At 35.4% G+C, this 144,179-nt stretch overlaps 12 protein-coding genes and 3 pseudogenes across 13 annotated transcripts; 7 read left to right on the forward strand and 8 right to left on the reverse strand.

Annotated features, from left to right (window-relative positions):
• Positions 1-2,861: 2,861 nt before the first annotated feature.
• LOC120139976 (protein STAY-GREEN homolog, chloroplastic-like) lies at positions 2,862-7,477 on the forward strand. Its single transcript, XM_039155062.1, has 4 exons — positions 2,862-2,919; positions 6,293-6,366; positions 6,450-6,740; positions 6,891-7,477. The coding sequence occupies exons 1-4, from the start codon at positions 2,862-2,864 to the stop codon at positions 7,368-7,370; spliced, it is 903 nt and encodes a 300-aa protein (XP_039010993.1). The 3' UTR covers positions 7,371-7,477.
• A 2,970-nt stretch (positions 7,478-10,447) lies between these two features.
• On the reverse strand, positions 10,448-11,338 carry LOC120139977. The gene has a single exon (XM_039155063.1). The coding sequence runs from the start codon at positions 11,336-11,338 to the stop codon at positions 10,448-10,450; it is 891 nt and encodes a 296-aa protein (XP_039010994.1).
• A 1,147-nt stretch (positions 11,339-12,485) lies between these two features.
• On the reverse strand, positions 12,486-13,484 carry LOC120139978 (expansin-A7-like). Its single transcript, XM_039155064.1, has 3 exons — positions 13,319-13,484; positions 12,889-13,204; positions 12,486-12,798 (listed from the first exon to the last, which is right to left on the reverse strand). Exons 1-3 carry the CDS (start codon positions 13,482-13,484, stop codon positions 12,486-12,488), a joined length of 795 nt encoding a protein of 264 aa, XP_039010995.1.
• An 18,643-nt stretch (positions 13,485-32,127) lies between these two features.
• On the reverse strand, positions 32,128-35,167 carry LOC120139890 (PGR5-like protein 1B, chloroplastic). Its single transcript, XM_039154992.1, has 11 exons — positions 34,938-35,167; positions 34,590-34,705; positions 34,181-34,277; positions 33,972-34,072; positions 33,720-33,776; positions 33,410-33,486; positions 33,199-33,250; positions 32,969-33,079; positions 32,781-32,878; positions 32,596-32,671; positions 32,128-32,372 (listed from the first exon to the last, which is right to left on the reverse strand). Exons 1-10 carry the CDS (start codon positions 35,131-35,133, stop codon positions 32,602-32,604), a joined length of 975 nt encoding a protein of 324 aa, XP_039010923.1. The 5' UTR covers positions 35,134-35,167; the 3' UTR covers positions 32,128-32,372; positions 32,596-32,601.
• Positions 35,168-39,330: 4,163 nt separating this feature from the next.
• Positions 39,331-40,851, forward strand: LOC120139888 (leucoanthocyanidin dioxygenase-like). Its single transcript, XM_039154991.1, has 3 exons — positions 39,331-39,497; positions 39,607-40,006; positions 40,163-40,851. Exons 1-3 carry the CDS (start codon positions 39,395-39,397, stop codon positions 40,722-40,724), a joined length of 1,065 nt encoding a protein of 354 aa, XP_039010922.1. The 5' UTR covers positions 39,331-39,394; the 3' UTR covers positions 40,725-40,851.
• Positions 40,852-42,317: 1,466 nt separating this feature from the next.
• Positions 42,318-46,748, forward strand: LOC120139979 (YTH domain-containing protein 1-like). The gene is made up of 8 exons (XM_039155065.1): positions 42,318-42,596; positions 42,891-43,085; positions 43,997-44,326; positions 44,412-44,663; positions 44,747-44,823; positions 44,908-45,092; positions 45,750-45,806; positions 46,300-46,748. Exons 2-7 carry the CDS (start codon positions 42,999-43,001, stop codon positions 45,755-45,757), a joined length of 939 nt encoding a protein of 312 aa, XP_039010996.1. The 5' UTR covers positions 42,318-42,596; positions 42,891-42,998; the 3' UTR covers positions 45,758-45,806; positions 46,300-46,748.
• A 350-nt stretch (positions 46,749-47,098) lies between these two features.
• On the reverse strand, positions 47,099-49,441 carry LOC120139980 (annotated as a pseudogene).
• Positions 49,442-49,777: 336 nt separating this feature from the next.
• Positions 49,778-52,098, reverse strand: LOC120139982 (subtilisin-like protease). Its single transcript, XM_039155066.1, has one exon. It carries the CDS (start codon positions 52,096-52,098, stop codon positions 49,837-49,839), a length of 2,262 nt encoding a protein of 753 aa, XP_039010997.1. The 3' UTR covers positions 49,778-49,836.
• Positions 52,099-76,230: 24,132 nt separating this feature from the next.
• LOC120139867 lies at positions 76,231-77,494 on the reverse strand (annotated as a pseudogene).
• A 649-nt stretch (positions 77,495-78,143) lies between these two features.
• LOC120139943 (MTOR-associated protein MEAK7-like) lies at positions 78,144-85,002 on the reverse strand. The gene is made up of 8 exons (XM_039155033.1): positions 84,787-85,002; positions 84,573-84,675; positions 84,373-84,477; positions 83,807-83,892; positions 83,330-83,571; positions 82,709-82,898; positions 78,969-79,152; positions 78,144-78,488 (listed from the first exon to the last, which is right to left on the reverse strand). The coding sequence occupies exons 1-8, from the start codon at positions 84,837-84,839 to the stop codon at positions 78,183-78,185; spliced, it is 1,269 nt and encodes a 422-aa protein (XP_039010964.1). The 5' UTR covers positions 84,840-85,002; the 3' UTR covers positions 78,144-78,182.
• A 1,816-nt stretch (positions 85,003-86,818) lies between these two features.
• On the forward strand, positions 86,819-89,572 carry LOC120139944 (2-C-methyl-D-erythritol 2,4-cyclodiphosphate synthase, chloroplastic-like). The gene is made up of 3 exons (XM_039155034.1): positions 86,819-87,228; positions 87,313-87,443; positions 89,141-89,572. Exons 1-3 carry the CDS (start codon positions 86,886-86,888, stop codon positions 89,372-89,374), a joined length of 708 nt encoding a protein of 235 aa, XP_039010965.1. The 5' UTR covers positions 86,819-86,885; the 3' UTR covers positions 89,375-89,572.
• Positions 89,573-95,741: 6,169 nt separating this feature from the next.
• Positions 95,742-98,799, forward strand: LOC120140058 (transcription factor MYB86-like). Of its 2 annotated transcripts, none has more exons than XM_039155120.1 (3): positions 95,742-96,216; positions 97,926-98,033; positions 98,112-98,799. In XM_039155120.1, the coding sequence occupies exons 1-3, from the start codon at positions 96,200-96,202 to the stop codon at positions 98,791-98,793; spliced, it is 807 nt and encodes a 268-aa protein (XP_039011051.1). In that variant the 5' UTR covers positions 95,742-96,199; the 3' UTR covers positions 98,794-98,799. The 2 variants fall into 2 exon arrangements, with proteins under 2 accessions (XP_039011051.1, XP_039011050.1); XM_039155119.1 differs by lacking the exon at positions 95,742-96,216 and adding an exon at positions 97,574-97,801 and having other exon boundaries at positions 97,904-98,033.
• An 8,400-nt stretch (positions 98,800-107,199) lies between these two features.
• On the forward strand, positions 107,200-108,802 carry LOC120140059 (40S ribosomal protein S10-1-like). The gene is made up of 5 exons (XM_039155121.1): positions 107,200-107,316; positions 107,409-107,457; positions 107,556-107,832; positions 107,938-108,067; positions 108,488-108,802. Exons 1-5 carry the CDS (start codon positions 107,314-107,316, stop codon positions 108,569-108,571), a joined length of 543 nt encoding a protein of 180 aa, XP_039011052.1. The 5' UTR covers positions 107,200-107,313; the 3' UTR covers positions 108,572-108,802.
• LOC120140057 lies at positions 108,796-111,006 on the reverse strand (annotated as a pseudogene).
• A 3,614-nt stretch (positions 111,007-114,620) lies between these two features.
• LOC120139983 (nuclear transcription factor Y subunit C-2-like) lies at positions 114,621-114,977 on the forward strand. Its single transcript, XM_039155067.1, has one exon. The coding sequence runs from the start codon at positions 114,621-114,623 to the stop codon at positions 114,975-114,977; it is 357 nt and encodes a 118-aa protein (XP_039010998.1).
• Positions 114,978-144,179: the final 29,202 nt, after the last annotated feature.

Consider the following 144,179-nt stretch of genomic DNA (forward strand, 5'->3'; position numbering starts at 1 on the left):
GATGATTGAGATGTCTCGAGTACCGTATGCATCAGCAGTGGGAAGTTTAATGTTCGCTATGATATGCACAAGACCAGACATTGCACAAGCAGTGGGAGTGGTTAGTCGATACATGGCGAATCCAAATACAATAAAGAGGATCCTGAGATATATCAAAAGAACCTCAAATGTTGTATTATGTTACGGAGATCAAACTTACTAATAAATGGGTATGTAGATTCTGACTATGCAGGGGATTTGGATAAAAGCAAATCTACTACAGGATATGTGTTCAAAGTTGCTGGTGGAGCTGTAAGCTGGGTTTCAAAATTGCAGTCAGTTGTGGCTACATCCACAACAGAGGCAGAATATGTAGCAGCTACACAAGCCAGTAAAGAAGCAATTTGGTTGAAGATGCTATTGGAGGAGCTTGGGCACAATCAAGAGTATGTCTCTATGTTTTGTAACAGTCAAAGCGCCTTGCATCTAGCAAGGAATCCATCATTTTATTCAAGGACAAAGCACATAAGAGTTCAGTACCATTTCATTCATGAAAAGGTGGAAGAAAGGACGGTAGATATGCAGAAGATCCATACCAAAGACAACATAGTAGATTTCACGACGAATGCAATCAATGCTGATAAATTTACCTGGTGTCGATCCTCTTGTGGCCTGTCAGAGACGTAAGCAACATGATGGTACAAGGTAGAAAGAGTGGTGTGAAGATATGATTGTTCCAATCAAATCTTCAAGTGGGAGATTGTTGAAAAGTCAGAAAAAGGGGCACCGCATTTGTTAAGTCAAATTCGGTGCAGATTTTATTGAAAATATGTAATGGGTAAATGTCAATTCTAGTCATTGTAATTTAGGATATTTACAAATTAGTCCTTAAGCTTCAACTATAAATACCCTAGCTCATTTAGCTTGAAAATCATCCCAAAGCCATTCTAGCTTTCTTCCAATACTAGAGAGAATTTAGAGAGTTTCTTGAGAGTTGTTTTCTCCTTTTTATCAAGAGAGAATTATCATTGTTTTCTCCTTGGTAGATCGAGAGAAGTTGTAATTCTTATTTTCTCATAGTGAAATTCTTTACCGTTGCCCGTGGTTTTTACCCTATATTATTTAGGGGTTTTCCACGTAAATTTTGTGTCTCTTTTATCTTCATTTTTATTTTCTCAAATTATCAGTTGTGATTTTGCTCTATCCGATAGCCGTCTTCCGCAACACTTTGTCCCGCTTCTGTTTATAGAAACAATTGCACCCCTTTGTGGAGATCAATTTCAAACTCTTGGGATGACCTTAAAGATAACATTGCGTGGTCCATTGGCAATGGCAATATTGTCCAGCCCCTGGACGATGTTTGGATCCCATCCCTTGGTCATTTAAGGAAGCACATTCGGGATCCGGACCATGCCTTCCATAATCTTCGCTTCTCGAATCTTGTCGATCATGCTGGGCAGTGGAATATTCGGAAACTTCTCTCTATTTTTTCTAATAAGGCTGACAATCATATCATCAGCATTAAAAGTCCCGATCGAACGGACATGGACGATCGTCTCTATTGGCTTGATAGCAATAAACACGTTTTCAATCTTAAAACTGCTTATACAAAGCTAGCTGAGGCTAACTGGGATACTAAACGGCCATGACCCTTTTTGTTCGGTTTGCCATAGCCATCAAGAACCGACGTTGCATGTGTTGCGTGATTGTAGTGTTGCCAAAGAAGTGTGGTCGCTTATGGATCCTTCCCTCATCTCTGCTGATTTTTATCAAACTAATCCGCAGGATTGTATCATGGCTAATCATAATTCTAATCTTATTGGCACGCAGTGGCAGCTTCCTTGGCATTGCCTTTTCGTGTCGACCCTTTGGCAACTATGGAAAAATAGCAATGATAAAGTCTTCAATAACACTTCTCATTTAGCTTGTGTTGTTCATTGCAGAAGCATCATTTGGACTAGATATTATGTCGAGAGTAAATCCCAGTCTACCCTTTCTGCCACCAGCGTTCACGTTCTAGAGCATTGGAAAGCTCCAAACCCGGGCTGGATAAGTTTGAATGTTGATGGTGCCGTGTCTATTCATACTGGTTCTGGAGTTGTTGGAGGCGTCTTTCGCGACCACGAGGGTGCATGGGTTTTAGGTTTTAACAAGACGATTGGAATCACACAACCCCTCCAAGCGGAACTTTGGGCGATCTTCATTGGTATTCAGATTGTTTGGGATCACGGGTTCGATAGCTGATAGTTTATACTGACTCCCTTGAAGCTGTCAAACTATTGGAACATCCTAATGCTGCTACAAGTTCGTAACGGTCATTCATTGGACACCTCGTCAAGGCAACGTTCCAGCGGATGCCATAGCTAAACTTGCCAATCCTCTCAGCAAGGGATGTAAATGAGACGAGACAGATCGCGAGCTATTCGAGATCGACTCGATCAAGACTCGATAAATACTAAGATCGAATGGATTCAACTCGAGCTCGAGTTCTTAACGAACCGAAATGTGCCACTTGATATTCGATTTGAAAAACTCGTGAACAGTTCGAAAATATAATATATTAAGATTTTATTTTTTTAAAATAAATTATTAATAATATTAATATTTATGTATTGATTTTTTTTAAAAAATACAGTAAAATTTCATGTATTTAAGGTTCAGGTTTGAGTTTGAGGCTTCAATCGAGTTAAGTTTAAGATTTTTTTTTCATTTTGAGCTGCTCACGAGCTTCAGTTCAGGATTTCGAATTCGAGTCGAACTTAAAAATATTAAACTCGCGAATTTTTGAGTCGAACTCTATTTCAAAATTTTCGAGATAAATCAAATTCAGCAATACTCAACCTTGACTCGGCTGGTTTACACCGCTACTCTCAGCCACGAAAATGGTAGAACCACCTGCTGCTCTCTTAAGTCTTTTAGATAATGATAAACTAAGCATGAGTCTGTTGTAAGAACCCGGCTTTCTTTCTTCTTTTAAATAAAAAAAAAACGGAAAGTTAAACTATTTAAACAAGTATGAAATCTTCCTGTATAAAAATTCCATTCCAACAAATATGGATGTATAATATTGATCGTTAGATTTACCTTTGTTGATAAGAAGTTCATAATTTCCGTCAAGCTCTTGATGTAAAAATGGGTGTACTGTGGCTACCGTGGTAACGGATGCGTTGGAGTGATTACCCTCTCTCTTTGTTCATTTATTTAAACCGCAACTTACTCAAAAATATTCCATTATCATTTTGCTATATGCTTTAAGCAATTAGGTGTATTTTATTTATTTATGAGAAAATAACTCATGACCAAAAATATCTTATAATATACGATTTTAATTAACTTTTTTTGGATTTGTCAAAATGACCAACTAAATCGCAATGCGATCGATAATTCGCAACGCGATCTCCGATATCGCAAATCAGTTTCCAGATTCGCAACGCGAACTTCGACTATCGCATTGCGATTTACATATTCGCATTGCGATAGTCCAAGTTCGCATTGCAATAGTCGAAGTTCGCGTTGCGATTTTCCAAATTCGACTATCGCAACGCGACCTTCGACTATCGCATTGCGATTTACATATTCACATTGCGATAGTCCAAGTTCGCATTGCGATAGTCGAAGTTCGCGTTGTTTTTTAAGAATTTTCTCTAAAAAGATAGTATTCGCGTGGACGTGTCGAAGACACGTATTACCACGACCACGACCCGACCCGACCCAAGACGGACGGCGGCGGCGCGCAAGAGTCTCCCTTGTTCTCTATCACTCATCAAGGAAGTGGGAAAGCCAAGCCTTATGTTGAAAACATTTTGATATTTCGATATAACAAATTAAGTTAAATGAATTTTAAGATTTTCCAAAATGATTTTCTAAAGTATATTCGATATAATTATTCGAATATCAAAACATCACTCAAAATATTTCAAAAATCATTTTTAATCCTTACTAAAGTGTAAAATTAAGTTTTAATCTTAAAACAATTTCAAAATAATCTTTCAAAGTATTTCGAACCATTTCAAAGCCAAAAATTCCAGATTGCTCAGAGGGAACCGATTCCCCCCCAAGGGGGTACCGATTCCCCCCTGAATGGTTTGGCTCCGAGATTTCCAGAATGCTCGGAGGGAACCGATTCCCCCATAGGGGGTACCGATTCCCCTGTTCAACGGTAGAAATATTTGAATTTTACACTTAGGGAACCGATTCCCCATACGGGGTACCGATTCCCCCCACGCTCTAAACTATTTTATTAATTGTTTTCACACTAAAACGGCTATATGATCTTCACTAATCATCCCCAACGTTCAGAAGAGATTCAATGTGTATTTAAACAAGTTCTGAAGCCCTTGATCAACAAGAAACCATAGAGAAACAAGAGAGAAAGCATCAAACACCAAGTTTGTGCAAATCAAGCCAATTTTCCTTTCAATATTCATTTTGCTTTCAAGAACACCATTTGTGCTCATTTGTAATTATCTTTGAGTGTTATTTTCTTGTTCTAGAATTGTGCAAACATCTTACCTTGTGAGGTTTTCTTGTAAGTTTGCAAATTTGTAATCTTCTCTTTGGGAAAAAGAGTGTTCTCAAGAGTTGGGGTATACTCTTGAGGGATTTTGTAAGGTTATCTCTTTGGCCTCAAAAGAAAGAACAAATTAGTGAATTTGTTGGAAAATCCTTAGTGTGGATAGCTAAGGTAGTGGACGTAGACTTTGTTTGAGAAAGTCGAACCACTGTAAATCGCTGTGCAATTACTTTCAATTTTTCTGCAAAAGCTTCCACAAAATTTTTAATTGCCAATTCACCCCCCTCTTGGCCGATTCCGTCGATCGATTAACTCAACACCTTAAATACCATTCCCAATAGTGTTTCCAATACTATGTGGGATTGAGCATTACCAACACTTGTTTCCAATACAATGTGATTATTCAGGAAACAATTAACAATCATGCACCTTAAAATAACTGAATCAGCAACCAATTGCATTAGTATTATACGATTAAATATGTCATAATTAAAAGTCAATCTACAATCAATCGCGATTATTGCAATTTTAAGCAAAACATTAAAAAATAATATCACTATTTAAGGCTCAATCCCACATAGTATTGGGAACAAGTGTTGGTAATGCTCAATCCCACATAGTATTGGAAACACTATTGGGAATGGTATTTAAGGCTTGGCTTTCCCACTTCCTTGTTGAGTGATAGAGAACAAGGGGGACTCTCGCGCGCCGCCGCCGCCGCCGTCTCGTCTCGGGTCGTGGTCGGGGTCGTGGTAATACGTGTCTTCGACACGTCCGCGCGAATACTATCTTTTTAGAGAAAATTCTTAAGAAACAAATGTAATACCGTCGTTGCGAACTTCGACTATCGCAACGAACTTGGAATAAATCGCAACGCGAACTTCGATATCTCAATGCGAATATGTAAATAGCAATGCGATAGTCGAAGTTCGCGTTGCGAATCTGGAAATCGATTTGCGATACCGGAGATCGCGTTTCGAATTATCGATCGCATTGCGATTTAGTTGGTCATTTTGACAAATCCAAAAAAAGTTGGTTAAAATAAATTCAATAAATGTGTTATAAATGAATTCAGTTTAAAAATTAAAAAACATTAAATCGATTTTATAAATATTTTAAATTAAATTAACTAATTGAGAAAAACAGAGCTGAATCGAGCTTAGAAAGAAAAAATATATATATTTTTTGGATCGGTTAAGTAAAAGATATATTTTTTTAAGATTGAGTTTGATTAATTAAAAATCCAATTAAACCCGAGTCATTATCATCTCTGATTATGTTAATCTATTCTCATTTTGTCATACAAGTTAATATCTGTTAATAATTTTTTCTTAACTATTGACAACCTACGTATATCCTGCGAACGTAGATGCTTGAAATCTAACCTCAAAACAAATAACACTCCTTTTAACTAATAAGGCTTTAATTGTATATATTTTTATCTTGAAATAAAAAATAGAATTCTATTCAATGTTTAAATTATAAAAATGTAATTATATTATGTATTTAATTTTATTAAATATATCAAATAAATTTAAAATATAAATTCAATCCTTATAAGATAATATGTTATATAAAAATTTAAAAAAACAATTTATAAAATATGGCCTTAATGTCCAAATCCCAAAGTGAAATTAATTAGCTGACCCCAAACGCAATTCCAAATTCCAATTAACAGTACCTAACAATATCTTCAAAGATTTCAAGTTGCATCAGCGTACAAGCAAAAGCTGAAGGGAAACGAAAGGTGCCAAAGTTTCTGCTGTTTCTTTTATATTGTTTCATTATTTTGGCTAATAGTATTTCTTTGTTTGGGTGCTTCTTCTTCTTCTTCTTCTCTCCATCAAAATTGGAGCTTTTTCAGACCAAGTATGGTAACTTTGATATTTGCTCCAAGTATCTCTACAAGGCCAAGACCTTCCGTGTATGAACAAAACAAATCTCTTTTTATTTACAGAAGAAGTCTAAGAAGAACCTGCCTATCTTTCCTGTAATCTTTTCTTTCTACTTCTTTTTCTTCTTCTTTTTTTCTGGAATCTGGAAGATTATATATTTATCTGATGGGTTGAATCAGGTAGCAAGGTTGTTTGGTCCAGCTATATTCGAGGCATCAAAGCTCAAGGTTTTGTTTTTAGGAGTTGATGAGAAAAAGCACCCAGGGAAGCTCCCCAGAACTTACACACTTACACATAGTGATTTAACATCAAAACTTACCTTAGCAATCTCACAGACAATTAACAACTCTCAGGTAAATCATTTTATTTCATTACCCAATTGATTAAATTGTTTTTTCATTGAAAAGAAAAACTGGGTATTTGTATAGATAATAATTTTATCAAAGATTAATGAATTGGGTTATAAAACCGAATTTTATAAATTGGTTTCTCTCTTATTGCAGTTGCAGGGATGGAGCAACAAATTTTACAGAGATGAAGTGGTGGCGGAATGGAAGAAAGTGAAGGGAAAGATGTCTTTGCACGTCCATTGTCACATAAGCGGAGGCCATTTCCTCTTAGACTGGTGTGCTAGACTTCGATACTTAATCTTCTACAAAGAACTACCCGTGGTACTGAAGGCGTTTGTTCATGGAGATGGGAATTTGTTGAAAAACTTTCCGGAATTGCAGGAGGCATTGGTGTGGGTTTATTTTCACTCCAACATTCCAGAATTCAACAAAGTAGAGTGCTGGGGCCCGCTGGTGGAAGCTGGGACAGAAGATAGATTGGGAAGCAACTGGGAATTGGTTCAGCCATGCCAGGACGATTGTGAGTGTTGCTTTCCACCGATGAGCTCCATCACATGGCCACAAGAGGTTCCCCGGCAGAATGAAAAACATGGGTGGCCTCAGCCTCTACCAAGTCTGGAAAACATCGAATGAATTGGCATTTAATTACACATATCAGTGATTGGTGACCGACCATTCATGGTAATTTGTACTGGTTTTGTGAATAAAAACAAAAGACAGAGTCTAATTTCTTAAAGCCATTCCCATTCCATTTAAAACAAAAGATGGTGGGTCTGGATGATTTCAAAGACGATCTATGCAGCTGTTTCAAGAACCCAGAAAGCGAAGTTGCTCTATTCGTCTAAACGTGTATAACATGCGAGTCAGTCGGTGGTAGCATTACTTACATCACTTCCTTTGGTTAGAGGTGACTACGCTTCAAAATATTTTTATCAACCTCATATTTTGTGTGTACCTTTCTGGATTCGGGTACTAACATAATATTGAAAAATTAATAAAGTAAATTTATTAAATTTTAGAATAAATTACTCAAATGATCACTTATTTATTGAGGTGATGTCGATATCAAAACTATATTATTAATTTTGTTAATATGATCACATAATTATTTAAGTGATATAAATCAAATTACCTATTCTCAAACTTAATGGAGGGAGTGACATGGCAGTTAACAAAAAATTATATAATTACATATTTTGATTCATATTACTTACACGTTTATTAATTTGATCCTAATTCAATGTCATAATTTTTTTAGAAATTTGTAGATACTAATTTTTTTTTAATTCAATGGGCTTTAGTGTTTTGAAAACCGGACCGAATCGGCCGGTTCAACCAGGAACCGTTGTCTAGTCTGATTTAATCTACATCGGTTGAACCGCTACTAGTGAACGGTCGAAACGCTGAACCGTTCGAACCGGACCGGCTGAAAACGTGAAAAAACCGCCAATTTTTTTTTTAAAATAAACCAAACGACGTCGTTTGTTAAACGAGCCAAGTCGAACTCGAGTATTGCTGAGCTCGACTCGAACTTGAAAACTTTAAAAGTAAGCTCAACTCGACTCAAACTCACGAGCTAAAAATTATCAAGTTCAACTTGAACTCGAAATATAATATTGAAACTTGAACTCGAAAAGGCTTGAACTCAAAAAAAAATTAGAAGCTCAATTGAAGCCTAAAATTCAAGCTTGATTGAAGTGAAAGAATAGTTCACTCAATGCTCACCAAAAGACTCCATGATTTTGAATGCCAAATTACTTCTATTATTTATAGAAGTTAGTTGGGATGTTTTTCTATGTTTCTTAGCCATGTGAGATTGTTTTGTTCTCATATTTTTACTCTTTAGACTTTTGGGATGCTCTTCTATGTTTCTTAGCCATGTGAGATTGCTTTTAAAAAAAAATTAAACCAAACAATATCATTTTGTTATGATTTTTTAGCCCCAAATTTATTTTTTAATTATAGTTATATAATTATTTTTATTATTTAATATGTTTTACCTTAAATATTATATTGTAGTTAATTTGAATCATTTTGTTTCACTTGATTTTATGGTTTTTAACTTATATATGTTATGACTTGCTTTGAATATAACTTGTGATATAAAAAATTATTTTTTATTAAATATTTTTGGTATTTTATAATAATTATGACGTCGTCCGATTCTTCCGACCGGTCGGACCGGTTCGACCGGTTGAACCAGTGAACCGGTAGCATGGTCGGTTCGCTAACCGGTCCAGTTCTGAAAACCATGATGGGCTTTGTCATCAAACCAATGCATTTGTGTTTTCATTCATCAGCAAATGTAATTATGAAAGACAAACACAATTTTAACATTGTGTCGATGCTCGCGACTTCCTAGTCTGAATCTTCTACTCCTATGGTGTTTAGTCGGAATCAGAGACATGACGGATTGACGGTTCCTAATTAACGTTTATCCATGACATTATAAGTATCCGTTCCTTAGAAAGCGAAAGACCGGGTCTCATCTTCCACGACAAACCACCAACTATCCTAGGGTGATCAGAATCCTCTCCTGAGCCTCCCCTCTTATATCTCTGACCTCTTATAATAATATTTCCGGAAGCATTAGCATTCGGTGAAGGGTATAGTACTGGTATAACACTTCTTTTTCGTAAGAATTAGAGGTTATGTAGAGTCGTGATGGTTCCCTAGTGGCTCAATGATGATTACTATTAGAAAAGGGCTAAAAGCATTAGAAAACTAATAATCTTGAAAGTGTGAAGGGACTGGTCCAGCTTGAAAATAATGGAGTATTGTTAATAAATGAGACACTAAGTTGACAAAAGTCTCAAGTCATATTGAATTGGAAGTTTAATTTAATTGGTGATCGTAATAATCTTTTAAAAAAATAAGGTTATGATGCAACGTTTAAATGAAATTTTAATGGATATTAGGTATTAAATTAATTTTAAAAATAAGACCTATTGCCATTCTTTGCATGGAGAAAGAATTGACTTTGTTTTTCTTCCTTGGAGTTGCATAACTATGTATCTTAATGGTTATGTAAGTCGGTTATATCTATTACAGACTGAAAACTCTGGTTTTGTACTGTGGAAGCCAACCACCTGTGGTCCATACGCCCTGAGAAAGAAGCGGCCACCAACTCTCTTCTCCCTTAAACATGCTTATAAATTTCAATGGTTTTGGCTCATAAATCTGATGACTTATAACTATTAAAAATCTATAATTATATTGTGCCTGACACCATCGTTATAAATACCCTTCGGTCAAGACTGAGAAGGGATAGAGCCTTCATTAATCTAAATTCAATCTCCTTCTTTCTTATAATCATTTTTTTCTCATAAAAAATATCGACTAATGGTCTTCCTTTGACCAGATGTGACTCTTCGTTTAAACAAGAAAGAATGAACCGCCAATTGCCTTCAACACCGTTAAATATGTGCTTATGAATCATGGAGAACAAAGAATGCCCTTTGTTAATTGTAAGAAAAAGAGCAGTTGGGTTGTTATTTTCCTAGACATTGATCCAGAAAGTTATGGAAAAGAGAATAATGAAGTTAAGTGAATCAACATATCCTTGCAAAACAGAGTTGTTCTGTTCCAAGATAGTGAACATAAGAATCGTTTCTATTTCAAAGACATATAGAGCTAACCTTGCAAAAAAAATGATGATACATGAAAAAAGAAAAGAAAAAGAAGGCATAGCTACCTTTTAAGGGATCATGTTAAGTTGCAGGCGATGTTCGAGCCCTTATATGTCCAACCATGGAAACCTGAAGAGCCTCCTCTTCATATGCTCTCCTCGCCAACTCCTCCATTCTTGCTTTCTTCTTTACTTTAACAAACATTGCCACTAAAAGCAACCCCAAAAGGAAAGCCCCCAAAGCAGCTCCCACAGAGCATCCCACCACCAGTTTCCATTTGCTAATCTTCTTCCTCACAGGCAACGTCGATGGCGGTGACTTCACCACCAAACCAAAATGGCCATGTCTGGTTGCCACACAAACGTTCGGTGATACCTGGTTCTTCAATGTTACTTTGCCATTTCCTTCAAAACTAGCACAAAATGGCAAGAATCGTGTGATGTTGGATGCCTTTGTAACGTTGCTGAAATCTATTTTAATAGGTTTCTCCATGGCAAGAATCCCAAGCTCGAAAGGGCAACCAAAACTCAGATCACTGTCGGCATTATAAGCAAGGAGGCCTAATATAGGTGACACCAGCTGGTAACCTGATAGATCATAGTTAGCATAATATATGGATGACCAATTATAACCCAAGTTTTGTCTAACTACCATCACTCTCTCTGCACAAGGCTGAACAATCAAACCACTTCCTAAGTGAAATTCCTTAACCTGTGCACCATATCTGTGGAGACTCCCACATCTGAACCTTACCGTATCGACTTCGATGCCGGAGAAGTTTTCCGGTAAATTTACAGTGTGTACAATGCCAGTTCTCAGGTCCCTGTCAATAGACTTCACCGTGTAGTCCCTGATGAGAAGATCGAGAAGGCGAGCTGACTTGATCCCTTCGGCTTCGGCTTCAGCTTCCATTGAGACCAATGATCCCCATGAAAGTATTAACAACATGAGATAAAAGAGATCAAATCCCATGAGAGGATCTCTTCTGGATGTGACAGGCTATGCAGTTTTTGTAGTGTTTGGGGATGTTTAGAGCTGATAGAGGCTTTGAATTGAAGAGGAAAAAGGAAGTAATAGTGGGAACAGAGAAATAAAAGTTGTTTTCTTTTGCAATATATTGTGTCCATGGTAGAATCTGAGAGCATTGACTCTTTTGGATGATGTGGGGGCAAGGCAACAGGCATTTTATCTGAAGTTTCTCCAATGGTTCAATCCAATAACAATGACACTTCTTCTCATTTTTTTCTAACAATGGGAGATACAATTGTTCGAATCCAAAACCTTCAATAAAATCAACCCTTTTAGTCCGACAACTGGCACCACTAAGTAATCTACTTTTAGACTGGCAGCCGAGTGATTTGGGTATATACATTTAAAAATTGCCTTTTTCGCTTTGTGGCATGGGAAAGAAACTTTTGAGGAGCCAGGGTAGGGGGGGAGAAATGATTTAAGGGGTGGGTTGATGATGATGACCCCTCCAATGAAAAAGGAAGGTGGCGTGCTGAGTGATTGAAATGAGGGCAGATTACCCTCTTTAGGGGGGCCTCACTACTCAAACTGTGTTTCTAACATGTTCCCCACACTTAATCAATTCGTGGGTCTCCTTGTTCGCTATCCATATGCCATCCCATCTATTTTTTTAGCACTTTAATTTTTAGGATTTAGTATTTACAATTATTAAAATTCAAATTTTTAATTTTATTTAAAAAATTTAGTATTTTATTCCATTATATTAACCGGATATTGGTATATAATAAGAAAAGTTTTTATTTCTTTATCTCAATATACTGGTGAAATAAATAGCACATATATGCATCAAAATTTGAAGATCATAATCATTCCAAAATCAATGTTTTTTCTGATTGTGTGACAAACTGCAAACCACCAACATTTAAGAAGCTATAGATAAACTGCCCATATTTCATGAATCATACCCAGATCTTGGTCAAGCAATTAAATGTTATTGTGGATTTTGACTTTCTAGAGAAAGCAAACTCCAAGGATAACGAAAAGCAAAAAAACCAAAGTACAAGAGAAGAAAAAGGCCAAAACAATATTGAAGATAATAATTCTCCAAGCCATTGCCAAAAAGAAAAAAAAACTATTGTGAAGTAGTAGATTAATGGAAATTGACATCAGTTGTGTACGTCGATCCTACATTCCAATTTTGAGGTGCGACATTCCAGGCAATGATAGTCTCCTTGGAAGTGTATGAAGTGAGCTTAAAGGAAAGTGATTGTCCTCCAAGAGCTGTAAATGCCTGGTATGTTGCTCCCCAGTTATGGCTCATTGTAATCCACCCTGTTTTGCTTCCTTTAACCCACATTTGGGCAATGTCACCGCCGCCTCCCACGTTCATCACGTACACCAACAGCCAGTACCCATTTCCTTGGAAATAAAATCGAATCCCCCCTCGTGTTTCACATGGAACCCTGCAAGTGTCGGAATCCATACAAGTTGATCATGATCAATCTAGAAGTTTTAATCTATTACGTGACTGTCATTTTGAGAATGTTACACACCTTCTGTACATGACGGGGACAATGCCGGCTTTCCATTGAGCGATTTTCATGAAAGCGGGCTTGGACATGTCGAAGTGGGCTCTAGGAGGGTTGCACCAGCCACCATTGTTGGAGTCTTCGCCCCAATTTGGAGGGCAAAGGTTGGTAGCAGTCACTGTGGTATATGAAACACCAGGGTAGCACCAAGGTGACTGAACACACTTTATCTGGTAACATGTTCCGCAAGCAAAGCCATCGTTGAACAATGTGTTACTCAGAGCAGCCGTGTCGGTACCGTAACCATTGCTAACCAAATCCCTATAACCACAAGCTCCTCCTGTCAAGGAAACAAATCAAAATATGCACTTCATCCCTTGTCTATCCCGATGAACATTACTAAGGTTTTAAAACGATGATTAGCTAGATGAAGGTGTTTATATGAAGAACATACCCATGGTCTCGGAGGCGGTTTTGTCCCCGTAAAAGGTGGCATGGGCAAGGGACCAAGGGCTTGGATGGAACACGACTGGTAATGGATCAGCAACAGAAAATTCGCTGATGATCATTATAAGTGCCATTGAAATGAACTTGAACCTCCATGAATCAAAAGAAGCCATGGTTTACTCTTCCCTTTGAGATTTATTCCAAGACAAATTGGAAGAATTGTTGTTGACAAATGTACACGTAATGTTTCCTTTATATATAGTTTGCAGAAGGATCAAAAACCAAACTTTTGCCTTCGTGACACTCACGAAGATAAGTTCTGTAAGTCAAACTCAATTTGGAAGTGGTTCGGGTGTAATGCTTCTTCCTTCATTTCATATTGTTTGTCATGCATGTATATTTTAATCATCTTCAACGTGCTTGCAGCTTCTATTTCTGCTCACTTTTGTTAATTATATTCTGTTTTCTAAGATCAAAGGGAAGTTGACTATTGTTTTATTTCTTCTTTTATTATTATTATTATTTTATTAAGATGTTTTGTGAATTTTTCTTCTTCTAATATTAAGGGTATTTATGTGTCATTTTCCAATCCGATTTAGTGAATAAATTGAAACAAATTAAAGTATTTGTAAAAATCTACAACTAATTTGTTGAAACTGAATTAAAATATATTAATATATTCTTTCCATTGATTTTTTCCTATTATTTTTGTATTTATTAAAATGAAACTTTTTGTATGTTGATAAGAGAAGTGGAACTGTCATTGTGTTAATTTTATGAATTAAAAGTTATAACAATATGAACATCTTCTTGTGAAAGCTTCAACCTTTTAAGTATAGTTTTGTTAGAGTTGTGTATCCCACAATCTTTTCTATTGGGTCCGAGATAATTAGAAATAAATTGATGCAGGGGATCCGAGACAGATGATGCTGAGCTGTCAGATTGCACCTTGATGGCGCTGAGATCCATGAGTTGGCAGATCAGCGCAAAGGCGGAAGTTGATTATGATATGTTCCTCATTGGGGCCGTTTTGAGTGCGTTTCAGTCTTTTGGCCATAACTTTGGCTACGGGTGTCGGAATCACACATAAGACCCAATTCGAAAAGCCCCTTTCGACGCGCACGCTGTCCACATCGAGCATAGCTCCATGTGGCCTTTTTTTCGACCTCAAATTCTGTCGTTTTCTCCTCCGAATCACTAGTTTTATTTATTTTTTACTATTTATGGTAATATTTCACTTGTTAGTTAGGAAGTCAAATTAAATTCGATTTGGGCCGGATTTTTTTCAGATTGTTTATTTTATTTCGAATTTCAATTTAGAGTGATTTTCGAGATTTTGCTATTTTTGGTAAAATTCAGATGAACATGATTTTTTGGCTATAACAGTCCGACTCGTGGACTGATTTTGGCATTGTTTGATTTTATAATATTTCGTTAAACCCTAGAGACTTGTTTTCTCTGGTTTTGGGTGAATTTTCTCTTGTGAATCATCTGTTGGAACCAGCCTACAGGATAATCGTTATCTTGTCTGGCGTCCGTTAGCATTAGAGCTTCAACATCTTCCTGGTGTCAATGGCTGGAGGTCGTGGTCGTGGCCGTCGTGAACAGGTTCCGAATGAGGAAGCCCAACGCCGTGATCGCAGCGTTCAGGATGCGATGATTGCGGATTTTCAGAGGCAAGTCACAGAATTAACCCAGCGCCTGGCGGCGCAGGATTTTGAGGATCGTGAGGCCTCTGATCACGATACTAATTCCACTTTCGAAAACCCATATAACAATCGTGCTCTATTCCGGGAGCACCGTGATCGGGAGGAGCGTCATGGAGACCTCGATTTTTGGGTCGATCTCACTGAGTTTTCTGGTACGTTACAGGCCGAGGGATTCATGGATTAGATTAATGAAGTGGAGCGTATTTTTTATTATAAGGAAGTCCCCGATCGTGTGATAATGAAACTGATCGCCATCAAACTCAAGGGTAGAGCATCTGCGTGGTGGCAGCAGTTGCGACGTTTTCGAGACAGGCAGGGCAAGGCCAAGATCACTGATTGGGAGAAGATGAAGATGAAGATGAAGGGTCACTTCTTTTCCTTCGGCTACACATAAACCTTGTTTCAGTGATTTCATGCGTTGAGGCAGGGCGTACGATCAGTCGATGATTACACGGAGAAGTTTTACTAATTGGTCGCCCGGAACGATTTAACTGAGATGAAAGAGCATATGGTGGCGCGGTATTTGGGGGTTTACGCCAACCCTTACAAGATGTCCTCAGCCTTCATTCGTTGTAGAGTGTTTCAGAAGCTTACCAGCGTGCACTTGCTGTTGAAAAATAGCAAAATAGGAGACCAGTGATTAAGAGCGATCACAACAGTCGGCCAGTTCGCTCTCAGGATTCCCGTCCTTCTTAGCAGCAACCGCAGGGTAATTCTAACCCTACTATTAAATGTTTTCGTTGTGGTAAACAAAGGCATAGGGCGACTGATTGCAGGAAGCCTACTAGTCAAAAGGGCAAAAATTTGTTGATTGAGGAAAACGCGGAAGACGAGACTGAGGAGATTGGCGAGCCCATATATGATGATGATGAGACTGATGATGTGCTGTATGGAGATGGTCATGAGACTCTAGTCGTTCGCAAGAGTCTATTGACTCCCAAGGGTGATTCAGGGGACGATTGGTTGAGAACCAATATTTTCCACACGACCTGCACAGTTGGAGATAAAGTTTGCAAAATGATTATTGACAGCGACAATTGTGAGAATGTAGTATCCGAAGAGGTTGTCCAGAAATTGCAATTGAAGACGGACCGTCATCTTAAGCCATACAAGTTGTCATGGCTAAATAAAGGCAGTGAGGTAACAGTTGATAGGTGATGCCTCGTGTCTTTTTCAATTGATAGAAAATATTTTGATAATGCATGGTGTGATGTTGTGTCTATGGATACGTGTCATATATTGTTGGGTCGACCTTGGCAGTATGATCGATGTGTCATTCATGACAGACGGAAGAATACATATTCCCTTAGCATCAAGGGAAAAAAGATTGTGTTGGCACCCCGGCGGGAATGACTCACTCCTACCCCGGTAACCAATAATACTAACCTGCTTTCTATGTCCAGGTTTTTAGATGAGATTGAGCATGGAGGTGTGGTCTATGCCTTACTATCTTGCGAGAATAGTGCAGTAGATGTGGATGCAGATTTACCAGTAAAGGTACAGCGGCTGCTAGCAGAATTCTCTAACTTGATGCCAGAGGATCCTCCTCCTGGGCTATCGCCTATGAGGGATATTCAACATCTAATTGACCTTGTTCTTGGGTTAAGTTTGCCAAATCGACCAGCATATCGCCTTAGTCCCAAGGAGGCTGAAGAGTTACAGCGACAGGTGGAAGAGCTGTTGGATAGGGGTTATATCCGAGAGAGTATGAACCCATGTGCAGTCCCTGCCCTGCTAGTGCCAAAGAAAGATGGTTCTTGGCGTATGTGTGTTCACAGCCGAGCGATCAACAGAATTATAGTGAAGTACCGATTTCTAATTTCCCGTCTAGATGATATGTTAGATCAGTTATCCGGTTCTAAGGTATTCTCAAAAATTGACCTTAAAAGCGGATACCACCAAATCAGAATAAGGCCTGGAGATGAGTGGAAGACGGCGTTTAAAACGCCACAAGGGTTGTATGAGTGGATGGTCATGCCTTTTGGGTTATCCAATGCGCCCAGTACATTCATGAGATTTATGCATTGGGTCTTGCAGCCTTTTATGGGGAAATTCATTGTAGTTTACTTCGATGATATCCTCATTTATAGTTTGACATGGGCTTCACACTTCGATCACCTCTGTGCTGTTTTTGAGATGATGAAAAAGAAGTGCTTGTTTGTCAATCAGAAGAAGTGTTCTTTCTTCACTACTTCTGTGACTTTTCTAGGTTTTGTTGTGTCTACTGATGGTGTTAATGCAGATCAGTCAAAGATAGATGCAGTCTTGGAGTGGCCCAGACCAAGGACCTTACATAACATCCGAAGATTCCATGGATTGGCATCTTTCTACCGTCGGTTCATTAGAAATTTCAGTACTCTGATTGCCCCTATCACAGAGTACCCAAGGGGCGTGATTTCCAGTGGTCGGAGGAGGCAGAGGCCAGTTTTCAACTGGTCAAGCAGAAGATGACCAAGGCAACAGTTTTGGCACTTCATGATTTTAAAAAAGTGTTCGAGGTAAATTGTGATGTATCTAGAGTTGGCATTGGTGGTGTTCTGAGTCAGGCAGATCGTCTAGTTGTTTTTTTCAGTGAGAAACTATCGGGATCAAAGAAAAATTATTCCACTTATGCTTTGGAGTTCTATGCCATAGTTCAGTCCCTGAAGCATTGGCGTCACTACCTAGTACAGAAGGAGTTTATTCTGTTTACCGATCATGAGGCCTTGAAGTATATCAATGGCCAACACAAGTTGAGTAGACATCATGCCAAGTGGGTGGCATACCTGTAAGAATTCACTTTTGCGCTGAGGCACCAAGCAGGGAATTTAAATCGCGTCGTAGATACCCTTAGTCGTCGTACCTTACTCCTCACCACCATGAGTACCAAAGTTGCAGGCTTTGAGACGTTCATAGATATGTATGCAGATGATCATTCCTTTGGAAGGATATTTCAGGAGGTAACTGAGGGTCACCGTCATGATTTTGTTTTGCATAATGGGTATCTGTTTCGTGGATTACAGTTGTGCATTCCAGATTGTTCATTGAGGCAGCATATTATAAGTGAACTTCATAATGAGGGACACTTTTGCCGAGATAAAACCTTGGCCCTTATATCTTCTGACTTTTATTGTCCTAAGTTGACTAGTGATGTGGCTCATTATGTGGACCGTTTTTATGTGTGCCAGCGATCTAAGGGAGTTCTCACTAATGCGGACTTGTACACTCCCTTACCTGTTCCTGAAGCTCCTTGGTTTGATGTCAGCATGGATTTTGTATTGGGCTTACGATTCTATCTTTGTTGTGGTTGACTAGTTTTCCAAGATGGCCCGTTTTGTAGCTTGCAAAAAGACTATGGAGGCTGCCCAGATTGCCCATATTTATTTCAGTGTGATTATGCGTTTACATTGTGTTCCTCAATCCATCACTTTAGATCGTGATACAAAGTTCATCAGTAATTTCTGGAAGAGCCTATGGGGGAAACTGGGAACGCAGTTGAATTTTAGTAGCTCCTACCACCCCCAGACGGATGGCCAGACCGAGGTGGTAAACCGGAGTTTGGGCAACCTTTTGAGGTGTTTGGCAGGAACAAAGCCGAAGCAGTGGGATTTGGCATTGTTTCAAGCAGAATTTGCCTACAACAGATCAAAAAACAGAACCATAGGTTTAAGTCCATTTGAGATCGTCTATGGTCAGAACCCATCTGGGGTGCTGGACTTAGCCCCTATTCCACGTATAGGACGTTTCAGTCCTAAAGAATATGAGATGGCGAAACATCTTTGAGGTATCCATGAGTAGGTGAAACAGACCATTCATGAGAGTAATACCAAGTACAAGACTCGGGTTGACAATCATCGTCGTCAGGTACTTTTTGATGTTGGTGATTTTATTTGGGTTGTATTAACTCGTGATCATTTTCCTGTTGGTGAGTATAATAAGCTTAAGGATTGGAAGATTGGACCTTGTGAGGTCGTGCAGAAGATCAATGATAATGCTTACAGGTTACGCCTTCCAGTCACTTGAAGACTTCTGATGTTTTTAATGTGAAGCAGCTAAGTCATTATTTTGTGGATTCTGATGACACTACTCTGAACTCGAGGACGATTTCTTTCCAACCCGGGGTGACGGATGCAGGGGGATCCGAGACAGATGATGATGAGCTGTCAGATTGCACCTTGATGGCGCTGAGATACCATGAGTTGGCAGATCAGTGCAAAGGCGGGAGTTGATTGTGATATGTTCCTCATTGGGGCCGTTTTGAGTGCGTTTCAGTCTTTTTGCCATAAGTTTGGCTACGGGTGTCGGAATCGCGCATAAGACCCCAATTCGGAAAGCCCCTTTCGATACGCACACTGTCCACATTGATAATGGCTCCATGTGGCCTTTTTTCGATCTCAAATTCTGCCGTGTTCCCCTCCGAATCATTAGTTTTATTTATTTTTTACTATTTATGGTAATATTTCACTTGTAAGTTAGGAAGTCAATTGAAATCCGATTTGGGCTGGATTTTTTGCAGATTGTTTATTTTATTTCGAATTTCAATTTAGAGTGATTCTCGGGATTTTACTATTTTTGGTAAAATTCGGATGAACATGATTTTTTTGGCTATAACAGTCCGGCTTGTGGACTGATTTTGACATTGTTTGATTTTATAATATTTCATTAAACTCTAGAGACTTGTTTTCACTGGTTTTGGGTGAATTTTCTCTTGTGAATCATCTGTTGGAACCAGCCTACAGGATAATCGTTATCCTGTCTGGCGTCAGTTGGCATCAGAGCTTCAACATCTTCTTGGGAAATTTCACCAGTGTCAATGGCTGGAGGTCGTGGTCGTGCCGTCGTGAGTAGGTTCTGAATGAGGAAGCCCAACGTCATGATCGCAGCGTTCAGGATGCGATGATTGCAGATTTACAGAGGCAAGTCGCAGAATTAACCCAGTACCTGGCGACACAGGATTTTGAGGATCGTGAGGCCTTTGATCACGATACTAATTCCACTTTCGAAAACCCATATTACAATCGTGCTCTATTCCGGGAGCCGTGGTCGGGAGGAGCGTTATGGAGACCTCAATTTTCGGGTCAATCTCCCTGAGTTTTCTGGTTCGTTATAGGCCGAGAGATTCGTGGATTGGATTAATGAAGCAGAGCATATTTTTGATTATAAGGAAGTCTCTGATCGTGTGAAAGTGAAACTGATCGCCATCAAACTCAAGGGTAGAGCATCTGCATGGTGGGATCAGTTGCGACGTTCACGAGACAGGTAGGGAAAGACCAAGATCACTGATTGAGAGAAGATGAAGAAAAAGTTGAAGGGTCACTGCCTTCCCTTCGGCTACACACAAACCTTATTTCAACGACTTCATGCGTTGAGGCAGGGCGCACGATCAGTCGATGATTACACAGAGGAGTTTTACCAATTGGTCGCCCGGAATGATTTATTTGAGACAGAGAAACAGATGGTGGAGCAGTATTTGGGGGGTTTACGCCAACCCTTGCACGATGTCCTCATCCTTCATTTATTGTAGAGTGTTTCGGAAGCTTACCAGCGTGCACTTGCTGTTGAAAAACAGCAAAATAGGAGACCAGTGATTAGTAACGATCACAACAGTCGGCCAGTTCGCCCTCAGGATTCCCATCCTGCTCAATAGCCATCGTAGGGTAATTCTAACCCTACTATTAAATGTTTTCGTTGTGGTGAACAAGAGCATAGGGCGACTGATTGTAAGAAGTCTTCTAGTCAAAAGGGCAAAAATTTGTTGATTGAGGAAAACACGGAAGACGAGACTGAGGAGATTGGCGAGCCCATATATGATGATGATGAGACGGATGATGTGTTGTATGGAGATGGTCATGAGAATCTAATTGTTTGTAAGAGTCTACTGACTCCCAAGGGTGATTCAGGGGACGATTGGTTGAGAACCAATATTTTCCACACGACCTGCACAGTTGCAGATAAAGTTTGCAAAATGATCATTGACAGCGGCAGTTGTGAGAATGTAGTATCCGAATAGGTTATCCAGAAATTGCAATTGAAGATGGACCGTCATCCTAAGCCATACAAGTTGTCATGGCTAAATAAAGGCAGTGAGGTAACAGTTGATAGGCGATGCCTTGTGTCTTTTTCAATTGGTAGAAAATATTTTGATAATGCCTGGTGTGATGTTGTGTCTATGGATGCGTGTCATATATTGTTGGGTCTACCTTGGCAGTACGATCGCAGTGTCATTCATGACGGATGGAAGAATACATATTCCCTTAGCATCAAGGGAAAAAAGATTGTGTTGGCACCCCGACGGGAAGGACTCACTCCTACCCCGGTAACCAATAATACTAACCTGCTTTCTATGACCAGGTTTTTAGATGAGATTGAGCATGGAGGTGTTGTCTATGCCTTACTACCTTGCGAGAAAAGTGCAGTAGATGTGGATTCAGATTTACCAGTAGAGGTACAGCGACTGCTAGTAGAATTCTCTAACTTGATGCCAGAGGATACTCCTCCTGGCCTACCGCTAATGAGGGATATTCATCATCAAATTGACCTTGTTCCTAGGTCAAGTTTACCAAATCGACCAGTATATCGCCTTAATCCCAAGGAGGCTGAAGAGTTGCAGCGACAGGTGGAAGAGTTATTGGAGAGGGGCTATATCCGAGAGAGTATGAACCCATGTGCAGTCCCTGCCCTGCTAGTGCCAAAGAAAGATGGTTCTTGGCGTATGTGTGTTGACAGCCGAGTAATCAACATAATTACAGTGAAGTACCGGTTTCCAATTCCCCGTCTAGATGATATGTTAGATCAACTATCCGGTTCTAAGGTATTCTCAAAAATTGACCTTAAAAGCGGATACCACCAAATCAGAATAAGGCCTGGAGATGAGTGGAATACGGCGTTTAAAACATCACAAGGGTTGTATGAGTGGATGGTCATGCCTTTTGGGTTATCCAATGCGCCCAGTACGTTTATGAGATTTATGCATCGGGTCTTGTAGCCTTTTATGGGGAAATTCATTGTAGTTTACTTCGATGATATCCTCATTTATAGTTCAACATGGGCTTCACACTTCGATCACCTCCGTGCTGTTTTTGAGATGCTGAAAAGGGAGTGCTTGTTCGTCAAACAGATGAAGTGTTATTTCTTCACTACTTCTGTGACTTTTCTTGGTTTTGTTGTGTTTACTGATGGTGTTAATGCAGATCAGTCAAAGATAGATTGTTGAAAACATTTTGATTTTTTGATATAACAAATTAAGTTAAACGAATTTTAAGATTTTACAAATGATTTTCTAAGTATATTCGATTCAATTAATCGAATATCAAGCTATTACTCCAAGTCTTTCAAGATCAATTTTAAACCTTACTAAATGTGTAAATTTGTGTTTTATACTTAAACTATTTTTAAACAAATTTTCACAAAGTATTTTGAACCAAAATCAAGCCTAAAATCAAATTTTCAATATGATGCACCGATGCACCAATCCATGCATCGATGCACCATGGAATTAATTGAACATCGAATAGATTTTATGCATCGATGCACATATCATGCATTGATGCACTTAGTGCATTTGATGCATCGATGCACAAGACTATGCATCGATGCACTCAAGCTTTTTCAAAACATCGAATACATTTTATGCATCGATGCACTCTTAGTGCACCGATGCACTAAGGGTCCAACGGTCAAAATATTTGAATTTTACATTGATGCACTGATGCACCATGGGTATGCATCGATGCACTGACGCTCCCAACTGATTTTATTAATTGTTTTCACACTTAAACGGCTATATTGACTCCACTAAGCATCCCCAACGTTCAGAATAATTTTAAGGTGTATTTAAACAAGCTTAGAAGCTTTTGATCAACAACAAGAAACATCAAGCAACTAGAATCAAGAGAGAATCAAAGAGAAAGCATCAAACCTCAAGTTTGAGCATTTCAAGCCTATTTTTCATTCAATATTCATTTTGCTTTCAAGAACACTTATTGTGCTCAATTGTATTTATTCTTGAGTGTTCTTTCTTTGTTCTAGAATTGTGCAAACATATTTGCCTTGTGAGGTTTTTCTTGTAAGTTTTCAAATTTGTAATCTTCTCTTTGAGAAAAGAGTGTTCTCAAGAATTGGGGTATATTCTTGAGGGAGTTGTAATGTTATCTCTTTGGCCTTAAAAGAAAGAACAAATTAGTGAATTTGTTGGAAAATCCTTAGTGTGGATAGCTAAGGTAGTGGACGTAGACTTTGGTTGATAAAGTTGAACCACTGTAAATCGCTGTGCAATTACTTTCAATTTTCTGCAAAAGCTTCCACCAAAATTTTTATTGCCAATTCACCCCCCTCTTGGCCGATTCCATCGATCAATTAACTCAATAATTGTTATCAAAGCCTCACTCATTTGAAGGTTTAATCGCCTCTTGAGTCGATTCAGGAAGAATTACATCGATTATCAAGTCATCAATGGCCTACGCTTCAAATTTTGACTCCGGTCTCGATTCGATGCCCGTCAACAAGCCTTCTTTCTTAAATGGAGCAAACTATGTCTATTGGAAAGAATAGGATGATGTACTTCATTCAAGCAAGTGACATGAGAGCATGGAATGCCGTAGAAGAATGATACATCAAGCCTCTCACTCATCCGAGATTATGGAGTGAAGGAGAGACAAGAATGTTGCAGCTCAACTCCAAAGCCATCTATATCATATTTTGTGCTCTTGGACCAGATGAATATGAAAGAGTTTCATCTTATACAACCACCAAAGAAATATGGGACAAACTTCAAGTCACTCGTGAAGGTACCGATGAGGTAAAGAAATCCAAAATTAGTATTCTAACGCATAGATATGAAAATTTCAGGATGAAACCAAATGAAGATATCAAAGCTATGACAGATAGATTTTCAACGATTGTCAATGGTCTCAAATCATATGGAGAGACCATTTCAAATGAAAAGCTTGTGAGGAAGTTAGTATACTCTCTTCCAAAATCGTGGCAATAAAAAAAGACGGCAATCATCAAGTCTAAGGACCTAACGTCCTTAACTCTTGAAGAGCTAATCGATTCCCTTCTCACTCATGAAATGATGCTTGAAGATGAAGTGGACATCGATAAAATTGACGAGACACCAAAGGATAAGGAGAAGAAGAAAAATATTGGAGTTTCTCTCAAATCCACAAAAGATGAGAGTGATTCGAATGACGATGATGATGACAAGGAAATGGCATTATTTGCCAAATGATTCAGAAAGTTGATGATGTCCAACCGAGGTAGAAAATTCAAATGCAATGAAGGCTTCAAAACTGAATCGAAGGAGAAAGACCCGATCATTTGCTATGAATGCAAAAAGCTGGGGCATGTCAAATATGATTGCCCACAACTGAAGAAAAAGGGTTAATCCAAAAAGAAGCACAAGGCTCATGTAGCTACATGGAGTGATGAAGAAGGTTCCGATGAAGAGGAACAAGAAATTACAAACTTGTGCTTAATGGCTATCGGGGAAGATTCTAAGGTAATCTCTAACTCATTTGATTCAGATGAATTATCTTATGATGAGTTATTAGAGGATTATAATGATTTGGCTTCGGATTATAAGACTCTATTTTCAAAATACAAAAATGATATTTCAAAATTGAAAAACGAAAATAGTCTTTTATCCAAGACCAACAATGAGCTTGAAAGTAAGATAAAAGAATTGCAAATCAAAATTATTGATTTTGAAAAGAAAAATACTGATTTGCATAATTTACTTTCAAAAGTTCATGATGATCATCAAAAGAAGATTGATGATCTTAAAACTTCTTTTAATAAGGTTGGTACAATTTTTTTTTGAAAAAGGTGAGAATTCAAAATCCAACTTTGTTAAGAAAAGTTTTAGAAACTACAATCATAGAAGTCCTCAAAGAACTTCAAATGGTAAAATCCTTAGAAGTATATGAGTTCCTAAAGAACTCATTACTACTAAAGATAAAAATGTCCTTCATAAATGGATACCTAAGGGGACAAGGATTTTAGAAACTAATGAATATAGACCCAAAAGAATTTGGGTACCAAAAATTAGAAATTAATCTATGTTTGTAGGAAAAGGAGCATTGCTACAAGGCACGGGAAACAAATCCAAATTCATGGTACCTTGATAGTGGATGCTCGAGACACATGACCGGAGACAAAAGCCGGTTCATAGAGCTTAACGTCAAAAATGGAGGAGAAGTGACTTTTGGTGATAATTCAAAAGGTCACATTAAAGGTATTGATACTATAGGTAATACCTCTTCCATACAAATTAAAAATATGTTATATGTGAATGGATTAAATCATAATCTATTGAGTATTAGTCAATTATGCGATAAGGGATTCAATGTCATATTTGAAATAAATGGTTGTAAAGTCATTGACATTGCATCTAATCGGGTTATGCTTGTTGGTCATAGAATATAAAACATATACATGGTGCATTTAGACTCTATTGATATGACTAATTTGTGCCTAGTTGCTAAGGATGAACATGATAGTTGGTTATGGCATAGGAGACTAGGACATACTAGTATGAGTGTTTTGCAACGGCTAATTTAAGAAGACTTAGTAAGAGGGTTGCCTAAGCTTAAATTTGATAATGATAAAATCTGTGATGCTTGTGCTAAAGGAAAACAAAAGCGAATTTCTTTTAAATCCATTAATGATGTGTCAACTAGTAGAGTATTACAATTGATCCATATAGATCTTTTTGGGCCAACTAGGACTACTAGCTTGGGTGGAAAACAATATGCATTTGTCTTGGTAGATGATTATTCTAGATATACTTGGGTTCTATTCTTAAGTACTAAAGATGAAGCATTATAAAATTTCATTACGTTTTCAAAAGTGATCCAAAACGAAAAAGGTTACTCTATCACTAGTGTTAGAAGTGATCATGGCACTGAATTTGAAAATCTTGGATTTAATGAGTTCTGTAATTCTAATGGTATTAGCCATAATTTTTCAGCACCTAGAACCCCTCAACAAAATGGAGTTGTTGAGAGGAAAAATCGAACTTTAGAAGAAATGCCTAGAACCATGCTTTGTGAAAATCAAGCAAAGAAAAGATGGCATCTTCATCAATCAAGCTAAATACATCAAAGATATGCTCAAGAAGTTTGGGCTGGAAAATGGGAAACCTTATGACACTCCAATGAGCTCATCAACAAAGCTTGACTTAGATGAAGAAGGTAAATATGTGGATGTTAAATTATATAGGTCAATGATTGGTTCTTTACTCTATCTAACTGCAAGTAGACCGGACATTATGTTTAGTGTTTGCTTATGTGCTAGATTTCAATCATGTCCTAAAGAATCACATTTACTAGCTATTAAGAGGATCTTTAGATACCTTAAGGACACTCATAGTATAGGACTTTGGTATCCTAGAGACTCTAGCTTTAGCTTGCATGCCTTCTCAGATGCGGATTATGGAGGATGCAAAAATTAGATAGGAAAAGAACCTCCGGTACTTGCCAATTCCTTGGAAATATGTTGATTTCATGGTTTTCAAAGAAACAAAATTGTGTTGCATTATCTACCACTGAAGCAGAATACATTTCAGCCGGTAGTTGTTGTGCACAAGTTTTATGGATGAAACAACAATTGTTTTATTATGGAATTGAAGTAGGTACTATTCCTATCAAGTGTGACAATACTAGTGCTATTTGTCTCACTAAAAATCTCATCCAACACTCTAGAACTAAACATATTCAAATTAGACATCATTTCATTAGAGACCATGTCGCTAAGGAAGATGTAGTTCTAGAATTTGTTGATACTTTGCACCAATTAGCGGATATTTTTACAAAGCCTTTAGACAAGGAAAGATTTTGGACACTTAGGAGAGAATTAGGTTTAACCAACCTATCTTCACTTAGTGTTTAAAATAATTTTAGCACTTTTAAGAATAAATGAAAAATGCTTATAATAATAATTTTTTATTGCATTCTATGCTATTAGTTAGGGGAGTTTATGTTAATTGGTGAAAATTAATTTTATGTTCAAATATTGTTTAAAGATTAATTTGATTGATTGAACATGGTTAATTTTCAATATATGAGTTGCCAATACCACTAGAGCTAATTAATTTAGCATTTTGAGTGTTTAAAACGGATTTATGACAATTTTGTGCTTAATGCATCGATACACTTAACATTGCACCAATGCATCCCTTTGAATGTTCATCGATACATCAGCTGATGCACCGATGCAAGCCCTTGAATATGCATCGATGCACAAGAGCCATGCATCGATGCATCCGTTGGGTTTTAGGTTAAAATGCCTCATTTTTTTTCATTTTCTCATACCCTAAAACTAAAAACTCTCCCATCGTTCGCCCCTCTCTCACTCTAAATCCTCCTCTTGCTCAAAATCATCGAAAAATCATCGGTTTCTTCGTGCTTTTCATCTTCAAAACCTGCTTATATCATTAAATCGTGCAAAACAACTCTTCATCCCTCTCAATCCGAATTTTCAAGGTAATATTTCAAAAACCTCTATTTTATTGATTTTTTATTTTAGAACTAGTTTTGATTAGTTCTAAGATGAACATTATATCGGGCATTGATTGTTTATTGGTTCTAAACGAGATTTTACTACCAATTTCGTCAAAAACAAACAATTTTTCAAGATTTTTCTTTGAATTTTGAAATTAAAAAAATTGATTTCAAAAATTAGTAATATTTTTTATTTAATTGTGTTGTTTTCATGAAAACTATATTATGATTATCAAATATTATTAAATAGTTTTCAAAACATGCCCATTAGGATATGGTTTAGAGAACCTTGAATTATTGAGGACTCATTTGAGTTTTGGGATTAATTGTGCATACATGTGTTTCAAATTGCAGGTGATATTTCTTATTCTGATTTCCTATAATCATGTCAAACCCTAAACGACCTGGGTCTTCTTCGAGTCGGTCTAACTAACCAAAACCGTCCTTCCGTTCCTCAACCTCCTAATCCCGTTCCTCCTCCACCTTCATCTCTTTTAGGATCTTGTTTTAACATGCCTGAGCGTCGTAGAGACGAATTGTACTCTAGGTACAGAAACTCTTTCCAAACTTATAGAATCCGTGAAGAGCGTATTCCTTCCCTTCAAGCCATGGTTGACATTGATTTCGAATACCTTTCGATTCTTAAAGCTTGGAAGTTTGATAAATTGTTTAAACTTAAACCTATCGTCTATCAATAATTAGTCTGCATTTTTAAACATTTTGATGTTTCGATATAGCAAATTAAGTTAAACGAATTTTAAGATTTTACAAATGATTTTCTAAGTATATTCGATTCAATTAATCGAATATCAAGCTATTACTCCAAGTCTTTCAAGATCAATTTTAAACCTTACTAAATGTGTAAATTTGTGTTTATACTTAAACTATTTTTAAACAAATTTTCTCAAAGTATTTTTAACCAAAATCAAGCCTAAAATCAAATTTTCAAAGTGATGCACCGATGCACCAATCCATGCATCGATGCACCATGGAATTAATTGAACATCGAATGCATTTTATGCATCGATGCATATATCATGCATCGATGCACTTAGTGCATTTGATGCATCGATGCACTCAGGCTTTTTCAAAACATCGAATGCATTTTATGCATCGATGCACTCTTAGTGCACCGATGCACTAACGGTCAAAATATTTGAATTTTACACTGATGCACCATGGGTATGCATCGATGCACTGACGCTCCCAACTGATTTTATTAATTGTTTTCACACTTAAACGACTATATTGACTCCACTAAGTGTCCCCAACGTTCAGAACCATTTGAAGGTGTATTTAAACAAGCTTAGAAGCCTTTGATCAACAACAAGAAACATCAAGCAACTAGAATCAAGAGAGAATCAAAGAGAAAGCATCAAACCTCAAGTTTGAGCATTTCAAGCCTATTTTTCATTCAATATTCATTTTTCTTTCAAGAACACTAATTGTGCTCAATTGTATTTATTCTTGAGTGTTCTTTCTTTGTTCTAGAATTGTGCAAACATATTTGCCTTGTGAGGTTTTTCTTGTAAGTTTGCAAATTTGTAATCTTCTCTTTGAGAAAAGAGTGTTATCAAAAATTGGGGTATATTCTTGAGGGAGTTGTAAGGTTATCTCTTTGGCCTCAAAAGAAAGAACAAATTAGTGAATTTGTTGGAAAATCCTTAGTGTGGATAGCTAAGGTAGTGGACGTAGACTTTGGTTGATAAAGTCGAACCACTGTAAATCGCTGTGCAATTACTTTCAATTTTCTGCAAAAGCTTCCACCAAAATTTTTATTGTCAATTCACCCCCCTCTTGGTCGATTCCATCGATGGATTAACTCAACATAGATGCAATCTTGGAGTGGCCCAGACCAAGGACCTTACATGACATCTGAAGTTTCCATGGATTGGCATCTTTCTACCGCCGGTTCATTAGAAATTTCAGTACTCTGATTGCCCCTATCACAGAGTGCCTCAAGGGGCGTGATTTCCAGTGGTTTGAGGAGGCAGAGGCCAGTTTTCAACTGGTCAAGCAGAAGATGACCAAGGCACCAGTTTTGGCACTTCCTGATTTTGATAAAATGTTTGAGGTAAATTGTGATGCATCTGGCGTTGGCATTGGTGGTGTTCTGAGTTAGGCAGGTCGTCCGGTTGCTTTTTTCAGTGAGAAGCTATCGGGATCAAAGAAAAATTATTCCACTTATGATTTGGAGTTCTATGCCATAGTTCAGTCCCTGAAGCATTGGCGTCACTACCTAGTACATAAGGAGTTTATTCTGTTTACCGATCATGAGGCCTTGAAGTACATCAATGGCTAACACAAGCTGAGTAGACGCCATGCCAAGTGGGTGGCATACCTGCAAGAATTCTCTTTTACGCTGAGGCACCAAGCAGGGAATTTGAATCGTGTTGGAGATGCCCTGAGCCGTCGTACCTTACTCCTCACCACCATGAGTACCAAAGTTGCAGGCTTTGAGACGTTCACAGATATGTATGTAGATGATCCTTCCTTTGGAAGGATATTTTAGAAGGTAACTGAGGGTCACCGTCATGATTTTGTTTTGCATAATGGGTATCTGTTTCGTGGATTACAGTTATGCATTCCAGATTGTTCATTGAGGCAGCAAATTATAAGTGAACTACATAATGAGGGACACTTTGGCCGAGATAAGACCTTGGCCCTTATCTCTTCTGACTTCTATTGGCCTAAGTTGACTAGTGATGTGGCTCATTATGTGGACCGTTGTTATGTGTGCCAGCGATCTAAGGGAGTTCTCACTAATGCGGACTTGTACACTCCCTTACCTGTTCCTGAAGCTCCTTGGTTCGATGTCAGCATGGATTTTGTATTGGGCATACCCCGCACCCAAAGGGCTTCCGATTCTATCTTTGTTGTGGTTGACAGGTTTTCCAAGATGGCCCATTTTGTAGCTTGCAGAAAGACTATGGATGCTGCCTGGATTGCCCATATTTATTTCAGTGTGATTGTGCGTTTACATGGTGTTCCTCAATCCATCACTTTAGATCGTGATACAAAGTTCATCAGTAATTTCTGGAAGAGCCTATGGGGGAAACTGGTAACGCAGTTGAATTTTAGTAGCTCCTACCACCCCCAGACGGATGGCCAGACCGAGGTGGTAAACCGGAGTTTGGGCAACCTTTTGAGGTGTTTGGCAGGAACAAAGCCGAAGCAATGGGATTTGGCATTGCCTCAAGCAGAATTTGGCTACAACAGATCAAAAAACAGAACCATAAGTTTAAGTCCATTTGAGATCGTCTATGGTCAGAACCCATCTGGGGTGTTGGACTTAGCCCCTATTCCACGTATAGGACGTTTCAATCCTAAAGCAGATGAGATGGCGAAGTATCTTCGAGGTATCCATGAGCAGGTGAAACAGACCATTCATGAGAGTAATACCAAGTACAAGACTCGGGTTGACAATCATCGTCGTCGTGAACTTTTTGATGTTGGTGATTTTGTTTGGGTTGTATTAACTCGTGATCGTTTTCCTGTTGGTGAGTATAGTAAGCTTAAGGATCGGAAGATTGGACCTTGTGAGGTCGTGCAGAAGATCAATGATAATGCTTACAGGTTGCGCCTTCCCAGTCACTTAAAGACTTCTGATGTCTTTAATGTGAGCACCTAAGTCATTGTTTTGTGGATTCTGATGACACTACTCTGAACTCGAGGACGAGTTCTTTCCAACCCGGGGTGACTGATGCAGGGGGATCCGAGACAGATGATGCTGAGCTGTCAGATTGCACCTTGATGGCGCTGAGATACCATGAGTTGGCAGATCAGCGCAAAGGCGGGAGTTGATTGTGATATGTTCCTCATTGGGGCCGTTTTGAGTGCGTTTCAGTATTTTGGCCATAACTTTGGCTACGGGTGTCGGAATCGCGCATAAGACCCCAATTCGGAAAGCCGCTTTTGACGCGCACGCTTTCCACATCGAGCATGGCTCCATGCCTTTTTTTGACCTCAAATTCTGTCATTTTCCCCTTCGAATCACTAGTTTTATTTATTTTTTACTATTTATGGTAATATTTTACTTGTCAGTTAGGAAGTCAATTTAAATCTGATTTGGGCCGGATTTTTTGCAGATTGTTTATTTTATTTCGAATTTCAATTTAGAGTGATTTTCGGAATTTTTCTATTTTTTAGTAAAATTCGGATGAACATGATTTTTTTGCTATAACAGTCCGGCTTGTGGACTGATTTTGGCATTGTTTGATTTTATAATATTTCGTTAAACCCTAGAGACTTGTTTTCTCTGGTTTTGGGTGAATTTTCTCTTGTGAATCATCAGTTGGAACCAGCCTACAGGATAATCGTTATCCTCTCCGACGTCATAAATTTACTTAAAATAAAATTTAAAATGCGGATAAGTTTAATCTGTATAACATTCCACTTTTCTTTTTAGACGCTAATGAAGAGTAGAAATTTACAAAAAAGTTTATTTCTACAAATAGATACTACTGATTAGGGTTTAGAAGTAAATTAATTAAATTCTAAATCGTGATTAGATGTAAATTGGTGTTTTTTTACGTTCTTTATTATCATGCTTACATTATTATTACAAGTTTTACGAGCTAATGCTCATTCAGAGCAATGCATGTAGAGTATGGTTTTCATTGATTTTCACAACTTTGCTCTCTTGTCTTCTTGTCAACATGCCTGTTTAGGTATAAATATATTACATGTTTAATTACAAATACAGTGCTCCACATATAACACAACAGATGCATGTTTTACAATGCAACACATATCAAAACTTCCTCTCCTGTGCTGCACACAGTCACCCACCAGGTTTGATCATACACTCTTCACTCCAGCTTTATCAGTCAGTACGTAGCATCTTGATGTGGATCTCTGAAAGTAATTTCTCCTGCAACCGTTACTGTGTCTGTTAAAACGCCGAAATAACACTTCTCGAGAAAAGAGACGCATAGTATACCGTTAGTATCATTTCTATGTCCGAAAGTATAACTCAAGTAAAGGCTAGGCTGGCCTGCACTGCAACTTCGGAGCATTGGAGACTCAAATTAGGTGAAATATTGATATTTGCTAAGTTATTCGAGGAAGGATTCTAGCGTAAGCATGATATATACCTCCGATCAAGCTTGGCCTCCTTCCGGCAATGTAATCAACCTCGTTTTCGAATTGTACTCCAATGTTGTTCCACAACTGAAGTGAAAGAAGAGTCGGGAACTTAAAATTTTGCATCAATGTGAAAGGAAACTCGAAGTTTATGGTTAACTTTTTTTGTTGAAGGAAAAGAAAATGACGGACTTACTTCGAACATTTAAGAGTGTTGGCGGTTCCACCGTTGGAAATCGAAAGTATGGTGCCAAAGAAGGAGATATTCTCAGTAGAACAGTTTGGGCAGGGGCCCTAGAAGGCGAAGTTACAAATTATTTCCCATGGTTTATAGAACATTTATGAGGCTCTTCAAGATGGAGAGGGATGAAAACTGGGTTTTACCTTTAGGATCAGAGAGTCTTTCACCACCACTTTTGTAAGGGAAGTAGCTAAATAAACTATCAAGGGCACGGCGGCAAACCAAGTGAAAATGAAACTGAACGGTTCCGGGAGCTGCAACTCAACAATTTCATTAAAAAGATCAAGTACAAAAATAAGGTTTACCTCCAAAGTAATATATTATCCATTGCATGTGTTACTTAAAGGAGCAAAACAGATGTAATAAGGTTTACCTCCAAAAGATATGTGATTTCGAATCCGGTGAGATCATCTAGGAAGAAAAACCTGGCAAGATCAGACCATTGATCTAGTGATTTATTGGGGTAAATCAAATCTTAACTACGGATGAAAAAGAAAACCAAGCTAGCTAGCCTTCAGGATAACAAGTTTGGAATTCAGATGAAAGCATAAGTAGTGAGAGATAAGTGGTAAAAAGAAACTTACAGTCCTAGTGCGACCACAGTCGCCGGGACGTTTAAGAGGAACATCTTCAAATAGTCAACAGATAGGTCACTGTAAACCTATGTGAGTAAAGATGATCAGACGAGTACGGATTGAACCATACCATAGGCTAACAAAAGGGAAATTCCTTGTGCTTTTGAAGTTGAAAGAAATATATGGCAGAAGATAGTCAAAACTTTATTGAAAATGGCTGGAATATATGCAGTGATCACCAATGAAGCATGCTTAGTTCAGAACTATTCATAGGTTATTCATAAATACACTAACAACATATAATAGTGCAAGACTTTACCTTTCTACTTCGGAGACTGCATCGAGGACCCTCGGCCACGATCTCACTTCCTTCCATCTAGACAATAGTTATGGAGAAAACTAAACAATATTAAAAGACAATGTTGCATTCCTAGTTTAAGCATTGAAACCAGAAGCCTTATGTTTCATCATTCAAACCAATATCGAACAGGATATTGTATTCAATAGGAACAGGAAACAGAAGTTAGGTCATGAAGCAAATGAATACTCCGCCACTTAATGCGGCACAAACCTTTAGCCTCAGCTTTAACTCATCGAACTCTTCGTCGTTCATAATTGGCTTCCCAGATACATAAGCCATTGACGCTTCTAGAAATTTCTGCTCATCAGAACCTGCAAAATAGTGGAAAACAAGAAAGTTATGGCATCTTCAATGGGACTAATTTCATGATTCATGACCTTATTGGTTGAACAATGGCCTGATAGAAAATTGGACTGTACTTAGCATGACAACACTACTGCCTTCCCACATTAGTTCTTCCTTGAGATTATCGAATTCCTCGTTCGACATGATAGCTTTTCCCTCGTAATAAAACGCCTGCAGAAAACGAGAGGAATCAATTTTTTTGTCATCCAAACTCAACAGCCATGTTGAATTGAAGTGGTCAGGCAGTTTTCCTAGTTCTTTGTCTATGTTACCTGACCTCAAGCGAGAATCAGGCAATTATGTGTCCAACATAATTATACTCTTATCTGTCGAAGTTTTTTTCTATATATTAGGATGATCATAATCATACTCGTATTTTAATATGTAGCAAGGTTGTCGAACAGGGACGAAAGCATGATTTTATGTTAGGGAGGACGAACTTATAAAATTTCAGCATAGGAGAAATGGAATTGAGCTGCTTACTTGTAGGGCTTGAAGAAACTCTTGCTCCATTTCACCCAAAGACTTCTTCTCTTTCTTGTCTATACTGCAGTAGGGCAGAATTTTACCATCAACAACTTCATCTTCTTCGACCTGACCTGCAAATGATGTTAGAATCACCTAGGATTCTTCGACAAGTCCAAATGGAAAACGAGTCCTACTTACATAGATAAATCACTGGTGCTCAAATTTCCCCCTAAGAACCCACTAGTTATGAAAAGACAAGGAACATATATTTCAAATATTCATGCAAATTTAGAAGTAAATGAACACAAGGAACATAAAAAAGAAAAAGGTTTTTGCCATGACAACATGATTGAAAGTTGAAACCTTGTTGATCAGCAGTAGCCTTGAAGGGTATTATCAACAATCTGCGTCGAACAGATAGCTGTTTTCCATTGGATTGAACCCTGGTAGAGGAAGAAGAAGAGAAACAAATCAAGGGCTTTTGAATAGTGGCAGTGAAGAAACGAGGAGGAAGCAAAGTGAAGGGCAGTTTGGTAGCCATTGATGATGAACAAGGCATAAGCAAGTGGTGGATTACTTTGGGTCAGATATTTGTAACTATGATAATGGTTTTTTTGTTTTTGTTGGAGAGAATGAGAGACAGCCCAAAGATAAGGCAAGCGAGGAACATGTGGAGGGAAATATAACGGTTTTTGTTCTCTTGCCTTTCCTTCATAGGATAACCCATTTTTTATCTTACAAAATCTGCCACGTCTTCACTCCTTTGGGGATTTCATTTGGGTAAACTACATAAATAGTCATTGAATTATTAGTAAGTTTTTTTCCTCATCGAAATTTTAAAATTAACAAAATGATCACCGATAATATCAAAAAGTTTTCGATATGATTAAGAAATCTATTGGTATATTCTTGAAGTATCCTATTCTCTTTGATAAGCTGAAAATTATGGCTCCGACGAAAAGAGCGCACCTCCAACATAATTTTTGTGGAGAGAAAAATTATCATCAATGAATGTATATCCTTGAACGAAGAGATCGTACTTACGAGAAATAAAATAAAGGCAACATCACATATTGACATAAACCCCTAGACAGACGTAATGGATTGGCAACAATCAATGGTGTCATTCAAAATAATGGACACCGGTTGTTTGGCTTCTCAAAAAGCATAAACAAATATTCAATCCTCTTATCAGTGTTTTGAAAACTGGACCGGGTCAGTCAGTTCAACCGAGAATCGCTGTCTAGTTCGGTCAATCTACACCGATTGAACCGTTACCAGTGAACCACCTAGAACCGTCAAACCGTTCGAATCGAACCGGTTGAAAACAAAAAAAAATCAGAAAAAACTACCAATTTTGTTTTTTGTTTTTTTAAAATAAACCAAACGACACCGTTTGTTAAACGAGCCAAGTCGAACTCGAGTATTGCTGAGCTCGACTCGAACTTGAAAACTTTAAAAGTAAGTTCAACTCGACTCAAACTCACGAGCTAAAAATTATCAAATTCAACTCAAACTCGAAATATAATATTGAAACTTGAACTCAAAAAGGCTTGAACTCAAAAAATAATTAGAAGCTCGATTGAAGCCTAAAATTCGAGCTTGATTGAAGTGAAAGAATAGTTCACTCAATGCTCACCAAAAGGCTCCATGATTTTGAATGCCAAATTATCTCTATTATTTATAGAAGTTAGTTGTGATGCTCTTCTATGTTTCTTAGCCATGTGGGATTATTTTGTTCTCATATTTTTACTCTTTAGACTTTTGAGATGCTCTTCTATGTTTCTTAGCCATGTGAGATTGTTTTTTTTTTAAAATAAACCAAACAATATCATTTTGTTATGATTTTTTAGCCCCAAATTTATTTTTTAATTATAGTTATATAATTATATTTATTATTTAATATGTTTTACCTTAAATATTATATTGTAGTTAATTTGAATCATTTTGTTTCACTTGATTTTATGGTTTTTAACTTATATATGTTATGACTTGCTTTGAATATGACTTGTGATATAAAAATTTATTTTTTATTAAATGTTTTTGGTATTTTTATTTAATTTTTTAAATAATTATGACGTCGTCCGGTTCTTCCGACCGGTCGGATCGGTTCGACCGGTTGAACCAGTGAACCGATAGCATGACGGGTTCGCTAACCGGTCCGGTTCTAAAAACCATGCCTCTTATTAAAACTTTGGGCATTACATGAAGCGCTTAAACATGCTAAGCATTTCTGCTTTAGGAAACTCATTATCGAAATGGACAATATTGAAGCAGTTAGGATGACACAAGGAAAATAAAAAGTCCTACAAGTTCACTCAACAGTAGATACAATTTAGAGGATAATGGACGATATTTGAGAGATAAAGATATAACATATCCCATACAAACAAAATCATATAGCAGATGCATTGTCAAAACTATTTCGTAGACAACCCATAAGAGAAGTATTAATTGATAAAAGCTTTTAATAAAAGATAATCAAATGTTCTATACAAGGTCTAACCACCTAAGATTTTCTGAACTTGTAAATACGAGCAAATTATACTTAAATATATTTAAATTTAGATTATATATGAGATTTTAGACGAGCTAATACTTTATAAAATAATTAGTTTTGAATTCAATATAACACTAAAATGAAAGTAATTCTTAAAAGAGTAGGTGTGTAGTAAGATTTTAACTAAAATTTGCTATTAGTGTATGAGATAACAATTGAGATGTAGTTCAATTAATATGTTTATTATTATAATATTAAAGAGAATACGAGTTTAAATATATTTAAATGTGTATTGTTTTTTAATATAAAGATTTGAACTCTTAATTATACTATAAACATGTAGTATGAAAAAACAGGGCATGAGATGATTTGAATCCTTGAAGCCGCGCATTGATTTGGCTGAACCAAATTAAGTAATCCAAAGATGGTTAGATGAAACGTGCAGCTCCTGGCTTGGTAGTTGAAAGTTTGGCTGTCACATACTCACATATATTCTCTTTTCTTTTTCTTATTTTTTTCTTCTTTAAGGAAAAGCTTTCTATTTCCACGAAAAAGAAAAGGCAAAACTTTCGATATAATGTTCTGAAAGAAATTAATTCACGAGCTAATGCACTCCCAAGATTAATTGCTCAAATAGGGTAAAATTCACAGTGTTGGTCGTAGGTCACCATGCACTCCGGGAGACCTTGTAGGTCGCCATGCACTCCGGGCGACCTACCCTTGCTCAAACAGAGAGAATGAACGTGAGAATGAACGTGTTGCATGGCACATGCACGTCCCAACACATAGGTCGCCATGCCCTCCGGGCGACCTTGTAGGTCGCCATGCCCTCCGGACGACCTTGTAGGTCGCCATGCACTCCGGGCGACCTACCCTCGCTCGGCTTCCCTCGGATTCCCTCGCATAGCTCGCTCGGTTGCCCTCGGATGCCCTCGCATAGCACGTTCGGATGGCCTCGGTCGGATGGCCTCGGATGGCCTCGGATGCTCTCGATGGCCTCGGTCGGATGGCCTCGGTCGGATGGCCTCGGATGCCCAGCGTGTTGGGACGTGCATGGCACATGCAATCTCTTGTAGCTCGCCGGGAAGACATGGCGACCTACGGCCAACACTGTGGATTTCACTTTATTTGAGCAATTAATCTTGGGAGTGCTTTATCTCGTGAATTAATTTTTTCCAGAACATTATCTCAAAAGTTTTGCCAAAAGATGAAAAGAATGAACAGCTACGGTAGCAATTCACTTTTAGGGTAAATTACACAAATGATTCTTTGATTATAGGAGGTTGCTTTGTTGAGACAATTGACTATTAAAAGTTACAAAATAGTCATCTGATTATAGGACGTTGCTTTGTTGAATCCTCAAACTATTAAAAGTCACAAAATGATCATCTGACTATTCATATGTTTCAAACTTGTCATTTTCAGTTAAATAATTAACATCAGTTTGAGCTGGATGTTATTATGTTGATTGATATATGCTAAAACATGATCCTAGAATCTCAAACGACTATCATATCTTAGGCAGCATGTTAACGTCCAGCTTAGACGATTGTCATTTTTTTACCAAAAAAGGACGAGTTTGGAACTTATGAATAGTTGAAGGACCATTTTGTAACTTTTAATAATCGAGAAACTCAACAAAGCAACATCATATAGTCAGAAGATCATTTTATAACTTTTAATAGTCGGGGAACTTAATAAAGTAGCGCCATATAGTGGGGAGACCATTTGTATAATCTACCCTTCATTTTATTGGTGTATATATATATATATATATTATTTTTTAAATAGTCTGAAATGACTTTAGTGATAAAAAAGAATATTATTTTCCTTAGAGGTCTTGAATTCGAGTAACTGCGTTTGTAGAATATGTATACATTATCGATAAATTAAGAAAGTTTTAAACATACTAAAACATTATTGATAAATTAAGAAAGTTTTAAACATACTAAAATCCTTTAGGGAAAAACATTCATTCCTACCCTTTAATAAGTTCTATATATAAATATTAACATGTTAATAGATGGCCTTTAAATGAATTTTACACATCTGTGTTAATTCTTTAAGTCTAATCTCCTATCTTCCAGTCAACTCAGTTTGACCATGGCTACTCACTAACTCACTGAGGTGCACAACTTCCAGCAAAAATAGTTTCACTCTACCCACCAACTCATTGCTTCATTTCCCATTGTTTTATTCATATTTAGCTGACCATATTTCTTCCGCAGCAGCCCTATAAAAAGCCCTGCGCTCCAGCGTGATAGAATCTGCAATACGCAAACACAACTTTTTCCAAAATATAGAGTTTAGACATCCGGGAATGGGGACTTCAGTCGCACCCAGAGTCGAGAGCTTGGCAAGCAGCGGGATTCAATCAATCCCAAAGGAGTATATTAGACCTCAGGAAGAGCTTGCAAGCATAGGTCATCAGGAATGGATCTAGAAGGGTCGACAATCACCTGTGAAAATTTCTAATTATCTTATATTTTAGAAATTGGTTCCCTAGCATAACATTCTGGTTTGTTTCTGTAGGCAACGTATTCGAAGAAGAGCAGAAGGAGGAAGGGCCTCAGGTTCCCACCATCGATTTAAAGGAGATCGAGTCGGAGGACAAGGAGGTGCGCGAGAGATGTAGGCTTGAGTTGAAGAAAGCTGCGACGGAGTGGGGAGTGATGCACCTCGTCAACCATGGAATCTCCGATGACCTCATGGATCGTGTCAGGAAAGTTGGGCAGAAATTCTTTGAACTTCCCATTGAGGAGAAAGAGAAGTATGCCAACGACCAGGGTTCAGGGAAGATTCAGGGCTACGGTAGCAAACTTGCTAACAATGCTAGTGGGCAGCTTGAATGGGAAGATTATTTTTTCCATCTTGTTTATCCTGAGGACAAGAGAGACTTGTCGATCTGGCCTAAAACCCCGAACGACTACACGTAAGTTTAGCCTTTTTATTATTATTATTAATATCCGAACCTTTATATAGAATATCGATCCCTTCTACCAATGAATCTTAATAAGTTTAACTTTGTTTACCTATGAAAATTGAAAAACGATTCATCATTGATGTTAAGTGGTTAATACATATGCAGTGAGGTTACAAGTGAGTATGCAAGGCAACTGAGAGGCCTAGCCAGCAAAATACTTTCGGCACTATCACTCTGCTTGGGATTGGACGAAGGCAGGTTAGAGAAGGAAGTTGGTGGGTTGGAAGAGCTTCTTCTTCAAATGAAGATCAATTACTACCCCAAATGTCCTCAACCGGAACTCGCTCTCGGCGTCGAAGCTCACACGGATGTAAGTGCACTCACTTTCATCCTCCACAACATGGTTCCTGGTCTGCAACTGTTTTACCAAGGCAATTGGGTGACTGCTAAATGTGTTCCAAACTCCATCATCATGCACATTGGAGACACCATCGAGATCCTCAGCAACGGCAAGTTCAAGAGCATTCTCCATAGGGGTCTGGTTAATAAGGAAAAGGTTAGGATCTCATGGGCAGTTTTCTGTGAACCGCCAAAGGATAAGATCATCCTCAAGCCACTGCCGGAGACAGTGTCCGAGACAGAGCCTCCATTGTTCCCTCCTCGTACCTTTGCTCAGCATATCGAGCACAAGCTGTTCAGGAAGACACAAGATGATCTGTCTAACTGAGAAATATCTTGTTCTATTTTCATTGTCGTGATGCTATATTGTCTTGTTTTGTGGTGTCTGTTTTTCATTGCTTGGCTTTTCTTTATCTGCTTTATTTGAATAATGGGAACTGATTTGCTTCTTATGTTAGGCACGTGTTTGTGAAATTTAGCAAACTTTGTTTACATTTTCTTCCTCAATTTGTCTCCTTTCTCTCTGCGGAACTCTTCTGAATTAACGGAGATGAGGAGTCATTGAAATGCACCTCAGAGAGGGTTCCCTTTTGAAAATGAAAAATGAAGAATCACAAGTTAAAGAAATAATGTCAAAATAAGTCCCTAATGTCAATTTAAATAATTATTTTAGACTCTATTATTTTTTAGTCTCTATTATTTTTAAAAGTATTTTAATTCTAATGTTTTAATTTTTAATCAAAATAACATGAGTTAAATGAAAATAATTAATTAATTAATTGTCAATGAAGTTGTTGATATAATATTTCTACATATGTTTAATTATTGATGTGATACATATTATGTCATCACTTATAGTGATATATCACATCATCTTAGATGATATCATAAATATAACATTATCATCTTGAATAACATGATATATGTCATGTATCACTTTCGATGACAATTTATTATGTCATCACTTTGATTGATGTAACATATATTATGTTATTATATCAGGCCACGTGACATATGTCACATCATTAATATATATGAAAATATCATGTTAGTAATACTAAAGATTTTCATTTACCAAAAATTATTTTGACTAAAAGTTAAAACATTGAAGGCTTACTCTAAAAAGAATAAAGACTAAATTATCATTCAAACAAATATTAAATACTGATTTCAGTATTACGAAGAAAAAAAAGAAAAGCAAGGCAAATCTTAAGAAGCAGAGAATAATAAAACAGAAGCTTGAACCCAACCAGGTATTCTCCATTTCTAGCCAACAAACCGACTTGGATCCATGCTTACGCATTCAAATGCGCAATTATAGTTATGGTTCATGGCTCATGCCTAAGTACAATGATAGTCCATATCTAGCACCTGGGTTTAAACTGAATTGGCCCACTTTGAATCTTTTTTACGCACATCTTCTCTGATTCGCTCACGCACACAAGCACAGTTATCTTGTTTGTCCACCACAGCCTTCAACCATTCTAAAGCTGCTGCTGCTGCTGCTGGATCGACAATCTTAAAATCAGCATGTCAAGATTAAGCTGAATTTTATAAGAAAGGGACTTAGAAAAAAAAAAGATTTGAGAGAGGAATTCAGATGTATTTTCATTCATAAAACTTCCATTGTTGGTTGCAATTCATATATATAGCAAAGCAATTGTTGTACTAAAAGATGACAACTAGATGTCTTCCTCAACAGAATTGATTCCCCTTTCTTCGACTGTCTTCCTTTGTTATCGGATAGCAATGCAGGCTTAATGGACCATTGTTCGTTTTCGGCCCACTTCTTCTTCAAGAGATCCAGTAGTCACGTGCGCCTCAATTGACTTCACATGCCCATAAGGTGGTATCATTTCTCCCCCTATGACTTTTCCAGAAATCCCTAGCCCAGTCAAATTTCACAATTCCCCTTCGTAAATCCCTAATTCCACATGCTGGGCCATGACACAGCGAATGGGATAAAGCACAAGGTCAAAATACACATACATATCCTCAGCGTATAATTTGTGAGGTTCAGTTCCAACTTCCAAGAAACGAAAATTGAAAAAATAATAATAGTAATAAAGGGAAACAAAAGTTAGGGTTCATTTACTACCGGCCGGGCAAGGACAAGAAACAGACACTTAGGCAATCACTTGGTAATTCTACTTCAACACTCTCCTGTTTCGCTTTCTGTTTGGTTTCCCCTCTCAAACAGGTACTTGCTCTCACTTCTTTCTTTCAACTCTTGTTTTTCGTTTTATGTCTGCTTGGTTGCTGAGAAACAATGGTAGAAGGAAAACGTGAGGAATTCCTTTACGCAATTAGTTTTTAGTTTACTAACTCCCACTCTTTTGACATAGAATAGTTATATTTTCTTATACTTTTATGACTTTTTTTTTCCTTCTACCCGTAATTTATCTCCACTTCTGCTGGTGGTGGTAGATATTCTTGATACTAAACACTGTTTATATTGAATAGGATTGCTAAACTTTACTTTTTCCAACTACAGTTGCATTGTCCTGCTGCAGAGTCAGGCTTGAATCTTTGTCCTGCAGCAGAGTCTGGCTCAAACTTTTTACATCCATGTGCATAGTAATTGGTGGAGGTGAATAAGGATATGTCTTCTGATACTGCAAGAGAAAATGCATCTGTAGTTGATTCGTCAGTGACTGAATGGAAAAATGACATGGGAAATTCAGATGATTAGGTAAAGTTATGGTGCCTGTTCTTCTTGTTTAACACATCATTACATGTTTCTACTGTTGACTGATGAGCAATTCGTCTTCCCATATATATGCTTCCATCTTTCAACATGATTTTGGTTCATTGGTTGTAGGCAATTATTTTAAGGCAATAAAAAGAAGTGATGATCTCCCTCCTTCCTTTCCTTGCTCAGAACAAACATATGGCCCTTTGGGACACATAATTTTGAAGTCCAATTATGCTATTAATAAGAAATATTTATCCATCTATAGTACACTTCATTACAAGAAAAATAAAATAAATCTAGGCTTTCTGACATGGATAGACAACAAGTACATTGAATGTTTATAAGGTTTGCAGATGTGTAAGGGTTGTATCCATCTAACGTATCAAATGGATTATGGTAAAACTTGGTGTTCTGCCTCTACCTTCATCGTTGATTGTATCTTAGCTCTGTCATCATAACTTCATTTTCTTGCATCTGAATCCATAAAAAGTGAACCTATTTTTTCATTTAGATTGGCTGATGGTTGTGGAAACTGCAAAGATAAGACTTTAAACAGGAAACAAGCAGGATAACGGGAGTGAAATGTGTTCACTTCTCTATGATACAGTATTTAGGATAGTATGCATTGTTAATGGAGTGAAACTACAGTCTTTTTCTTGCATCTGAATCCATAAAAAGTGAACTTATTTTTTCATTTGGATTGGCTGATGGTTATGGAAACTGCGAAGATAAGACTTTAAACAGGAAACAAGCAGCATAGCGGGAGTGAAATGTGTTCACTTCTCTTTGTGATACAGTATTTAGGATAGTATGCATTGTTAATGGAGTGAAACTACATAGTCTTTTTCTTCTTCTCTTTTTGGTAAATTGGTTCTGGCGGCCAAGGTTTGTTACAATGAATCTAGTTTATGGACACATTGCTGATGACTATGCCCACTTTCTACAATTCTCATAGTGTACAGAATCATTTATACGGTAAATGCCTTTCTGAATTTATATTTTCATGTTTTATTCATGAAGTGTCAATCTGGTTTTTATCAGATAACGGCGATGGTTATCCTGTTAGGTCACAAGAGCTAGAGCATTCCCAGGTGGCAGACAAAAGGGACAAATTGTGTAATACAAGATATTTCATCATTAAGAGTTTGAACCACCAAAATATTCAACTATCGATTAAAAAAGGAATTTTGGCTACTCAAGTCATGAATGAGCCAATTCCGGAAGAAGCTTTTCATGTTAAATCCCTCTTACTTTAATCATGTGCAATCATTTATGTGATCTTTTAGATGTTTTATACTGGGGGGTTTTCTTGTCTTGCAGAATTCTGGCAGTGTTATTTTAATATTTAGTGTCAACATGAGTGGTTTCCTCCATGGTTATGCACAAATGATATCTTCTGTTGGATGGAGGCGAGACAATGTTTGGAGCCAACGAAGTGGTAAAGGTAATCCTTGGGGCTGGAGTTTTAAGGTCAAATGGCTTTGTTTAAATCACCTGCCCTTCCAAAAAACTCTATACCTTAAGAACCCATTGAATGACTACAAGCGAGTCAAAATCAGCAGAGATTGCCAGGTTTCCTTATATTAGATGGTATTGTTTTTTTTAATAAGCATCCCCCCTTTACACTAAGATTCGGATTCACATTTTCTTTGTAGGAATTACCTCAAGATATAGGGGAAGCTCTTTGTGAGCTACTAGATGTGAGTAACGATGTGGATGTTTCACTGAACAGGTATCTTCGAGTTATGCATTCTATTGAAGTCAATTCGAGAGCCTTGTTGAATTTGAAGAATTCACACTGGAATGGTTTTAGCAGGGATGATCTAGCTTTGAAAAGGCCTTGCCTCGAACCTCCATATTCTTTAAGAGATGAAGATTATAATGTGCCTCCACTGCGCATGTCTTGGGCTGGTACGCCCATGCCTTACAATCCCTTTCTCATTCCACATACTTTGGCTACCGACTATTTTCCTACCACTATGGGAGCATCAAAATTTGCAAGTATGAAAAATTCTCACATCAACTGAAATCTTACCAATCATGATATGTCTACATTTTTTGAAAAGTTTAAACATCTCATGATAATTTCATAAACAGCAACCATTGACTCTAAAGTCCACAAGAAAATTCCAAATAGACTAAAAGAAGAGGGGGGAAAAGCATTACTTTAGTGCAGAAAGCAAGCAAGCAATACATAGTATGCCTCTTGCTAGTACATTGACTGAGGGCGATTTCCTTGAAATAGGGGACCTGTCTGTGCTTTATTTAATATTCTGTTTTGAGTTTAATTTATATCCTTTTATGCTAAGTGGATACTTTCTTTGTGGTTGTATAAAATGTGATTAATCAGAGAAGCTAGGTTTCTCAGGTTAGTATTTACCAAGAGTCCTTAAACCATTACTTTACGTTCCTCTTTCTTTACTGGGAAGAATTCAGCATAGTGAAAACTGTCACATCTTCCATGTTCTCAATGTTGTGTTTCCTTAATCAACTGCTGACATTAAGATTGGCGCACTTTATTAAACTTTTGACTGATGCATGAGTCATGACCAGTCTATAGACAAAGACCGCAAAAGGAAAAAATAGGAGTACCCTCTCTGCTTGCTTATATCTTAATCTTTGTTCTTTTTTATGTCTTACTCTTGATTTCTGCTGCAGACATATGAAGAGTACCCAGAAGCCCATGGCAGAATCAGCAAACAACTATGCCGCCATGTCAGTGTACTTTCTCTTAATGACTCTGGTTCTGGTTATTTGTGTACTTTTATATCTACTACCATTATTTCTCAATGCATTACTGCATAAGTTGCCTAGTCAGTCCATTAAATGTGTCAATAATTTAATAAGAGTTACTTATGTTTATGATATGCTACCACCAGCTAATAGCATCTGTCAAGATGCCCGGGATCCTATTTTGGACTGTTTGGTTAGCTGTATTAGAGTTATAGAACACTAGCTGGTAGACTACTATCTCAACTCTGTATGGAAGTACATGTCCTCTCTTTAGATTTTCTTTCATACAGGGTCCGAACTTCGTCCTGTACCCTTTCTTGCCCTAGGAGCAGCAAATGAGTATCCGTGTCTCTGATTGGGTGTTGGTACTTCTGATTTATTATATACACCATAGCTTGATCTTGCATTGTTGCACAAGCACAGAGACATGTATACAGAACCTAATGTTTTTAATATAGTAGTGTGTTGTTAGCAGGTGACGACACCATCTCAGACTGGACAAGAGTTGACTAGTGGAAAGCATGGAGATTATTCGTGAGTTATACAAATTTAGCACTGAATATTTCAATTTGATTATTTGCATTTTTACTCACTCAGCTTGATGCATTTGCTGAAAGGGTTTGGTAACTGAGCGTCGCCATTCTCGCAAGAGGAAGCATAACTTACCCTAGGGTTTTTTCCAGCTCTACAGCTGGAGATGCATGGTTTTTTTTTCTTTTGTCCATTTTCATCTGATGGAGCTCAAATTTACTTCAAGGTGGTGACTTAGTGCAAGTAAAAAATGTTCTTCAAATCGATACTTGAGATGCGATTTTGACTCATAATTTCGTCGTGTTGTACACATATATGCACTTATTCTATGAACTGATTGTAGAATTTTTACAAGGGGCAGATTGCGAACTTGTACATATATCAACGGCAGTACATGCTCCAACTCCTTCATTATCTATTCCCTCTTTCATACACCAATTATTCACCATAATGTGTGATAAAATTGCATATTTTGACTAGTTGTGATAAAAAAAATTATCTGATACAAGTTTACACAAGGTTGTCTATTTTAGGGTTTAGGGTTCCTATTTAAATAATTATATCTATCTTTAAGTGATGACTATTTAGTTAAATATCAATTTGGATGATTGTCTGCATATATATATATAGGAATCAAATTTCATTTGAAATGGCCAAATAAGAGACATAACAAAGTTTTACTATGATCTCTTCCAATCTTCTGATATTCATGTAATATACTACAAAGAAGTACTGACGTTCTTTTAATAGAAATTTTTATATTCATTGATAACTGTTGAGTGGGTCATTTTCACCAAAACTATTTTGCACATACGATGAGGTGAATAAAACTTGAACCTTAACTGCGATTGGCTTCTAACAGAATGTTTAGCAGAAACCCATTTGATACCCTTGAGCGTATTCACCAGTTTTATAGGTTGAAACAACTGGAGTAAATGTTATTGAGTAGGTTGCCTTCTGGTTTAGCTCTGAGAAGTATAGTTTGGTAGGCTCTACAATCACATCAACTCCTTTTGGAGCTATAACCTTAACTTCATAGGATGAATTTGCCACTCGAACATTTGTCACAGTCCTCATGTATGCCTGAGATGGTCCCAGTTTGACAGAAAATGATGGATAGTTTAGATCTCCTTCCTGTATGCTAGGTTTCTCTGAGCACTTGACTGATCTATGTGCAATTATACCAACTTCATCTTTGTAGCCCAAACCACAAAGATATGGAATATAATCATCAGGTTAGATATCGTAGATGAGTCCCGGGTTATTTGCCCGAGATGGATTAACAAGGCTGGCACCGGTAGCAAAGATATCGGCAGGCTCAAGTGTTTCATCAACGATGGGTTTGCCTGCAATATTGAATAAGTCAGTAGAAGTCATCATAGCGGATTTAATGGCAGCTGGTTATCAGTTAGGATGAGAGCTCTTGAGCAAGGCTGCAATGCCACTGGGATGATCAGGGCATGACATTGATGTTCTAGACATGAAATTGAAAGTGGATTTCGAGTTCATGTTATTGTCAAGAAGAAATGGCCATGCTGCTAGAATATTCACGCCTGGACCGATAATGTCCGGTTTCAGAATTCCAGGGCTTGTCAGGCTAGGGCCCCTTGACGAAAAGGAAGAGACAGATGGAGATGTCGGATCTCCTAAGACGGTTCCTCTAAATAAGATTGTCTCTGTAGGTGCTGCTGATGAATTTATGTAAGCTTTTATCTTCAGACCAGCAGCATAGCTTACGTGGGTTGCTGGAAGAATATGAACATCAGCTGAAAGACTGAAGGCATCAGCTTGTTGATTCACGAGAGTCATGGCAGCACCACCAGCCATTTTCACTTCCTGTCCTTCAGCGACTCTTGCTTATTCCACCTTCTCTTTCACATAAAACCACCTTGCCTATGACATCTATATCTTTCAGTGCCCTCTTACCGCAAAATGATGACTCTTGTTTACCGTTCATGCCGGCATAAACAAGTGGTAACTGCTTGAAGGAAAGTCGTTGGGTTGGAAATCGGATTCTCCGTCAAATTCTTCTCCATTTCCAAACTTTGCCGTGGCTACAACTTTTCGATCTATGGTGCTTGCTCCAACTGTGAGAAGCCATGGGTCTTCATTTGATAATGTGGTGTCGGAAGGGTCAGAATTTCCAGCTGAGCAACTAACAAATATTCCCTTCTTCATATCTGCAAATCCGCCTACAGCTATGCTGTCCTGGAAAAAGGGAACAGTTTCTTCACCAAGAGAGATTGAAAGAACATCGACACCTTCCTCAATAGCAGCATCTAGTGCAGCTAGTATGTAGCTCTCTGCACAGTCTTCTCTGAAGCATACTTTATAAATTGCCAGATGAGCAAGTGGTGCCATCCCAACAGCCGTACCTTTGGCATTCCCAGCACTTCAGCGTGATTTACAAACCGACCTGCAGCCGTGCTGGCTGTATGAGTCCCATGTCCATCTTCATCAATAGGCGGTTCACCGCAGTTTCCTTTATCAGATTTCCATCAATATTGAAGGACCTTGCACCAATTATTTTGTTATTACAGGCTGTAAATTGACGTCTTCCTTTCCATTTTGCCGGTGGAGGTGACTTTCCTTCATCACTGAATGAAGGATGGTCAAGCAAAACTCCACCATCCAGCACGCCAATTATCACACCTTCGCCGAAATTCGATTCTTTCCATATTCCTAATTCCTGCTGCAGCCCCAAAAAGCGTGGTGTATGCGTTGTCTGTGTACGTGGTTTCCGTTGAGGACGCGCTGAGATGAATCCCTTTTTCGTTCTCATGGCCTGCACTCCTCCGCTGTCTGTCTAGCTGAAAAGCCGCTGATGACTGTTTTGTACGAATAAACCATACTTGGCTGCGAATCTGAGCTTGCAGTAATCAATGGCAGAAAAGATTTGTGCCAGATTTCAACATCCAGCTCTCTGATTGTCCACGAACTCCTACATCAGGCTGCTCAACTTGGACAATGTAAGTCTGGAACTTGTTCTTCTCATTTCCAATTGCAGAAGAAAATTCATTTCCTTGAACAAACAAAGAATGAAAGTTGAACAGGAAAATGAAACATAGGAAGTGTCTCATATCCATGTTTGATGGAAAATGGCTCCTCTCTAGCCAATATATATACTAGCAAGAAGGAGAAAGATGGCATGTTTCTTCATGCGAGGCTCAATATATGTTAACATCTGGTGTTGGAGTATTATAGTTATCCTATTCATTTGTATTTATTTCTCTAATCAAGTTTAACCGGCAACAAAGATGCCGTCTTAGTGTTCATTTACTTGAATGTATATTTAAGGGTACTTGTTTGATATGCTTGTCTCAGTACTTTCAAAGATATGTATATATATTTGAGCCGGCTGCGGATAATAAAATAATATTCATGATACAGTTGCAAACAGTTTTGGTATGAAAAGTTGGCCTTGCATGGGATTGCTTCAGTTTTACGTTGCTGCAAAGCTCAAGCTGCTCGGACTATTTTCTCATTTAAATAGGGCAACAATGGGGCTTGTAACCTCATGTTGAACAGAAATCCACTTGATAAGTCCTTGGGAAAATAGGAGGCCGTTGGTGTTGTTTTGTTTGCTAAATGTAACCGAGTAAGTTTGCTTCTGGTTCACCGCTGTAAAACCAATCTTTTCGGGTCTTACACTAACATCCACCCCTGTTGGCGCAAGGACTTGGTAGGTGTAAGTTGAGCTTGCTGGACCAACATTTGTCACCGTTCTCGTGTATGTCTGAGAACTAGCAGATAATGTTATAGAGAATGAAGGATAGTTTAGCTCAGCTTCAGCTATTTTTGATTCATTGGAGCAGTTTACCGATCGTTGAACAATGGTTCCAACCTCATCATCGGTGTAGTTCAATCCACATAAGTAAGGAATGTAATCATCTGGTTGAATATCGTAGATGAGTCCAGGGTCATTCGCTTTTGATGGGTTAACATGACCTGAACCAGTGGCGAAGATGTCAGCGGTAATGTTTCTTTGGTCAACAATGGGGTTCCCTCCGAGGTTAACCAAGTTAGCTGTGGTCATTATTGCAGATTTGACAGCAGCTGGAGACCATTCTGGATGGGAGCCTTTGAGTAAAGCTGAAATTCCACTGAGATGTGGGCAGGACATTGAGGTTCCAGAAATCATGTTAAATGTTGAGTTCGTGTTTGTTTTGTTTTCCACTGAAACTGGCCATGCAGCTAGAATGCTCACACCAGGGCCAATGATATCTGGTTTCAAGATCCCTGAGCTTTGCATATTTGGGCCTCTTGAGGAGAAAGAAGTGACTTCAGGAGCCGATAGCTTTCCGAGTACGGTACCTTTGAACATGATTGTAGCAGTTGGGTTCGTTGTTGAGTTTATGTACTCCTGGATGCTCAAACCCGCCTGGTAACTCACATGGGTTGCCGGAAGCACATGAGGATCGGCTATGGTACTGAAGCCATTAAGTTCATCATTCATGAGGATCATGGCAGCGCCACCATTGTTTTTCACTTCTTGGCCTTTGTCAATTCTTCCTACATCACCACCTCGTTCGCACAAAACCACTTTTCCTTTGACATCAACATCTTTCAATGATCCAGGGGCACAAAATGCCGACGCTGCCTTACTGTTTGCCCCTGAATACACAAGAGGCAGTAACGTTGAAGGGAAACCTTTAGGCTGATAAAGGGATTCACCATCGAAAGTTAAATCATTCCCTAGCTTCGCTACCGCTGCAATGGTCCTGTCAATGGTGCTTGCTCCAACCGTAAGAATCCACGGAGCCTCATTTGATAAGGAACCATAGGAAGGACCGTCGTTTCCAGCAGAACAGCTCACAAATATACCCTTCTGAATAGCTGTAAATGCTCCCACGGCAATTGAGTCCATATAGAAAGGAACTGAACCACCACCTAATGAGAGTGAGAGAACATCCACTCCATCCTCAACAGCAGCGTCCATTGCAGCCAATATTGCACTTTCCGAACAGTCTGCTCCACATACTTTGTACATTGCCAAGTGAGCTAAAGGTGCCATGCCAGCAGCTGTGCCATTGGCATTGCCAAAAACATTTGCACCATTCACTAAATTTCCACCAGCTGTGCTTGATGTGTGAGTGCCATGACCATCCTCATCAGCCGGATTCCCTATCTCACCTTCTACAAAACTTCTTGCACCAATCAGCTTGTTATTGCACCCACCTTCAAATTCACATTTCCCCTTCCATCTCGCAGGCGGCGGAGGCATTCCTTCGTCACTGAACGAAGGGTGACCTGGGGTTACTCCAGTGTCTAAAACCCCAATTATGACTCCCTTACCATAGTTTGACTGGTTCCAAAATCCAAGATTCTGTTGCAACCCCAGAAAATCAGGACTGTGTGTTGTTTGTAAGAAATATACTTTTTCAGTCCTCACAGATATGATCCCATGCTTTCTTCTCATTGCTTCTGCTTCCTCAGTTGTTAACTTCGCAGAAAATCCTGTCACAACATTCCGATACGAATGAATCATCCGTGTTGGTTGATCGGTGACGGTGTCGGGAAGGAATGATTTATACCAATCATCCAAGTCCATTGCTTGTGCAAAGACTCCCTCCGGTTTCCTAAGATGAACAATGTATGTTGAGAGGCTGCTTTTCCCATTTTCTTTGCTCATCGCCAAAATTCCCACTTCATCAGCAACTGTTAAAATAACAATAAACATGAAAACAAGAGTAAATAGACAAATGGCATCCATTATTTGCAGCTGCTTAGCACTTGTCTTCATATTGATCAAAGGAATGGAGAATAATGTTTGAATTGCAGTATACTACTTTACTGCACGCTTATCCTTATATAGATAGTTCCTCTACGGGAACTTGGTATTCCCCGCAGCTATATCCAGTTGAAAACAAAGTATTGATGCAGTTTATGTATGACATATGTTTGTAACTTTGGTAACTGCTCCAGAAGATTGAACTGCTATTCTCTTCTGGTTTTACTTGATTATTTACTCGATTTTGAACAATAACTCGAAGTGCTCCCTATAGGCCGGCTCATAGCCATGAGTAATAGTTCAGAGTGTTCCCCTATAACCGGTACAGGGCCTTAAGCAATAGCTTAGAGTGCTCCCCTCTAGCCAGCTCTGGTTATTTATTACCTAAATATGCACATTAATGTGTTTTAAGTAATTTTTCTGTTAAATTAATGTGAAATATTTGAAAAATTACAAACGGGGGTGATAAACTCATTATAATGTCAAATATTATAAGAAAATTACTATTACATAATGTCTAAGACATTGACTTCAGGCAAGGAGCATGATGACAATGTCTAAGGAGTTAATTTCGATAAAATATTTACAATTTCTGGGGATTTATACGATGTGCATGTAGATTATCGCCAAATATTAAATAAAATAAAGTTGAGGGTTCTGCGATGCAAACGAGGATCATGAAATTTTTTTCTAAAGTTTTGCAGAACCAAGTAACAATGAAACAAGACATCAAGAATTCTTTTGATTTTTTATTCTTTTTTTCAGTTTCTTGCTTGATCATTGCAACTTGCAAGTGATGACTGTACATGCATATAGAAAATATTTTTTAATATTACACTCTAATACATAGAAATCATATATATATAATATAAAGTAAGGGACAGAAGTTTATAATAAAATTATTTAAAAAATCTATAATTTTGATATGTGGATAGATTCGGTGTTTGACATGTATGCATTTTGAATAATGTTTTTCCAAATTAATTTTAACTAAATCCACATATTTTAACTTGCAATTAGTTTATTTTTCAAGTGTCTTGGCATAACTTCATGACATTTTAGTTAGTCTTGCATCATATAGTCTCATATTGCATGTATTACTTTTTTTATATTTATCTTATATGTTTTTAGTTAATTTTTATGTAATGGTAAAACAATTTTAAAAAAAATGAATCATATTTCTGAAAAATAGTTTATGTTGTTTGGATATTACAGTGTAAAATATTTTATGTTGTCTGGTTAATTTTCGTGTAAACATAATTGTTCAAACCTCATACCTATATGGAGAATGATTATGGATGAGCACGGGAATAAAACCTTACGAGTTTTGACCCAATCCAATTTTATTGGGTTAGTTTTTTTATAAAAAAATCGGGTTCATGTCGGGTCTCATTTTTTGGATTATAATTCGGTTCGGGTCAGATTAGGTTTAGGGTGAAAAATATCAGACTCGATACAACTCTATTGAGTTAGATTTTTTTTAAAAAAATTAGGTTCGAGTCGGATTGAATTTTTTGGATTATGAGTTCGGGTCGGATCAGATCGGTTTAAGGTAAAAAAATATTTGACCCAACCCGAAAAATAATGTAATTATGCCTTATATATTTAGAGATAATTACAATAATACCCCCTCTATATCCTTTTTGAATTTGATCCCTATTTTATCAAGTAAATTTAAGAATTATATATACATGTGTCGAGTCGGATCGGATCATATTAGATCGGGTCGAGTCGAGTACGAGTTTTATCTCAAAAGGAGAATTAGGTTTTGGGTCAGGTGAAGTGACCCTAAACCCAAGTTGAGTCGAGTTTCAAGTGGAAGTTGTATTTTTATTGGATCAAGTAAAGTCACCCTAAACTTAGGTTGAGTCAAGCTTCAAGTGGAAGTTATATTTTTATGGCTGAGTTTCAAGTGGAAGTTATATTTTTATTGGGTCGGGTAAAGTCGCCCTAAACCCAAATTGGGTCAAGTTTCAAGTGAAAGTTGTATTTTTATTGAATCGGGTGAAGTCACCCTAAACCCACGTTAAATCGAGTTTCAAGTAGAAATTATATTTTTATCTGGTCATGTTGACCAAAAACCTAACTCATGTCTATCACTAAAAATAACACTCACTCTTATCACAAAGATCATTTGACGAAGTCACAATGTACAATTAATACTACACCATATTAAAGCAATAATATTATACAGTCATAATAAGACAATAATATTATCAAAGTCAATAATTATTAATATAACATATCAAACCAATAATATTGTCATAAATAGTATTACAATATATTAAAGCTAAAATATTATTTAAGTGTTTAAATAATATGACGTTACATTAAAAGTACACATCTTGATTTTGGATAAACTTTTGAAGTCAAATTTTCTTATGCTTTGTATTTTTAGCTAATAAAGTTTTGACTTTCACCTCATTCTTCATTAAAAGATTGAACACATCGTAAAAAAAATCATCATCATCAAATTCCTTTTTCTTCATTAATATAATTTCTTGATAACGACATAGTATATTTAATTTAGAATTTTGATCCCCATATAACTTGAAACTCTAAATTCAATTTTATAATTATAGGTCAATTCTGTATAAATTAAAAATGAAAGATATCAAATGAAAAATTGTAGCGACAGCTTTCTAAATATACATTTAATTTCTCAAGTTTTGGATGGCTAAATAAACTTAATTCCTAAAGAGAAGACTTAAGTCTCTATTCAAACCTCCCAAAATATAAAATAAAATATGTCAAATGAAATTTAAGATTGAAAGCTTATCAAATATATAATTAATACATCATATATATCACTACAGCAAAATTGGCTTATTGCGGCATTTTTTTATTTCTAGCGGCATTTTTAAACGCCGCTAAAAACACATACGGCGTAAAAAAACGCCGCTAAAAGCGCCGCTAAAAATAGCGCAGCTAAAGTTTGCGGCGTTTTTCAACAAAAAAACGCCGCAATAGGTTACAACATATAGCGGCGATTGTTCAACAAACGCCGCAAAAGGTATTGATATTTAGCGGCGTTTATCATTAAAACGCCGCAATAGGTTTTGATATTTAACGGCATTTGGCAGACAAACGCCGCAATAGTCGTTGATGTTTAGCAGCGTTTTCTTCAAAAACGCCGCAGTAAATTTTTATTTTTACCGGCGTTTTCCTAAAAACGCCGCAGAATATGTATTGAGATTTTGCGGCGTTTTTATCAAAAACGCCGCTAAATGTATGGTATATTGCAGCATTTTGTTACAAACGCCGCTAAATAACACAGAATTTAACAATTCTAAAAATTATACTTAATACCCCAAATCTGTTTTTTCAACCTGTTCCATTATCTAACAAACAAAACAGCAATAACATCAAATCCAATATAATAAATAAAAGTTTTCATTAACGTAATATAGGTTAAGTTAAACACGGTTCAGTAACATTAACATAATGCTCATAACATAAATGAGGCTACGATGGTGGATTCTAAGGTTGCGTTTTTTGTATCATCAGCATCATATCATTGAGTCGTTTTTCAAATTCTTTACATCTCTGCTGATATATTACTTCTCTCTGTTCTGCCGCTGCCTCTCTCTGTGCTGCCGCTGCTTCCGCTGCTGCTCTAGCTGCTTCCGCTGCTGCTCTCTCTGTTTCCCTTGCTTCATTTTCCGCTTTCAAGTTAGCCATTTGTTGATCCATCTCAGCCAACTTTTCTTTTAAACGACCAACTTTTAATTGGGAAGATCGAGACTGTGATAACATGTACTGTGATGAACTGGATCCAAAATATTTGGTGGGAGTAACGAATGATCCTTGACAGCGCACCCGACCATATCTTTCAGGACCCAAAACGTCATTAATAGCTTGGTTTTCAATGTCATCATCATTAACAATACCTTGACTCGAAGCAGTAGCATGATACTCTGCCCTTTTCTCCCTCAATTTTTCCTAATAATAAAGTGAATAATTAATTAAAATAAAAAATGTCATGGTACAAATATAAATAAAGTCAGGTAAATTTAAAACATCTACCCAATAAACGTACCATAATTTCTGCAGCGTCAGCAGTCATAGGAGTGCCATCCTTCTTCGTATGTGTCATGTCGAAGAGTTGGATTCGACCAACTTTAGAACCGGATGTATTTTCCTACAATGTACCATAATGTAATTACTATGAGTTAGTATGTACATGGAATACAAAAAACTATTTCAATAATCTATAATACCTCCTCATGAGCTATACAAGCAAAGCTCTTCGATCCAGCCGTGTGCGTAAACTTTTGTTGTTGCCTACTAGCAACACCAACATGCTCTCGGTCCTACAATGTCAAACAACCACTTATAATGATGATTTAAATTTTGTTACAAGTATTTATGAAAAATACATCATACCTGTCCTTTTTGAGAACTCCAAAATCTGACTGCATCTTCCCATTGGTACCTGAGCATTCCTGGTGGGACTGTTTGCAACTTCTCTTCAAGGCTGAGATCATTCTTGAAGTATTTCTTCTTTAAGGAGCTCTTGTGATCCCTCCATCTCTTCCCTAACGCTTGCTTCACATAATCGTCAGAGACCTCTAAAACAAATTTCTCCTATACAGCAATAAGTGTGCACCGTAAGTATAAATTAGTATTGAATTTATATAGAGTATCTATTATAATGACATTATTACCTTAACAAAATCCAACGCTTGATTTTTATTACTATTAGGCATTTTGCGCGATGACTCATAATTGATCGGTAACAGATTCGCATTACGTCCAACTATGCCTAAGTAACCTGCTAGAAGACGTGATTCTGGGCCAATAGGTTGACCGGCATCGTTTCTTGAAACTTTGACACGATGCCCAGGAGGAAGTTGGTATAATTCCTTTAAAGTGGTACGTCCTCGAGTCTTGCGCGTTCCAGCATTTTCAACTATATAAGAAATTATTAAATGTCAGTTTTGAAAATGAACAAAGTAGTAAATAAAGTTTCGAAGATTACCTTGAATTTCTACTTCTTCAACAGTTTCAGGAACTTCGGAAGACTCAGGTGCATTCGTTTCCTCGTTATTTCTTTCTACATGGTCTTCAGAAGCTCGAACAACCCGCAAATCAGATATTTTTCTCCTCGGCATTATATCTGTAATAAACAAACATGAGTAATAAAAAACGATTTAATTAATGAATACATTGAAAGACAACATATTAAGGGTTATAACATTATAAATAAATAAATGAAGATATAAAATCGTACAACAGTCTTATGTAATGTCAGTTGTCATAAATATCTTCATCAACGTCCTCCCGAACCCATTGAAATTGTGTTGTATTACTGATAGTTTCATCTAAGTTTTGTGGTAGTAGAGGTAAACACTCTGATCTTGTTTCAATGTCATCTCTACTTCCATCCCCGATGTCTATCAAGTCTCTGGGAGTATTTCGAAGCACAACATACCAACCGTCATCCATTGGATCGTGACAATAAAATACTTGTTTCACTTGAGAGGAAAATACATATGGTTCATCCATCAAACGTTGACCCGTGTGAATTAATCGAGAGAAATTCACCATTGAAAACCCGAATTTATCTCTTTTTATACATCTGTTTACATCAACCCAGTCACACCGAAACAACACAACCTTTCGTTTTCCATAATAATCTAACTCAATAATGTCCGTAAGATTTCCATAATAATCGACCTCTCCATCCTGCGAATTATTGTCCCTTACAGTAGCATAACTTGTAGTTGATGAAGTAACTACGACTCCACAATTTTGTGTCCTCCTTAATCTTTCACGAGATTTCGTGTGAAACCTGAACCCATTAATGAGGAAGGCATTATATCTTTTAACTATTCTATTCGGACCTTGAGAAAGCCATTTAACTTCTTCACTAACTTCTCTCCCACTCCAAACCTATTACACATGAATGGTGAATTAATTTGCATTGATGTCGATATAAAAAACAAGACATATATTATTTATAAGTGTTCCGTAAGATTTATTTGCTTACCGTCTGGCCTAACCATTCATGAAAAGTTTCTGTGAATAACTTATGTAGCTCTCGCTGATTTAATCTTCGGGAGCGTGCTCGAGATCTCAATACTTCTTTAAACTCACTATAAAGAATATTATCGTTAAAAATTGATAAATATAAAAGATAAAGAGATTTCATTAGCATTGGGTCCGAAAGACTTACGTGCGAAAGTGATCTATTGAATCGTGATGGAAAAGAACATATCGGTGTGCTTGTACCCAAGACGTGTCATCTAAATGTGCAATTTCAACTTTCCCTAATGGTTGACCATAACTTCCAAACAAATAATGTTGAGTTAAGTCATCAGTACCTAACTCATCATTTCGATTTGGTCTATTCCATCTTGTTTCAACATGTTCCAAATATCTAGAGCAAAATGTCGTACATTCCTCTGCCAAATACCCTTCAGCAATTGATCCTTCCGGATAACGCTTATTACGACAATAAGACTTCAACTTGCCCAAGAACCTATACAGAAAACAACATACTACGTAAATACATTTTATTCAAATGTATAATCAGTAGTAATTTGAAACGTGTAATTCAATTAACACCTCTCTATAGGGTACATCCATCGATAGAAAACGGGACCACCAACTCTTGCTTCGTGAGGAAGATGAATTAATAGATGCACCATAATTGTGAAGAATGAAGGCGGAAATATCTTCTCCAAGTTGCATAAAGTCAAGGCAACTCGATCTTGTAGTTTATCAAGTTCTTCAACCATTAGAACTTTCCCACATATGGCTTTCATTATATTAGAAAGTTCAATGATACAAGACGTCACCTTACTCGACATGCAACCGCGAACAGCTACTGGTAGTAAATCTTGCATTAATATGTGATAATCATGAGACTTTAAACCATAAAGTCTTCGATCTTTAACACTAACACATCGAGAAATGTTTGATGCATACCCATCTGGGACCTTTATATCCTTCAACACCGTGCAAAACACTTCTTTTTCTTTCTTCGAAAGAGAAAAAATAGAAGGCGGCAAGAAATTTCTTCCATTCGGACGTAATTGCGGATGAAGATCATGTCGAATTCCCATGTCCACTAAGTCAAGTCGACTCTTAAGATTATCTTTAGATTTTCTGCCATCATTCAGAATGGTCCCGATAATATTCTCACAGACATTCTTCTCAATATGCATTACATCAAGATTATGTCTCAAAATCTGCTTTTTCCAATAAGGCAACTCGAAGAATATACTCCTCTTTTTCCACAAGTCTACCTCATTTGGATCATCCTCTTCATCATACTCATCATCAGTTTGTTCGTCAACTTCAAGCTCTTCATTGACCTGTTTTGCCTTTTTCTTTGATCGTGTACTAGTTGGTTGATTCATCTTTCCATAAGTAAAATTGATATTTTTCAACATTCTGAATATTTCAGAGCCGGTTGTTTGGTCAGGAGCATTTCGAAACTCTTCATCACCATCAAACATATTCTTTTGACATCTAAATCTATGATTATCAGGTAACCACCGACGATGTCCCATATAAGAGAACTTTTTTCCATTAACCAACCACTTCGAACATGTTTGTGCAGCACAACAAGGACAAGCATAACGACCTTTGGTACTCCAACCAGATAAATTTGCATACGCAGGAAAATCATTAATTGTCCATAATAAAGTAGCGCGTAAATTAAAGTTCTCCTTTGTCAACACATCGTACGTTTCGACCCCTTCCCATAACTGTTTCAACTCTGCAATTAGCGGCTGCATGTAAATATCAATATCATTTCCGGGGCCTTTCTCGCCGGGGATTATCATGGATAAGATGAAAGATGATTGTTTCATGCAAATCCAGGGAGGCAAATTGTATGGAACAAGTACAACAGGCCAAGTACTATACGAAGTACTCATGAGTTTGAAAGGATTAAACCCATCAGTTGCAAGACCGAGCCTGACATTTCGAGGATCTCTCGCAAAACTTGGATACTTGTTGTCAAATGACTTCCAAGCTAAAGAATCTGCAGGATGCCGTAATAATCCATCATCGGTTCTGCCATCATGATGCCACCTCATAGACTCAGCAATCTTGGAGGACATAAACAATCTTTGTAGCCTAGGTATGAGAGGAAAATATCGCAGAATCTTGATCGGTTTCTTTCTTGATCGTGCTTGAGCTTCATCCTCAGTAACATTTTCTTCCTCTCTAGTAATCCATCGAGATTTTCCGCATACATGACAAGACTCCTGATTTTTTCGATCACCCCAATATAACATACAATCATTCGGACAACTATGAATTTTGTCATATCCAAGACCCAAATCTTTGATCATTTTCTTCATATCTTTGCATGATTGAGGGATTTTTGCAAAAGGAAACACTTCTCCTAGTAACTCCAACAATTGCGTAAAGGAGTTACCAGTCCACCCTCCCAGGCATTTTAAGTGGAAAAGACGAATGCAGAAAGAAAGCTTTGAAAACTTTGATCCCTCATAAAGTTGTTCATTCATTTCATTCAGCAACTTGTAAAACTTTTCCGCTTCTCCATTTGGCTCTTCATCACATCCACTTCTTCCAATCTCAGTGAAATCATTAACATCATCCTGACAATAATTTTCTGTATCATACGACTGATGATTGTGCATATTAAATGCATCTCGTAACATCCCTTCCATGTCATCTTCTCTAAAAGTTGGATGGGGAGAAGGAGCACGATAAGTCGAGTAACTCGTGGAAGCAGATCTATCTGATACAATCTCTCCATGAAAGATCCATTTTCTATACCCCCGAACAAATCCAAAAATTACTAGATGCTCGTACACAACTTCACGAATGTGCCAATTAATGTTCACACAATTCTTACAAGGGCAAAGAATCATATTTTCTTGGCTTGCATTCAGAAAAGCTAAATTTAGAAAGTTTTCGACTCCATTTCGATATTCGACGCTTACCCTTGAGAAATCCATCCAACTCTTATCCATTTTGTATTTCCGGAGTTTCAATTTCAAATGTTAATTGCTAATAATATAGATAAAATTAGAACCTAAACAGAAGCATTAAATTATCATATTTAGTGCATAATAATATTTGCATAGTATAAAACTAATCACTCGTAAATTATACAACTTTTAAATTGAACTAAATGTATGGGAGCAAATGTATCTCAGTTAATTTATAAAATTATAACGAGAATTATATACAACTGCATACTATAGAACTAAATATTTACACATGTTTCATCGAAATGTAGCATTTACATCTAAACAGACTCATGTTTCTTTGTTACAGAGAGAGGCATTAAGAACTTAGAACGAAATATAAATGTTATTGTCTCTAATTTGTAGTATATATCCTGTGGAATGGAAAAAAATTAGACACCATGTTATATTAGCTATTCAACTTAAATCAATGGGTTTTTTTTTGTTTAAACTTGAAACCAAAGTTCTTATTAGCTTTGAAAACTTTGATCCCTCATAAAGTTGTTCATTCATTTCATTCAGCAACTTGTAAACTTTGCCGCTTCTCCATTTGGCTCTTCAGTACTTCCAATTTAATTCAAATTCAAATGTTAATTGCTAATATTATAGATAAATTTAGAACCTAAACAGAAGCATTACATTTAATTTCACATCATAATAAATTGACACTAGAGGAATATTGTAATTTCTGGTTTATGTTAGACTTAAATCTTAAACTTATTTAGCATCTTTTTCTGACTCGACAAATTTTCAATATTTCAATTTAAAGTAATTTATAACATGAAGAATTCAATTTAAAAATTCACATAATGAACCCCCAAATCTCTCCCCACACATACACTCAAGCATCTCCTCCATCAAAGCCCTATATTCATGCAAGAAACAATATGTAAAATAAAATATCCTACTAATTTAGATTGATCACTTGATTGATTCATTATTGTCTTGTTTGACATAATAATAAGGAAAATGCCTAAGAGTTAGCAAGTAATTTGCAAATGATGAGAGGTATTGCGAGGAATTCAATGGATGCTACAGTCGTTTTGTCTTTATCTCCCAATGTCTCCTCTACTAAAATCAAAGCAAATTCCCAAACAACATTTCTAGGAAAAATTAAACTTTAACGTACTTCTATTGATGATCAAATCATAAACTAACATTGAACATAGGTTTGTATAAGTGTCTTAAGTACTACCAAGGTATCAAATGTAATCAAGAAAATATAAACTTCCATGACAAGAGAAATATTGATAAACTTCCATGACAAATATTATATGCACTCATAATTACAATGAAATTTATAGCGAGGAACCTGAAGTGATCTTTGAACAGGGGCAGCACGACGGTACAAAGGCAGTAGACTTGGGTGTTTGTTGACTGTTCCTGAGAAGACAGAATGATGCGTTGCAACTTCTCAAGTAAGATAGCACATCCTTTATCCTTAACAATATCATTGTTCTTAATACCAAAAGATTTTTAATAATGCAAATATCTGACAATACATATAGTTGGCATAGTTAAGACACCAACTACAATGAAAAACCTCCCTGCTAAGTGGTAGATGCTTCACAAGTTCAAGTCAACAAAACTAGAAACAATCTTTTATGAAAGAAACTAGAAGTCTAGCATTTATGGAAAGTTGAATCAATAAAGATAACATTACTACTATACATTCAAAGAAAAAATAGTTGCAGTGTTTGTTGACTGGAGAATAAACATTAGACAAGCACAAACATAGACATGGAAAACAAGCAGAAACATTAAACTCCAAATCCATTAACAAAAATATCATGGACTAACCTAATGGTGGAATGTTGAAAAACTTGGTGGGTAAAATATTCCCATATGCTGCAGTAATGCAAAGTTCAGGCTACAAAGCACTTAAACTGGACAAGAAGATCTCCTATATAAATTAGGAAGAAATATTTTTTATAAGCAGGTTAGAAAAGTTAATGGCTTTTATATAGTACCACATTACACAAAGTAGAAATACTTCTACCTTATTTTCGTTGCTTCAAAAGTGTATAAATACAAACTGAAGCATACCAAACCAATGAATAACTAATCAAGACACACGCTTTTATCAACCAAACCGCAAGTTAAAAAGGTAAAAAGAAACAGATAATTACATAAATGTTAACAAAAACAGAACATATGAACGGACCATTATGGAGACTAGACTTTTATATTGATTTGAATTAACACAAACATTACATTCCACTCAACAATTCAATAAGAGCTTTTAAAAGTATTGAGATTGAAAAGTAATTAGATCATATACAAACACGATATAGGCTCTCACTGTCTAGGCTCCAGATTCTCACCCCCACCCCTCTTTTCCTTCTTTCGTACAAAGATTTCTAGTTAACAAGATTTCTCAATTTCTAACTGAGATTGCTAAATAAATTCTAAAGACTCTTACTGAATAAATTTGATTTTTTTTTTGTATTTGAGTGACATATCGAGTCTTAATTTAGAGAAAGTATTTGATATACATATTGTGTAACAAATAATTTATATAATATGTCTATTTTAATGCTAAACACTACAATATAAAACTTTAAATTCTAAAACCTAAAATTTAAACCTTAAACCCTAAAATCATAAACTCTAAATTTTAAATAGAATACTTGACACTAAAATATATAACATTGTGCAAACTACAATTTATACAATATAACACTTAAGTCCTATACTTATCTACCACATTACTCCATACTCCTAAGGTACATGTCACTTACCAAGCTTTTATCCAAGTTTCAGATTGGGGATTTAGACCCCCTCCACACACGGCTGAATTCTTTGTACACAATTCACAACATATAATGAAACTGGTTCAACATGCTAAAGTGAGGCAAAGGTTTGATCTTCTCTCTTTGTTTTTAAAGAAATGCCATTTTATTTATTTAATGATTTCAGTGATGTCATCAAATTTTTATCTGTACATTTCCTTTCAAAATTGTGTATACTCCTGTGGTTTTTTCATGCTAACAGTAACAATGTTTAATTGTAGCAACTTTTGCTGAACATTAACTACTTTTACTGCTGATGTTACTAATATCTCTGTTTTATTCTCTGTAACTTCATGTTTTTGTGAAGTTTTGAACTTGAAATATTAGAATTATTCTGTAATTTTCAGTTGTTTTCTTACATTTGTAAAGTTTTTGAATTTACAAGAAACCTAATATGTTTTGAACGAGGGCAAGAATAATTTTTTTTGAACAAATGCAGGTATTCAATCTCCAACTACAAAACTCAATTGTCATAAAATTTGAAACAAATAAAAATCAATCAACCCTTAATTTGGTCGATCGATGGTTCAAGGTTGACTAACCGTTTCGATTCTGAGGCTGCGTTGGTAGAGAAACTTTTGGTAGGACGCAAATTGGAGAAGGGTTGTCAAGGACGCAAGGTCAACGACAACGTGAGGCTGCGCTGGTGGTGGTTGCACTGGTGGAGAAGTTTGCGCTGGTAGAGAATGTTATGAACGATATTCAGTAAATGGGTACGAAAATTAGGGATTTGGAATGATGGGTATTAAATTGTTTAACTATTGCGGCGTTTGTTTATACAAACGCCGCTACTGTATCATGTAATGGCTGCGCTTTTAACATAAACGCCAATACTATACTATACAGAATATTGCGGCGTTTTTAATAAAAACGCCGCAAAGGAACTATTTTATTGCTGCATTTTTTTACGAAAACGCCACTAAGGAACTATTCTATTGAGGTGATTAAAAAAGCCACCTAATAACAACTCTATTGCGGCGTTTGTATCCAAAAATGCCACTAAAATATTATTCTTTATCGGCATTTTTGGATACAAATACCGCAAAAGTAAATCTATCAAAAACGTCGCTAATAACATTTAATTTACATAATATTAGTTCATTTTACAACTAATCATTTCTGCTCTACATATACTAAATTCACTGATATATGTAGCTTTATATAAGTAACAACAACCATACATTTGAATTAAGACATAAGGTATGCATAAAAATGCTTAACAACATAATACATTACAATTTAGAAACATTAAAGCTATGTATAAACAGTCTTCGCTATATTGTTCAGTAGAATTTAGTTTTGGTCATTCGTGGGGAAAGGATGTAGGAAAGTTGTTTTCTTTGTTTGACGACGCATCGTTAAGTTTTTCGTCCTTGTAAACTCTATATGGATCAAACCGTGCAATTGTATTATAGTACGTCGGTGAGAGGCCCAATTTGGTCGCCGGGACATACAAATGACGACGTCACTTGAAATCGTTTGAGAGTTGTTGTTGTACCAGAGAAGAATCTTTGAGGGAAGAAGAGTTTAAATGATTTTAGGGTTCGGGTAAGAGAAAATGAGGACTATATATTTAACATTTTGCGGCGTTTATACAAAAAAACGCCACTATTGATTACACTATTCTGGCGTTTGTTAAAAAACGCCACTATTGATTATCACTATTGCGGCGTTTTTCTAAAAACGCCATTATTGATTAACACTATTATGGCGTTTGTCTAAAAACACCACTATTGATTATCACTATTGCGGCGTTTGAGGAATAAACGACACTATATGTGTAATATATTGCGGCGTTTGTGGTATAAACGCCACGAATTTACCACTCTATTGCGGCGTTTTGGCTCAATCGCCGCAAAATTTATACTCTATTGTGGCGTTTGTAGTATAAACGCCGCTAATTTACCACCCTATTGTGGCATTTTTTGTAAAAACGCCGCTATATGTCAACTCTATTGCAGCGTTTGTACTAAAAAACGCCGCTAAAGTATCAATTTATGGCACTACAATTGGAAACGCTGTTATATGTTTAACTTTTATGGCGTTTCTTCTCCAAACGCCGCTACATATCAGTTTTGCTGTAGTTATGTATGTATGTATAAATTATACGCTTTACACTCTTAGTGAATGCAATCATGTCATTTAAGCAATAAAAAATAGAAAAGAAAACATTCCTTTTATCTTTTGACACTTAATTATTGGTACAAAATATGTATTTCACCTTAATTTGATAAAAAGAGGTTAAGGAAACATCGGAACTCTGATGCCAACATCCTCTGTCCCCTCTTTTTTCTAATAATTTGGTTGAAAGAAAAATTCTTACACGTCCTTTTGTACCAAATGGTGTTTTTTCAATTAAAAAAAATTAAATATTTTTTATTAGAACGGGTGAATATGATGTCTCATTGATCGAAATATTTTTAATCATTTGATAATGAATATTCATACACTTTTGTAGACATCTTGTTCGAATCCAAAATTTCAAGAGATAATAACAATTTTTAAACTACTGAAATCGTGTGGTTCGTGTTGAAATTAGAATATAATATATATATAATAATTATACTTATTGGTGAGTTCAAATTAAAATTGAGCGTGAATATTTCGAAGTAAAAAGAAGAGAAAATAACCTCAGTGACCGAAAATTTCTTATAATATACGATTTTGACCAATTTTTTTTCGATTTGCCAAAATGACCAACAAAATCGCAATGTGATCTCTAAATTGCAACGTGATCTCCAGTATCGCAAATTAGTTTCCAGATTCGCAATGCGATTTTGACTATCGCAATGCGAATATGTAAATCGCAACGCGATTCTGACTATCGCAACGCGATAATACATAATCGCAACGTGATTCTGACTATCGCAACGCGATAATACATAATCGCAACGCGATTCTGACTATCGCAACGCGATAATACAAAATCGCAATGCGATTTTCAAAGCGCCATTAGTATCGCAACGCGTATTTTATTTTCAAATTCCAAACACGAATATTAATACATCCTGTAATCGCAACTCTTAACCTAAAACCCTAAATCACAACTCAATCTCATCTCCATTCTCACTCTCTACGGCGATATTCGTCCCCATCTCCGACGAAATCCGTTCCCATCTCCGGCGAAATCCGTCTATCTCCATCTCTCAAAACCACCCTCACAATCATTCACGATCAGAAATGGAAAATCAACCAAATCAACCACCGAGGGTTAGTTTTTTTAATTATTTTTATTTTGAAATTTTTGCATTATTATTAGGTTTTTTATATTGAAATTGATGATAAGTTTACTGGTAATTTCAATAATAGATTAACCATTTCACTTAGATTGCTTATTAAATTCATTCGATTGCTGTCAATACTGCTAAACTATTTAGTCTTTAACCCTGTAAAGTTAGTATTTGTCTTTGTTTTGTCTTTTGGTTGAAGTAATGCAATTCATTCAAGTTTCAATTTTAGACAAAGACTATTTGAAACCGAGGATCGCAACACGAAATGAAAATCGCAACGATAGTCAAATTCGCGTTGCGATAGTCATTTTCGTGTTGCGATTTTCATTTTGCGTTGCGATTATCTCGTTGCGATAGTCAAATTCGCGTTGTGATAGTCATTTTCGTGTTGCAATTTTAAGTTTAAGAAACTATTATTCTTCTGCAAATTGAAACTTGAATGAATTGCATTACTTCAACCAAAAAACAAAGACAAATACGAAATTCACAGTGTTGCAAATTTAAGTTTGAAGAATAAACTACTATTACTCTTTATTGTTTTTAGTATATCTTCACAGTGTAGTTTTTAATCTAACTTGGTATGTTTATTGTTTTAGTAGAACTTTTTTTCGGCTTAATTGACCTTAAGGAATAAAATAAGCCTAGTCACTTCAATTGCGTCGAAGCTTTCACCTGTACAAAGAACATTGTTTGAGGATACTTGCTTCGGGCCATGGCTGAAAGTACAACATCCGGGTGGAGATGCTATGTTGACTCATTTGTGGCTTCAGACCATGACTAGCGATCTACCCGAGAGTATAAAACGTGGTAATGAAGAGATATGGTTTCATTTTCCATCAGCGTATACGTGTTTTGGGCGGGAGGAGTTTTGCTTAATCACTGGTCTACGCTTCGGACACGATGATGTAGGTCGATACACTAGTCATATTACCCGCCCATCATGGTTATCCCGGGTTTTTCCTGAGTTGTCAATGGAGAAGACGAATTTACACGTCGATGACTTGACGAGATTATTGAATAAGAAAGATGGTTTTACTTGGATGGATGACGTCGATGCTGTCCGAGTATGCCTTTTAGTACTTTTGCATGCCGGCTTTTTAGGCAGAGAGGCCAAACAACCTATTCCTAAGTACCTAATATTATTGGTAGAGGACCTAAATGCATGGAACATGTTTCCGTGGGGTTCGTATCTATGGAAAGCTACCTAGAATAAGTTGTCGTCTGGTTTTGATGACCGCAAAAGTTTGCGTGGCGATGGTTCCAAATACACTTTGTCAGGCTTTATTTGGGCCTTTAATGTAAGAATTTCTATATAATGTTTCCAAAATTTTAATTAATTATTTAACAATTACTAATGTTTTTGTATTATATTGTTTTTGTAGATTTGAATATTTGAGGCTTTTCCCGACATGCAGACATATGCATTAAAAACTTCAAATGGTATTCCTAGAGCTATTTCCTGGAAGAGGAAACGACGGCTGTTGATTTGGGAAGAGTTACTACGGTATACGACAATAAATGATGTAAGTTAACACAAATACTACCATATATATAAATAAGTTATTACTAGTACACGTTTAACTTTGTTTGAGCTTTTATATTGTTAGGAGGCCAACACTCCATTACAGAGGCTAACACCCACGGAGGCTGAGCTTGGCACTGATTGATGGCAAGCTAGTAAGCGTTTTTTTGATGGCACGGATGATGAACAACCTCCACTTCCAGAGCCATCACCTCACCCAGAGCCATCACCTGATCGACCACACTATATACCTCTACAACAAGAGCCATCACCTATTCCGTCACATCATCGAGCCTCTTCTCCACCATCACCTCATGATAGGCGACCGACAAAGATGCCATGACATTTATCTCCATGTTCTCCACCTCCACGGGATGAGTTAGGGGAGTTACGTGATGAGGTCAATGCCTTGCGTGAGGAGGTCGGTACTTTACGCGATGACAATGGTGCATGGCGTGATGAGGTATCTACTTTACGTGGTGAGGTAGCAGCTCTACGTGAGATGGTAGCATCATTGCAGAATGAGGTTCATACTCTACGCAACGAGGTAAGTTTAAGATTTTTCATATTTAACTTGATTTACTCGTAATTTCACTTAGATTAACCATTTCACTTAGATTGCTTAGTAAATTCATTCGGTTGCTGCCAATACTGCTAAACAGTTCTAAAATAACCCTGTGAAGTTAGTATTTGTCTTTGTTTTGTCTTTTGGTTGAAGTAATGCAATCCATTCAAGTTTCAATTTGCAGAAGAATAATAATCGCAACACGAAACTTAAATCGCAACGCGGAAATGACTATCGCAACGCGGAAATGACTATCGCAACGCGAAGTTAACTATCGCAACGTGAAAATCGCAATGCGAAAATGACTATCGCAACACGAATTTAGTTTCGCGTTGCGATTTTCTCGTTGTGATTTTTATTTCGCAATGCGATTATCCCGTTGCGATAGTCAAATTCGCGTTGTGATAGTCATTTCTGCGTTGCGATAGTCATTTTCGCGTTGCGATTTAAGTTTCGTGTTGCGATTTTAAGTTTCAGAATATATTCTTCTTCTGCAAATTGAAACTTGAATGGATTGGATTACTTCAACCAAAAGACAAATACTAACTTCACAGTGTTGCAAATTTAAGTTTCAAGAATAAACTACTACTCTTTATGTTGCCCTTGAACATGCACTAAACCTATATGCTGTCCTTTTAAATGTTTATAAGTGCTTACTTCCGGAATGTTATCTGATGCATTTTGTGAACTATGATAGAATAATGACTTGGGTGAATACCGTGCAAATTTGAAACATATTTGTCTTTGTTTTCACTGTTTAATATCATGTCTGTTTATTTACTGATTTATGTATTAATAATTATTTTTAGCGGCCCGATAAGGTGGATGCTTTACGTCGGGTTTTTCTTGCACGACGGGGTTCACGCATCAGACGGCGTACACGTGCCATTACGTCTCCGTTCACCCCAATAATGCGAAGACTCCGTAAGAAGAAGCCCGACTCACCTGTCATCATTCAAGAGGCCTATATCATCCCTCAAGAGTCCCCTCCCACCGTTCAAGAGGCCCCTGTCATCATTGAAGAGGTCCTTCCCACCATTCAAGAGCCCGATTCATACGGCGTAATATGTCGAATTATTGAGAAACTCCCTCACGTGCCGGACATGATGGATGATTGTTGGCTTTCGTATGAGTTACCGGCCAGTACCATTCCGGCAGATGAAGTGGAGAGGAAACAACTACCGGAAACAATTCTGGATAATACCCTTTGGGCTAAGACCGCAGTTGATTTTTATCTACATGAGCGGAGCCAAGAGTGTTACGCTGACATATACAAACTCAACGATGATATGCATTTGTTGATTGATCGGTCTTGGTGGGGTGTGTTATTAGGGGTTGAAGACAAAGGCTATTTCGATGGGGGGTAAGTCTTATATTTCTTCTTATATTTCATTTTGATTAATTTTTTTAAATTTATGTAATTCACTAATATATGTCTTTTTTTGTAAAACAACATATTGATGCATGGGTGTCACGTCTTCTAATAGTAAGGAAATTGAAGAAAAAAAATACGCAATATACAATTATGCCGACGTCTTTTCACGTAGTTCACTTGAAGAATCAACGACATGAATCATATGTGTTGGCTAATGGACAAGCTAAACTTTATCCTGCATGGTGGGAGGTCGATAAGGTTAGTATTTATTTTTTTTAAATATTTTAAAGGTGTTCATAAATAAGTGCGCAATTTGAATTATTACTTATGATTGTAGATGTTTATCCCTGTTTTGGAACATACTCATTGGCTTCTCGTCGAGCTTCAGCTCCCATCCCTGAAGACAATATATATGACAGCATGATAAATTACATATCATTGTCTGATCTGAGAGATATTATTAAGGGATGGAGCTCTCATTTGGCTAAATTATTGGATGCGTTTAATTATTGGACTTATTCTGGAAACAAGAAGCCAAATAAGTTCAATGTTACAGTTATCAGAGATGAGACCGCGCCACAACAAACGCCGGAAGCCAGAGGGGATTGTGGTCCTCTCGTATGCATGTGCTTGGAGCGTTTAACGACAGGAAGTACACAGTTTCTACCTCCCATCGATAGAGATAGAGGTGCAGTAGGCTTCTGGTTTCGGCATTTTATGGCTAGAGCGATATATGCGAGACGTTTCCTACCTACATCCGCGTTATGAAAGTGTCCATAAACAATTTGTAAGTCAAATGCAAGTGTTGTTAAGTACCTAGAATTCAATAATAATTTGTTGTTTGTTGGTTTTAGATGTGTAGAAAGTGTTATTTGAGCAAATGTTTGGTTTCTGCAGGTTAATCCTGAAGTGAGCTACGTGAAATTGATGTATGGGTGCATAAACAACTGTCTGGGGTACACTTTTTTTTTATTGTTTAATTGATTCTTAAAAGTCTGATTTGTTTAATTGATGAGGAAAATAAGAATTATTATCATTTTTTGCTTGTTTAATTGATTTGTAAAAATTGATTTGTAAAAGTTGATTTGTTTAATATTTATGTGTAAATAATTCTTATTTGTGCTTGTTTAATTGATTGAAATGTAAAAGTTGATTTGTTGATTTCAATCTGCATCATATTGAAGGCAAAAGACCTGTTGAAGGTACAGTTTCGCAACGCTAAACTCAAAATCGCAATGCGAAAGCCAAATTCGCAACGCGAAAGTCAATTCGCGTTGCGATAGTCTAATACGCTTTGCGATTTTCTCGTTGCGATAGTCAAATACCCGTTGCGATAATCAAATTCGCGTTGCGATAGTCAAATTCGCGTTGCAATAGTCAAATTCACGTTGCGATAGTCATATTCGCGCTGCGATAGTCAAATTCGCGTTGCGATTTTTGAGTTGCGATAATCAAATTTGCGTTGCGATAGTCAAATTCGCGTTGCGATATTCAAATGAATGTGTAATAAGTGATAACAACTGAACAGATCATAGCAATGTTCAAACTCAAGTTACTAATACATGCCTAACTGAAAATGTTAAAAGTTTACACATAAAATGCACATAATAGTTAAATTTGCGTTGCGATATTCAAATGAATGTGTAATAAGTGATAACAACTGAACAGATCATAGCAATGTTCAAACTCAAGTTACTAATACATGCCTAACTGAAAATGTTAAAAGTTTACACATAAAATACACATAATACAACGTTTGCATTTAAAAATCACCTAAGTTAATAGTCCCAAAAGGTGAAGCCGGTTGTGATTGGGATTTTGATTTTGATTGCGATTTTGATTGCCTTTTTCTTGACACCATATGAGCTTTAGATTTTGATGAGGATCCATATTTTGGTAGAGGAAAAGATGATTGTGATGGCACTGGTGACCCACATGTCAACCTTGTATGACCACTTTCCTTGCACCGACTACATGTCGATCTCTTCTTCTCTTCACCCTTAGACGGTATACGATCGTGACTTTTTAGTCGGCCAGGTAGCCTTCTGTCCATAGCTGGTGGCAAAACTGTTTGTAAGTCATCTGGTATGTCCCACTCAGAAGGATGTGGAATAGGGTAGATAATCTCGACATAAGTCTGTCGATATACTTCTGTAGTGTAGCAATCCATAGCGTATGCGCTTGAATCATCTTGGTTTAGATGAAGAGTAACTTTTATAACATGGCCACACGGATAACCAGATGTTTTCCATTTCATACAACTACACGTCTTTGCATTTAGATCGACAAGCTCATTTAAGTTATTATCCAGTACTTCAAACAAAGTGTTTGAACATGGTTCAACTCTCCATGACGTTGACTTCACAACACGTTTCGTTATCTTTTTTCTTTAAATTTAAATAAATAATACTTAGTAAAATATATGATAAGTTAAGAATTTAAAGAAATAATAATTGCATGGTTTCTTTTCTTGTAGTACCACTGTTGAATAGAGGCTCGAAAAAACTCCATTAACATAGTAATGGGTAATTTCCGGGAATGACGACTTAGAGCGTTGATTGATTCTGCACTATTAGACGTCATGAAACCATATGTTGCTCCAAGTTGATGTACTCTTGACCATCTTTCAAACCCAACATCTTCTAGTGTTTGAGCACACTGAGGCAAAACACGTCTTAAACAATTTATATGCTTATTAAAATCCACTTCCCGATAAGCTTTTACAGCCTTCCAATATGTCCATTGTTAGCATCCATGGCTACTGCTAATAAGTTTACTCCAAGGTATCGACCTTTTAAATGTGCTCTGTCAACTATAATAAATATACACAAGAAATATAATCATTTAAATGTGAAATGCATGTAACTAACAAAAATGAGTCAATAAAATTATATTGATTTACTAATCGCAGCACCAATGGCGATAAACAGCAACTCAAAGCGTCCATCTCTATCTGTTTTGATATGAGTTACCGACCCATGATTTTTCAGCTTTAAATTGTGACAATAAGCCTGCAGTTGGGCAAACGATGCTTCTGGCGACCCCCTCAACAATTCTAAGGCATAACATTTGGCTCTCCAAGCTTGAGAATATGAGATACTAATCTTGAACCGAACACTCATGTCAGTCATAATTTCATGTCCCCGATATACCCTGCCATTCAAAAACATTAACTCAGCCAGAAAACCACCCAACACCTTTTTGTTTGCCTGTCTATGGTGAGGAAAAACTTGGGTTCTTGAACATGTATGTTTATCAATAAAAGTCTTAACTTGAAACATTTCACAATCTTTTATCCTCTTTGCAATCATACGCCACGTACAGTTTTTGTCAATCATACACCTTGTTTCGAAACGATCTTTGCTTGATTTGTTAACTTTTAGTTGATATCCATCTTCCACACATTTCATATACAAAGCTATCTTCAAGTCTTCCTATATATCAAAACAATCATCTTTCTTGATACGAATAATTTTTGTGTAACAATCAACTTCTATTTTTACCAACTCTTCTTCCGGTATCTGAAGTAATTCTGGCATATTCCAGTTATACTCCCGTGGCATTTTCTTCGGGGACTTTTCTTCGGGGATTTCTTCTTCTTCTTTTTCTTCTTTAGGGTTATATGAATTACAGAATAGATGTTCAACATGTTCATTCACAGTTATAACTTCCTCCTCATTATCATCAACAACATCTTCCTCGGCAGCGGCTATTTCATCATCAAAATTCGGGTATTGACCAATATCAAAATCATTACACGCAGGGTCTGTTTCTTCTTCTGAAACATCATCAAAATCCGAGTATTGACCAAGATCAAAGTCCGGGTATTGACCAAGATCAAATTTTGAATACCGACTAGTACTCACAATTTTTTCTGTTGGCTCATCATCATCTAACTGGTTAATACAAAAACCGGAATTTGGTGCTGAAAGTTGATTGGGATTTGGATTAGGGAAAGGTTGTGGGTTTTGAGATTGTGTTTGGTATTGGAAATGTGGTGAAACAAAATTTTCTTGGTGATGAAATTGTGGTGGAACCATTAAATTTTGAGCACCATAAACTGGGGTTGAAAAACTTAGTTGATTACTACCCGCTACTGACCCAACTTCACTACTTCTAGGTTCAACAACATACAATGTAACATCATCTTGCGAAACACTAATGTAAGCAATGAATCGTTCAACATCTTCATTGTCGGTTAACAAATAAACTTTACATTTTCTCTGATAAGATAGCCTAAATCCACTTAAGGGCTCTAAATTCAATTTATTTGCAACACGTAACATTAGAGTTTCATAAGTTAACTTTTTTAATGACAATTTTAGTTGAAGATTCATGGGTAAAGGCATATATTGTAAAACACCATGAACATTCTCCCATGACCCTCCAAAACACAAATCTATCCAAACATGATCAACATTAGATGATTTCATTATTGTAAATTAATTTACTAAACAAACGAGTTGTGAAACTAAAACCTGTTGCCGGATGGGAAAGGATGTCGTTGGATATACCCAAAATATTTGTGTTGCGAAACTAAAACCTGTTGCGAATTTGAAATTAGTGTTGCGACAGTCAGAATCGCGTTGCGATAGTCAGAATCGCGTTGCGATTATGTATTATCGCGTTGCGATTTACATATTCGCATTGCGATAGTCAAAATCACGTTGCGAATTTGGAAACTGATTTGCGATACTGGAGATCGCGTTGCGATTTAGAGATCGCATTGCGATTTTGTTGGTCATTTTGGCGAATCGAAAAAAAGTTAGTCAAAATCGTATATTATAAGGAATTTTCGGTTATTGAGGTTATTTTCTCTAAAAAGAATCATAAGATGTTTGATAAAACATTGAAAGGATTCGATGGTGAAGGATTCTAATCTATAGAATCTGATTCCAAGATTGCTATGAAATGATATGTAGAAGGAAATATAAAAAGAACTTGAAAGCTATTCTTGAGATTTTACGATGTAAATGTTTTTTTCTTTTCTTTTCATTTAATTTATTAGAAAATCAAATCAATTGTATTTGATGTTTTCATTTATAGAAGTACACGTAAATTTATATTTTAGTTATTAATATATATATGTAAACTATTTATTAGCAACTCAAAGTTACGAAATTAGCTGTTTCTTGTCTATTTTTGGATCTCCATTTGATCCGGTTGTTCAGCTGCTTTTTTTTTTTTTTAATTCTCCTCTCGTTACATAATTTTTGAGCGGGGAAAGAGAAAATCAATCATGCTTTTCTGGGATAAACTATAAGTTTAGTGCCTAAACTATTAATTTTATTTTGTTTTGATACTCAAATTTTATTTTATTTTCAAAATCATACCTAACGTTTAGTTTAGGTTTCATTTTAGTACATTGTCATTAAAAACTTATTAGTGTTATTGACGTGTCATCATAAGATAAACGTTAGGTATGATTTAAAAAAAATGAAATTTTAATATCAAAACATAATAAAAATAATAGTTTAGATACTAAATGTGCAATTTACTCTTTTTTTAATAATTTGGAGTGATAATAAAATAGTATTTATTTAGAAATTTTTTTACCTATGATAACGTACGATCTACAAATATAGTTGCTCAAACTTGAGTCATTCAAGAAGAACAACATCAACTGAAATCATAAATTCTTACCTGAACATTGAAATGAAATTTAGATTTAGCTAAAAAAAAACTTGTTTCATAAATTTATGCAGCAATATTCCATTAAACTTTTAGCCATGATCGGCGGTGTTTTACACAGTTGCCTGTGTGTCAGAAAGTGAGGCCACGTCCGTTTGAAGGGTTGGTTTGGATTCCTTAATCTCACCGTAGAAATAAGAGAGGAAGCCCCAAAGTGAGAGTGCGAGTGCCACTCCCTTCTCCGCATGGAAACTTTCCTTGTAGAAAATGACTGCCAAAATCTCAGTTACGGGTAATAAAACAGCAATTATAATTCCCGATAACAATGACGAAGCACAAAAGATTACGCCTATGGCTCCCAAGAAGAAACACTGCCATATTATTGCACTACAAATCACAATAACGTAATAATTTCTTTCCCCAAGCTCATATTCTCTTGCTTCCCTTGGAATTACCTGCAAAATATAACTCAAAGTGTGACAAATTAATTAAAGTATATAATTTCATTTGATGGAAATGGGATATTCTTAAGCCGGCTAGAGTTTATGATAAAAAGAGAGAAGAAAAAGTAACCTTGAAATCATCGTTAAGCAGCATGCCAATGGTCCAAACAACAGTAGCAAACAAACACATCACCGTTTGAACCTCCATCACAAGAGCGTACCTGATTTCTTGTACGTTAATTCCACCAGAGGCAGAATAAAGCCATACAAGGCCGAAGCTCCGACGGTCATTAGGAACCCCATAACGTATTCCCTGTTCGATTCATTCCCGGGACGGTCGCCGGTCGTATGCATGTCTAGAACGCCGGCTCCGATCGTTAACATAAACACGGCGTTTATGGAATAAGGAGTGAACTTCTGCTTTACCAAAACAAAAGCAAACCCTGCTGTGAAAGCCAACTGCGAGGCAATTATTAAAGATGAAGTCGAAACCGGAAGACGAGCTACCCCATACGCGTAGAGGTAGTCGTCAAGGCCGGTGAGGATTCCGATGACGGCGGCAGCAAGGAACAAATGCGGTTTCATGAAGAAAAGCTTGTTTTGGGAGCTGGGTTGGGTCCTGGAACTGTAAAAGTAAGCACAAGCGATTGGGAGAAGGATGACAAGCCAAGCACCCGTCTCGAGCCAACTCGAGAACGACTCGTTTACCGCCATGGATGAAGTAGAGGCGCATCATAATTGGTCCAGCACAGTTGCCTACAGAGAGGATGATGCAGTTTATTATTGGCATAGCTTTTCTTATTGTCTTAGTGTTTGATTCAGGTTCCTTGCCAACCTCCATGGATTGGTTACAGAGAAAAAATGGAGCTTCTCTTTTGTGTGTGCCTAGACTTCAGACTATAATTATAGTACTATGAAAGCTGGTTTGTGTCCAAGTGTGTGACAAAAGCAAAGCTAAATTATTTAATTTTCCATAGGATTCAATTATGATAATTATTTAATATACTAGTTTTATATTTTTCTCCTTCACCAACAAGAATTAATCTATCATCAAGTATTTTTAATTATTTGTTCAAATATTATTTAAAAATAGATTTAAGAACGAGTCATGATAAACTCAAAGAAATTAAATAATTAATAATAAAATTTAAAATTTAAATTAAAAAGTTTAAGTAGGTATTTATTCATGTAATTTTTTAATAATAAAAAGAATTAAGATAGTGACCCATGAAAATTAACAAAGCATAATTTCAAGTCTATTTAGTCAAATATTAGGCACCTAACTTTAGGCACTTGAAATGAAAAAAAATTATTTTTTTCATTAAATCCCTTAAATGCAAGGATTTTTGTTCATGGTGAACGACTATAATAGCTATCGATATTTCACAGTAAGTGGTCCTCACAATAGCATTACAACATTTCAAAGGGCATGGATTCATCATCCACGGTAGCCTATATAGGATCCAGTAATACACAACTAACGAAGGGCAGATTCAAATAATTATAGTGCTGCAATGACTTGGTGCCTTCATCATTTAGTGATGCAACTTTTGTAGATTATCAAACACCATTTACAAGTGCATGCTACTCGCTCGCATTTGCGATCCCGACCATGTTGAGCATGTGCCTGTCCTCCTTGAACCTTTCTAACACTGTGCCCTTAACGACATCCGCTTTTTCTTGTTCCACTCCTTTTATAACAATTCCCCAGCATTCTATAACTTCTGGGCATATTTTGCTGGTCTTAGAAATGCAAGGGCTATTGAAAGTGGTACAGGAAAACGTATGCCCTTCATCAAAGCTTGCCGAGATGAACAAGCCAAAGTGATTTATGCGTCCTCCAAAACCAATGCCGTTCGGGATTGTCTCTGAACTGAAGTTTGCAGCACACTGCAAATGTATATTTTTAGAAACATAAATAGCTAAACTCATATGCACAAGAAGTGTGCGGATAAACCGCCCCAAGGCCCAGCATTAAGAATTCCTTGCATCTTAGTGGTCACTAAAAACCACTTCGATCCCTGATTTTAGAATCAATATTGGACAACCTATGTTTAACAATAATTCCAACCCGTCCTCAAGTTACGAAAGCTGTTAAAATAAATTCTGCAAAATTCAAAGTGTACTGCATGATGGAATAATTGTTCAGGAAACGGTCTAGATTCAGATTCTCTAGATTTTTTTTTTTTTACTAAAATCACTAGTGTTTCTTCCAATGATGACAGGCCTACTAGTAAGAAATCCCCTATCAGAACCAAAACGTGAGTACCGGAATTGGAGGCAAATGATTCAAACTTACTTGGCTTCAGCTTTAAATGAAAGCGAAAACAAACCTAGAAGAAAATGATACAAGAGCAAGTAAAAACATACCCATTGCAAATTATTGTTTGCTCCAGTTGGCCTAAAAATAGATGCCACTGGATAGAGCTGAAAGATAAAAGACTTCATGTCCCCATAGAAATCGCTATGCCTCTCCCAAGGCTGAGAAGCAAAACCTCCGAATATGTAACCTTCTCTATCCTTGATGATCAGGACAGTTCGCCCATCATCATTTCTGCAGTTCAATTGAGTAATTAAGCAACTTATTAAAAATATAATTCCATCAACCATGAAAATGGAATAAAATTAGAACGTACTAGGAATCTATACTTTCTTCAGGGAGAAAAAGGAAAAGAAAATAAAATGAAAATAGAGAAAGACCAAAACAATTGTTAAACAATTTGTCATCTGATGCAGAGAAATTTTCCATTCTCTATTTTACATAATGGACCGCTCACAAAGACAAGAAAGGTATTAGATGTGGTCAGAAATATGAGATCCAGCTGGCAAATTCTAGTAAAAAACCCATAATTTATCATAGACAAGAGAGGTATTAGATGTGTCACAAGAGATAGAGAGGGAGTTAAGTGCTTGATAGTTTCTTTTAGGTCTCCCTAATAGATGCATCACCAAGTTTCTCAGCCTCCACAATGAGCTCTTACTGTTCCATGTATATAATATGCTAAAGAGCAGAGTGCATCAACTACATGGTTTACAGAGTTCTTGATCAAAGCATCTTCAAATTAAACTAGATAAAGAAGCAAGGATAAATACCCGAAGTTATAAAAGCAATGGAGGCCATACAGCCCGTACCATAATTTTTAGCATGTTACAAAAGATTGAGTTTAATGTTTGGAAATGTTCAAGAAAAATGAGGAAAATACAGTCATGATTTTTTTTGATAGAAGTTGGAGGTCTCATTAAAAACTCCCTTCGTATTCGTTCACATACTAAGAAGTATGTTAACGAACATTGGAAGGAAGAAAAGAGTACCTCAAAGTTTATTAATAATAATACCCAATACAAAAGATAACACCGGATTATCCTCCTATGGTGATATACACCATTACAACAAAACACCTTAACCTCATATAACCTCTTCCAAAATCATAGTTGAATCACCTATTTCTAATTACACCTCCATCAATAGGATTAAAACAGCGCAAGAGAACATAATAAAAAGAGAAGCAACACCCACAACCATATAAACTAAATCAAACCACAATTGGAGAGACGAGATCTATTGGGATTCGTCTTCTTCAGGAGCCCAAGAGTTTGGCTTGAATGAAGGCTCTATCTCATGCACCATGATCTTGAAGGAGTTGTCACCAACCTTCAATTCCAACGTCGCATCAATTCTCGCTCCAGCCTTTGCGAGGACTTGAATTTTTGCCCGATCAAAGGATAATGGTGACTAACAGCTTTCATCGATTGCTAGCAACTGACCCCAACTATCAGCAATATTCTTGAAAGTATCCCAATTCCATGCGTGAAACAGAACACCCTCGCAGACTAACCATACTCGGCGACACTCCAAAACCAAACTCTCTGACCAAGCTTCTACTATGGAGAACCACTCTGCGAGAGTCTCTGATTTATCGTTCTTCACACTTCTCAATGAAGCAGAGTCTTCGAAAATCATTAATACCGCATTTCCAGCAGCTCTCATTAAGGAGAAGCCAGTGAGGCCCTTCGCATGCATTTGTCTAGCGAGATGACCGATTTTGATAAAGTCTTTGCACCACCCCACTAGACATTTGCTCAACACCTGAAGTTTTTCTTCATCTATAACGCCTTCAACTTTATAATGATTCTTACTCGAATCATCTTCTATCTCGGACTTGCGGACAACCCCTGTCGAAGACTTTCTCCAATAGGAATGACGAGGTTTGAATTTAGCCAAAAAAAATACCAATTTTGCTTCCGTCGATGTAAGAGCCATTCATTTTTGAGGTCGCTCTCCTTGCTTCTTCGATAGAAGCGAAGCGAATGAAACCAAAGCGAACTCCTTTTGAATTTCTTTTATTTGGAATAAAAGCATCAAGTACCCGACCGTGGGAGCAAAATAAAGATCCAAACCTCTTCCAATGGATCTTTTCTGGTAAATTTTCAACAAATAACGTGTAGCATCCATACTTGTCATTACTGAAGCCCTTTGTGATGGACTCCTTGGTTCCCTCGAGGACACCATCTACTGCAGATTTTCCATTGCAACACCCATTTTTACCAGACACATGAAAACTAGGAGATGCTACAAAAGCTGAATTTGGCATTGACAGTAATGGAGGAACAGGATCACATCCATACTTGTCTAAACCATCAGAAGCTGTAACTAATCCACTTTTAACAACAAGATTCTTCCTTGCTATTTCAATGTGCAGAAAAGACTTCAACTTAGCATCGAAAACCATTCTCTGAAGGGCATCCTTGGCAGCAACTGCAAATTCTGCATTTGAGAATAAAGCGAAACCCTTAGGCTTTTCTCCCTTGTAGCTCACTTGCGAAGCTTCAAAACCTGGAAGCCATCTCAATAGATTCTGCAGCTCTCTCTCTTTGACATCTTCAGGCAGACCCATAATGAAGATCGTACGAACCACGTCATGATGAGGAGGGTGAGATGACGGAGAAGGCGCAGCTGCAAAGGGCGGAAGAGCTTGGACCGAAGGACTCTGCTGAGAAAAAGTTCAGCACCCGGCATGAGAATATAAACTGTTTTTTCTGCACCTTCTGGAAAATCTCTTAGACAACTGGAATTTCGAATGTTTCAATTCTTGAATGGGACAGTCCTTGAACTTCCGAAAAAACTTAGGTCTGAATTTTCCTTAAACCAGAATGAGAGTCAAGGTTAAACACATCAAAACAGCCATGCTTTAACCAACTCGGTACATGACAAAGTTCATGGCGCGCGCCCGGCGGTGATGAATGTAGTGACTGCCGGCAAAGAAGAGAAGGGTGGAGATGATGAAAAGAGTCCAACAGGTAGAAACTTGAACCTGAGGAAAGATGAAACTACGTAGTTGTCTTTCAACCAAACCCTCAGAAATGGATTAGATCGGGAGAACAACTTGACAGACCCATGACTTGTTCTGTTTTGACAAAACGATCGAAGACTGATTCACAGAGATTGGCAACGGGTCTGGATGTTCGTATAGAAGGGATTTATTCACGTGTAAAGCGAGCCCAGTGGTAAACCGGAGAACTGGCGACGGACGGCGGCGAAAATCGGTGAAAACCGACGTTTAGATCTACGCCGATAGACTGACTTTCTCTAAAAACTAACCTCGAAAATGGAATCAGAGTGAGGAAAGGAACATCCTGAGGCAAAACGGCGGCGAACGGATGACGGAGTGTGGTGGCGGACGGCGGACGGCAGGCGGCGGACGGCGGTCGACGGACGGCGGACGGTGATGATTAACGTTGGCGGACGGCGATGGTAAAGATGAAATAATGGATGAAAATAAAATCACCTTCAACCAAGAGAGAAGCGGGAGCTTCTCTCACTAGGTTTGAAATTCAAAAAAATCACATTCATGGAAAATCAATTAAAATACAATCATGATTCATTCAGAAGGATTTAGATATGACCAATTTCATATTTTCAAAACAGAATACTAAAATTATCCATAGGTCTTCCAAAATGGTCTAAAATATTAAACGATCATAGTTTAGAAAAGCAACAAATATAACTAATCAGATTATAAATTTCGTATGACTTGCACTCCGATGGAAACAACAATTTATGGGGTCTGAATAGAGATAAGATGGTAGCATAAAGGAAGCAGGGTACTTACGATATGTTCCCCAAGAATGTGTTAAAACTTAAGCCATTTAATGAACTATGATACAAGAGTTTCCATTCCTCTATCTCTTCATGAGATAGAGCCCCTCCAATATACCAAGCATATTCATCTCTCAATAATAATATACTTGGATCTATATTCTCCGAATGCAACAATTTAGGAATCTGAGATCCCGGTCTCCCTACACAGAAAAGTAACATTAAAAATGGACTTATGATACTAATTTCAATCAAAATCATAGGAGACAGGATATGATTTGGTGTAACTGCCATCGGGAAATGTATCCAGTTAATCTATAATCCAGCTTAATCAAAGTTAAGCCTTCACAAATTAGTATAACACAAACAAAAATAAGTTTTTCCAAAATGAATCAGGCTTTAATCGGAGTTAAGCTGGAGGGGCCATAAAATCAAATCACATTGAGATAACTACATAATTTTGTTAAGTTAAGCACATGCATGGTTGAACAATGTCACGCTGATACAGATTCTAAATTATATAATATATACATATCTATTCATACTTTTAAGAAATTATTTCTCCAATGATGCTACTAGAATGATATATATTACAAAAGAAAAGGCCACATATCAGAGAAGAAGCATGGAGAACCTGGATCTGGTGGCACTAGTAAATTTGAAAGGAACTTCTTCACAGATGGTACAAGAGTACACCAGCATCTGAAATCCTTAAAAGACATACTTTTATCATTACGTCCCTCATGATCCTTTGAGAATGTCGCAGCATTCAGAAATGTCTCCACCATGTAGCAGCGCAAACTTGGTTCTGGTTGAGAACCTTTCAGGTGGAATATATGGTCAAACATTGTGACTAGACCAGATTCTAAGTCAGACCTGTCGTTAAGAAGGAGCCACATAAGTTAGAAGGTCTCTGCCATGACAGAGATAGCTAGATTTTCAAGTAGCTTCCAATAATTAGATGGTAAGAGTAATTTCTAACTTGAAAATTTGTTCCTTCGTTAGGTTTCATGTACTGGGAAATAAACGTTGACAGAAACAATTTTTATAATCAGAAAAAAGTGAGTTGGTGAAGTAAAGAAAACATTACCGCAGACAATCATCATTTTACCTTGTCAAAATTTCATCATCTGTGACATCCAACAATCGATAAATAAACTCCTCAATCTCATCGTTTGTCCCCTTCACATAAGTCCCCTACAAAAATTAAAACATAAAACCAATAGTCCTGCAAGCTCAATTCAAAGCACCAATTAACATAGGTTCCCTTAGTTGTTGCTCTTGTTAATTGACTTCTGACATTAGTTTTCTACTTCGAAAGTTACTAAAGCTCAAAATTGTAGCATTTGATTGGGTATAAACAAATAGTAAAACGGTAACAAACACTAAAATATGGTGACCATTCCACATTGAAGCAAAACCATGAATTTTGTCATCCACAAAATCTTGAATTTTAACTTCAATTATTTAAGAAAACTTGGATGCTTTTCCTTTTTACTTCATCCCCATAAGTAAAAACATATAACAAAAGTAACAACCAAGTGAAGTTATATATAACCAACCACATTTGTTTCTTAATCATTTGTGCTCAGCACTGATAACCAACATTAAAATTTTCAATCTGTGCTAATTTGAATTTAGGTGAGTGTCGAATGCGGTATACTCGAAGGTAATTACTTTAGTGATCACGAGGTCTTCAAAGGTAAGCTTATCATCTTTTCGCCCCTGGGTGGCTAAATCGAACATTCTATCTCCAAGAGGACCTTTTAACCCGAAGTAAGCCTACATCCAAACTAGTACTTTCGTTAAGGAGGAAAAATTCCCAAATCAAAGCAAACATTCATGACTAAAAATGGGTAAATCCAAAAAAAGAGAACCTGAAAAACAGATGAAGAAACATATTGACCATTGGTCTGAGACTGGGCAGCTAGGGAAGTGAAGAGTGATTTGAGATCCTCTAATTCCTTCGGTGTAAAAGCTCTAAAACATAAGTATTTTCGTTAGTTCAATCATACCAACAAATCAAAAGAAATTCTTTTAATTAAAAGATGATCAAACATTAAAGTAGAGATTGTTTGGAGAAAGAACAACCTTGAAGCTGAATTGAAACGATGATTTGGAGCAGGTGACTGGCTGTTCCCCATTCTTCGTTTTCCGGTTCTGTTCGTTTTCCGTTCTTCGTATATATATATTTTCTTGTTCCTCAATGGGCCGAGCTTATTCTCCGCAGTCTATTCTATTAAATCAGTCCGTTTTCCATGTCCAAAGCCCAAACCTTTCTGGGTTGGATACCATTTCGAATTGCTGTGACAGGGATTAATAAGTTTTCAAACGAATTTCAATTTCTTCAGTCTCCTCTACTTGAATTTGCGGCTGTTCTTTCTTTCACTGCTTTCTTGTGAATTTCTTGACATAACAAGTTCGTTGGCACCGGATTTTTTTAATTACTCGAAACACCCAAACCAGAAAAGAGTAAAACAAAGACAAAGATTTGGTTAAACAGATGTGAGCAATGTCGAGACAAAGATTTGGTGAAGAAATTAAGTCAACCCCACTGTTTCTCTCAAAGATCAGTACGTATCGAAACGCCAAGATTCCGTTAGGAAAAGGTTTCACCCTCCCGAACCTTCTTCCTTTCTTAATGCAATTTTTTTTTCTTTTTTCGATGGATTAGATTCTCAATTCACTTTATTATTCAGTTTCCCGTGTTACAAACAGTATAATGATTAAAAGTGAAGTGAATTTTGTTTTCCTTTCTTTTAGTCTTTAAAAGACTGAAACAATGTTTATTCACTTTGTCAAAATAGCATTTTAACATGTTTGGTTTAAATTTTTCAAGTGAATTTGAATTCCTTATGACTTTAATTTTCCATCAAATGAGGAAAAGTAAATTCCATCGAAGAATGGATGGAATTCAATTCCTTTTTTTTTTTTTAAGAGAATTGAAATTTGATCATACTACCCTCATCAATCTTTTGGTAACTTATTCATATATTGAATAAAAATATTTTTTATTATTTCGGGTCGGTTCGAGTGAAATTTTATTTTGGTTAGGTCGGGTCGATTTTTTAAGTATGATATTCGGGTTGGGTCGAGTTCAGGTTTAGGGTGAAAAATACCCGACCCGAAAATATATATAATTTTATCTTATATATTTAGGAATTATTATAATAATACACCTCTATATATAATTTTTTCCAATTAAATCACTGTTTTTATTGAATAAAAATAATTTTTTTATTATTTCGGGTCGGGTCGGGTCGGATTTCTAATTCATATATTCGGAATTGGATTCCAATTCCTAACAGATTTCAATTCCTTCACAAATATCAATTCCCTTATAAACATTCCAGCGAATCAAACGCCACATAATGGTATTTTGTTTCTACTTGTTGAGATCAAATTAATTTTTTAACAAGGATAGTCAAAATAGAAATAAAATATAATGATATATAAGATTTAAAAAAAATAAATAAATAATTAAAATAGAAATAAAACAATAGATGAATGATTAAATAAATAATTTATACTATAATTAAATAGATTTGGCGATTAATTTGACATAAAATTTTTAGGTTAAATTCTTCGATTATAGTGTATGTGTTTTTTGTTGAGTCATTTGATTATTAAAATTATAAAATAGTCATTTGACTATTTTTGTGTTTCAACTCGTCATTTTTCGTTGAAAAATTTACAATCATCTGAACTAGACATTAGCGTATTGATTGAAACATAATAAAATGTGATCTCAAAAACATTTGATTTATACTTTGTGGATCGACTATCCGTTTACACAATGTCATCAAGCTAGTGCTTAAAATATTATGTTATCGAACTAGTCCTTGAAAGTAACAACAATATCAATATACATCATTAAAATATAATTTTATCATATTCTAGTTCAAGCAGTCGTCAATATTTTAACGAAAAAATAAAAGTTTGAAACATATAAATAATTGAGTGATTATTCTATAATATTTAATAATTACAGACTCAATATAGTAATATTTTATAATTAGGGGACAATTTGTATAATTTATCCTAATTTTTATGGTAATTAAAAAATCTAGAGAAAATCGAAAATTAATTATGGCCACAAAACCGGAATCAACAACGAAACAAAAAGCCTGAAACTATACAGCGAAGAAACAGAGATCCCGTTTTCTGCCTACACAAAGATTTCAACGGCGATGGCCACTCACTTTTACAGTTTTTCTCCGATTCCCGCAAAACCCATCACCCAAACAATCCATAACAAGTCCATTTTGTTGCCTAATCCTCGTATCTCAACCCCCAGACATCGTAATAACTTCGTAGCATCATCATCATCATCTTCTACTTTTCGAGCTTCAATTTCTCCAGCCGCTACTTCAGTTGCAGTGGATGGACCCGCTACCTCCACCAAACCTTCCAAGTCTTTACCTTTTAGAGTGGGTCATGGGTTCGACCTTCATCGGTTGGAGCCTGGCTACCCTTTGATCATTGGTGGGATTAATATTCCTCATGATAGAGGCTGTGAGGCTCATTCCGATGGTATTTTCTCATCTACTCTTTCCTGTTTTAATTTCTACAATTTTATTTTGATGCTAACTATATGGGGGGATCAATATGTTGCAGGCGATGTGCTGCTTCATTGTGTTGTTGATGCAATCTTGGGAGCTTTAGGCCTTCCTGATATAGGGCAGATATTTCCAGATTCTGACCCTAAGTGGAAAGGGGCTGCATCTTCTGTATTCATCAAAGAAGCTGTGAGTATTTATCTGATTTAGATTGTGGGTAATTTTGAGATATTCCTCTTATTTATCTATTTTTATGGGTCTTAATTTTCAGTGGATTCTCCCTTAGCTTGTTGTCTGGTTCACTGGTGGTTACCTTTACATCACAGGGAATAAATGACTGATTCTTTGGTCATTGCCATATTATAAAATCTGTGTATGTCATCCGGACTTTAGTAGCTTAGATGGAAAGTGTAAGACTGGGATACTGATCCTAGATTAGAACTTCAGTATCGATAAAATAACGAATTGTTGAATAGAAAGTAATAGAATCTTAAAGTTGTAGGCTCTGCTAATGAACTTTGATGTAACATTCAAGTATTAAGATTTTGTGAAACATATCCTTTGTACCCTTGTTAACGTGATAGAAGGAATAGAAGAAACTCCTTGTATGTGTTGGACTGCATAGTCGGTCTTTGTAGTCGACCCATATATGGTATTGATATGACACTGCTTGTTGATCTCTTAAGGGTCATCACTTGTTAATTCAATCTGCTTAGAAAACAAAAATTGAGTTTCTAGTTTCAAGCATTCAGTACTTTGTTTTAGATGCATCAGCAAAGTAAATCAATAGAGTCCTGCTGTGTTGAGTGGTCGAGAAGTGCAAATGAATCTTCTGCATTAGAGCTAAACTCTGATGTTTTAATTATGGTCTGGATGGTGTGACATTCCAACCACAATGCAATGAACTTTGGTACTTTATCTGATACAATGAACCTAACAGGCATTAATCTTTCGTCAGAACAGCTTCGTTTTTTGTTGTTGAAAAATGAGATTGAGGTTTTCATATTGGAACTTTAACCGCTAATATCGTAAGTCCATGTACACGATGAAGGAAGCTTCATCTATCCTTATATTCAACTAGCCTGTGAAAGTGATTCTACACGGGGATACATCATGTGACTTGTAAACATGATTTTTGATTTAGAAAAAGGATGTTTTTAAGAGAAGACTACCAGGTATGATAGTCTTTCACTGCAGAGTTATGTAAAAACTCTGCTGCTTTATTTGACGGTGACTCACCAACCACAATTCAATGACTGTTGCTTCAGACAGCCTAATTTGTTTGTGGTTGGAAATCGCGTCAACCTTTATTCTCAACTGAACTAGATATTCATGTTTTTTATACTGGAAAATCCTTTCTGAACCTGAATTTTCATGTATACTGCATCATTCAAAGAAAAGACTGAGTGAATGAAATGCTCCCCTATTGCAATCCAACTATTTTAGAACAAATTTCAAGGACTTGGCTGTTAGGTGTTCTAAAAGTTTTACTTTGATAGGAAAGGCATATGGAAGAACATTAACAAGTTCGCAATTCAAAACAAAGTATAAAGTAGGGGAATATATGACATCTATGATAATTTTATAATATAGACGCTACTGACCCATTTACTGGCTTGATCTGGGTAAGAGATATCCGTTCCCTTCTACTGAATTCAGCTTGTAGAAATTAGTAGTAAATAACTGAATCTCTTTATCATTTAAAGAACTCTAATGTACATATCAAGTTCTTTTTCCCCTCGTATGGATTATGTAATATGGCCAGGTGTGTCATACGATCCCATCATTGTTTATATCTTTCTATTCTAGGAATATATACTTGATTTATCTGTTACAGACTATTTAGATTAATCATGCTCATCCTCGGAAACATGCTTTCATTTCAGGTGAGACTCATGCATGAGGCTGGTTATGAGATTGGAAACTTAGATGCCACCTTAATTCTTCAAAGACCAAAACTGAGCCCCCACAAGGAGGCTATCAAAGCCAACTTGTCTGAGCTGCTAGGGGCTGACCCTTCTGTTGTCAATCTCAAGGCTAAGACTCATGAAAGAGTTGACAGCCTTGGAGAAAATCGGAGTATTGCAGCACATACTGTAGTTCTACTGATGAGGAAGTAAATATAAGTCTCGGACATCAGTCTCAAGTCTGACAACTGTATACACAGCGAGTATTGTTCTATACTGCCATAGATATGGTATTGCTTCTTGTGTCAGCTTAATGTATTTGATCGAATCAGATTGTTGAATTCTCAAACATTTCGCCTGAAAAAAACTTGGAACAAAGATGCTAAGCTATGGCAGGCTAATGTTTCCATACTGGTCATTAGTCTATGAAGCTATTGATGCTGGCCATTACCAAATATAAATCAATCGTTTAAGATTATGTTCTTAAGCGTTTCCAGAAATCTATGTTAAATTCTCCAATCTTAAAAGTGCCCATGGGCCATGGCTACCTAAACGTGTTCAACATTGGTGAATTCACCTAATCTTTATTCGAACTCGAATAATAGACATCACAGTTCAATGGTACGATAATATAATTATAAAGAATTTTAATTATTTGTACATCTTTGGTTATACAAATTATAATTATATAAGTTTAAATTTTAAATTTTATTATTTTATTATAAAAGTTAGCCTCAAACCTTAGAAATATTTTGTAAATGTTTAAATAATTATTCAATAATAAATTTATTAGTTAAAAAATAACTAGGTTGAGAAAAGGTGTCATACATTTATATAATACATACTACAAAAACCTAACGTGTAACAACAACAATAATATTAAGAATAGTAAAGTACCCTTTAGGTCACTTCTTTTTCAATTCTATTCAATTTTCATCACCAAAATTGAAAAAGTTGTGTTTTGATCACTTAATTGATTTGTTACAATTTGATCATTGAGCCCTTAACTATTGTTACTTTGATGATGTAGCAAGTTAAAAATGATTAATTTATAATTTGACTATTAAACTTTAGAGAAAATATCAATTTAGTCTAAAACTTTTGTTTCATTCATTTTTCACATCAAAAAAAAAAAAATCTCCCAACTATAGAATCTGGTCAAAGTCTCATGATACCCTCGTTTTTTGTCGTTGAAGCTCAAAATTTTTGGTTTATCTTTTTCTGGCCTTCCGAACGAAAATTATGTGTTCACTTAACAGGAAAAGGTCACGAATTCTACAAATCTAACTTACAATTCTTTAGCTTTCCTTTTTCCAATTTTTCTAAATCTGTCATTGGATCATATCGGTTTTGATTTCAAACTCTGTTACTTTACTTCCCAAGACAGTTCAATTCACTATTGGGATTGACCTAAATATCATCGAAGTTTGTTGGAGATTATTTTAAGCTAATCATTAAGTTACTACACACTTTCTTCACAAGTTCCTTAAAAATATAAAGAATAAACAAATTTTTTTAAATAAAAAAAAAACTACCCAACAAAGTTTAAGTATCGTAGTTTAGAAAAAAAAATGCTATTCTATTTTTAATTTACCATGGGTAAACACAAGAACTCCAAGAACTGATCCAAAATTGTAGAATTATCAAAGTTTTTTACAATTGTTATTCGATACTCGATTGGTCGTGGAATGTAACACTACTCGATTAGGATGATCTAACTCAGATGTCAAATATCACATTAATTATTGAAATGATATGGAACAAAACATACACTTATTTTTTATTTAATCAAGTTAAAATAATTATTTATTATTCAAGCATCAACAAAAGGATTACAAATTAAAGCATACACCATAATGGGCAAACAACCTAGTCGTGTTTTTAAACTATGCCAAGCACGTAAATATAATTGGAGGGGTGAAACAATAATTTTATACAATTCATACGAAATGTGCTAGAAAACATTATCTAACACATGCCAATCAACTTTTAAGGCTTTAAAAGGTAATTTCAATCATTTCCATGTAAATCAAAACCTAATGGATCGATATATTTTTTGAGGGGTCAATCTTTTTGACAAAATAATCGATTATTTTCATTCTAGTTATTAAAGGATTGATATTTTTTTTTATCAATTTAACTCGAAATAGAAAAATTGAAATTCAACTTAAACTTAGAAAATTTAAACTTAAAATATTCTCCAACTTAACTCAATTGAAAATTGATTTACCACTGTCCCCAAAAGTTAAAGTTTTCTCCTCATGCATGACCCATCATCTAAAGGCCGTTTTATTTTATCCTTTGAACTTTGAAGTAAAAGTTTTAATTTGCCAAGATCCTAATCACTTGAGGGTCATGTCTCCTCAGCACCTGACCATTGCTAGTCTTCTTTTAAGTGCTAAAGGGTTCAACGCATGCCCATTCACACTTCTTTTTATATATATAACTTTTAGATGTGCTGCTTTCCCAAGTTTTGCCGTAACTATCGCTATTTTTTTTTTAAATAATGTGAAATAATTACAAGATAATATTTATTTTAAATTTTTTAATCTATTGACAATATAAATATATTTTACAAACACGATTGTTCAAATTCAATATCTCTATAAAAATGATATTTTTCTTTTTACGATTGAAACTACTCGATAAATTCTTTTTTATTTTTTTACCTCATAATTTGTAATGTCTTCTTTCAGTCATGCATACGGTTGTCACGTGCACATATTTTTAAAAAATCAATTATCTTTTTTCTAATTATTTATTTTAGATTTTTTAATCATTTAATCTAATTATATATTATATTTAAATTTAAGGTAGATTTTCTATGAATTGCTATAATTTTCGTTTATTTAATTTAACAGTTTAAACATAGATTGATTATGTCCAATTGTATAGGATTATAAGAATAGTAAAATTATATCATCAAATATTCGATGCCACTATATCTGAAATTATTTTGCATCGGTTTATTTAAATACTTTATAATTAGATTATCTTATTATAATTAAAACCCATTATATATTTAAACAAAATAACTAATAAACTTTTCCCTTTAAAATTCTAATAGCAATTTAAATTTTCTTCGTCTATGGTTGATTGACGGTGACACTAATTTTTGTGTTGATTGTTATTGTCGGTATTTCTTATTTTCTCTTTATTTTCTTATATCAGATATTTAATTTTTCTTTGTCTTTTTTAATTTTTAATAATTTCGCTTTTATGACACGTTTTTCTTTATTTTTATGACATATTTTTCTCTGCATTTTAACATGTTTTCGATCCTTTGACTGTAATTTTTGTTCATCCTTTTTTCTCTGGGTTGGATTTGACATTATCACAAATGATCAAGATTGTGCTTATTTGTTATATGTTGATCTTCCATGTTTTGGACTCTCAAATTATATTTGAATATGTAATTTGCGTTCGTGGATAGTTTTCTCACATCGCTCGACTCTAATTAGCGATTTTTGGGCGATCTTTTGATAGTTTGATTCCCTTTTTTGATTCGTTTGTCGATGCAGTCAGACATGTTCATATATACCTTTTGTTCAAGTTTATTTGGTTAGGTTTTTAACATTTTCCTCATATGGTTATTGTATGATCTTTAGTGGTCAGTTTCTCAAGTTAATAATTTTAGGAAAATATATTTATTGTATGTTTAGTTTACGATTATAATTGTAAACACTTATAATATATATATATAAATATTTTTTACTTTTAATAAAGGTAACTATTTTTTCTTAAAAAAAACTTACAGTAGAGACATTACATCCATGAGTTAATAACTTAACCAACCATGCCTTAAAAGGCATATTTTTCTCATTGTTAATCGGTTCTTAAATCCCCCATTGGTAGGTCCATTTTTGGCCACACCCATTGCTCCTCCTTAAAGCTAAGTTAAATCATTTCCCACTTCTCCCTCCTCTAAAGGTCTTTTTTATATATAAATGATTCGCATATTATTTTTCAAAGCTTGGCTTGCAAATGCAATTTCCTTTCATTCATTTTTTTCACATCAGATGTGGGTGAGATGATTTGCATCGAGCAACAGCCCCTTGCCCTCTTCATTATTATATTACTAATGTTTATCCATCTACGTATACATAAAATCAGATTAAATAAAACCAAAACGTTTTCCACACCTTAACCAACCGTATATATTCATTGTGTACATTGCACTCTGCCCCGTGATTGAGTATAATACACATTTACATTATTAACTAACACTATGGTTTCCTAGCTATATTTGTTATTGGATGATCAAAGAAACTATGAACAAAGATATTTGAACCCATCAAAGGATCTCGGTGGTTAAAGGGAAAATTGTTCTTCTTAGAGATCTCGGGTTTGAACAGTTACGTCTACAGAATATGTGTATTACCAATGACTAAAAATTATTATAAACAAATATTACTTTATAATCACACTAATTTATTAAAAAAAACAATGAAATTTTAACGTATTAGAACCTATCAAAGTATCACCAAGCCAAAATGATGTAAGGAAATAGGGAATGGTTTTCTCCAAATTAATGCTTTAAAGATGTTGATTTTAGTAGATTGGAGGGGGACAATAGCTTGAATACAAGAGTCCATGGTGTGATTAGGTTCATAAAATTTTATTTATCCGTTCATATTCGAATTAAGTCGACACTTAAAAATAATCTTGTAATAAACATTTGTATTTAGAAATCAAATTAAAACATGTGATAATAAATACTACTATATAATCATTCTAAACTATTAAAAATCAAATAATAGCATACAATAGTAAAATAATAACAAATGGTATGTGTTTCCAATAGGACAAAACTTACACATCTTGATCTTGGTGATGAAAGTTAGTGAATTATTAATTGTACATGAAATCTATGATTTGGTAGTGGGAAGAAAATAAAAATTCATGCAGTGTTTGGACATGTAAGGATTTTGAAATGGAACAAGCCCTACTAATCCTATTAAATATTGAAGTCTTGATAATAAAATATATTCTAATTATAATAAACATCCACAAAAATAAATATTTATAATAAAAGTATAATTTATTTATTAATTTTACAACGAAGAGAATCTTAGAAACAATTGAGACCCTCTCACGTTGGTCTGGAATCATATTATATATATCATGAGTTGGAATTCATGAATTACGTGATGCAACCGTCATCAAGATTAGTAAAATTGACAATAAAGAAATGGAATATTAATAGAAATAATAAAGAATTAGAAAAGAGGTAATGTGTTGAACAGTTGATATGTATTATTCCATAATAAGTAAGTATGAAGAAAAATAAAAATTTTTGGATTTCATTTTCATAGCCTCTCCAAATTGTCTGAGTCTTTTATTACAATCATTCCCTTCTGTTATAAACTTTGTATTTCCACGTCTCTTTGCTTTGTTCTTCACGAACGCTCTTTATTTGGACGTTTCTCTTTAATCTTTTGTATTTCTTCTTCATTACTTTGTTTAGTTGTAATTATGTTTAAACATATATATATATATATATATATATATATACACACACACATAATTGTTAATCTCATCAATACTTAGAAAGGTAGGATTAGAGTGCGAAGTTTTAGAAAATATACTAAAAATTTAGGGGATGAAATTATCAAAATTTTAAGAGATGTGAAATTAGATTATTTAAAAGAAAATATCATAGAGATCTATTAATTAGTCGAGTGATTAATGATATTCATATTGTCACATCTTGTTTGAGTTCGAATCTTAATGTTTGCCTTGAAAATGTAATACATATTCTCTTAATAGAAAAACCATAAAAGAAATACTTAAATTATATAAGAATTTGAAATTTCAAAAAGTGTAACCGTCGTCCAATGCCCTATGTCTATTCCTACATTAAGTTGGAAAAGAGAAACAATTTAAAACCTTTCTCAACTAAAAAATGTAATTTAACTTAAAATCGATGGATTCTGATCTGACATAATTTGAAATGGTCATTTAAAAAAAATTAAGTTCTTGTCGGATTCGAGTTTAAGGTGATAAATCTTCGACCCAACTCAAGATGAGATAATAGTATAATTTTCTTATATAAATTTAAGGATAATTGCTATAATATCCCATATCTCTATAGTTTTTTAAGATATATTTATGAAAGTTCAAGTTGAACCAAGTTTAGGAGAGTAAATATACTTCTCAAGTCAGATCAGATCAAGTAGAAAGTATATACTTCTCGGGATAGATCAGGCCTGTTAGAGTGCTGTTAGAGATGTAATACACGTGTAAGCAGACAGTTATTTTGTTAGTATGGTTAGCTAGGTGATTAATCTGTTAATAGAAGAGGTTAGTCTGTTAATAGAAGTTGGTGAGCTTAGGCTCGCATTATAAATAAGGTGTACTGGCTAATATGAATGAATATCCTTTCCTGTGTAAATACACCATTGTTAGTAGTTTCTCAATATGATATCAGTCGCCAAACGGTCCTAACTTTGTTTTTCTTCCACTGCATGGAGTTCGTTGGCTATATCGTGACTGCTTATGCCGGTTTTGATGCCGTGTCAGTACTAATCTCTTGCTGATCTGAATATGTATCTTCGTCGCTCTTCCACAACAACGATGAGATCAGAATATGCTGCTCCAATGCTCTGCACTTGCTTCGTGAGCACTACAAGTGGGAGACTGTAGAGGTTACTATACCGGAGATAGAGGCGATGCAGCTGGCACATTATCTGACCATTGGCTCCGAATGCACTGCTTCACTGAGTTATTGTCTGGAAAAGCTAGATTTTTCCAAGTTAGGATGGGATGCAAGAGTAGCACTCAGGGTATACGGTGCTTTCGATAGCAACGAGTACATAAAGGCTAAAAAAATCAGGACCCACCTGATGGAGATTCATATGAATATATTTTCCAAGGCAGATGTCATTGTTGCTCCAACTACAGGTGTGACTGCATACACGATATTCGATGATGCTCTAAAGATCGGTGAGCTCGACTACATTAATGGAGCTTCCCTAGTTCGATATCAGATAGCAGGGAATTTCTTGGGACTACCAGCGGTGACCGTTTCCGTTGGTTATGACAAAGAAGGCCTTGTGCATCTCACAGTATAGAAAGCCTGAAGTTTTCTACAATCTACTGAATAAAAACTGAGTGGAGAACCACCGTGATCGTTCGGAGGCTGGAGGGTAACTGGTCATCGAGATTACTCCGTTTAGTATAGCTTCTTTTTCTTCCATTGATGAACAACTGACTTGATCACTTACCATTGAATATTACAGTACTATGTATTTGCTTAATCATTTGAGAGCGCCATTGTTGAGTTGGATGTGTCAAAAATAATTAGCAGCTAAAAAAATGTCAAGGAACCTTGTATAAGAGGATGAAGAAGAAAGAAATGAAGGTGAATAAGAAGAACGAAAGAAAGCATCACTTTCGATTCAAGTGAACGGAAGGAAGCATCGGCACTTTCGATTCAAGAAGAACGGAAGGAAGCATCGGCACTTTCGATTCAAGTGAACGGAAGGAAGCATCAGCAGTTTCGATTCAATTGTTCATCTTTTCATCAAGAAGGTCGAGAAAGTAGGGGGAGTGTTATGTTGTCTTCGAAAAGGAAGCAAGAAGAGTAGGGGGAATGTTAGAGTGCTGTTAGAGATGTAATACACGTGTAAGTAGACAATTATTTTGTTAGTGTGGTTAGCCAGGTGATTAATCTATTAATAGAAGAGGTTAGTTTGTTAATAGAAGTTGGTGAGCTTAGGCTCGCATTATAAATAAGGTGTACTGGCTAATATGAATGAATATCCTTTCCTGTGTAAATACACCATTGTTAGTAGTTTCTCAATAAGGTCGAGTTCGAATGGAGTGTATATGTTTCTCGGGTTGAATCAGATCGAGTTCAAATGGAAGGTATATATTTCTTGAGTCGAATTGAGTTGACCAAAAATCCGATCCGGTCTCTTGCCTTCTCTATTCTCAAGATTTAAAAAATGTGTTGGTTTATTTATTTTCTGTTGAACCCTAAATATTTCTCATGCACTGTCTTCACCATGACGCATGATCATCATCGAATCCTGTTTTAGATGTACGTTATAATCATTTTTCTCGCATGACATGTCATGCATCCATTGGTCGTCAAATCACATTGATTCTTCAATGGTAAGAGGAGTTTTGGTCTTGAAAGGTTGTAAAAACAGCCGGCCAAAGAATTGAATGGATGAAGGGTACGTGAAACATGGGTTACGTAATACTACAACTCTACGTAGAAAATGGCTACTCTCTCTCTCTCTCTCTCTCTCTCTCTTTCTGTGTGAAAATAAGCCGATGAAATGTCGTTTTAGGGTTAGATGAAAAATAAAGGGGTCCCCTCTCCTATGAAAATGGCTACATCATCGTCTTCTACTCCTCTCTTACTTTTATATTGGGGGTGAGAAACAGCCTCAGCCTCCACTTCTTGCAGTCCCCAAGAAAATTATATAAAAAATGGATCATTAGTTTGTAAATAACATCATTTTGCTTTCTCTATAGAGTGTATAGAACAATCAAACATGGGTCACCATTCTTGCTGCAACCAACAGAAGGTTAAGAGAGGGCTTTGGTCTCCCGAGGAAGATGAAAAGCTCATTCGATACATCACCACTCATGGATATGGGTGTTGGAGTGATGTCCCTGAGAAAGCTGGTCTCCATCTCTTTCTCTCTCAGCTCTTCGATCATCACTTTTTTTTTTCTTTTTCCCTTTTGATGATGAAGGCGTCGATCTCTTTTGCTTTTATTGTTTCAGGTCTTCAAAGATGTGGCAAAAGTTGCCGGTTGAGATGGATTAATTATTTGAGGCCTGACATTAGAAGAGGGAGATTTGCTCCTGAGGAAGAGAAGTTGATTATTAGCCTTCATGGGGTTGTAGGGAACAGGTATACTTTTTAAAGCTTCATTAATGGTGTAACAATTCTGGGTTCAGTTTTCTGATATGTCTGAGAGAATTATTGCAGATGGGCTCACATTGCAAGCCACTTGCCTGGAAGGACAGACAATGAGATAAAGAACTACTGGAACTCATGGATCAAGAAGAAGATACGAAAGCCTTCCTCAGCATCCCCAACCAGCACTGCTCCTACTACTGAGCATTCCCACATTAATTATGTTTCAAACCAACTAGAGTTGGTGAATCAGGACTTGATGACAAGGGCAATTCCTAATCATCAAGAAACCCTCTTTTCTTCTTCTCCTGCCCCATTATTTATGTTCGACACGTCAAATACACTTGATGGGGTTCAAGTTCATCAACATGGTAATACTGTAAGAGGGGAACTTTTTAACGAAGCGGCTAATTTAAACACTGAGGGTACTTGGAACCTGAATCAGCATCAAGTGCAAGCATTCCCTCCTTCAACTTCTTTCACAGTGGGTATGGATTCCAACTCTTATCTGCCGCCATTGGTGGAGAATATGGAAAACTTGGGGGTACCTATTGAAGTCCAATCATGTAGCATTGAAGAGGAAGGAGAAATAACACTTGAGTGCTTGCAGAAGCAGCAGCTGGTGTTGAATGAATGGGTTGAATCCCAGCAATGTTCAAACTTTATGTTCTGGGAACAACTCGGAGGGGAAGCACTGCCACCAACTTCATCAAACATTGGAACTACACTATCTTCATTCCCCACATCTTTATAAATTATTTAAGAAGTATGTCGCCTCCCCCACCCCCCCAACACACACCTTTGCTTTCTTTTTCTGTTCTTTTCTGCTTTCTTTTTTGTAACTTTATTTGGTGAAGAGGTTTTGAAATGTGAGGGACTGCAACATACATAAGTATGCATCATATTCTTCCTCCTCCTTCTTCTTGGTGTTTGAAAATAGAAAGGAAAAGAATAAAAAAAGCAATGTATCAGCAAAAGGAAAACGGTTTGATGCTAATGAGATCATTCTAATTACTTATTAATTTGCCTGAATTACACCAAGTTGGCAAGCTTGCCATTCTTTTGAATGTTAAATATTTTATGATTCTGAAAAAATACTAATCGGTGTACCCGTTAAAGTACTATGCATATCACTTGCCCTTTGGATAACCTACAAGTACATTTAAGGAACTCCGGAAAACATAGAGAGTATCTTTAAACAACAACAACATCTTTAAAAAAAAGATGTTGAATGCTTAACATCCCTGGTGAAGCTATGACCTATTGACATGACCTCTTACAGGTCTATGTGACCTACCAAAGTCAAATCTTTCGTCAGCTGATCATATTTACTTAGTCGATTGGTTTACAAATAGCCATAAAAGTTCTATGTCTAACACTTCTAAGACTCATTATAAAACCTCATTATTAGGACTGAGAGAAGGGATGGAATTGGGATGGAACCATCTCATCCTCATTTATCTCTTTTTTACTTTATTATATATGGAGACAAAATACTTCAACACCGGTTAAAGACTGATCCATCACTTGTTATAATTCTCCATCAAAATCAAAAGAAATGAATCGCCTACTACTGCTACCATTCATTTAATCTCATCAACGCTACTCAATATGTGTGGATGGGGAACTGTTAAAAGTCGGAAACATGGGGTGCACCGAATATAATTGTCAAATTTTGTAACTAAATTAGTTGAATTTGGACAATGGTTAAATCTCAATTCTAGTCATTGTAATTTAGGGTATTTACAAATTAGTCCTTAAAGCTTCAACTATAAATACCCTAGGTCATTTAGCTTCAAAACCATCCCAAAGCATTCTAGCTTTCTTCCAATACTATAGAGAATTTAGAGAGTTTCTTGAAGAGTTGTTTTCTCTTTTTTATCAAGAGAGAATTATAATTGTTTTCTCCTTGGTAGATCAAGAGATGTTGTAATTCCTATTTTTTTCATAGTGAAATTCTTCTACCGTTGCCCGTGGTTTTTACCCTATATTATTTAGGGGTTTTCCACGTAAATTTTGTGTCTCTTTTATCTTCAATTTTTATTTTCTCAAATTATCAGTTGCATTTTTTCTCTATCCGATAGCCGTCTTCCGCAACAATTGGTATCAGAGCTAGATTAGAGTGTGTAATATCTGCTTATTGTCTTTGTGGTTACCACCAAAAGGTGGATCCTCCAACATAAGAAAGTAAGAAGGTATTACCCATTCTTTGCAGGTTCCAGAGAACTATTCACGATAGTGAAATAGTGGGAGCTATCCGTAAAAGAAGCTATGGCAACGAAATTTGATATTGAAAAATTCAATGGGAGAAATTTCTCATTGTGGAAATTGAAGATGAAGGCCATCCTGAGGAAAGATGGGTGTCTAGCAGCTATCAGTGAAAGGCTGGTAGATTTCACAGATGACAACAAATGGATCGAAATGGACGGGAATACTATGGTAAACTTTCATCTAGCATTAGCAGATGAAGTATTGTCAAGCATCGAGGAGAAGAAGACAACTAAGGAGATATGGGATCATCTCACCAAACTGTACGAGGCCACATCGTTGCACAATAAAATTTTCCTTAAGAGAAAATTGTACACACTCCGTATGCCAGAATCTACTTCAGTGACAGAACACTTAAATACACTGAACACTTTATTTTCTCAGCTTACATCCTTAAGTTGTAAAATAGGAGAACAAGAACGTGCTGAACTTCTACTTCAAAGTCTACCGGATTTGTATGATCAACTCATCATCAACTTAACAAACAGTAATGTCACTAGTCTAGTCTTCGATGACGTTGCAGCTGCTGTTCTACAAGAAGAAAATCGGCGCAAGAACAAGGAAGACAGACAAGTAAATATGCAACAAGCAGAAGCATTGACAACGATGATAACGATGAGAGGGAGATCAACAGAACGTGGCCAAAGCAGCAGTCACAAACATGGTAGATCGAAGTCGAGGAGCAAGAAGAATTTAAAGTGCTACAACTGTGGAAAGAAGGGTCACTTGAAGAAGGATTGTTGGAGTCTAAATAAAAACTCCAATCCACAAGGCAATACCGCAAACACTTCAGATGATGGAGATGCTCTATGCTGTGAAGCGTCAACCACCGTGGAAGGCAGAAAAAGATTTGCAGATATATGGCTCATTGATTATGGAGAAACATATCACATGACCTCAAGAAGAGAATGATTCCATCATTATGAACCTGTCTCAGGAGGATCTGTGTATAGTTGCAATGATAATGCCTTGGAGATCGTTGGCGTGGGAACCATCAAATTGAAGATGTATGATGGAACAATTAAAGTTGTTCGAGATGTGCAGCACGTGAAAGGCCTGAAGAAAAATTTATTATCCTACGGATTGTTGGATAATAATGCAAGCAAGATTGAAACACTGAAAGGAATCATGAAGGTGTTCCGTAGAGCGCTTGTGGTGCTGAAAGGCAAAAAGATAGCAGCAAACTTGTACATGCTGAAGGGAGAGACTTTGCTAGATGTAGAAGCCTCTGTTGCCTCATGTAGTTCAGATTTTGCAATGTTATGGAAACAGAAACTTGGACACATGTCAGAACAAGGAATGCAAGTCCTTGTGGAGCAAAAACTACTTCTAGGCTTAACAAAGGTAACACTTCCTTTGTGTGAGCATTGCATAACAAGTAAGCAGCACCAGTTGAAATTCAACAAATCAAATTCTAGAGGCAAAAATGTTCTAGAATTGGTTCACTCTGACGTATGGCAAGCACCAGTTACATCCCTAGGCGGAGCAAAATACTTTGTCTCATTTATTGATGACTACTCCAGGAGATGTTGGGTGTACCCTATTAAGAAGAAGTCAGATGTGTTTTCAACTTTCAAAAACTTCAAAGTGCGGGTGGAACTTGATTCTGGAAATAAGATCAAGTGTTTCAGAACAGATAATGGAGGAGAATACACAAGTGAAGAATTTGATGACTTTTGCAGGAAAGAAGGCATCAAAAGACAGTTCACAGTGGCGAACACTCCTCAACAAAATGGAGTGGCGAAGCGAATGAACAGAACCTTGTTAGAAAGAACAAGAGCAATGTTTAGGGATGCAGGCCTAGAAAAATCATTCTGGGCAGAAGCAGTCAATACCGTCTGTTATTTGGTTAATCGAGCTCCATCAACTGCAATAGAGCTGAAGACACCAATGGAAATGTGGACTGGTAAACCAGCTGATTATTCAAACCTCCATGTATTTGGAAGTATTGTGTACGTGATGTACAACTCCCAAGAAATTTCAAAGCTGGATCCAAAATCAAGGAAATGTAAATTCTTGGGGTATGCTGATGGAGTAAAGGGGTATCGCTTGTGGGATCCCACTGCCCGCAAAGTGATCATTAGCAGAGATGTTATCTTTGTAGAATATAAGCTACAAAGAAAAGAAGACGATGATAGTGCTGAAAAGTCAGAGACTACACAGATACATGTAGAAAAGGAGTTTGAACAAGGAGATTCTTCTGAAGCAGAACCAGCACAAGATGAACAAGAACCAGAGATTTCTAAAGCTCCAACAACTCGTCAATCAGATCGTGTGAGAAGACGTCCCAATTGACACTCAGATTATATTATAGAAGGTAATATTGCGTACTGCCTTTTAACAGAGGACGGTGAGCCATCAACATTCCATGAGGCAATAAACAACTCAGATGCTTCACTGTGGATGATGGCGATGCAAGAAGAAATCGAAGCCCTTCATAAAAATAATACATGGGACCTTGTGTAACTACCACAAGGAAGGAGGCCAATTGGTAACAAATGGGTCTTCAAAATCAAGCGAAATGGTGATGATCAAGTTGAGAGGTATCGTGCAAGACTGATGGTCAAAGGATATGCTCAAAAAGAAGGTATTGATTTCAATGAAATATTTTCTCCTGTGGTTCGACTAACAACAGTTCGTGTAGTTTTGGCAATGTGTGTTACATTGAACTTACATCTAGAGAAGCTAGATGTTAAAACAGTTTTTCTTCATGGAAATCTTGAAGAAGAGATTTATATGCTCCAGCCTGAAGGTTTTGAAGAAGAAGAAAAGAAGAACTTGGTTTGCAGGTTGAAAAAATCTCTGTACGGTCTAAAGCAGGCGCCGAGGTGTTGGTATAAGAGATTTGATTCCTTCATTATGTGCCTTGGATACAACAAACTTAATGCAGACCCTTGTGCTTATTTCAAGAGGTCTGGTGATAACGATTTTGTTATATTGCTGTTGTATGTGGATGACATGTTGGTTGCAGGACCCAACAAAGATCATATTAAAGAATTAAAGGCACAACTGGCTAGGGAATTTGAAATGAAGGACTTGGGATCAACAAACAAGATTCTAGGGATACAAATTCACTGAGACAGAAGTAATAGGAAGATTTGGCTTTCACAAAAGAATTACTTGAAGAAGATCTTGTCACGATTCAACATGCAAGATTGTAAGCCAATTTCTACCCCTCTTCCTATTAACTTCAAATTATCCTCCAGTATGAGTCCTAGCAGTGAACAAGAGAGGATGAAGATGTCTCGAGTACCGTATGCATCGGCAGTGGGAAGTTTAATGTTCACTATGATATGCACAAGACCAGACATTGCACAAACAGTGGGAGTGGTTAGTCGGTACATGGCGAATCCAGGCAAAGAGTATTGGAATACAGTAAAAAGGGTCTTGAGATACATCAAAGGGACCTCAAATGTTACATTATGTTACGGAGGATCAAGTTTACTAATCAATGGGTATGTAGATTCTGACTATGTAGGGGATTTGGATAAAAGCAAATCTACTACAGGATATGTGTTCAAAGTTGCTGGTGGAGCTGTAAGCTGGGTTTCAAAATTACAGTCAGTTGTGGTTACATCCACAACAAAGGCAGAATATGTAGCAACTACACAAGCCAGTAAAGAAGCAATTTGGTTGAAGATGTTATTGGAGGAGCTTGGGCACAATCAAGAGAATGTTTCTCTTTTTTGTGACAGTCAAAGCACCTTGCATTAGCAAGGAATCCAACATTTCATTCAAGGACAAAACACATACGAGTTCAGTACCACTTCATTCATGAAAAGGTGGAAGAAGGAACAATGGATATGCAGAAGATCCATACCAAAGACAACATAGCATATTTCATGACAAAGGTCAATGCTAATAAATTTACTTGGTGTCGATCCTCGTGTGGCCTGTCAGAGACGTAAGCAACATGATGGTACAAGGTAGAAAGAATGGTGTGAAGATATGATTGTTCCAATCAAATCTTCAAGTGGGAGATTGTTAAAAGTCAGAAACATGGGGTGCACCGAAAGTGCACATTTATGCACCGAATATAATTGTCAAATTTTGCAACTAAATTAGTTGAATTTGGACAATGGTTAAATCTCAATTCTAGTCATTTTAATTTAGGGTATTTACAAATTAGTCCTTAAAGCTTCAACTATAAATACCCTAGCTCATTTAGCTTCAAAACCATCCCAAAGCATTCTAGCTTTCTTCCAATACTATAGAGAATTTAGAGAGTTTCTTGAAGAGTTGTTTTCTCTTTTTTATCAAGAGAGAATTATCATTGTTTTCTCCTTGGTAGATCGAGAGAGGTTGTAATTCCTATTTTTCTCATAGTGAAATTCTTCTACCGTTGCCTGTGGTTTTTACCCTATATTATTTAGGGGTTTTCCACGTAAATTTTGTCTCTTTTATCTTCAATTTTTATTTTCTCAAATTATCAGTTGCATTTTTGCTCTATCCGATAGCCGTCTTCCGCAACAGGAACTACATCTACTTTTAAATTAAGATTGTTTACATGTCTTTCTCAACTGTAAAAATGTAAATTAAAGCTTGATAAATTTTATATATGACAAGAAAAATTTGCACTGATCATGACTGCCCAAATATTCTATACTAAACGATAGCGATCTCTCTACATGCATAAAATATGGAAGTTCCTGGATTATTTTAGAGTTTTGATAACATAGCTTTAGAAAAATAAGACATGATGAGACACTCAAGAAAAATACGTTAAACACAACATAAAAGTTTATATACTTGACATATATATAGTTAAGGATAGACATAAGATTTTATGTTTGAAGATGAATTTATAAAATTTTAGAGACTTAAACTTATTATCAATAAAAAAATATCTAAATTATATAAGAATTTAAAATTTTTTAGACCGCGAACATTCCCTCGGTCCATTCTTATTCGTAGCTTCAAGTCATGCAGTAACAAAGGCATATTGAGAAATCAATGGGAGACATTCTGAATTAAAACCCAAAGTTTTAATTTGAATAATTATAGAATAGGACCCAGTTTTCTGCAACATTTTACATTTTCTCTGCATTAATCCTAAAAGTTGATGGGTGTAGATGAGCCCTAATACCTTTGGTCGGCCATTAACAAAGTCATAATCACTTTGTACGGCTTCTATTTCAATGACTGTAAATCAAAAGATGTTTCCTAATGGCCATTCATTAAATTTGTTATTTTGTAATCTTTTAACTTGAATAAATTACGACAATAAACATGATTTCAATAACAAAAACTGTGTGTGCGTTTACCAACTAATTACCTGCTTTACTTGAATCGGGAGTTGAGTTGGTATGATGTATTTTTGCTCACTGTTAATGTGAAAGAGAAACAGTTATATATATATATATATATATATATATATATATATATATATATATATATATATATATATATATATATATATATATATATATATAAATTGATTTAATTCGTCTCTGTTGTGATGGAGCTTTCCCCTCTTTTCAAGCAACCCTCACAATTTTACGTCAAATTGCTCAATCCAATTCAAGAACTCTTATAAGTTTATTGAGTTGACGATAATTGATGCAAATTTTCATCGAATCTTTTTTCTTTTTCACAAAGAGATTTAAACTCCCCTGTGCGATATATTAGGTCGTATAAAACATTGGTCTAAAATTTTTTGAAGTCGAGCCTTCAACCCTGTAAGTTCGACCAGAACCGTATAATAGAGAACATAGAGATCGGTGTAGTCCTTAGCTGTACCTCTCTCCCAAATTCCACTTCACGAACTGGGGATAATATAAGAAATTCTTATGGCAATACATCATGGTATTCACACATTGTCAGAATTGATTCAAATTTAGGCTTAAATTTCTTAATATCAGTGATGCAGGCTAAAGACATCTCATATCCTTCTTCGAATAATCTTGCCAGCCTTGATAATTGAAATAACTGAAGTTGGACAATTACTCTTCTCACCTGTCACAATATTACTATTCTGACCCATACCGAACATAAATATCCTTTTGTTTTCACGATCAACCCATTCTTGATGTTCACCTAACCAATCGAGCCCGAGAGTAAGATTGAATTCATGGAAAGGTAATTCCATAAGATCAACAGAGAATTTACTACCGTAAATCATTAAAGGACTTCTCTTGCAAACTCAGTTTACTAATACACTATCCCTTAAAGGATTTGTAGCTATAATCTAGAATTTAGTTGGCTCAAGAACTAACTTGAATTCTTTAATTAATGTAGTGCATGTGAATGAATGGGTAGCTCTAGGATCCCTCGCTGTAAAAGTAGGACGAGAATATTATTCAAAAGTACATGTTATCACATCCGTAGCATTCTCACCTTCTCAGTTTTGGACATTATACACATGAGTTAGAACTTCCGATTCCTACCAAGTAGCCATAGAAGATTGGCCACAAGATTGTCTGAAAGCACCAGGCTGTGCTTTATTGGGTCCTTGACCCCTGGAAGACTGAGTTGGAGCAGAAACCTTAGGTGTTGCACTCTGAAGCCTATCAAGATTCTTTGGGGGAAAACAAGTGACTTAAGAGAATAAAGACTAAAACGATGAAAATTTTAAATATATATTGTTAAGTTTATTATATTATTTCAGGTCAAGACCAAGTTGATAAACTGTATAAACTTTAATGACTAAAACCATTATTATACCAGACACGTCACTATTAACTATAATATCTAATGACAAAGTAAAATTGACATGCTTATAATCAAACTTATAATTAAGGGACCTTGGGTGTGGTTTAACCATTTTAGAAATATCTTACATTAAAATAAATTGCTCTTCCGATTAGTTTAGGTCATAGTTGTGGACCTTTGAGCTCGCTATTTCAATTTTAGGCATAAGAGCCCAAAATAAAACCCATCGCCAATTAATAAAAGCAACACAAAAACCTACGTTAGGGTTCTTCTGTCATTTGTGATAAAGCAGAGGGAAACAAAACCTCCTCTATACTACACTATCTTTGCCGCCTCCTGTTATCTCACAGCAACCATGGTACTTTCTTTCGCTTTCGATTTTTCTGTTTGGTTTCTGAGAAAATTATTTGCAAGAGAATAGCTATAATGTTTTTGCTTTCTTGATTCCAGATTATCCCAGAGAAGAACCGCCGCGAGATCTCCAAGTACCTCTTCCAAGGTAACTAAATCAAATAAAAAAAATCCCATATCCATATCCATTTCGAATTTCCTTCGTTATATTTGGATTTTAATCTGTTTTCTTTGTTGTAAAAACAGAGGGTGTTTGCTATGCAAAGAAAGATTACAACTTGGCTAAGCACCCAGAAATCGATGTTCCGAATCTTCAAGTAATAAAGCTGATGCAAAGCTTCAAATCTAAGGAATACGTGCGTGAAACTTTCGCTTGGATGCATTATTACTGGTACCTTACCAATGATGGCATTGAGTTCTTAAGGACTTACCTGAATCTCCCTTCTGAGATCGTGCCCGCTACTTTGAAAAAGCAAGCTAAGCCTCCTGGCCGTCCTATGGGACCTTCTGGTGATCGACTACGGTAATAGCTTTGGGTTCTTTGCTCCTTCATTTAGTATTTTTTCCCTGCATATTGAGTTTGGTGTAAAGTTCTTGCTTTGCTAATATTCTGTTGGTTATGAATCAGTGGTCCACCACGCTTTGGTGATGGTGAGAGGAGATTTGGTGACAGAGATGGATACCGTGGAGCTCCACGAGGAGGAAGTGATTTTGGTGACAAAGGAGGAGCTCCTGCTGACTATCAGCCTTCATTTAAGGTAATGTTGCTTTGATAAAATTTCCAACTTTATTCTTTCTACATATATCATGCCCGACTGTTACTTATAATGTTCCTTTTTATCATTTGATTCAATTAGTTGCACAGATTGCCTTTTTCTATTCCTTTTATTGGAGGATATATGTTGTTGCTTGAGATAATTGCCAATATGATTGAAATACTGTTATCAGCTTAGACAAGTGTCTTATGAAATTGTTACTTTCGATAAGATTCGTGCATTACAAACGCTACTTGTTTCACTTTCAATTTGAAAGATGCAATTTTCATATGATTGCTTGAATGATCTTTTTTTTAGATGGCCTTAAAATATTGATGGTCGTCTCGAGGCATTGATGTTATCAATGAAGTCAAATTTAGAAAACCAGAAATCTGATATAATTTCTAACTTCTGAACTCACAGGGTCCTGGATCGAGGCCAGCCTTTGGTCGTGGAGGTGGTGGTTATGGTGGTGCTGGACCTGCAAGCGGTGCAGGTCTTCCTTGATATGAAAGATTTTCCATGACAGATAATTGTCAGTTTAGGCTTGTTGGTACTTGGGAGTTGATAGAAAGATTGTCGTGAATGTTTTAATCATTTTAGTTGAATTTAGGACCAAATTTTTTCTTGCCAATACGCATATTTTGCGGTGCTCATTGTTGCGCTGGGATACTGAAAATTTCATTCAAGATTTTGAAGGTTGAACTTATAATATAATGGAGTACTGATATTATTACATATTTCATGAATTCTGCGCTCTAATCGTTTACAACTGCTCTAAAACATATTCTCCTACATGTTTCATCATTGAACTTACAGCAGCATAGATGGATTTACTTTCTGGATGGTTTGTATCGTTTACCATGAATTTGCATATCTTTCCATCTACCTCAACAGTGCTCCATCCGGCTTTTTTCACACCTTCCACTTGTCTAAGCTGAGCCCTAACCCTTGCAGCATCATCCCACTGGCCTCTGTAAGCTTATATGTTTGATGGTGCAACTCTCCAAACAATGCCTTCAAGATCCTGTTCAGACAGCTTCTCTGCAGCTCTCTCAGCTGTGCATATATTTCCTTGAAATCCACAAGCACCCAATAAAGCATACCATGCATCATTGCTTGGTTTTATTGGCATTCCCTCTATAAATGCTTCTGCTTCCTCAAGGTTTCCCGACCTCCCCAATAGATCCACCATGCAAACAAAATGTTCCATACTTGGTTCCACTCCATACTCTTTCTGCATGCTCTTGAAGATTTCATAGCCTTCTTCGACAATCTTGTATGGGAACATGCAGAAATGATGTTGGTGAAGGTGATAGCATTAGGCTTGTGAGGACTGGAATTATTTAGTTTGGCGAAAGCCTGGAGAGCAAGCCTCCCATTTCCATTGATTCCGTATGCAGCAATCAATGAATTCCATGAACCTAAATCTTTTGTAGGCATTGCCTCAATGATTTCCTCTGCTAAATCCAACTTGCCTGATCTTCCATACATGTCTATCAAGGCATTCTGAATGAAGATGTCGCATATTAATCCAGCTTTGGTTATATACCCATGAATAACTTGCCCTGGCATGAATGATGCCGAGTTTGAACAACCTTGAATTAATGTCAACATGGTGATAAAATCTGGACGCATCTCTCCACCATAGCAGTGAATATCTTTAAGTAGGTTTAATGCCTCATGGAAGTCATCATTCTTGATGAGACATCTAATCAATGAATTCCAAGAAACTATGTCTCTCACGTTCATCCTTGCAAAGACTTGAAAGACTGATTCACTTTGCACATTCTCTGCGTACATGTTGATCAGAGAATTCTGCATGATGCAAGAAGAAAACCCATGCTTGATTACGTAGCCATGGAGTTGTTTCCCCAATTTCAAATTATTGGAATGACCACAACACTGCAAGAGAGCGACCATCGTCTCCGGGGTAAGATACCGTCCTCCCCATTGAAACAAAATCCAGAAAATAGTTGTATTCCTTCAGTGAAGTGCCCATTAGTTAAGTACGTCTCAGCTATAGAATCCAATACAAGTTCATGTTGATGCCACCCCAATTTTGAAACCAAGCCATGAACCCATTGCAATATCCTTAGTCGTCCAATGAAGGAACATGCATGTAAAATGCTCATAATTGTCACCTCGTTGGGTGCAACCCCATCTTCTTGCATCCTAAAGAAAACCAGAAGCGCTTCATGCATGGATCCACGTAGCACAAAACCTGAAATAATAGAAGTCCAAGAAACAACATCTCGGGAACTAAATCTCTCAAGAAGCTTAACCGCCTCTGATAAAATCCCAGATTTTGCATATGCGCCAATCAAAGAGTTCTGAAAAAAGCTATCCTTTAGAAATCCACCCTTGGTAATGTAACCGTGTAGAATACAAATGAATCCAGGATTGCAATTTTCGGAAACAATTTGTAAAGCAGCCGCTAGCGTGAATTCATTGGGGAGCTCATTCTCCAGTATCTGAATAAAAGTGGTTATCCCTTCGTCAGCTAACCCATTGTGGCAGTAACCTGATATCATTGCTGTCCATGATGCCACGGTTCTCTCAGGCATATGATCGAACATCTTTCTGCCGAATTCTATACACCCACATTCCATGTACATGTCAAGAAGAGAGTTGTTTACAAAGACATCCGTTTGCAACCTAGATTTTAATACAACGGCGTGAATGCAAAACCCCAATTCTAAGTTCCTCGATACAGTGCACGATTTTAATGCATGAACTGTATATACAGAGTCGATAGCCGAAAGTTCATAGAACAAGTTATGGCTCGATAATGAATTCTGCACTCTGACAGGACTACTATTCCTAAATTTCTGTCCTTGTTTCGGAAATCGGAGAATAGTTGAGGGCTGCAGAACTAGCATCTGAAACAGTCAAACGATTCAATCAATGCCCAGATAGATCAACCGGCTGAAACGAGAATCAAGAGTTTATAGGAAATTTTGAAGAAATGAGAGAACAAGAAGACAATTTTCTTTTTAAGAAAAATCCTAATTTTATTAAAAATAGAAAATATCCAAATTATAATGAAAAATCAAAATTGTAAACAAAACATATAATAAGAATATTTTTTTAAATACAAAAAAATTAGTCACTTAAGATCAGACAATAACTATATAAGTAAAAGTTTAAAAAACTTAATCAAATAAATCGAACAAGAAATAAATATAAATAGATCTGACTGCATTGATAAACGAACGACAAAAGAAAATAAAGCTCTTGAAAGACCACTAACATATCGCAAATTAGAATTGAGCGATGTGAAAATACTATTCACGAACGCAAATCGTATATCCAAATTCAATCCGAGAGTCCAAAGCGAAAAATATCATCATGATAATAAATAAGCGTCATCTTGATAATCATAGCGATATGTCAAATCCAACCCCAATAAAATAAACGAAAACAACGATCAAACAATCAAAAACGTGTCATAGAAATAGAGAAAAACATATCATAAAGAAAGAAGAATTCATGCAAAAAAATTATTAAGAATAACAAATAAGAAAAAAAAACAAAGATATGCTTTGATAAAGTAAAAAAAAAATAATGAATACTGACTGTCGACAATCAATACCAAACCAGGTATCGATCTCCCATCACAAAGATGAAAAATCTAAGAGAGTAACAGTAGTTTGAGAAAAAGAGAGAAAAAGAGAACAAACCGTAATTGAGTTTTATAACTATCCTTTAATTAATTTTGATTGTTAACTCTTAGAATAAGAAGACATTTTGACACTAATACGACAACAAAATTTAGATTGTTCATATAATAATAATGAGAATATATCATCTATTTATTTCCACAGATTCACTCTTTGAACAATTTTAAAGAATTGTAGAATTAAAAGTTTTATATTAAATGTAAATATAATCAAATTATATATACATATATGAATAAATAATCTGAATGTATTTATTTCTTTTGGATGTATCCGTTCAAGTTTATTAATATATAATTTTAAAACATTTTAATTAATATAAATGTATTTATATTAAAATATAATTATTAAAATTATTAATAAAAATAATTATATTTTATTTTCAATACAATTATATAAAAATAAAAAAGGTTTAATGCTTCCTCGTACAATAATCTAAGCTTTGTTTTGTTCGATTAATGATTTAAAAAAAAATCTATTTAGTTAACTATTAAAGAAAAACAGTTTGGTTAATTTGATTTTGAGGAATTTGGTTCAATCGGTGGTCGAACCTGCCGTTTGAATAACTCTACCTAAATCGATTGAAAACACTCCAGAAACATATTATCTCCGGGATATCCAACCAACCACCTTTCTTCAGCTCAACAAATTGCTTTTAGTCCTCCCTTCTTTAAAGTTGGGATAGATACCTTGGTACATTCACCGATCGAGTATGCTCCACCAGAGAGGAAAATTGAATCCCCCCAAAATCTTTCAAGCCGCTCTAATAAGTTTTCGTCTGCTGACCCAACCATCGATGAACTTCTCAATCTTAAACGCATTCTCGGACATGTATGTAAAACATAAAAATCATGTGCAATCGTGCTGAACAACAACTATGGGAGAAAAGATATTGCACAACACATCTACTGAGGGCACCTGTTTCTTCTCTCGACAAAGATGAAATAACCTATAAGGATCCATTAGAAAGCTCCGGCCAACTAAGTCGACACTATTATGTATTGATCCAACACCTCACTTACAAAAATGTGCTTACGAAGGCAAAACTCGATCTCTAAAATGAAAAGAAAAAGGTAAAATCATGTCAAATTCCTATCGTTGCCATCCTTGTGGCCACTTATACGATTCGAACAGGATGGAATGCTAAACTCAAACATGTGGTTCTCCCACAAGACACCCTGGCTAAGCAGCAGATTCTTAGCCTCAAGTTGGCGAGTTGTGCATTCAAAAATACCACCATCCGTTGTTCGTTGACGATTCGCCACTATCTTCTCCTCTTTATTCTTGACAGGTCACGCAATATTCTTTTTCTTCCTACAGAAAAAGCAAACTCAAATGCAAATCACAAATAAATCTGGCAAAACGAAAACAACAACACTAGAGGATTTGTGACTCCACCCCTAAATCCTCCTTGTATAATAGAATGAAACGATATATCCTCAACAGTCGAAACAATGCACCACTCCACCGTGTCAAACTCAAGAGATCATACATTTAAGCCTCCGAGCCGTTTAAGAAGCAATCATTGAAATATTTTCCAAAAAAAGCCTATTAAAGTTTAGTAACGCTACAATGGTTAAGTCTTGGGTTAAACCACTTTATGATATTCCCTTGACTAAGGGAGACAAATGTTTTACCCCTACCAAAGGTCCTCCACTTACCTCTTCCGTCCCTTATAGCCTTTGGAGGACTCAAAAGCATCTCCAACACTTGAGGAACTCCGAGAGTCATAGAAAGAACATTTTCAAAGGAAGGACCTCAAATATCTAACATCCCTTAAGAAGCCGTGACTAATTGAAGTTACCTTTAACATGTCCCTGTGACCTACCAAAGCCAGATTTACCGCTATCTAACAATAACCACTTAGCTTGCTAGCCTTCATGTAGACATTATGATTAGGGACGAACGCATGATCTTGAGCCAGGGGACAAACTTCTAAAATTTTAGCAGGATGCGAACTTATAAAATTCTAAAACCCCCACTTGCTATCCCTTTGATCCATCCCTAATTATGACCCTACAATTAACACACACTAAGGATTACTATAAAACCTCTTGAGTATGATCGAGAGACGAGATGCAACCTGTGTAAAATCACCTCACCCTTATTCTCCTTTATTCTACCTCCTTGTTGGGATAGAATATTTTGACATCAAACAATGGTCGATCTACCACATATTACGAATCTCCACCCAGATAAAAAAAATAGACCACCTAAACTCACCGCAATCCCTTTTATTCCATAAAAAATGTAATAATTGATTTGAAGCCGTTGAACCAATCCCAAGTATTTAGATATTAAAACCAAATCTCGAAACGGAACAATTTCAGCTTGAAGCAACTTCAAATAAAAAAGAATTAATCAGTTAAGATTTGTTATTTTATAAATCTATTTGTTTGCGTCACACGAAAAGTAGCAATTTGTCTTTACAGATGGTTGAAAAATGCATACTAACACTGGATAAAGACACCGGATCCTTGATCGTATGACGTCCTAAACAACCCTAAAACGAAGTACTCCAATAAAATAATATACAACACAAATAGTAACGAAAAATAAAATGATATGCTATAAAAAAACAAAAAGAAGAGTTGAATACCATAGCACTTCAAGATGATGATGTTTGATTCAGATACTGAGACGAAACCCTAAATTATTTTATAAATAAATCATTGAATAGTAGACAAAATAGGGTTAGATATCTTTATAGGGCTTGCCCATATATCAACAGTTATTACTGATGTTGCCGGCCGAATAAGCTAGCCGGCCTCCATGCATTAACAGTGCTCTCCCCTTCACATTTCTATATATACATGTTGAAGCATAAATTAGGTTCACCATTAATATTTATCTCCTTCACTTGTCAGAGGGTAGATATGAGGCAGGCAGGGACATATTCGGGCATACTGTCGGGCGGAATATCGGGTAAAACGGGGCCTCATTTGTTGCCCTTGGCAAGGATCAAGAAGATAATGAAAAAGTCGGGTGAGGACGTTAAGATGATCTCCGGGGAGTCTCCGATTGTGTTCTCCAAGGCGTGCGAGCTGTTCATAAAGGAGCTGACGCAAAGGTCGTGGATGGTTACCATGCAAGGGAAGAGGAGGACGCTTAACAAAGAGGATGTTGCCTCTGCTGTTATGGCTACTGACCTTTTCGATTTTCTTGTCAACTTGGTTTCGGAATCTGGGGAAGCTACTACTCCTTTGGAAATGGATACCTCCAACTATTCCTAGCTCTCTCTCTCTCTCTTCTTCCGCTACAACCTATACCAATTTGTAATAATTATGAGGTGTTATCGGAGGCTCTACTAATGGATTGTGAATTTCATTTACAACCTATACCTCCAACAAAGAAATGATCATCAAACCAAAATCTAAATTCATTCACATATTTAGACATGTTTCGTGTTATCGGAGGCTCTACTAATGGATAGTGAATTTCTTAATTATGAGGTGTTAAAAGGAAAAATTATTATACTTAAAGGTTTTGAGTTCGAATACGACAACTACAATGACATTCATTATCAAATTATTGAGTATTTCTAACAAATAATATCTTATAAACACTTTATTGATAAAAAATAATTCACAAAATATATAATTTTAAATATATTTAAATATTTTTATTATAATTATTTGAGTTAATTACACCATACAATCCCAAACTATGACCCTAATTTTAAATTAGTTCTTAAACTTTTAAAGATTTCAATTTCATCCCAAAATATGAATCATATTCTATATTGATCCCCAAACTTTTGGACATTTCAAATTAATCCCCAAACTATGATCCTCATTTTATATTGGTCCCCAAAACTTTTGAACATTTCAATAAAGCCTCCGAAATTCATTCAAAAGTTAAGGGATAAAATTGAAACATTCAAATTATGATCCTTTAACAATGAACACTCATACCCATACATATACGGTGCTTGAACCTGAGACCTCAAGAGATAATAACAGATCCCATAACCACTGAGGTTGTTTAGTTTGTGCTGTTAAGGAAAGTTATGTTATAGTGTGATGAGTTAAAATGCATGGATTTGATCTAATATATATGCAAACCGGCCTAAAATGAACTATATGATATAGGTTTTGATCTAATATGTTTTTCGGATGTCAAAATCAACATACAAGTGTATTTTTATGTGTTTGATGTTTTAACATTATGTTAGAAGCATGATTAGGCTGTTTGAGTACGGATAATCATACAGTAGTGCCTATATTGATAGGGTCAATACTATATGTACTTGCTGCAATTTGGTGTTTAAAAATGAGTTTTGCTATCTTTATAAAGTCCCTTGATTTTAAAAGTGTAATTGTAGATCAATTTTAATTCAAATGACTTTGAACTCACTAGTAAACATATTTGGACTACAATTTCATGATTAAACCAGTATTTTTCATTTTTAAATTAAGTACAGTTTTAAATTAAGTACTAAAATTAGTTCACTTTTTTTAATTTAGTCCTTAAAAGCTTGTTTTTGCAATTCACATTAAAATATAACTCTCTTTTAATTGAAATTTTATGTACTACTATTTCAAATAGGTATAAAATGATTGATAAACTTAAAACAAGGTTTTATATCTTTTTTTAAATATTGAGTGTAAAATGATGATTTTGTCCTTGTTAATAAAATTGGTTAAGTTAATGGCCTAAATACATTATTGTGATGAATTGGACTATGTTGGCTTGTATTATGCATGTTTATGCATTTTTATTTTGATTGTATGATATTTTTTAATAAATAAAAAGATTAGGCACATGAATTTAGGTCTAATTTTATTCTAGATCACTTTTGTGATTAACGTGTTCTCGATATTCGAATCAGATCATCTCAATGGAGTATTAGACTTTATAGAAAAATTTAAAATTAAAATAAAATAAAGCATAAGTTATGAAAAAATATAATAAATATGAAGAGATTGACCACAAATCCTTCTCAAATTCGGTTACCATGGCCTTCTAGAAGGTCATAAGCTGGTTTTCTTTTTAAAAAAAAAAATAATATGTGAATTACAATTATGAGGATTTGAAAATGCACTACAACATAAGTGGTCTATAGCGACTTTTTTTTGTCCTATAGCGGCGTTTAAAAGCGCTGTCAGCGCATAAAAAAAACGCCGCAATTGTTAGCGACGTTTTCTACTTATAAATGCCGCTAAAAGTAAGGTTATTTAGCGGCGTTTGAGTATACAAACGCCACTAAAGGTCATGTTATATTGCGGCATTTAGAATACAAATGCCGCAATATGTTTGATATTTATAGGCGTTTTGCAAAAACATATTCGATATTTAGCGGTGTTTGTGACCACAAACGTCACAATAGAATAAATATTTTGCGGCGTTTGTAGTCAAAAACGCCGAAATAAGTTGGTCATTTAGCGGCATTTAATCGTAAAAATGACGGTATATATGCACTCCATTAGCGGCGTTTTCCCCCTAAAATGCCGCTAATCGAAACTAATTTTAACATATCTTTTTCGTATTTTGTATTACCTAAATTTAACCTGTAACAATAAACAACTTATAGTAAATTTAATTAAGATTCAAATTAAGTAATAATACATAAAAACATAAATAAATCGAAGTTTACAAACATTGAAGTTAAATATAATGTAGTTCAACATTTTTCAATAACATAAAGTAAGCATTAAGCTAAGAAAACACCTAGGATGATGAATTCTTTGTTTGATTATGATGCATCATCTGCTTCATAGCTTTAATTTGTTGTTGAAGTTCTTCATATTTTCTCTGAAATAATGCTTCTCTCACTACTCTCTATGCTTCTCTCACAGCTTCTTTTGTTTCAGCTTCGGCTTTCATTTGAGCAGTTTTTCATCAAATTCACCCAGCTGTTGTTTTAATCGAATAACTTATTGTTGAGAAGATTGTATGTGTGATGACATGTACTGAGACGAGCTGTATCCAAAGAATTTGGTTGGAGTAACAAATTATCCCTTACAGCGAACTTGACCATATCTTTTAGGACCGAAAACTTCAGCAATAACTTTGATTTTCAATCTCCTCCGCATTAATAGAAGGATGGGATGAAGTCATAGCTTTGTATTCTACCCTTTTATCACTCAATTTTTCCTGATAATCAATTTAGAACGTAGAATAAATTCAAGAATGATTTAAAATACACAATTTCATACTATCAATATAACATAATGCAAATTTTATGTACGAAAATATACCATAATTTATGCAGCTTCAGGAGCCATAAGAGAGCCATCTTTTTTGTATGTGTGATTTCAAAGAGCTGTATTCGACCAACTCTACTGCCGGACGTGTATTTGGTGGTTGATTCATCTTTCCATAAGTGAACTTCATATGTTTCAACATTGATAAGATATCCGACCCGATTGTTTGTTCAGGAGCTTTTCTAAACTCTTCAGTACCATCAAACAAATTATTTTGATATCTGAATCTGTGATTTTCACCTAACCACCGATGATGTCCCATGTAAGAGAATTTTTTTTCCATTATACAACCACTTTGAACATGTATGCGCATCACAAGAAGGACAAGCATAACGACCTTTGGTATTCCAACCAGATAGATATGCATAAGCAGGGAAATCATTAATAATCCACAATAAAGCTGCACGTAAATTAAAGTTCTCCTTCTTAAAGACATCATATGTTTCGACACCTACCCATATTTGTTTCAACTCTTCAATAAGAGGCTGCAAATATATGTCAATATTATTATCGGGACCTTTCTAACCAGAGATTATCATTGATAAGATAAAGGATGATTGTTTCATGCAAATCCACGGAGGCAAATTGTAGGGAACAAGCAGAACAGGCCAAGTACTATAAGAAGTACTCATTATTTTAAAAGGATTAAACCAATCAGATGTAAGACCGAGCCTGACATTCCGGGGATCTCTTACAAAACTTGGAAATTTTTGGTCAAATGACTTCCAAGCTAAACAATCTGCAGGATGCCTTAATAATCCATCATCGGTTCACCCATCATGATGCCACCTCATAGACTCTACAGTCTTTGAAGACATAAAAAGTCTTTGAAGCCATAAAAAGCATTTGAAGCCTAGGTATTAAAGGAAAATATCGCATAATCTTCAGTGGTTTCTTTCTTGATTGTGCTTCAACTTCGTACATCAATGAATTTAAGAATGTAGAATGCCTACCAGAATTGTAATCAAACAATAAAATTCCTCATAAAAGTCACAGATCATAGTAGCCAAAACTCAATTAGATGATGCAGATTCGAGAAAATTATTTATTCTCCCAAGAAAAATTAAAGTTACAAAGTGCACACTAGAATAGCTCCAATTCCTACCTATTTGATTTCAAAGAAACTATCTTCCATGATTTCTAGCCATTAAATTAATCCATTAGCACTTTGTTCAAACATAGATTATAAACTAAACAACATAAATCAGTATGACAATAATCATACCATCTCACCTAAATAAACCCAAGGCCAGCATTATCAAGTTACAAAATTTCTCTTGTTTTGGATAACAGATTCAGGAGACGATAATGAATCAAAACAGTTAATCAAAGTTTCTCTGCAAAATTGAGTTCCCATTTCACTCGTAAAGCATTATTCCAACAACAGTAGAGAAATTAAATCAAAATTCTAACTTACGCTGTGGTTTCTTGGCCTAATCCTTGAGTTCCAGTACTAACAAGGAACTCATCCGGTTTCCCAGCCAGCGTCTGCTCCTTCCAGAGCTGACCCGTGTAGTCGAAAAACATTTATAAACTAATTGAATAATTTATAAAATAATGCAAAAAAGTGACAAAATCTAAGTTAAACTAATTGAATAAGAAAAAACCAGTGAATGAACTCAAATGTGAGAAGAGATAGAAAATTCGGTCAATGATTTAAGTTAGGGATTACATTTTTTGAGTTTTAAGAAATCAGTTTAATATTTGCAATAAACTTACCGAAACATAACTGATGAACTTAGAGTTTTTGAGTTTTAATAAATCAGTAGTGAGAGAAGGGATCAAACCGTGCAATGGTGTTGTAGTTTGCTGGTGAGAGGCCCGAATTGTCGTCGGGAGAGACAGAAGACTCCGTCGCTTGGAATCTTGAGAGGCCCACTGTTGTACCTGAGAAGAAGCTTTTAGGAAGAGTTTAAATTATTTTAAGGATCGAGCAGGGGAAGAGGATGGAGCATATATTTATACCTTAACGGCATTTCTACTAATAAATGCCACAATTGAACATGTTTTTGCGGCATTTTTTATTACAAACGCTAGTACTGTATAGTTATATCGCAGCGTTTGTCTAAAAAATGCTACTATAGTACTAGCTTTTAATGGCGTTTTTATAAAAACGCTGCAATATGTTTAGAGTTAGCGGCGTTTACTGTAAGAACGCCGCTATTAACACCGCTGTAGTCCTATGAAGCTGTAGTGTCTGTTGTGGGGTTTTTTGAAAAAGCGCCACTATAGATAAACCCTATTGCAAAGTTTGTATAAAAACACCGCTAAAGTACTACTCTATTGCGACGTTTGTTGAAAAAACGCAACTATAGATGAACTCTACTGCGACGTTTGTATAAAATCGCCGCTAAAGTACTCTTTATCGCAGCATCTGTTCAAAAAATGCCACTAAGAACGAACCCTATTACGACATTTGTAAAAAAACAGCTAAATTACTACTCTATCACGACATTTATTGGGAAAATGCCAATAAAACTAACCCTATTGCGGTGTTTGTATTAAAACATCGCTAACGTACTACTCTATCGCGGCGTTTATTTAAAAAACACTGCTAAAGTATCATTTTTGTGGCGTTTGGATTGTAAACGCTGCTATATGTTTCAAGTTTGTGGCGTTTACTCTCTAAACGCCGCTACAGAACAGTTTTGTTGTAGTGCTAATTCATATTGAAAATCTTCCCAATGTTTGATTTTCATGTGGGTGCTTTTGGTCACTTAAAGGAAGCGTGTTCTGAGACTCCCCAGTCTAACCCATGCTGGCATGATACTATCTAAAATTTTGGCCATAACAATCAAGTGGTGAAAGGTTTCATGTCAACGCTGCAAACCAAAGAACAACCTATTAACAATGTGAATTTGTCGGAATCTAACCATTATGGTCCGTGGATGATAGTTGAACGGCGGCACAGACGTCAGCAAAACTCAACAACAAAAAAACCGGAGCAAATCATGAATAATATGGAAATCAGATAAAAGTTTGAGATTTTAAATGGCAACTCTCTCAGAAAAGGGAAAGCTCCTCTTTCTACTAGTGCTCCAAATAGATAATTGAATTTAAAATTCCCTTTCCACTTCTAATGCTATTAATATCACGGGGGGAAATATCCAGTTTGAGCACACTAATCCCTCCCTTGAAACCAGCAATAACACCAGGTTATATGTTCAATCCTCAGCTGGTAATCATTGTAACACCCACCTCCCGTATACTCTTCCGTACACGAGATATGGATGTCACATCACATTAAAATAACGTTTGTCATTTGAAAACCCATAAAAATTTATTTAAATTCGATTAACCACAAAATAGAATATTTTTAAAAACAACATACAAAAATTATCATTTAATTACATTACAAAATGTTTACCATAATTTAATTACATGCCAACTAAGTTCTTAAATTGAATAAAATTGTCATAATATTACTGATGAATCAACCTTTAATTGATGAAAGCTGCTACTATTGCTACACTCCTTACGCATTAATCCTTGCCTTTACCTATGCGTGAAATAAACACAATTTAAGTAATTACTTAGTGAGACATAATAATATAGCGTAACATTTTATTAACATAAATATGTCACATTTATTTATTTCGTATTAAATTGTATATTCTTTAAGTATCCCATACTCCTCCTTATTTAAACCATATTTCGTTCAAAAGTTTCTTAATTTTTTTCGTATGCCTAGTATACCTATCTTCCTTTATATTTTCTTTTCCATTTATCTCTTCAGTCATTATTCTATGTTTCACTGATAGTATCCATTCATGATTATAATGCACTTATATGCATTTCAATTATGTCATCTTTACATGTCTTTTATACACTAGTATACTTTCCATTTATAACACCCATTCATAGAATTATGCCTTGTTCTACAATATATATATATATATATATATATATCATCCCTTCATATCACAATACATTAAAATTTATTTATTCTCTTACTCAACAGTGTTGTCTAACTAGTATAATTGACAACTGTTTTCCAAATGCACAGCTATGTCATTATTCTTTTACTCAACAGTACTTAACCTTTCATCTAATTGGCATAAATGACACATTTCTATCATATGCACAGTTAGGCCCCAATATCTTTTATTTTTTAGCAGTCTCTACTATATTAATCATTCATCATATCAATTAGCCATTTCCATCACTATACATTCAATGGTTTATTCTCATACTGTCAGTACAATAATACCTAAAATTTTCTACTTTAATTTTTTTTCATGAATTACTCATCCAATATAGTTATGATAATTCACCCTTTTATTATGAACTTCTGACAATTTCATCTTTCACGAGATCTCTTAATTCAGTAAATATTCCATAATTTACATCCTAGTACTAATATCATCATTTATCAACCTTTTCTAAAATCTGTGTGGTTTCCATACCCATTACTAAAAAACAAATCATTTTCCTTATTATGTAGTTCTTATGTTTATACCCATATATTTCCCATACGGAAATTCATACACTTAGTATGAATTTTTAACTTTTAGCACACAAGGCGTCCAATACAGAAATTCATACACTTAGTATGATTTCTTTCTTTTTATTTGTAACCTCTATTCATGTTTATAATACACCATTATGTACTTTAAACTATAACATATTTTTCTGTTGGTAATGCACCCATATGCATTTCAATTATAGTATATTTTTCTGTTGATAATGTACCCATATACATTTCAACCATAGCATACTTTTATGTTAATAATGTACCCATAAACATTTCAACTCTAGCATGCTCTTCTGTTGATAATGTACCCATATACATTTCAACTATGGCACACTTTTCTGTTGATAATGCATCCATATGCATTTCAACTCTAGCACACTTTTCTGTTGATAATGTACCCATATACATTTCAACTAAAGTATGATTTTTTGTTGATAATGTACCCATATAGATTTCAACTATAGCATCATTTCATTATAATAATGAACCCATATGCATTAGTATTTTCATTTTCTTTTAGAGCAATTCATACTTTAACTCATACATTAATAATTAAACAATTGTTAGTGCGTTTCCTTTCGCTTTACTTGCCTCGGAAGCTTGATTTCGATTAACCTCACATTCATTAAATACATGCATAATATCAATTGTTAGTGCGTTTCCTAACAATTATAACTTAATATTAATCAAAATACTTATTATTAACTTTTCTACAACAATATCAGCCCCAACTTAAAATTTTTGGCCCTTTAGTATCGATACCCCTACTATGGTATCGATACTACCTTATTTTATTATCGATACCCCCTTTCAATATTAATACCAAAATTAGCTTTGATATAATCTGGTATCGATACCCTCACCATGGTATCGATACCACTATGCTATAGTATTGATACCCCCCTTCGGTATCGATACCAAAATTAGATTCGATGTTTTCCTGGTATCTATACCCTCCACATAGGTATCGATACCTCTTCCATATGGTATCGATACTATTCATACAGGTATCGATACCCCATGAATCAATTCCTCATAATTTGCCTTGTAGTATCGGTACCCACTCAACAGGTACCGATACCCCTTACTCAAAAAGTGCTTCTTAGCCCGAAAATTTCCAACACTTTACTTAATTCTTCCTATATAACCTCTTTTTAGCCCTTTAAACTTAACTACACTTATTCTATCCCACTTATAACACTTTAACTCATCTTAATATCCAATATTCTATCTTAAATTTGGAAGCCAAGAATCTTACCAATTTATCAACATGTTCTAAATTTGTTTCTAACACTTTGAATTTCTTATTCACACCTATGACAACTCAAAACTACTAGCAAACATCAATAAACACCCATATCTTAACATATCATTTCAAAACCCATTTTCTTTAATCTCTAATATTTCATCCATATATTTGTTTTAATTCGATTTAACCCACCCTTTAGCTTACATATCACTTAACATAACTAAAGCAACCCATAATTTAAAGAAAAGACTAGCTAAGGAGAATTTACCTTATGTTAGGGAGAAGAGGACACCCACGTGAAGAAGAAAGAGAAGAAGAAGAACTGTAGAAATACACTTTACTTTCCTCTTTCCTTCCTATTTAAAACCCCTAACAAATTTTAAATTTCATTTTCCTCTTAAAATACCAAAATGCCCTCTTAACTCCTTTATTGCTACAATTTAGTTCAAAACACTATTCCAAATCATTTTTATCATCTTTTAACAATTATTCAATTAATCATCAATTTTTTATTCTTTTCAATTTAGTCTCTGACCTAATATTTTGGGTATTACAATTCTCCCCCTTTAGAAAATTCGTCCTCGAATTTAAAGAAAAACTTTGCACGTTTACCACACTACTACAATTAGAGAAATCGTTTTGGTTATGTTATTTCTGGATTTCTCTAATCCAGATCTGTATTAACTCTTTTTCAGTTAACTAATAAAATATATTAAGGTTCAATAATTCTCAAATCCAGTCTCAACCGCAATACTTACTTCCAAAGTGATACCTTTAGAAAACTTTACCACTTTCTTGTTACTCAATCATTTTTCTTTTTGAATCAGCATAATACTTTTGTAATTATCACAACTATAGTACCAGTCACTATACAAATTATAACGTCCAATCTTTTAAGACCTTCAACGACGGTCAACTCTAATGCATGCGTATATAATTCCTATTGTGAGTCTTTAACTTTATTGAGGTATATGCCACAACCTTACCTTTGTGCATAAGCACACTTCCTAAACCGTTGATAGATGCATTAGTAAAAACTATATAATATTTACCAACTCAATTTGTATAAACATTGGTATCACAGTTACAATCCTTTTTAGTATTTCGAAACTCTCTTTACCCTTTTACTTCTACAAAAAGACTTATCTTTCCTTAAAACTTGGTTAGCAGCAAAGCTAACGTCGAAAAGTTTTTCACTAGCCTTCGATAGTAAACAACAAGCCCCAAAGAAATCCAAACTTCAGGATAATTCTTTGGGAGTTTTCAATTTACAACAACATGAGATTTTTTTAAAGATCTATTCTCATACCTTATGTCGAAACAATATGGTCACAGAAAACCATCTCTGCTAACCAAAGTTTCACACTTGAATAGTTTGACAAACAATTTATTCTTTCGAAGAGTCTTATTTAACTGTCAAAATCTATGCATAACCACATAGATTTATCTTCCTTTTCGCTAATAACACACATAGTTTCCAATATGAAATACTTGAGTTGATAAAACTTTGATCAATCAACTCTTATAATTGAGTCTCTAATTCTCTTGACTCACTTAAGTCATTTAATACTAAATCATAGAAACATGTTCAATACCTTAATAACTATTAACCTTGAATTCTACCTTTCGATATGGAGGTAACTCAATAAATTTACCTGAAAAGGCATCTATGCATTACCAAATTTTTGTGAATTTATCAAACATTTCTACTTTAATGATTTGAGTATTTGTCACATTAACCATAAAAGATATATATATATATATATATATATATATATATATATATATATATATATAGATCTTTCTAACATCATTTTCTTTATAATATTTATCAATATCACCTTGGGCGATGGTTTTACTTTCTCACTAAAAACTAAAATTTCCATACCCTCTGCATCTTTTTGAAATAATCATCTCTAGAGACAAACAACTTATACTCAATACGATTTTAAATCATCAATGATAATTTCATCAAGTTCACCGGGAACATAGCCCCTAGAATCTTTATCTTGTCCAAGTCATCTTTGCACCACAATCCACTAGGGCTTGTTGCTATCATCTCACTCGAGATTAAATTAAATAGAATATTTTTATTCTAAAATCTTTTCATTTCCTTCTTGCGAGAAATTCGAGTAACTTTCCATATCTAATTAAAATATTCTCGAGCAATTAAAATATTTTATCTCACGACTATGAAAGTCTAATTATCCACATTATTAAATAATAAGACTTGACAACTTTGTAGCAATAATATCATAGTAATTAATACAAAAATTACACTAGTAACCCAATTTACTCTTAAACAAACTCATAATCACTTGATCCACTAATAATTCATCTTCTATAGGCTTTTAGCGGTCAGTGTATTTACCGCTTACTACTTTCCTCTTACTACTTTCCTCTTACTCAAATTAACAACTCTTTGAACAGTTTAATATTTCACTTAAATATTTTTCAATTAATTAAGCTTACCTACAGAAATCTCGGAATCAATACTATATTCAGATATCTCTTATGAATCCTCATCCAATTCAACTTCTCTTGTAAACTGTTCAAACTTTTTAATAAATTCCTCAAATGCATAATCATCTTTAACAATGAGGTATTCCTTCCCCCAGAATGGAGGAAAATCTCTAGCAACTTCTATCATTTTACAGCATGATACTAAAATCATGTTGAATTCTCTTAAGTCAATTTTTAATATCGACCTTCTTTTCAATAATATCAACTTTCTTACTTTTGTCCTTAGTTCCTACATCTATTAGAACATACATAATAACAACATTACTGTTAGTAAGGAGTGTCATCAATTACACTCTAATGACACCTTATCAGTAACTTTGAAAATCTTAGTGGCATGTAATCCTTTTTCTCAGTTCATTTAAGCTCGGTTTCGGCCGAGAATTGGCTAAACCTATAGCTTTGATACCAATAAATGTAACACCATCTCCCGTATACTCTTCCGTACACGAGATATGGATGTCACATCACATTAAAATAATGTTTTTCATTTGAAAACCCGTAAAAATTTATTTCAATTCGATTAACCACAAAATAAAATATTTTTAAAAACAACATACAAAAATTATCATTCAATTACATTACAAAATATTTACCATAATTTAATTACATGCCAACTAAGTTCTTAAATTGAATAAGATTTCCATAATATTACTGATGAGTCAACCTTTAATTGATGAAAGCTGCTACTACTGCTACACTCCTTACGCATTAATCCTTGTCTTTACCTACACGTGAAATAAACACACATTAAGTAATTACTTAGTGAGACATAATAATATAACGTAACCTTTTATTATACATAAATATGTCACATTTTTTTATTTAGTATTAAATCGTATATTCTTTAAGTATCCCATACTCCTTATTTAAACCATATTTTGTTCAAAATTTTCTTAATTCATTTTCGTATGCCTAGCATACCTATCTTCCTTTATATTTTTTCCATTTATTTCTTTAGTCATTATTCTTTGTTTCACTGGTAGTATCTATTCATGATTATAATGCACTTATATGCATTTCAATTATGTCATCTTTACATGTCTTTTATACACTAGTATACTTTCCATTTATAACACCCATTCATACAATTATGCCTTGTTGTACAATATATATATATATATCATCCCTTCATATCACAATACATTAAAATTTCTTTATTCTCTTACTCAACAGTGTTGTCTAACTAGCATAATTGACAGCTGTTTGCCAAATGCACAGCTAGGTCATTATTCTTTTACTCAACGTTACTTAATCTTTCATCTAACTGGCATAAATGACATATTTCTGTCATATACACAGTTAGGCCTCAAGATCTTTTATTTTTGAGCAGTCTGTTGAAATATGTTTTCATATAACAATTTATGGCAAAATATTTTTGGACTTGAATTAAATTTATTCAAAGTTTTCAAAGTTTACAAAAATAATTCAAAGTCCATTTAATTTGGATTGAGCACAAAAATGTTTTTATGAATAGTATTGTACTGTATGAATAGTACCAGTACTATATGAATAGTGTTGATATTGTATGAACAGTACCGCAACTAAAAAACATTGAATGTAAAATGTGTATCGATACATCTACAATGTATCGATACACTACTACAGTAATTTTAGCCCGACGATCATAAAATTCAAATTTAATGAAAGGGTACCGATACACCATGTTCTGGGCAGTTTTATTTTGTAGAAAATGAATCCCCAACGGGTCCAAAACATTCCCAACGGCTATATACGACTTTAAACTCATTCCAACTTATAAATACATGATTCAAAACACTTGAAGAACATATAGAACAACTATCCAAGCAATCAAACACAAGAGAAGAGTTTTCCTTTCTTATTTCATCTTTCTCTTGTAAATATTTCTGTTCTTGTGAGCTTAATTCTTGTAAACACCTACTTTAGAGAGGTTTTCTTGTAAAGAACTTAATTCTTGTTTACACTTTCTTTCATTGTAAAGGGGTTTTGGTTCTAGCTAAGCTTACTAAAAGCTAGGGAAAGGTCCTAGTTTATCCCGTGAAAAACTAGGGAGTTGTAAAGGTTATATCTTTATCCTTGAAAAAGAAAGAACAAATTAGTGAATTTGTTGGAAAATCCTTAGTGAGGAGCTAAGGTAGTGGATGTAGACTTGGTTGAGAAGTCGAACCACTATAAATCGTTGTGCAATTATCTATCTTTCAATCTCCTTACTCCCTAAACACAAAAACTGTTCCGACCCCTCTTTGCAAATCGATTCGGTTATTGATTTGAGCTTCCGAAAATCCCAACAATTGGCATCAGAGCTTAACTCCTTAGAAGGCTTAACATCCTTGAGACGATCCTAGAAGACTCTCTACCAATTCCCGACACAACTGAAAAGATAGCTTCTACCTCCAGCTCATTCTACATGAAAGACTCCCTACTAACCGACAAGCCTCCATACTTCAATGGAGCCAACTACCGTCATTGGAAGAAATTAATGAAGCTATTCATACAATCCAATGATCTTGATGCATGGGAGATGATCGAGAATGACTACTCTTATCCAAAGAACAAACAGAAGAAGTAGAGTGACCAAGAACGGAAGAAAGCTCAACTTAACACGTCCCGATATCTATGAAGGAGTTTCTTCATGTTTGAATGCCAAGGAGATTTGGAATAAGCTCGAGAAAATCCATGGAAACAAGAAATAAGAACCAACAAAGGTGGTGTCTTTAATGGCTCGTGAAGAGCCCGAGGTATCTTCTAATTCAAATGAATTTAATTCATATTCTTTTGACGAGTTACAAGATGCTTATAAAAATATGTATTTGGGATTTGAGACCATGAATTCCAAATATACTAATTAATTTTAAAACTCAAAATTGAAAATAAAACGATTTTGAAAGCAAAAGTTGATTTTGAAAATCAAAATGAAATTTTGAAAAATGATTTAGAGCTTTCAAAAATCAAAATAAATGATTTAGAAAAATAAAATTTTGATTTAAAAGTTAATCTTGAAAGTTTAACAAAAGAAAATAAATTAATTTCTAAAAACAACTTATTATGTTTAAAAATGGCAAAATGCTCACATTGCCATTTTCATGGTCATTTGGAACATACTTGTCCTATAAAGAAAAGAAAATATTTTAAAATTAGACAAGTATGGGTTCTTAAGGGAACAAGGGGAATTGAAACTAACGTCCAAGGATCCAAAGCAATTTGGATACCAAAATCCCAATAAATGTCTATTGTAGGTGTGTGGGAGAAATGGTGATGAAAATGATAATATTCAAGATGCTCTAGCCACACATGAAAAAGGAATGGGTAACCTCTAAGCTTAATGCTTTTGATTTTGATTATTTGGTTGCTCATTTTGGTTTAAGCATGCATGAGTTTTGATTTTAAATAATTATGTATTGTTTTTAATCTCATGTATGTCGAAAACAATTAGTATGATAAACATTTTAAAGTTTTAATGATTTTTCATAATTTTTGTTCATCATAATAAAATTTGGTCAAAATTTGTTTTAATGCAAATTATATCTCTTTAACAATTTATATCAATTTTTTAAATGCTTTGATTTTACATATTTTAAAATTTTTGACCTAAATTTAAATGTTTATGAATGTGGTTTAAATGAAAATGTTATCTCTCTAACAATTGATATCAAAATTTGTCAAATGCATAACATTTTTGAAAAACTTTATGCATATGCACTTAATTTCAACAATTGATATTGCATAAAGTATTTTAGACTTGGATATATTGAATTTCATGTGCTACTAACATGTTTGTTATTCTTTGTTGAAATTCAATTTTGTTTAAGTGTCAAGTTTTAAAAGCTAAATTCTGGAAAGCACTTATTGAGGGGGAGCTTTAATTTTTCAAATGATTTTAAGATAAAATTTAACACTTACTCTCCATATGTTATTTTAGAACTTTAAAGATTGAATTATTTTTGATATAACAAAAAGGGGGAGAAGTATGGTTTGAAAAATTCAATTTCTTAATGAAAAAAGGGGGAACTTAAAATTTTCATATATTTTCCAACAATTGGTAACAATTGGTATCTTTTTAACAATTGATATCCTTTTGTAAACAATTGATATCTTTTTCATTAAACATTTTATTAAGGGGGAGTTTTGCCAAAAACAATATTTCAAATGTTTTGTTATATCAAAAAGGGGGAGATTGTTGAATTATGTTTTGATATAACAATTTATGGTAAAATGTTTTTGGACTTGAATTGAATTTATTCAAAGTTTTCAAAGTTTACAAAAATAATTCAAAGTCCATTTAATTTGGAATTGATCACAAAAATGTTTTTATGAATAGTATTGTACTGTATGAATAATATTGTACTGTATGAATAGTACCGATATTGTATGAATAATACTGATATTGTGTGAACAGTACCGCAGCTCAAAAACATCGAATGTAAAATGTGTATTGATACATCTACAGTGTATCGATACATTGCTACAGTAATTTCAGCCCAACGATCATAAAATTCAAATTTAATGAAGGGGTGCCGATATACCTTGATAGTGTACTGATACACCCTGTTATGGGCAGTTTTATTTTGCAGAAAATGAATCCTCAATGGCTCCAAAACATCCCCAATGGCTATATACGACTTCAAACTCATTCCAACTTATAAATACATGATTAAAAACACTTGAAGAACATATAGAACAACTATCCAAGCAATCAAACACAAGAGAAGAGTTTTCCATTCTTATTTCATCTTTCTCTTGTAAATATTTCTATTCTTGTGAGCTTAAATTTCTTGTAAACACCTACCTTAGAGAGGTTTTCTTGTAAAGAGCTTAATTATTGTTTACATTTCCTTTCATTGTAAAGGTGTTTTGGTTCTAGCTAAGCCTACTAAAAGCTAGGGAAAGGTTCTAGTTTATCCCGTGAAAAACTAGGGAGTTGTAAAGGTTATCTCTTTGTCCTTGAAAAAGAAAAAACAAATTAGTGAATTTGTTGGAAAATCCTTAGTGAGGAGATAAGGTAGTGGATGTAGACTTGGTTGACAAGTCGAGCCACTATAAATCGCTGTTCAATTCTCTATCTTTCAATCTCCTTACTCTCTAAACACAGAAACTGTTCCGACCTCTCTTTGCAAATCGATTCGGTTGTCGATTCGAGATTCCGAAAATCCCAACACAGTCTCTACTATATTAATCATTCATCATATCAATTAGCCATTTTCATCATTATACATTATATGGTTTATTCTCATACTGAAAGTGCAATAATACCTAATTTATTCTACTTTAATTTTTTTCATGAATTACTCATCCAATATAGTTACGACAATTCACCCTTTTATTATGAACTTCTGACAATTTTATCTTTCACGGGATCTCTTAATTCAGTAAATATTCCATAATTTACATCCCTAGTACTAATATCATCATTTATCTACCATTTCTAAAATCTGTGTGGTTTCCATACCCATTACTAAAAAACAAATCCATTTCCTTATTATGTAGTTCTTATGTTTATACCCATATATTTCCCATACTGAAATTCATACACTTAGTATGAATTTCTTGTCTTTTAGCACACAAGGTGACCAATACAGAAATTCATACACTTAGTATGATTTCTTTCTTTTTATTTGTAACCTCCATTCATGTTTATAATACACCATTATGTACTTTAAACTATAACATATTTTTTCTGTTGATAATGCACCCATATGCATTTCAACTATAGTATACTTTTCTGTTGATAATGTACCCATATACATTTCAACCATATTATACTTTTATGTTGATAATGTACCCATATACATTTCAACTCTAGCATGCTCTTCTGTTGATAATGTAGCCATATACATTTGAACTCTAGCACACTTTTCTGTTGATAATGCATCAATATGCATTTCAACTCTAGCATGCTCTTCTGTTTATAATGTACCCATATACATTTCAACTAAAGTATGCTTTTCTGTTGATAATGTACCGATATACATTTTAACTGTAACATCATTTCATGCTAATAATGCACCCATATGCATTAGTATTTTCATGTTCTTTTAGAGCAGTTCATACTCTAACTCATATATTAACAATTAAACAATTCATATTAAATAATTACTAATCATATTCATCTAGATTGCATACCATAAAATGTACTCACCTGGCTTTCCTCGCTAAGTGTCCAAAAGTAGGGATGATTACTCTGGAACTTTACCCTTGCCTTTTACTTTACTTGCCTCGGGAGCTTGATTTTGATCCACCCCACATTCATTAAATACATGCATAATATCAATTGTTAGTGTGTTTCCTAACAATTATAACTTAATATTAATCAAAATACTTATTATTAACCTTTCTACAACAATATCAACCCAACTTAAAATTTTTGGCCCTTTAGTATCGATACCCATACTATGGTATCGATACTACCCTATTATGGTATCGATACCCATTCTAGTATCAATACCAAAATTAGCTTCGATATAGTATGGTATCGATACCCTCACCATGGTATCGATACCCCATTCGGTATCGATACCAAAATTAGATTTGATGTTTTCATGGTATCGATACCCTCCATATAGGTATCGATACCTTTTCCATATGGTATCGATACTGTTCATACAGGTATCGATACCCCATGAATCAATTCCTCATAATTTTTCTTGTAGTATCGGTACCCACTCAACAGGTACTGAAACCCTTACCCATAAAGTGTTTCTTACCCCGAAAATTTCCAACACTTTACTTAATTCTTCTTATATAACCTCCTTTTAGCCCTTTAAACTTAACTACACTTATTCTAGCCCACTTATAACACTTTAATTCATCTTAATATCCAATATTCTATCTTAAATTTAGAAGCCAAGAATCTTACCAATTTATCAATATGTTCTAAATTTGTTTCTAACACTTTGAATTTCTTATTCACACCTATGACAACTCAAAAATACTATAAAACATCAATAAATACTCATATCTTAACATATCATTTCAAAAACCATTTTCTTTAATCTCTAATATTTCATCCATACCTTTGTTTTAATTCGATTTAACCCTCCCTTTAGCTTACATATCACTTAATATAACTAAAGGAACCCATAATTTAAAGAAAACACTAGCTAAGGAGAATTTACCTTATGTTAGGGAGAAAAAGACACCCACGTGAAGAAGAAAGAGAAGAACTGTAGAAATACACTTTACTTTCCTCTTTCCTTCCTATTTAAAATCCCTAACAAATTTTAAATTTTTGTTTTCCTCTTAAAATACTAAAATGCCCTCTTAAATCCTTTATTGCTACAATTTAGTTCAAAATACTATTCCAAATCATTTTTCTCATCTTTTAACAATTATTCAATTAAATCATCAAATTTTTATTCTTTTCAATTTAGTCCCTGACCTAATATTTGGGGTATTACAATCATGGTTATGTGGCACCACCCCAGGGGAAATCAAAAAAGAATTCTACATCGCCTAAATCAAAGCAGACTGGTCTGATGGTGTAACAACCCAAACAATATCCGACTCAAATACGAATTCAATGTGTCACATTGACTTTTCAAATCTTTTACTTTTATAAGATAGTTAAATTTAAACTTTTACTTGTATATAAAAAATAGTGGAACCCTTGATTAAATTGAATAAATAGAATTTAATTAAATTCTAAAATAGAACTTAATAATTTACATAAATATGGTCATATTTATTTACAAAACTGATCAGTGCATATATGATTCAAACTTTGAATTTCATGCCAATTACTTTAATTACACAAAATAACATATTGTATACATTATTTCTGATCTGATCTTCTCGTATGAATATGTTGTCTTGTCTGATCTTATCTTTGCTCTTCTTGCTTCTCTAAACCTGCGTGTGAAACACTCACACGCTAAGTCGAGGACTTAGTGAGGCAAAAAATGCATAAATGACATATTGGAACATGTAACTATATACTTTCACAAAATACAGACACATCACATATTTAATCAAACATACATATTGATATGTGCATCACAAGGCTCACATCAAATGAAGAAGTAATAACTCTTCCAAATGATCCACTCGTCCAAGCGTTGGAAAAGAAGATCAGAACAGAATCAAACTTGCGATGACTTTTTGAATGGGATCCTCAACTTATTTGGTTAATATGTCCTCTGGAGATACGACCCCATGTCTCTTATCTTTCCATCGGTTCTTGAATCGCATCAATTCGATATCGGGAACTCAAGATATGGCCATTTTACTGAAGACAGTGCATGCAGAAAATCCTATAGGGGATTTTATAAATATTACGAATTTTCAATATTTTTATTGATTATTTGTAATATAATTTAATATAGGATGATGTTTTATCTTTTAGAATTAGATTTATTATTTTATTAGGAATTAAGGTTGGGTTAAAATATTATTTTTAGTTATTATTATTTTATTAGGAATTAGAGTTAAGACATGTTTAGTTTATTATTATTTTATTCATTAGTTATTTAGGACTTTTAGAACTCAGCCCCTATATAAAGGAGGCTTCATTCAACTTTTTAATTAAGATTTCTTTGATTAATAATACAACGAGAGTTCATTTTTGCTTAGTGTTGATTGCCTTGTGCCTTTGAAGCTTCTTCTCCTTGAGTTCTTTCAAGTTCTTGTGAGGGAGATTAATCTTCACACTCCAGTTTGCCTTTTCATCGCTACTAGGAGGGTTGGTTATAGCCATATTATCATGTTTTCTTTTTCATTGCGACTAGGAGGGCTCGATAGGACATTATCTATCGATTTTCCACATATCCATCCACGCCACGCCATCAATCATCTTTACCGTTCACCTTCATAAGGGAGATCTTTTGATTTCTTGGTTATCTTATTTTATATGCAATTCCTTTATCTTTTCTTTATCTTATTTTAATCTTTTTACTTACCTTGTTTCCAGCACCTAAAAGAAACTCTAAGAACCCTTCTTGTTGTCGCCACCTTCCCCTATTCACCCCCCTTTATTCTTCATCGAGTCTAGAGCTTTCTAGGTTTGATTCTTCAACAAGAGAAACATTCATTAACCCGCCACCGCTTCCCTATCAATTGGTATCAGATTTGGGCCGACTTGGAAAGAAGCAAGCAATCTTGTTTGTTCTTGCACACAAAACCGTCAAGGTACCCCAACGGAGCTAGTTCACAAAAGATTCATCGTTTCAGGTTCTTTTTATTTAATTTTAATTTAGATTCAAATCCTTCTTGTAATTTTGCCATTTTCAAAAAAAGAAGAAGAAAAAGGCTGAAAAAAGAGAAAAATCAAAAAAGCCAAAAAAAATTCACAAAAACTGAAAAATTGCAAACGAAGGAATATAGAGTTGATATTATATATATCTCATTTTCATATTAATATTAATATACAGTCCAAATTTCACCCCAATTGGAGTTCATTAGAGCCTTCAAATACATCATTCAAGCTTCATCGGCAGATTCGGTCTAGAATCTTGTCGAATTTCTTGAAAATTATATAGGAGTAATTTTGTGGTGAAAATTTACACATATCAACTTAATATATTCAAGATAATTAACACAAAAAATAAGAATTTTTTGAGATCAATAACACCTTTAAACAAAGCGATCACGAAAAATAGATTGTTTGAGGACTCACAGTTCAACAGAGTCTACTGGATACTACTGAAGGTATTTGGTTCTGAAATTTTACAGGTGGTTTCTTGACGCATCGAAAGACATTCAAGAATTTTCCAAAATATTTGGACACCGGTAACCCCCTCAAAAACGTTTCTCAATTTGATCCAGCGTTTTCTAGGTTTCTGGGTTGATTCTTTTTTTTCTTTGACTCTTAGTGCTTTAGGTTCTTTTGTTTTTCCTTTTTATTGTTATTTTGCATTATATAACACATTAACTTTCTTGTGTTAGTAGTATTAAAGAGTTTGCATACTTCTTCCTTCCTTGCATTCTCGTTCTCTTGGAGTCTAACCCTTGTTTGGCCTCTTAGAACTTTTAGGTTTTCTTATCATCTTTGCTAGTAATCAAACTCCGATACAAACTGTGGAAGACTACTTGGTAAAGTGAGTTTTAAAGAGTACAAGATCAGCTTACTTGCCTCTCGTTGTGTTACTTTCTTGGAGTGACTTGTAAGGTTTCTTGCTTTGTTGAATTTTCTTTCTTTTATTTTTATTTTACTTTAAAATTTTATTTTGAGTATTATGATTTCAGAATGGGCGACAATAACAACAAGACACTTACAACTATCTTAGCCACACTTGCCCGACTCACGACTCAAGTTGAAAGATTTGATGAAATCGTGAGAGAATGACAAGAACCACAATTGGATCTACCAAACCAGAATCCAAGACCAAATAATGCTAAACTTTTGGTACCAGGGTGAGAACAACCACGTTTCCAAGCACCTGAACTCTTTGCAAAACCAAAGTTCACGATCCTGTCTTTCAAAGGAGACAACGATCCAGACAGGTATATCGAATGGGAAGGAAAATTTGATCTCATGTTCGCATACCATGACTTCCCCCAACCTAAACAAGTTCACCTCATCACCATACAATTCGAAGGATATGCTCGAACTTGGTGGATATAAACAAGGAAAAAAGATCCAGAACTTCCAAATTCCAACAATCACTTCTTGGACCGACCTAAAACAAACCATGAGGAAGTGATTCCTACCGACACATTATACACGAGAAGTTAAACTACAACTACACCGACTTCGACAAGGTAGAAGTTCAGTTGAAGAGTACTATAAGGAGATACAATCCTTACTCAATAGGGCTAACATAACCGAAAAAGAAGAAGTCACCGTGTCAAGATTCGTCATCGGCTTAAACTCAAACATCACTGATCTTCTTGATCTACAAGGGTACGAAAACCTTGAAGATACACTAAAGAAAGCAATGACAATCGAAGCACAAATCCAAAAGAGATCTCGATTCAGTGAACATTACCAATGTACTTCATCCTCTTCCCAAGGTAATCCTTCAAATCCTTCCTCATCTTCTACTCCATCTTCTCTGAAAAAGCCAAGAGATGACAAACCTGACAAGGAGAAAGAACGACCAGTAAATAATGTCACACTTCCAGTCCTTAAAGATCAAATGATAATTTGTGAGGAGGTAGGGAAAGCAAAAAAAGAAAAAGTTGAGAAAGAGGCAAAAGCAAAAGAAGGCACTAGTTATAAAAGCCAAAATAATAATGACCCATGGGAGGTGAGTGAACCTAAATGTGAGAAGAAAAGAGTGACTCGAAAGAATTGAGAGAGAACCTTCTTTACAAACAGCCTTGCATCCTTGTTCGCTTTAGGGAATCAATTATTTTTATTTCTAACATTAACAAGGATTTGCCTAGTGTGTTTTCATCTCTTTTATAGGATTTTTGAGAAGTGTTAGGTGATCTACCTAACGAACTACCACTGAAAAGAGGAAAACAACGTCAAACCAATCTAATTCAAGGTTCCATCATACCTCATCAAACATACAATCTCGAAGAAACCAAAGAGTTGGATTTGTTACAAAAAGGCTACATCCAGGAAAGCCTTAGTCATGACGCCATCTTAGTGACGAAACATGATTTGAACAAATCTACAGGCTTTATAGTTCATGCACAAGAAATCCATGTAAATGATGAAATAGTAAAAGTAACACGAGACTGGCCCACACCATCTTCCATAACCAAGAGTTGTCGAATAATATTAAGTGACCCTCCTGACGGGTTACCACCTGACAGCCCTAATCATTATGCCATATCAATGAAGAGTCACGATTTATGGGAGTCCAAAGGTAAGTATTTTATTACTCATTTTAATGACATTGTAATATACTTCTTCTTCTTCTTACAAGGTAAGGCTCGTGAAGTTGTCATCCATACTAAACACAACTCCTTTAAGTGCGTAACAGACCGAGGTAAGCAAAACACACTAGACGATGCACTACCATGAAGGTATACTCTTAAGCATGCTACTATTCCAAGAATTGAACATATAAAAGATGTATATCATGATAACTCAGATATTTCTGATATTTCTACCCATACTTTTAAAAGTGCTTTTAATGAGTTTTATCTTGTATATGAGTTTCCTTGCCAACTAAACAGGTTCTACAATCAACAAATCTCCTTCCGAGAATTCTTAATTCATGAACCACACTTAGGAGACTTAAGGGATTACTTTAACAAACCAGTTGACATGGTTTTTAAACACTCATTCTCACCACACACGAATAAAACCATGGAGAAATTATCTTAAGCAATCATACAGAAAGCAAACAGTGGTCGGCGCCATGTTGAATTTCAACCTAAACATCATATTACAAGACTTGTATGCAAAAGAGGATTTCAAGACTACAAGAAATCAGTTCCTACAAAGAAGAAACCTCGACTAAAACGCATAAAGACACATCACATTGATCCTGGTAAGTATAATGTGAATGAATCATTAAATGATTCTAATGTTGCTCCCTTTAATGTTTCATATTTGAGGTCGAATCTTTTTGAATAAATGGAGGTTGATAAATGCATCACAAGGCTCACATCAAAGGAAGAAGTAATAACTCTTCCAAATGATCCACTCGTCCAAGCGTTGGAAAAGAAGATCAGAACAGAAGCAGACTTGCGATGACTTTTTGAATGGGATTCTGATCTTATTTGGTTAATATTTCCTCTGTATATACAACCGTATGTCTCTTATATTTCCAATGGTTCTTAAATCGCATCAATCCGATATCGGTAACTCAAGATATAGCCATTTTACTGAAGACGGTGCATGCATAAAATCCTATAGGGATTTTATAAATATTACGAATTTTTAATATTTTTATTGATTATTTGTAATATAATTTTATGATGATGTATTATCTTTTAGGATTAGATTTATTATTTTATTAGGAAATAAGGTTGGGTTAAAATATTATTTTTAGTTATTATTATTTTATTAGGAATTAGAGTTAAGATTTCTTTGATTAATAATACAACAAGAGTTCATTTTTGCAAGTGATGATTGCCTTGTGCCTTCGAAGCTTCTTCTCCTTGAGTTCTTTCATGTTCTTGTGAGGGAGATTAATCTTCACACTCTAATTTGCCTTTTCATCACAACTAGGAGGGTTGGTTAGATCCATATTATCGTGTTTGCCTTTTTCATTGCGACTAGGAGGGCTCGATAGGACATTATCCATCGATTTTCCACATATTCATCCACGCCTTCAATCATCTTTACCGTTCACCTTCATAAGGGAGATCTTTTGATTTCTTGGTTATCTTATTTTATATGCAATTCCTTTATCTTTTCTTTATCTTGTTTTAATCTTGTTTCTTACCTTGTTTCCAGCACCTAAAAGAAACTCTAAGAACCCTTCTTGCCGCCACCACCTTTCCCTATTCATCCCCCTTTGTTCTTCATCGAGTCTAGAGCTTTCTAGGTTTGATTCTTCAACAAGAGCAACGTTCATTAACCCGCCACCGCTTCCCTATCACATATATCATCATGCATTTAACCAGTATTAACATATAATTTAATGTATGGTTTACTCGTTTTATTTTATTTATTAGTCCATGGTACATTACTAAGAAATAAACTCTGCATCCACTTAATATATATATAACCTCATATCAAGAAACCATAGAATGTATCATCTAACAACATCATATATGCATATTTATACATATCATCATCATCAGCACAACTATCATTATCATTATTATTCACTGTTCATTTATATCTTTTCTTTTAATAACCCATGTATATCATTAAGAACTTAAGTTATGTGAGTGCATTGAGGTTGTGCACAAATACAGTCACCACAGCTCGTATAAAATGCACCGAAGTGCCACATAGAATGTCTCGAAGGACCACATAAATGTCCCAAAGGACCGTGTAGAAATGTCCCGAATGACCACGTAGAATTATCCCGAAGGACCGCGTAGATCCCTCAACTCTTGGAATGCTAATTATACCCTCAGCTCTCCTATCATATACTATGGGCTTTACCATTTATCTCATTTCACATAGCTTATCACATTGACATTTATTCACATAGTTCATTTTCCACATAGACATTTATTATATCTTATTTCACATAGACAAGTAATCACGTAGGTAATTTCACATGGTTTATATCATAAGTTCATATAAACATGTAGATCATATATAACACATAGATCTTCATCACATAGCTTATATTACATGTTCATATAATCACTTATGTCAATACCACATAACTTATATCATATTCTCTTGTTATCACATAGGTTAATGTTAATTAGCTTATTTCACTTTTTCATTTAATCATATAAGCCACTTTTATCAATTCACATAGATTATCACATAGTCATGATCATATAGCTTATATCACCTTTACAGTATAACATAGTAGAGAATATAACCATACATGCTCATATACTAACAAATACCAACTATACTTATATTAATACACATATATAAACCATATTAACCACATACTATGGTTCATGAAATCAGAATATTGGAAATAGACACATTTGCAAGTCTCATTTCCCACATCACCATATATTACAAGTAGATGCACTCACCTTGGCCTCATAATCAAAGCAACAACCATAAATCTTATCTCTCACTTGATCAATCTTATCTCGTTGATTCGTCCGATACTTGCTTGCTTTCGATATCTACACGATATATATAATCGATATGAATGTCTTAATTCAAATCACTATTAATCAATCGTATATAACATAAACTATACAAAATACTTAATTCACAATTTCCATATGAATAATATCGATACCCAAGATACATTACCGATACTTCCTTACTGTGGTATTGATACTATACTTCAGTATCGATACCCTATTTACATACTGGAATTCATCTCTCAAAATGGTACCGATACTTATATCCTGAAATCGATACCCTTGGTACCAATACTACTACTTCAGTATCGATACTCATTGAATATTTCCTCAACTTATGACTTATGGTATCGATGCGGTTCATTTAGTATCGATACCCAAAACCCAAATATTACAACCTTACATTGAAATATCAGTACTGTTCATCCAGTACTGATACCCCTTGTAACACCCCCAACCCGTATCCGACCCGGATACGAGTCCGAAGTGTCACATTGACTTTTCAAACCTTGACTCTTAAGAAAAATCCCGGGAAATTTAAAACTTTATTTAAATCAAAATAAAGACTTATCAGAGTGCTCGTACTTAATGACTTATTACATGCCAACACTTATACATAACCAAATCATACTTTGTCAAATATTTGATTGATCTTTTGGTAAGGAAAACTGACCTGTCTTGCTCCGCATCACCTTACTCTTCTCGACCTACGTGTGAAACAATCACACGCTAAGTCGAAGACTTAGTGAGGCATAACAACTTATAATGCACTTTAAAACATATATTGATACATGCATGTTCTGTTCTATCATGTTTAGCAATTCCATGCATTTCATATCGTATAAAATCATATCAGATTAATTGCAGTAAATACATACATACACATAATTCATCATTAACAGTTTATCATATTCACATGCTTCACACACTATAAACACCATCATAGATTGCATAGCATTTATCATACCACTAATCTTTAGAATTGCATATGTAATGATGTCCATGGACCACGTAGAATCTTAAGAATCATATATATGTGGGATCTTTCCAGATGTGTTTTCACAGACTTCACATGTTCCAAAGAATATACATATGTCCCGAAGAACCGCGTAGAATTGCACCGTAGTGCCATATAAATGTCCATAAGGACCACATAGAATTCTTTAAGAATCATATACATATGCTAGGGATCAAGTATGTGTCTTTCCAGACTTCACACATGTTCCAAAGAATATACATATGTCCCGAAGAACCGCGTAGAATGCACCGTAGTGCCATAATAATGTCCATAAGGACCACATAGAATTCTTTAAGAATCATATATGCTAGGGATCAAGTATGTGTCTTTCTAGACTTCACACATGTTCCAAAGAATATACATATGTCTCGAAGAACCGCGTAGACCCTCGACTCTTGGCATGCCAACTATACCCTAGCTCTCATGACACATACATGGGCGTTATCATTTTTTTCATTTCAAATATTCACATAACTTGTAACTTCACTTTCACTTATATCATAGCTTCTTATTCTATTATCACATAGTCACGTTTTATCACTTATCACATAGTAGTATCACTTATACGTAGATCATTTCCATATAATTCACATGTCACATATCTCATGTTCTTGTATTCATATAACATATAATCACATAGATTACTTTCACATCACATAATTCATAGTTATGATTTCCTATAGTTACCTAATTATAAAGCTAATTCACCTATACATGTTCATATAATTTCTATCATTTCTCACCCAACCACATTTATTCATGTACACATACTCATCATATCTTGTTCACATAGGATCATATACTTCATATAACAGATAGGAACACTTTCACGTAGCTTATAATCATAGGTTTTGTCTCATAACATATACTTGTTTTCACATATATTTCATATCAATTCTTATACCATCACATAATTCCTTTAACATACATAACATATCATGTAACATATAATAGAAATATTTATAAGTCATATCACTTAGAGCACATATACTTATAGTCACATTGCTTATATCTTAATCTTATGCCTTCTCTTAGACATATATATATATTCACATGTTCGGTAATCCACCATTTCATCACATAATTGTGTATTCATATAACTCATTTCATTTCATTTCATATCTATCTATATATATATATCCTCAAGATTATCCTAATATAAATCATATAGCACTCTTATATTTCGTATTCATATTCATCTAGGGCAGACTTATAAACATATCTCACTTCTATTATTTCTCTATATATGATCTAATCTGTTTACTTAATTCAATTTCATATAACTCCTATAATCTTCTCATATAACTTCATAATTTTCTATCATATAACCCATGTGTTATAGTTTTATTTAAACATATGAATCATTCCCATCTAGCTTATCTTATATGTTCATCTTATCATTTATGTTCAAATCTCCTAGTTAGTGTACTATTCTCACTTCATCCTATATATCAATATTATCCATCTTATTTCACTTATCATATAGTAATAATTATATTTACTATGATCACATAGTTTATATCTCATAATTCATAACCTTTCTTATGTAATTACTTATACTTTATCATCTAACACATAAAAGAACAAATCAATCCATATACTCAAGCATACATACATGCATATTCAACTCATGCCTTTAATCATGCATTCATGTGTAACACTTCAGGAAATAGACTCATCGCAAGTCTTATTCCCATTGCACATCATATACTATTGAATATGCACTCACCTGGCCTCACTAGTCAATTCCAATCTTATCTTTCCCTGATCGATCTTACTTGCCAAACGTTCCGGAATTTCTTTATGCGTAGAATCTACATAAATGTACATTTCGAGGTAATCATTAGATACCTACACCTTTTAATTAGATACTAGCAACTTAAACGAACTTATTAAACCAATATTCCCATTTTTCCTTTAGGGGGAATCGGTTCCCTACTATGGGGGTATCGATTCCCTCAAGACATTCTGGAATTCTGTCGTTTGAAGGGATATTGGTTCCCCTTGAATGGGTACCGATTCCCCTTGCCCAGAAATCATATTTCAGCCCGAAAATTACTTCATTTTCTCTCAACCACTTCATATATCATCCCCTTTTTCATTCTTAACTCTAGTACACATACTTAAACCAATTTATATTCATTTATTTCATCTTAAACCTCAAAATCCTATATTCCATATGAGATTCAAAAATCATACCAAATTTTCAATGTGTTCTAATTCCAATTCTAACACTTCATACTTCTTAATTAGATTGATGACAAGTCAAATTCATCCATAAAACTTCAACAACCATACCATATCAAAATTTCATCTTAAAACTCATATTGCAAATTCCTTCATAATTCCTTTATCTTATTGTTTAAATCCCATATAAGCTTTCCTTAAGCTTATTTAATACCCAAAGAATCAAAA

Source organism: Hibiscus syriacus, unplaced genomic scaffold (genome assembly GCF_006381635.1).
Source record: "Hibiscus syriacus cultivar Baekdansim isolate YM2019G1 unplaced genomic scaffold, ASM638163v2 tig00110777_pilon, whole genome shotgun sequence".
Classification (NCBI taxonomy): Eukaryota; Viridiplantae; Streptophyta; class Magnoliopsida; order Malvales; family Malvaceae; genus Hibiscus; species Hibiscus syriacus.

Excerpts from the sequence above, each read along its gene's own strand:
- LOC120139976 (XM_039155062.1), top strand. The coding sequence starts at position 2,862 with ATGGTAGAACCACCTGCTGCTCTCTTAAGTCTTTTAGATAATGATAAA. Across the intron at positions 2,920-6,292 it reads TAATGATAAACTAAGCATGA|TATTTCTTTGTTTGGGTGCT; the intron begins GTCTGTTGTAAG and ends TTTGGCTAATAG. Across the intron at positions 6,367-6,449 it reads GCTTTTTCAGACCAAGTATG|AAGAAGTCTAAGAAGAACCT; the intron begins GTAACTTTGATA and ends TTTTATTTACAG.
- LOC120139977 (XM_039155063.1), bottom strand. The coding sequence starts at position 11,338 with ATGGGATTTGATCTCTTTTATCTCATGTTGTTAATACTTTCATGGGGA.
- LOC120139978 (XM_039155064.1), bottom strand. The coding sequence starts at position 13,484 with ATGGCTTCTTTTGATTCATGGAGGTTCAAGTTCATTTCAATGGCACTT. Across the intron at positions 13,205-13,318 it reads AACCGCCTCCGAGACCATGG|GAGGAGCTTGTGGTTATAGG; the intron begins GTATGTTCTTCA and ends TTTCCTTGACAG. Across the intron at positions 12,799-12,888 it reads GTCCCCGTCATGTACAGAAG|GGTTCCATGTGAAACACGAG; the intron begins GTGTGTAACATT and ends CGACACTTGCAG.
- LOC120139890 (XM_039154992.1), bottom strand. The coding sequence starts at position 35,133 with ATGCCTTGTTCATCATCAATGGCTACCAAACTGCCCTTCACTTTGCTT. Across the intron at positions 34,278-34,589 it reads AGTTTCTTCAAGCCCTACAA|GCGTTTTATTACGAGGGAAA; the intron begins GTAAGCAGCTCA and ends CGTTTTCTGCAG. Across the intron at positions 34,073-34,180 it reads CAGTAGTGTTGTCATGCTAA|GTTCTGATGAGCAGAAATTT; the intron begins GTACAGTCCAAT and ends ACTATTTTGCAG.
- LOC120139888 (XM_039154991.1), top strand. The coding sequence starts at position 39,395 with ATGGGGACTTCAGTCGCACCCAGAGTCGAGAGCTTGGCAAGCAGCGGG. Across the intron at positions 39,498-39,606 it reads GGAAGAGCTTGCAAGCATAG|GCAACGTATTCGAAGAAGAG; the intron begins GTCATCAGGAAT and ends TTGTTTCTGTAG. Across the intron at positions 40,007-40,162 it reads AAAACCCCGAACGACTACAC|TGAGGTTACAAGTGAGTATG; the intron begins GTAAGTTTAGCC and ends ATACATATGCAG.
- LOC120139979 (XM_039155065.1), top strand. The coding sequence starts at position 42,999 with ATGTCTTCTGATACTGCAAGAGAAAATGCATCTGTAGTTGATTCGTCA. Across the intron at positions 44,664-44,746 it reads AAATCAGCAGAGATTGCCAG|GAATTACCTCAAGATATAGG; the intron begins GTTTCCTTATAT and ends TTTTCTTTGTAG. Across the intron at positions 44,824-44,907 it reads GTGGATGTTTCACTGAACAG|GGATGATCTAGCTTTGAAAA; the intron begins GTATCTTCGAGT and ends TGGTTTTAGCAG.
- LOC120139982 (XM_039155066.1), bottom strand. The coding sequence starts at position 52,098 with ATGAAGACAAGTGCTAAGCAGCTGCAAATAATGGATGCCATTTGTCTA.
- LOC120139943 (XM_039155033.1), bottom strand. The coding sequence starts at position 84,839 with ATGGGGAACAGCCAGTCACCTGCTCCAAATCATCGTTTCAATTCAGCT. Across the intron at positions 84,676-84,786 it reads CGTTTCAATTCAGCTTCAAG|AGCTTTTACACCGAAGGAAT; the intron begins GTTGTTCTTTCT and ends CTTATGTTTTAG. Across the intron at positions 82,899-83,329 it reads ACTAGTGCCACCAGATCCAG|GGAGACCGGGATCTCAGATT; the intron begins GTTCTCCATGCT and ends TTTTCTGTGTAG.
- LOC120139944 (XM_039155034.1), top strand. The coding sequence starts at position 86,886 with ATGGCCACTCACTTTTACAGTTTTTCTCCGATTCCCGCAAAACCCATC. Across the intron at positions 87,229-87,312 it reads CTGTGAGGCTCATTCCGATG|GCGATGTGCTGCTTCATTGT; the intron begins GTATTTTCTCAT and ends AATATGTTGCAG. Across the intron at positions 87,444-89,140 it reads CTGTATTCATCAAAGAAGCT|GTGAGACTCATGCATGAGGC; the intron begins GTGAGTATTTAT and ends CTTTCATTTCAG.
- LOC120140058 (XM_039155119.1), top strand. The coding sequence starts at position 97,669 with ATGGGTCACCATTCTTGCTGCAACCAACAGAAGGTTAAGAGAGGGCTT. Across the intron at positions 97,802-97,903 it reads TGATGTCCCTGAGAAAGCTG|GTCTTCAAAGATGTGGCAAA; the intron begins GTCTCCATCTCT and ends TTATTGTTTCAG. Across the intron at positions 98,034-98,111 it reads CATGGGGTTGTAGGGAACAG|ATGGGCTCACATTGCAAGCC; the intron begins GTATACTTTTTA and ends GAATTATTGCAG.
- LOC120140059 (XM_039155121.1), top strand. Across the intron at positions 107,458-107,555 it reads CTCCAAGTACCTCTTCCAAG|AGGGTGTTTGCTATGCAAAG; the intron begins GTAACTAAATCA and ends TTGTAAAAACAG. Across the intron at positions 108,068-108,487 it reads ACTATCAGCCTTCATTTAAG|GGTCCTGGATCGAGGCCAGC; the intron begins GTAATGTTGCTT and ends CTGAACTCACAG.
- LOC120139983 (XM_039155067.1), top strand. The coding sequence starts at position 114,621 with ATGAGGCAGGCAGGGACATATTCGGGCATACTGTCGGGCGGAATATCG.